The 143,207-nt window shown below is 47.6% G+C and overlaps 4 protein-coding genes across 5 annotated transcripts in view; 2 read left to right on the top strand and 2 right to left on the bottom strand.

The window, feature by feature from the left end:
- Nucleotides 1-68,572: 68,572 nt before the first annotated feature.
- Nucleotides 68,573-79,969, bottom strand: LOC118213018. Its single transcript, XM_035391610.1, has 3 exons — nucleotides 79,701-79,969; nucleotides 71,829-71,969; nucleotides 68,573-68,760 (listed from the first exon to the last, which is right to left on the bottom strand). The coding sequence occupies exons 1-3, from the start codon at nucleotides 79,768-79,770 to the stop codon at nucleotides 68,573-68,575; spliced, it is 399 nt and encodes a 132-aa protein (XP_035247501.1). The 5' UTR covers nucleotides 79,771-79,969.
- Nucleotides 79,970-88,501: 8,532 nt separating this feature from the next.
- LOC118212486 (two pore calcium channel protein 1-like) lies at nucleotides 88,502-105,201 on the top strand. The gene is made up of 27 exons (XM_035390380.1): nucleotides 88,502-88,915; nucleotides 90,467-90,600; nucleotides 91,305-91,481; nucleotides 91,781-91,894; nucleotides 92,102-92,232; nucleotides 92,491-92,579; nucleotides 92,976-93,010; nucleotides 93,096-93,154; nucleotides 93,391-93,490; nucleotides 93,838-93,954; nucleotides 94,590-94,714; nucleotides 95,312-95,360; nucleotides 95,507-95,570; nucleotides 96,051-96,095; nucleotides 97,084-97,140; nucleotides 97,639-97,692; nucleotides 98,855-98,927; nucleotides 99,901-100,008; nucleotides 100,219-100,290; nucleotides 100,870-100,959; nucleotides 101,323-101,438; nucleotides 102,475-102,521; nucleotides 102,879-102,947; nucleotides 103,218-103,314; nucleotides 103,855-103,994; nucleotides 104,590-104,670; nucleotides 104,839-105,201. Exons 1-27 carry the CDS (start codon nucleotides 88,813-88,815, stop codon nucleotides 104,890-104,892), a joined length of 2,400 nt encoding a protein of 799 aa, XP_035246271.1. The 5' UTR covers nucleotides 88,502-88,812; the 3' UTR covers nucleotides 104,893-105,201.
- Nucleotides 105,202-107,500: 2,299 nt separating this feature from the next.
- On the top strand, nucleotides 107,501-120,993 carry ddx54 (DEAD (Asp-Glu-Ala-Asp) box polypeptide 54). Its single transcript, XM_035389676.1, has 20 exons — nucleotides 107,501-107,623; nucleotides 108,280-108,406; nucleotides 108,495-108,565; nucleotides 108,802-108,990; nucleotides 109,628-109,677; nucleotides 110,065-110,106; nucleotides 110,447-110,542; nucleotides 110,745-110,866; nucleotides 111,818-111,879; nucleotides 112,327-112,458; nucleotides 112,868-113,078; nucleotides 113,939-114,070; nucleotides 114,391-114,612; nucleotides 114,715-114,788; nucleotides 115,112-115,315; nucleotides 115,724-115,899; nucleotides 118,242-118,355; nucleotides 118,668-118,775; nucleotides 119,424-119,515; nucleotides 119,867-120,993. Exons 1-20 carry the CDS (start codon nucleotides 107,501-107,503, stop codon nucleotides 120,118-120,120), a joined length of 2,601 nt encoding a protein of 866 aa, XP_035245567.1. The 3' UTR covers nucleotides 120,121-120,993.
- Nucleotides 120,994-140,435: 19,442 nt separating this feature from the next.
- LOC118213235 (T-box transcription factor TBX5-A-like) overlaps nucleotides 140,436-143,207 on the bottom strand; it is a 16,152-nt gene continuing 13,380 nt past the window's right edge. For both annotated transcript variants that reach the window (XM_035392032.1, XM_035392031.1), the window contains exons 7-8: nucleotides 141,951-142,177; nucleotides 140,436-141,406 (exon numbers count right to left, since the gene is read on the bottom strand). In XM_035392032.1, the coding sequence (XP_035247923.1) occupies nucleotides 140,805-141,406; nucleotides 141,951-142,177 (829 nt within the window). In that variant the 3' untranslated portion in view covers nucleotides 140,436-140,804. The remainder of the gene's footprint in view (nucleotides 141,407-141,950; nucleotides 142,178-143,207) is intronic.

Genomic DNA, 143,207 nt, shown 5'->3' with positions numbered 1-143,207 from the left:
GGGGGGGGGGGGGACCGAGGAGCCCAAGATGAAATGACATTACGCAGAATCCGATTTGACTTCCTTTGTTAATTACTTCCCCTACCAACAGCCAGGGGGTCCAATCAAATTAATGCAGAACAGAAGCAGCACTGCTTGGGATCCAGGATCCAGGATACTCTGAAGGAAGACAGATGGGAAGCAAAGACTAACTGCCACTTTTTTTTCTTCTTTTTTTTTGTACCTCTAAAAATGTGTTCGCTATAATCGGCTGATAGTAATGGAAGATAATAATAATAATAATAATAATAATAATAATGATAATAATAATAATAATAATAATAATTACTTCATTTGTATTGCGCTTTTCATACAGTGGTTTGTAGCCCAAGTGCTTCACAGAAGAGCATTTACAAAATCGAAATAAAAACTGAGAATACAGAAATGGTTCAAATAAAAAGTAAACACAGTGATAAAATGGCAATGTACATAAAGTAGAAGAATGGTGAGATATATATTTTAAGATTTAAAATGATATAAATAGTATAATGTCATATGTTTCATATAACACAAGCGATGGTAGCAGAGATTACATGAAACATTTAAAATGCTCTGATCTCTGAAAAGGGTGTCTCGTGGGCAGAAAAAACTCAAAATAGGACATTGACTCTGAAGCGAGACTGCTTTTCATGGACCATACGTTCATTCATAGGGCTGTAAATTCTAGCACATCGCTATTCCACTCCTTACGTCCCCCTGCTCCTTTGAAGAGAGATTAAGATTCCCTTTATGCACTGTGCCGCCATCGCGTAAAACCAACGACCAATCAGGGGGCTGTAAAGGCCATTAGGGAGTGGTCTGGCTAATGAGCGAGCGGTGCTCCGGGGCTCTAGATACTCTGCAGGTCTGTCTGTAATCTCGGCAAACCTGACTGTGCTGTGATTGGGTAGGCAGATGACCCGTGTCTCCGTCTATTAATAGGCCATTGGAGCACATAGGCGGGTGGATCATTCAGACTGGAACTTCCAGATGCATTGTTCGCCATTAATTTCCATTAACTTCAGCAGTTGCACTGTAGTCGGTACCTTTTGCATTAGTTAAGAAATCCACAGATATGAAATGTAACGTTGTCCTCATGACCTGGTGGGTGATTATTTGCAAACACATGTTACGCTACTGAATCAGTATTTTAAAAAGGGCAAAATTGCTGGTAAGACTCAAGGGTTCAAAGGTTGGCTGATTTGGGAGAAGCAAATCCCTTTACAACTAGAAATCTCAGAACCCTCAAACCCATGGGTCATCTGACCAAAGAGTCTGGAACTTTCCAACCTTCGTATGAGTCGGAATGTGTCTGTGGGGGGTTGTATTTTTGGCCAAGACGTGTCTTTGAAATGAGTTTAGCGATATGTGCAGTGTAATTTGTGTGGATTTCAATGTTCCGGACAGTAAATGGAAGGCTGGAGGCCATTTTAATATGTTTTCCCAGTTTACTTAACACATCCATTAAATGGCAGAATGTAGGACCCCCCCTCACTCACACACACTCACACACACACACTGTACCCTGTGCCTGAGGCACTGGACATCTGTAATATTTCATCAGTTTATCTCAGTTAAAGTAAGGAGACAAGGGTGTCTCCATAACTTCCACTCATTACAGCCATCCCAAGCTGGGCTCGCTAATCTTCACCCTGTCAATGTCGTGGGTGGGTGGGGGGTGGGGATGGGGAGTGTGGGGTGCTCTGGTTAGGGGGATAATAACAGTCAGAGGATGTTTCTCTGACTGAGGACTTCAGTACTTTGTCTTAGCTATGAGGTGAATTCCCTCAAATCTTTGACTCTTTAGCCAATCAAATACCAGAGATCTCATGCTGAGATTTGCGAATGATGATCGCAGAGTAGGAGGAAGTGTTGATAGATCCCTGTGGAGGAAATCTTGTGGGCATGGGCCCTTTTGGAGGTGGGAAGTGAGTTCTTAGTAAATATTAATTACCATTATTTAATCAGGGAAGGCCAGTTGAGAACAGAGCTCTCTTTTACAATGGTGCCCCAAATTCACAAAAGCAGTAGGGCACTAAAAGCAGTAATATATCATTTACATCTAAAAGTCGTAATTAGTAAAAAGTTTCTTTAGAAAAATAAATTACACAATAAGAACAATAAAAACAGCAATGCCTTGTCTCCCATGAATCTCGCCCCTTACCTAACAGGACGCAAGAAGATGAACAGAGGTCAGTACCTTTCGGGTTTTTGGGAACCCAATCAAAAGTTTCCATTTCTCTGCAGCTGCGGTTCAGATGGCTTCGGTGAGCCTGGCACTGAATGACCCAAACCGGCAAAACAAAATGGAGGCTCAGATGCTAAGGCTACATCAAGTCCAAAGGTTCAGAGGTCAGAGTTCATTCACCCAGTCTCGGCCTGCTCTCTGGCTTTCCCAGAGCGCATTGCTGTGACCTCACTGGCTCTGATTTCCATGTCAACTGGACTCGATAGCTTTCTCTGGGCCAATAGGCCGACCCGGGATTATCCAGTTTCCAATAATGTAGGGAGAACTGCAGGAACAGGCCTCTCTGGAGAGTAACGGCTCCAGTTTTTGTGATTCAGTTTGTGATGTAAGCACGACCGAGGCCCAATGAGATGGCTTTCTCCCTGTGACAGGGATGAAGAGGGCGTGAGTTTGGATCAGACCAGTTCTTCCAACCCCACAAACCTCAAATCCACATCCAACTGGCTCTGGAAATCCATGTCAGGGCACAGAGATGAAGTTTTTGTTCTGATTTCTGATGGCTATTCCAGTAAAATTCTAACCAGCATGCGCAATCCGAGCACATTATTGTTTGAAAATGAGGCAAGCTGCCTCAAACCGGAAAGGTACGGGTATATTTTTAAATCCTTAAAAATGGATTTCAAACAGTCCATAGAATTGCGAGCTAAGTATAGTCATGCTCATACGAATTCTGTATTCCATCAAAATTCTTGCCATACACACACGCATACACACACACACATACGCGTGCAGACACACATACACACACATGCGCGCCATGTGCACACACACACGCACATGCAGACACACTCGCACACACGTGTACACACACTCATTCACACACATGTACATGCGCGCACACACACTCATTCACACACACATTTCTCCTGAGTTGTGAGGACAGTTCCTGCCTCTAATTCCTGGTCTCATCACACAATGTGCCCATTGATAGTGATTAATATTGTGCAGCTTACAGTCTCTACGGCCCATAAAGCGTCAGCTTAGTCATGGCAGAGCCTCGCAGGCCGGCCGTGTCTGCTGTGTACGGGCATGCTCAGTGAGGACCGCAGACCTGGAGAGCGTGAAACAAACAGCACCGCCTCCCAACTGCACCCGCAGAGTACACAGCACCACCTCCCAACTGCACCCGCAGAGTACACAGCACCACCTCCCAACTGCACCCGCAGAGTACACAGCACCACCTCCCAACTGCACCCGCAGAGTACACAGCACCGCCTCCCAACTGCACCCGCAGAGTACACAGCACCGCCTCCCAACTGCACCCGCAGAGTACACAGCACCGCCTCCCAACTGCACCCGCAGAAAACACAGCACCACCTCCCAACTGCACCCGCAGAGTACACAGCACCACCTCCCAACTGCACCCGCAGAGTACACAGCACCACCTCCCAACTGCACCCGCAGAGTACACAGCACCACCTCCCAACTGCACCCGCAGAGTACACAGCACCACCTCCCAACTGCACCCGCGAAAAACAAGGGGAGCTGGACCGCCACCGTCAGAGCAGGTTCTCCGAAATGAGAACGCTCTGGCGGTCATATCGCTGAAGGGGGGGGGGAGTACAGCACCCTCCCAAATGGCAGAGAGCGGCCTTTTACTGTGTGACCTCCCCCCCCATGGGGGGCGGCTTTGCCCTCCTTGGGGAGCGGCGCGGATCGGGGCACAGGAACACGATGTGACAGAACGGGGCGAAGGTTGGGGGGGGCGCGTCCTTCGCCCCGCTGCCTCTCCTGGGTCGGGGGGACCCCGGTGACCCACCCCCGCGGGGCCCTTGGAGGCAGGCTGGCCCCAGCCGAGGTCCGGCCGGTTACCTGGGAGGGGGTCAAAGGTCGCGCTATATGTGGAATGGGCCTATGGTGGGGTGGCGGGGCGGGGGGGGGGGGGGGTTAGAAGGTTTACGGTCTGTATGTTTCCCCAAGCCTCAGTCCTGAACCACATTTCACATTTTTGGAAAGAATGAAAGTGGAGATTGTTTGGTTTTGTGTCCCATCTGGATCAAATATGTTCTATAGAATGTTAGATTTCTTTCTTTCTTTTTTTCTCTCCCTGCATGTGGTTCCTTTTTTGAGAAAATACTGCTGAGGGCCTGTGGTTGAAAAGGGAACGGTTGCGTCAGAGAGATCTTTCTGCTGTTCTTATGAATTATTTTAAAAGGTTCAGCGGGGGAAACAGGTTTCTGAGACTCAGGTGAAAAACACATTTATTTTTCCAGATGGGCTCCATCCATAGAATAATGACCACATCCACCATTCTGTGTCCCACAGTCCTTCACTTCGTCCATGGAAATAATGGCCACAGGTGTTCTATGTATAGAACAGATATTCAGCTCCAGAATTCATGTATTCTTGAGGCTCTGCTTGGTAACCGTTGAGGCCCATGTTGCTGTGTTAACCACTGATATTCTGTTTTTGGCCACACCCATTCGTACACACACACACGTTAGTGAAAATGTTGAATGAACCGCAGATAAGAATGCTGATGTCCACACTGGAAGAACTGTCATGAAACTCTCAGAGTGACCATATTTTTGTGCAATCACCTCTTCACTAAACAAATTTTCAGTGCATTAAAGCCTAACAGGAAATGGCAGTGTTCGAAAAGACCTCAGGAGGTGTGTGATGTTTGCTACGGTGCCGGTGTATTTTTACCAGTAGAAGTATCTAAGCTTAAAGAAGGCTTTTAAGAGTTGTTAAGTGACCTTGAAGAGAATACGAGAAGAACTCCAGGTAGCCCTAATCCAAAAAAGAGAAGGAAAGTGCACATGCAAGGTTTTCATGTACGAGAGCCAGTACTCAGTGGTGTTCCACAGAGTGCTATAGATTCATGGACTGAGGAAATCGTATTAGACTGGAAAAAAAAAAAGATTTTTAATAGATCCACAAAAAATGTAGTGTGGCATAAAAATCTAATGTCCAGGCGCTTGTGTGAGCATAACATGAAAACCTTTATTTATACGGGTAAATTAACATTAAAAAATAACCTACATTTTGCGAATTACGTCTTCGTCAGGGTGCGGACAACTACCGGTAAAAACGAACCAACAACACGCGCGACTAATTGGAACACGTCTGTGAATCATCTCGCACCAATAGGATCGGTCCGCCACAACCGGAGACCGGAATCAACACGCCAGCACGCTAAGTGACAATTATCTCGACGTGACCCGCGACATGAACATTTACTCCAGAACCGAAATAACACAAGAACAAGAGCTCGTGGCTGCATCCACACCGAAAGGGCTAAAAAAAGGAGATGAGCAGGTGATTCGGTTTATCTCCTCAATTCAGGCCTGGATAAGAAGTTGCTTTTAAATAATAAATCCAAAATAAGTTTCACGTTTTAAGAGGCACTTCAAATTTGCACCGCCCCTGTCACATCAGAAATATTTAAATTCAAGATACTGTCATTCATGTGTTCTGCCTCCTTGAAGGGTTTGGCCACGTGCAGTTGCAGTTTCCCATGTGTATGTATTGCGTATATATGCTTTGTGATCCTTTGCCTCAGTCTCCTTTTTGTCCTTCCTACACAGAAGAAACCACAAGGACACTCAAGTCTTTAAACGACATACGCGGAATTACAATTAACTGACTGGCTGTTTTTTTTTTTTCTTCAAATTTCTCAGCCTCATATTGACTTCCTTGTCTTTCACTGGCACAACTCCGGTCCTCACCGTATGTTGGCAAATGCCAACAGATTCCAAAGGCAACCGAAAGGCTGGAATCAAGACTAAACACTGAAAGCTATTGCGATTGAACACACCTGACTAATCATTACATTACATTACAGGCATTTAGCAGACGCTCTTATCCAGAGCAACTTACACAACATTTTTACATAGCATTTACATTGCATCCATTCATACAGCTGGATATGTACTGAAGCAATGCAGGTTAGGTACCTTGCTCAAGGGTACTACGGCAGTGTCCCATCTGGGAATCCATCCTGTGACCTTTAGGTTACAAGACCAACTCCGTACCCATTATACTACACTGCCACTCTAATCAGAAACGTGCAAAGCCATTTGTCCCAAACATTATGGTGCCTTTAAATTTATGCTATGTATAAACAATGCTGTTGTTTCTAGATGGTGAAACCAAAATGTATAAAAAATACCCTTTAATGAAATCTGCACTTAAACCACATGTAAATTGTTTGATTTCGAATTTAAATTTGTGGAGTACAAATAAAAGCCAATAAAAAAATCTTTGCCCCTAGAATTATGGGGCTCACTGTATGTGTGTACTGTACAGTATGTACACACACAACCTGGTTAAAATGTTACCCTCAGCAACACACGAAGCTCTTTAGTGCTAAAAACACTAAAATGCATTGATAACAAGGCCGTTTCTATTAAATACAAAACACACATTAACTGGAGTGTAATCATAAACCACACAGGGGAGATGAGTTACTAATCGCCTTTTGTGACAGCATGTAATTAATTTCAAAATGTTCAGCTCCAGAAAAAGAACTACTGGAATACAGCTTAAGCCGCACAATGTTGCTTTAAGTGCTTTGAAATTCCAACCCTGATCACACAGCTTACACCTACAACAGAAGAGAGACCCCTTGTACTCTGTGCGGAGACCAAGGGAAGGTAAAATGTTTTTTTTTTTTTTTTTTTTTTGCCGTCCACGTTAACAAAATTCCTGTACGGCTTGCATAGTGCGTGGACGTAAACAGACCAAGGTTGTTGGGTCTTCAGTGACGTGACTGCAAAGCTGGTAAACTCCCAGAGGATTTTGTTTTCTCTATTACTTAGATTAAACATTGCAGTGGCAAAAGATAAGACAACAAAAAACGATGGTGAGCCGCTTGGCAGCGAAACAAAGCGCCGTTTCCTGGAAGCGCAAGTTACGAAAACACCAAAACAGCAACAAAAAACGAAATCGTCACAGCGGGGAAAGTGAACTCTGTAACGTTTATCGACTGAGTAATAACATTTCGTGTTTACCTAAACAAAAGAAACGGCGGCTACGAGTTAAACATTAGTCCTACTGTGTTGCCAGCAGCTGGTCCTGCTCAGATGAAATCCACAATGCTCACAGCAACAAATGTTGCCTTTCCTCGTGCCTGGTATGGTGGAAGGCCAAGGAATTCTTGGGAAGCATGTCGCAATATACAAACATTATTTATTTATGTATTTATTTAAATGTCATGCTTTCAGAGAGGGGCGATTAGGCATTTTCACGTGGGCGACCTGAATTGACTTGGGAATTGGCATAACAGCTTAAATAAATGAATAGACTTTTTTATTTATGTATAGTAGATAGCGCTCTTCACGCAACCTTTTGGGATCTAAAGTGCCCCACATAAATAAAATTCAGTGTAAAAAAGGCGATAAAATAAAGAAATAAGCGGAAGTGAAATAAAAAACGATAATGCTAAACACAGGAAAGAAGGGACAAATGTACACAAAAGGTAAATTATGGTTTAGAAACCCTGTATAAAATCCATGACAGAAGCAACATATGAATTAACAGCCATCTTCAACTTGTTTTCAGCAGTTTTTTTTTATTTTTTAAGATGTCTACTGTCCGTGTCATAGCCCTGGGCCATAAACCCACTTCCTCTCCATTGCTTTTAAGATTTGCTGTTGGGATGTTGAGCGGGTCAGCGTTACTGGCCCTTAGGGCTTTACTGAGGACATATTCGGATAAACAGTCGCAAATATATTTCGGGGCTAAACCGTTTAGTGTCTTAAAAACAACTAAGCGCAGTTTAAAATCGATTCTAAAAAGACGCGGGTGCCTGTAGTGCAGTGAGAACGGGAGATATGGGCCCTCATTGTCCTGGTTAATATTCTTACAGTTGCATTTTGAACAAGCTGTTCTCTATCAATTGACTTTTTTTTGGAAGACCGGCGCAATGAGAAATTGCGATAATCACATCTGCTTGTAATAAATGCTAGTCTCAACCTCTCAGGCTGTGAAATGAAAGTACTTTGGTAATACGTCTCAGGTGGAAAAAAGGGCCGTTTTAGCTGTATTAATACGCGCTTTGTCGAGTGAAAGTGTAAAATTACTAAGCGGTTCTTAACTCTTGGTTTACACTGGAGGAAAGAGGGCCCAGTTATAATTAGCTAATTTTTCTTCCTGGGTTTTTTTTTGTTTTTTTTTGGTCTTCTCCACCGCACCACATTAGTTCTGCAACTGCCCTGGGTGTGCAGGCTCAGATTCACTATAAAACAGTCTCCATGTCCTTGGAATGTCAAAATTCTGCGTCTACCTTTCTTGCAATATTGAGATCGAGGGCAGGATTGAGCGGATATGAATCCACTCCATTTTGGAGAGGTGGCTAGACATACTGATAGGATTAACCTCTCATGGTTAGGGAATGAATTTCAATCTGAAAAACGTTTGTGCAGTTTTGCTGGCTTGTGTAGTGTTGGGGGAGTGGGGGTACTTCATCATGAGGGACACTTCACACAGTGGAGAGGCTGTTGTACTGGGAGGACTTGTAAAGAGCGGGATCAGGGCGGCTTGATTGACAGGCGACTCTGCAGTGGGATTGGCGGAGAGACACAGTCCTGGCCAGGATCTCACACAGGGCCCACCATGGAACAGCTCAGTGTAGCAGCTCTGTGGAACAGTACTCTGTGTAACAGCTCTTTGGAAGCGCTCTGTGGAACAGCACAGAGGAAGGCCTCTATTTAACAGCACTGTTTAACAGCAGTGTGGAAGGGCTCTAACAGCACTGTGGAACAGCACTGTGGAAGGGCTCTATTTAACAGCACTGTGGAACAGCACTGTGGAAGGGCTCTATTTAACAGCACTGTGGAACAGCACTGTGGAAGGGCTCTATTTAACAGCACTGTGGAACAGCACTGTGGAAGGGCTCTATTTAACAGCACTGTGGAACAGCACTGTGGAAGGGCTCTATTTAACAGCACTGTGGAACAGCACTGTGGTAGGGCTCTATTTAACAGCACTGTGGAACAGCACTGTGGTAGGGCTCTATTTAACAGCACTGTGGAACAGCACTGTGGTAGGGCTCTATTTAACAGCACTGTGGAACAGCACTGTGGAAGGGCTCTATTTAACAGCACTGTGGAAGGGCTCTATTTAACAGCACTGTGGAAGGGCTCTATTTAACAGCACTGTGGAAGGGCTCTGTGGAACAGCACTGTGGAACAGCACTGTGGAAGGGCTCTATTTAACAGCACTGTGGAACAGCACTGTGGAAGGGCTCTATTTAACAGCACCGGCACATGAAAAGCTTGCATGTGCACTTTCCTTCTCTTTTCGTCCCCCCCCCCCCCCCCCAAAAAAAACCATAGCATGTTGGGCCCCTGAGTGGCATATGCAGATTAGGCACACGCTCGGGCAGGCAGGGTGCGATTTGGCAGGGTATTCTCTCTCTCTCTCTCTCTCCCCCCCCCTCTCTCTCTCTCTCTCACTCACTCTCTCTCTCTCTCTCTCTCTCTCTCTCTCTCTCTCTCTCTCTCTCCTCCAGGTGCGGTGGCGCAGCCCTATGGCGGTGTTATGCGGGCGCTCGGCTGGCGGGTCGGGATGGGGGGGGGGGGGCGGCTCTTGGCCGCGCGCCAACCAGGGGACGCCCGTGCGAGCGCGCGCCCTTCCGAACTGCCCGGGGGCGTGCAGCAACGGGACGGGGCCCGCAGTTAGAAACGGGCGTTCCAAATTTAGGGGGAAAGGAAAGAAGGGGGGAAAACCGGGGTCTGTGTCAACCTCCAAACAAAAGGTGTGTCTTACATCACAGGAAGAACAGATAAGGCAAAAAGCCCTCGGGAGTTTTACCTCAGCAGTGTTTCCCAGCATGCACTGCCTTTCTGAAAGGTGCTGTACCAGACCTGGACCCAGTTCAGCCCACATAAGCTCACCACTTGGCAGTGCAGCGGAGCACGTTGCCAGCCGAGTGTTGAAACTCCTGCCACTGGTGTAATAAATGTCTTCGCAAGCTGGACGGTAACTAAGAACAAGTATTATGGGGCTGAGCTTTGCGGTGATTTCCCAACTTTGTGTTCGATGCGCTTGCCGTAGAGGTTTACGCTGCGAGGGCTTGCTTTTTTGGAGGCTTGTAGTGTGGGCGACGACGGGGGGTAAATCTCTGGCCATGCGTGTAGCGTGTAGCGGTGAGTCGTATGCTCATTTCCTAGAGCAGCTTGAGGAGAGGGAGAGGAGGAACTCTGGGAGGAAGATGAGAGCTGAAGATAGCGGAGGGCATGCCCTTACGAAAATATCTGGTGTAAATTTCCCTTTTCACATGTGAAAATCACAATTTCACATGTAAATGTTATATTTTTATTAGCATATGAAAAGAACATGTTGCATGTGAACTGGACATTTTCACATTTGATTGGAAAAAAATAGGTCACATTAAGTTGTTAAATTTTCAACTTTTTCAAATGTTAACTACAATTTTCACGAGAGAACAAAGCATGAGACTTGAAATAGCACAGGCTACCCTTTTCCCACTCTCATCTTATAAGTGGCATCATTTTTATAGTTCATGCGTAGTCTTCGCATACTCGGTGTTCACCTGTGGTATGGAACAGCTGTGGAAGCTAAAAATGCAACATTTACCGGGGTCACGGTGGCGTGATTGTAGCAACTCAGGCTTTATCTGTCCTATTTTACCCTTTGCTATATGTCAGGGTATGTGGGTTTCAGCCTTATGCCTGGCTGCATGGCACTGTTAGCATGTTTGTGATTGCAAAGTCAGTGGAAACGCAGTTTCGGTGTTCATGTGAAAAGCCCCGGGTTGAAAAGTCAAAGCTTTTCTAGATGACTGGGACGTAACAGGTTAAATCCGGATAAAACCGGAGCTCTATTGAGGTCAGTCTAGACTGTCTGTGTCAAAAACGTCTCTCAGCCTAGATTTACACTCCTCCAGACGTCTAGATTCTGGGTTTTGGTCACCGGGGCAAGGACATGATGTTCGGCCTCGGTTATTTGGTCTGCAGTAAAAGGGGGGAGGCAAAGGCCTGTCTCCCGCTCCATACGGGTAGAAATCGGAAGGGCAATGTGAAGCTGTTTCGCAAGTTAACGGGGCATTTGGACACTACACACTCACATTCTGCAGGGAGGACACAGCGCCATTCTACCACAAGAACGTCTGCGAAATTCACAGCTTGTTGGCGATGTTGCCTGTTGCTCCTTGTTCTCTGCCTTCTCTTTGCCCTAGTTTTATTTGGTTTTTGGGGATATATTTGGTTTTGGGGGTTTTATTTGGTTTTGGGGGATATATTTGGTTTTGGGGGTTTTATTTGGTTTTGGGGGATATATTTGGTTTTGGGGGTTTTATTTGGTTTTGGGGAATATATTCGGTTTTGGGGGATATATTCGGTTTTGGGGGTTGTATTTGGTTTTGGGGGACCGGTCATGATCTGCACACACGTGCATGCTCTGCCTTCGCCCCACGGCTGTTCTCCTGTCTTGGCTCATTTTGTTTTTTGCGACTTAATCAGCCTGCCTGACTAATGGAATAATTTAATTTGTTTAATGAGAGTGATTTGTGGTCTGATGAGAGAGAGTGTTTAAATGCTAAAGTGCTTCTATCCGTGGTGACTGTCACACGCTGGGTACATCACAGGTGCGGCGGTCGCTATTCATTTAGTGCGCTTTCTCACCTGTGCCCCGTCGAGCTCACAGCTGATGTGCTAACCACTCCATTTTCGCCGGGTGTCCTTCCAGTCTTAATAAAGACTGCGCCAAAACAGCCTGCAAAAAGTCGTCTTTTTTTCTTTTTTTTTTTGGAGTGGATCCATAAATATCGATGCTGAGGGGGGAACGGGTATGACAAAAATCAGGGAAAACATTTTTTTATTAGCAAAAATAAATAAATAAAAATAATAATAAAGATTGGGATAAAAAGGAGGGCCTAGTTTGGCGTGGTGACTTAGAATGAGGACTGAAAGAAAGGCTGAATTCAGGCATGTGCTGGATGTCAAGAGATGCTCTGAAAATGGTTTCATTTTCAATTGTATGTTTTTACTGATACCCCCCCCCCCCCTCCTTTATTCTACTTTAATTTTAGGCCATTACTCCATGTTAAGCTACATTAAGCTCAATGGTTTCTATTCATTTTCAGTTGCATATCTGACTGATGTGTTGGACTACCTTAATGATTAGGATATAGTGTCTCCTCCCACTCCTCTTCTGCCTGAATTGAATTTGAATTTTTCTATTTTAGAAGATCAAGCTGTTGGTTTTGCTTAGATGTGGATTTTACTAACAGATTTCCTGTCATGTCTAGGCAGTATCCTTCTCCACAAAGCAAGACCGTGTGCAAGTAAAATTAATTTCTGATCGTACCATCAGGCACGTCTAGGTCATTAAGCCCCTTTTAAGATCCCATTTTGGCCGTTCTGGGGGCATTTTGTCCACTTTAGAATTTACTTAAAATGCTTCCGTATTTGACCCTGCGCTTTTATTTAAGAAATAAGTTAAAGCATAAACATAGGTGCCCTTTGTTTATTTCCAGATCTCAGCTTCTATTATAGGCCATTAAGCCACATTAAGCTCAAGGGTTCCAATTAATTTTGAACTGCATGTTTTTTTTTTTTGGATTAAATGAATGATTTTTGTTTCATTTGAAATTTTCTAGTCTCTTCTCTCATCCCCAAAATAGCTGAATTTAATTATTACCTCTCTACGTTTGATATTATTAGGACATTAAGCTCTCAGTCTTGCTTAATTTCAGAATTTGATTTCAGACCGGTTCTGTCTACCCTAGTAATTACGTCTGAACCGGAACAGCTGGTTTAATTTTCAGATATTTTCATTTTTCAGCTCATTAAGCCAGGTTAATCCCCATTTAAAATTAAATCATATTATTTTCCTTTTCACTATTTTAAGAACTCATGGTACCCCACACCTTGAAATTTTTAATTTTCTTTAAAAAGGTGTTTGCTAAGCTTTTTGGTGGTTTTTGAACTACCATTTATTATAATATACACAATTATGAAACTTGGCATCACAGGCAAGACTTTTAATGAACAGACTGTCTGTTACCGTCAGGTTTCAGGTAGCCAGACAAACATTCGTTCTAATCATGCGGTAACGTCCCATCGTCTTTGAACTCCGAAATGTTCTGCATTGAGCCGCGTTTGCATAAAAATGAGTTGTTTTTGGAACGGAAATTTAAATCTGCCTGACCCAGACGGTGCCCTGTGTTGCCGTCTTCCCGCTAGGTGCGTTTGCCTTCCGCCCACAGCGGGTGCTTTGTGAATCATACGACACCTTGTTTCTGCCACTTTTGAGGGTTTAAGTGGCGCGAAAACATCACAGACCTTTTGCGGCTTGCCCCCTCAGTCCCTAGACTTGAACTCGATCGAGAACTTGCGATTGGAATGGAAGTGCGTAGCTCACGAGCACGGATCGAATAATCTTGAAAGATTCCGTTTGGAGGAATGGGCGAAGATCCCCCGCAAATATGTTCGCTCGTGAAACTGTGGTCCTTCTGGAGGGAGGGGGCACGAAAGACTGAAAGCAGGGGCGCCAATAATAATAATTTTGACACGTGGGCTATATTTCCTGGGGAAGAAACATTAGTTGCGAGACAAAATCTTTTTTCTCTGAGCGCTTGCATTAGAATAAAAGAATAGAAGTTTCCCATTTTGTGCATATAAGTCATTGCAGTTTAGTTTCTATATCCTTTGCTCATCTGTACTAAGGGTGTGAATACTTTTAGTGGGTAGTGTATTATAGTCTGTTTTTTGAAAGAGGGTTGCATTTAGCTGTAAATGCAACCCATAAAATTTGTCCTTTGCTGCCATTCTTGAAATAATTCTGAAAGAAAAAATGATCATGCAACCCCCCCCCCCCCCCTTTATAACGGGGAGGAGGGGTTGAAAATACAATCCAGGAGAGCCAGAGAGGCTTCTTGCTTCACTCGGTTTGATTTAATGACTCCTTGTTCCATTATCTTACTAAATGCAGCAGAGGACATCCTGTGCATTTTCAAACATTAAAAATCCACATTAAACTTTCCTGGCCTTCCTATCTATCTTTCTATCCCACAGAACACTGTAAGTGGCCAGTGAAAAATCATATGGAAATGATTATGGGTATCAGAATTCTGAATGACAGCAATGGCCTTTGGTCCCAACATTTCAGGCGGTCTTGATGAAAGCTTCCAGTCAAACAATCGTATTATTTCAGGCTTAGAACAGTTAACATAAAGGGTTAACCCATAGTGGCCCCACTCTACCAAAGTAACCGTGTTTAACTCACGCAAGAAAACACACACACACACACACATACGCAAATTCAGACCTCCCATAAAGTGAGTAGCTGCCAAAAGTAAAGTGGGAAATGGTAAAGTGGTACTCTTCTTCTTCTTTTTTTTTTCAAAAAGGGAAAACAAAAAAAGTTGATTTCACAGAATCTTTTTTTTCCCCAGAGGGAATAGTTCAACCTGGTGTTGAGACAGATTTAATGTAAATGACTCTTTTAAACCTGTGCTTGCTTTGGACGTCTTCAAAGGAGAAACAGCCTTAATCTCCTATAAAACACCAACTTTCGGTTGTTGCACAACTAAAGCCACTTTCATGTACCTCTCAGGATTCTTCCCAAATCCTTAAAGAGTTATTTGTGTTCTTTTTTTCCCCTTCGATGTGAAACTGCTTTTGTAAAATGAACGGATGGAACAAAATCCTTGAGAGAACTCGGAAACATGCCCATGTTTCCACTTTCACACAGAATGTGCCAATAGCCATAAGATGTATACAGGGTGTATATACTTAGTGTGCTGGCAGTAATTATATATTGCAGTGCCAAATAAATGTTATGCGATGATATAGCAGTGGGTGATTTTTAAAAGGTGATTGTATGCTCAGAATACAGTCAACGTTTTGATAGTAAATGTTTACGTAAAAATCTCCAGGATCTATAGATCTTATAAGACATCATGATTTGCTTGCAAGCCCATACAGTGAACATACATACAACAAATGTACAGTGCTATGTTGTTCTTGTACCGGTTTTGAAGCCAGTTCTGCAAATTCTGAGATGCTAAAAAAAAAAAAAAAATACTGTTCAATTTTGTTAAATATTTTTGGGGACCACATTCTGTGGAGTGAAGTTGTAATAACGTAACTCAGGAGAAAACCAAGGTAGGAATTCATCTTTAACTCTCTAAATATAACCACCGTGGACAACTCTACAAAGAGTTGTGGAAGAGGATGTGGAAGAGGATTGTCATTTAAATACGTGAAAAAGGAGTGCATTGGATAACTATGACGCAGAAAAAAATGAGCAGGTGTCAGTCTCAGTTTTTGTCTATGAAACACAACAAAAAATATAAATAAAAGAAATGGCGCGACATTTCATTCTCTCATTTGACAGAGTTTGAAATTGAGAGGAGAACGAAGACATTCGCTGACTCGCTGAATTATTGAAAGTAATAAAAAAAAACAATGAAAAAAAAAAAAAAACTATCCGAATATGGTGCTGTCTCTCGGTAAAGCCGGATGTGTCCTCGAGCAGACTTGCCTGCTGGATGGAGGCGGCTCTGCCGGCGTGATCCTCGCCCCGCGCATCGGATGCGACGGCAGCCTGTCCCACGCGCAGCGAGCTCCGCGCAGCAGGCTGTCAAACCGAATTACCGTCACACGCACTGCAGATCAATAGCGCCGAGCCTCTGTCACAGCCTAGAAATGCACTAGGCGCGCCTAAGAAAGCGAGCGACAGAGAAAAAAAAGCGAAAGTACAGTTCATGTGTTCTTTTCCCCCCGAATTCCCCCCCCCTTAACCATTAAAAAACTGGTTTTACTTTTGCACCGGATATCGACATTGCATTTTCAGCTGTGTCTAACAGTAGACAGTGATGCGAAGTTTTTATTGGTGACATTTTAGCTGAAGGAAAGGGAAGTGAAGCTTAATTTGTGTGCGCTTATTATTAATGTACTTATAAGCAGACTGTAGCCTACACTATGCTGAACCAAACACAGCTTCTGGCACACGGAAATGACACCAGCTGATACAAAGAAATTGTGATTGCAAAATAATTTTTTTATTCTCGATGTACTGTGCTTTAGCATGTAATCAGACTTTACCTTTGCACAACACAGTAAATGTATAGTTTTAATTCAAATAAATTTTAAAGGAATTAACCCTAACTCTGCTTAATTTAAAGGACCATACTGGTGCAAAACCTTAATGGACTCACACAGATTTATTATAAAATGTAAATGCTGCATGCTATGTTATGCTTGCATTAATAGAGTAATGTGAACACACAACTATATATCTACTTTGCGATATGAACCTTCAGTAAAAAAATCCGTGCTTCTGTGCAGGTTGGGTTGGTGTATAAGGCAAAGTAGCACCGAAATTCAAGGTCAAGTTTTTATTTTCATGTAACATGAATCACATTAATCTCACTTCTCAAGTGGCATCTGGCTTTAATGTAAAATGATCTATCCCGTTTGATTCTAGCGGCTAACAGAATATCCCAGTGACTCGGGGGACATAATGATTCAATTTTGCTTACTAACCAGGATAAAGTTACTGAACAATTTTTAAAATATTGCCACATAGTTTATACTTTCTCTTCTTGATTTACAGATAAAATATTATCTGAGCATTTGAGCTTCCACATGCAGTCAGCACAACCTCTTGAACACGCACGCACGCACACACACACACACACGCAACACACAACACACACACATATGCACACACGCACGCACACCCACCCACGCACACACCCACACACACATGTACACCCACACACACACACACACACTCTGCTTTATCCAGTATGCAGCACTGAGAGGCAGGTATGCCAGAGTAACACACATACACACACACGCACACACACACACACACACACACACACACACAGTATGCAGCACTGAGAGGCAGGTATGCCAGAATAACACACACACACACACACACACGCACACACAGTATGCAGCACTGAGAGGCAGGTATGCCAGAGTGACACACACACACACACACGCACGCACACACACAGTATGCAGCACTGAGAGGCAGGCATGCCAGAGTAACACACACACACACACACACACACACACACACAGTATGCAGCACTGAGAGGCAGGTATGCCAGAGCAGTGGGGATTGGTGGGTCCCAGTGGAGGCCTGCAGATGTTGCTGGCCCTGCACCTGTCTGTCTGGCTGCTGTAACTGGGACTCATTCAGTGTGCAAGTGATGAGCGCTGGCCTTAAGCTCCGCCCCCTGGGAATAACAGCTTCACCTTGCTGATGTGTTCAGGTGCGTCATTCTCAACGTCTTCTGGCCGTCTCAGTGTTTTCTGAGTGGCTCAGTGTGTTCTGGCTGTTTCAGTGTGTTCTGGCTGTCTCAGTGTGTTCTGGCTAGCTCAGTATTTTCTGAGTGGCTCAGTGTGTTCTGAATTCTGGCTAGCTCAGTGTGGACTCATTCCTATTACATCTTAAGTGGTTCTGGAGAAGAGGGTCTGCCAAATGAAATGAAAGTATTCTATTTCCGAAGGGGGAACGGTCCTCCCTGTTTTTGCGAGGCGATCTTATGTAAGGTGAACACGGCGTGCTCTGCACACGGATTCCCTGTGAGATCCTACGGTAAACAGGCCGAGTCCTGCAGTGACTCAGCCCAGTCCAGGCCGCGCTACGCAGTGTACCATGCAGTGTCTGCCCCCGAAGTGTGCCCACACGAAAAATAACACTCCCAGAATCCCCCTGGGTGACTGGGCTCTTACACAACGCCGACCGTTGAAAAGAGAAAAAGAGCCCAAGGTGGCGATCCGTGTCCCAGAATGTCCTACGGTCTGTTGGGCAAGTCCTGTTAGCCGTCTCTAGGGTTATCCTGTTAGCCGTCACTAGGGCTGTCCTGTTAGCCGTCACTAGGGCTGTCCTGTTAGCCATCGCTAGGGCTGTCCTGTTAGCCATCGCTGGGGCTGTCCTGTTAGCCGTCGCTGGGACTGTCTTGTTGGCCGTCGCCAGGACTGTCCTGTTAGTCATCGCTAGGGCTGTCCTGTTAGCCATCGCTAGGGCTGTCCTGTTAACAGTCAGTAGGACTGTCCTGTTAGCCATCGCTGGGGCTGTCCTGTTAGCCGTCGCTAGGACTGTCTTGTTGGCCGTCGCCAGGACTGTCCTGTTAGTCATCGCTAGGGCTGTCCTGTTAATAGTCACTAGGGCTGTCCTGTTAGCCATCGCTAGGGCTGTCCTGTTAGCCATCGCTAGGGCTGTCCTGTTAGCCGTCACTAGGGCTGTCCTGTTAGCCATCGCTAGGGCTGTCCTGTTAGCCATCGCTAGGGCTGTCCTGTTAGCCATCACTAGGGCTCTCCTGTTAGCTGTCGCCGGGGCTGTCCTGTTAGCCGTCACTAGGGCTGTCCTGTTAGACGTCGCCGGGGCTGTCCTGTTAGCCGTCACTAGGGCTGTCCTGTTAGACGTCGCCGGGGCTGTCCTGTTAACCATCGCCGGAGTGGTCCTGTTAGCCTTCGCCGGGGTTGTCCTGTTAGTGGTCGTTGGGGTTGTTGTTTGTTGTGTGTCACTGTGGGCGAGACAGAGGAGAAGTTTGAGGGGCTTCTCCTCTGTTCGCCATAGTAAAATGAACTGAACGACTGTCTGATTTCCGTATTGCATGTTCTTCAATAAAGCTCAAATGAGTTTGAACTACTTTACGTGTCAGCTTTCATCATGGATCCTCGCCACGTTACGGCTTATATCCCGACTCTTACGTCGTGCGTTGATGACGAAGTCTTTGATTTCTTCAATCGGCTTCGTCCCCTCTTCTGGCAAAAAGCTATTCACTATTAGCATAGGTAGCTAACGTTAGATCATTAGCTAGCTAGTTAGTTAGCTAATGTTAGCTTGTTAGCTAGCTAATATTAGCATAATTCACTTTGCCAACTTTTGATAGATAGTAATGCTAACTATGAATCTGGAGAAGAATTCACTAGGTTTTCCTATATCACATTAGCAACAAGCTAGCAACAAGCTAGCAATTAGCATAACTCACTTTGCCAACTTTTGTTATTGATTATATTAAAACAACACTTAACAGCTTGAAATGCAGGTCCGCTGTATTAAGCAAATAAATAACCTCAAAATCGACTCAAAATTCATAAAAATTGGCCCACCGGGAGTTGAAATATGGCCACTTCTAGTTTAAACGGCCATTTTGAATTTTGAAAATGTCAGAAATGGATTCAGCGTCCGCAATAACCCCCAAAACCACTCCAATATTGTCCAAATCGGCCAAGCAGTTGCTGAAATATTGTCCATATAGGTGATTATGCTAATTAATGCTAATTATGCTAATCATGCTAATTGCCCAACATATGCAAGTTAGCATCTGGCAGTTTCTAAATGCTGGGGACCCATACTGTACATTTCTAACATAAAACTTTGGGGTACTCAACATTTCCGGGTTCTCAAAAAGTGTCACTAGGGCTGTCCTGTTAGCCGTCACCAGAGTTGTCCTGTTAGCCATCACCGGGGTTGTCCTGTTAGCCTTCGCCGGGGTTGTCCTTTTAGTCGTCACCAGGGTTGTCCTTTTAGTCGTCACCAGGGTTGTCCTTTTAGTCGTTTTTTGTCGCTGGGGTTGTCCCTTTAGTCGTCGCCGGGGTTGTCCTTTTAGTCGTTTTTGTCGCCGTGGTTGTCCTGTTAGCCATTTTTGTCTGAGGGGTGGGGGGGGCGCGGGCAAACTGGAAATGTGCTGAGTCAGGGTAATACGTGCCCAAGTGTAAACATGGCTGCCTTCAGGGTGGTGGTGGGGGGGTTTGAGGGGGGGCTCAGTCCTCTCCTAAAACACTCACGCTGTTGCAAAAGCAGAGGTCTGCATTCCAGAGGCCCGTGCCAGGCCCCAGTTGCAAAATCAGTACTCCAACCCCCCCCCCCCCAACCCCCCTAACTCCCCCCCGCTGGACAAACACGCGAGCGCTTCCCAGCGGAACGGAACATCCTCCTGCCGCCAGGACTCCTTCAGGGCTTTATTTATGGGGGAGAATGAACTGCGTTTCCTCCCTCACTCCCTCACTCACTCACTCACTCACTCACTCACTCACTCACTCACTCGCTCCCTCCATCCCTCACTCACTCCCTCCCTCCCTCCCTCTCTCGGTCCCTCCCTCTCACCCTCCCTCGCTCCCTCCTTCCGAGGGTCCCACCAGCGTTTCAAACCCGTGGCTTTCAGCCTGCCTCCTGGGCCCGCAGCTCAGCCAACACGAGAAAAACACGTGTCGCTCTGTTCTGTCAAAAAACAAGCATCGCTTCATCCTGTCCTGGAGCCTGAGGTCCCGGGCTCTCTCAACCCCTGACATAAGGCATCACCCAGGGACCACTTACACCCTGCTGACTTGAACCAATCATTATCATGTGCTTTTGCCTCACTGTAAAATGGCCGCTGACATACCTCGTCATAGCATTTGCTTTCAGTAGACAGGTATTGGCCGAAAGGTAAAAAAAAAAAAAATTCTCTAATTTACGGTTCTCTGTGAAAGCAATGCTAGTGTATCTTTGGCTCAATCTTTCATGAAAGTGATGCTATAGTCGTACTGTAGGTAGTACCCGCTGGAGCTCCCAGCTCCCGTCAGCCCTGGTCTAGCCAGGATTATTCGGCACCCTGGGGGGCACCACTGCCACAGAGAACCAGCTGTTTTGCTGAATGTGCTCCCTGGGAACCGCAAGATATCTTTATGAACTGTTAGCAAAAAAAAAAAAGTTTAAATTAGTATGGTCAGTATCTGGACAGGGCAGGATAAGTGTAAGACTGCTCTTATCCAAAAACCCAATAAGTGCTAACATCGATTTTCAGACAGGTGAAAGAGGAACACAAGAGTTTGTTCTCTCCAGAACCAAAAAGAGCTCTTTACAGCTATAAACATCACACTTAACAAAGTGCATGATTATTCACCTAAAACAGAACCCACCAATCAGCAGCCATGCTGTAGAGTGGAGAGGTCAGAGTGCAGAGATCAGTGAGCAGAATGCCTGTATTCGTTGACCGACGTGTGTGCATACTGCAAGGCTAATCTTAAATACATGGTATTTCTGTATCGTCTTGTTCAAGTTGTTTTCTATTGTTTTGAGAGACGTTCTGTTCAGTCTACAAATCAGCACACAAATCGCAGATGCCATGTTGAACACGAACTGCCGTGATGTTGTTTTTCCAAGTCGTGAGTTCAAGAGGCGCAAAACGCTATTTGTCAGACGGTTGCAAAACAAGAGCGAAAGCTCCGCGGAAAGGACGCGCAGCATTTCACAACGACTCTGAAGGGAGACGAGAGCCAGTCGAAACGATGATGCTCAGATTCTCCAGCAACACGAACCAAAGCCATCCGTTTAAATGCTCACCGACTGGGTCGGTTTGACCAAGAAGTAGGAAAATTAATTAATGCGATAATCGTGACGTCGTGGACTTTGCGGAAAACGACGGTTCGGATGCAAACTGCAGCCAAGCCGTTTCACCGCAGATAGAAGCTGTTTCATGCCCTTGCCTGGAAGGGATTCCAGCTACAATAAACTGGAGGCACTGGGCCCACGAACCTCACAGACCTGATTTCACCTGTGCCCCGGTGTGGATGTGTCCCACTGGACTTTGTCACAAACATGGGCGGGGTTTCTCAGGTTTAAATGAGTTCAGCATTCTGAGATTTACCTTTTCCTCTCTCTCTCTTTCTCTCTCTCTCTCTCTCTCTCTCTCTCTCTCCATCTCTCTCTCTCTCTCGTGTCCTACTGCTCACGGGAATGCCACCCTAAAAGGCTCCCTTTCGTTTTCTATCAGGATGCAAAACTCAGTTGCATGGCTGTGTGCCTGAAGCATTTATAAATCTGTTGATAATGTCCGACCAAACATTTTTCTGGTGAAACTGGAGGAAAGGACAGGGAGGGCCAACTGTAAGACTGTACCACCCTCATATCCTAAAACTCAACAGCCCAACTCTACAGCTATGAACAATAGACCTGATTAAAATAGATGATTATTCAACAAAAACAAAATCCATCAATCAGCAGGTATACATTAGAGTGGAGAGGTCAGTGAATATAATGCTGCAGTATGTGTATTTGTAGACCTGCACACACAGAGATATACATTTATGTGTAATACATATGACTGGAACCTAATTTACATTAATTAAGCTCACCCAAACGGAGATGAGCACACTTGACGTTTTGTATTATATTTTCAGTATATTTGAAATATGACTGCAGACATGACACAAGAAACTCTCAAAACACACAAAATAGCAGATCCAGGGGAGTCGCTCCATCACCGTAAGCATCGATAGGTCTATCATGCGCTCCATAACGAATATGAGAAACCGGCCGCAAGGCCACTTTGGACAAAAGGCTCAGCCAGCGCCAGTTTGGGCACCGTTCAGGTGCGGCTTTGCCCGACTCACCCATGTGGACGTCCAGGTAGAAGGGGTCCATGGCGACCTGCAGACCGCGTAGGGGAGGCGGGGGGACCGGGGTGGGTGTCGCCGGTGGCTCGCAAGGGTCGGGGCTCGACGGGATCCGGCGATTTCGGCTACCGTGGAGAAGGAGAGCTCTTTCCTCCGGGTCCTGCTCCTTTCGACTCCGGGTCTTAAAGAAAAAGCGCGCTGTCCCCTGCCGCAGATCAATCTGTTATGAACTCCCCGCTCTCCGTGTTAGGAAATCCTGGCTTTCTTCCCTCGGCAGGCAGAAGTGAAAAGCGTGGTGTGGTGGGACGAGATTCCAAAAACGAAGGAGAGTTTCTCAAGCCTGCGGGACGTCCGGAGACAATGGGCCCTGCTCTGGGTTCTTTCTTTAAAATGACTTTTAAAAATGCCCTGGCCGCTCCCTGTCCGTCTGTGCTGCGACTTAAACGTCAGGGCGTCACATTTAAAGAAGTCCCCTGTAATGTTTGCGTAGCGATCAGAAATGTGTTCCCCAAGCTGTAGCAAATGTGGAATTATCAGAGGGAGATGGTGATAATTTCTTCTCTGAGGTGCACGAATGCCTCATGGAACACTGTGATAAAAGGAAGACGCAAAAATAAAAGTCCCAGCTTCAGGTTCCCTCCATCTAGACGTATCTGGTTATGAATTCCAGAATTTGTCTGGTAAGGTTTATATACTCTGTACAAACATAACAAATGTACACATGCCAAGTTCTGGACATAGTTTCTATACACGTATGAACCTTTAGAAGAGGCCCTGTTAAACAGCCCAAATAGACTTTCCTCAAAATAGTCAAAATAGTCCCCCCAAAGGTTTTTGGCAGCACAGAAATCAGGGAATAAATAACGTCCCAAAATTGTTTGTGGAAGTTTTTTGCCTTTTTTTTTTTTTTTTGTCTAATGCTCCAGCAGTTAGTTGCGAAAACATTCAGAAACAATCTGGAACAGACGACAGTGCGCTTGCTCACACAGCTAATCGTTATTATGCGTCATACATCACACAGTGACAACAGGCAAGGGTGATCAGTCCAGAACAGAGGAATGCAGAAGGGCTCATTTCAAACACAAAGGCAGTGTCTACTCATTTCTGAGCACCTGACAGTGATGAATTTCATTGCAATTATTAGAATTTTTGCTATTATTGATGACAGTGTACATTAGTAGTACTATTACTGCTGATACCAGGCACGTGCGGAGCGGCGGGGAAGTTTGGAGGGGGGTGGCTCCTAAGTCAGTGGAACAGTGGGGGGGGGGGGGCTCCTAAGTCGTCTAAGATGTAGAATAGCGAGAGGAACGCCACATGCGACGGAGCGGAATTCTTGCGCGCGCATGCTTCCGCGCATGGACGCAGCCCCGCCGGCGCTCTGGTGGCGGTCCGCCGGGCGCAGCGACGACAGCGGGAGGGGGGGCGGAGGAGCGCGAGAAAATCAATTCGGCGCAAAGTCATCGATCAGGCGGAGCACTCAAAAACCGGCCATCGCGCCGTGTACACGCCGCACAATATATCAGCCCATAAACGAGGCAATTAACCAGAGCACCTTATCTGGGTGAGCTAATGAACCAGGGAGGGGGTCTGCTGGCTGTTTCCATCCCCTACAGTACCTTAAGGGGGGTCTGCTGGCTGTTTCCATCCCCTACAGTACCTTAAGGGGGGGTCTGCTGGCTGTTTCCATCCCCTACAGTACCTTAAGGGGGGGTCTGCTAGCTGTTTTCATCCCCTACAGTACCTTAAGAGGGGTCTGCTGGCTGTTTCCATCCCCTACAGTACCTTAAGGGGGGGTCTGCTGGCTGTTTCCATCCCCTACAGTACCTTAAGGGGGGGTCTGCTGGCTGTTTCCATCCCCTACAGTACCTTAAGGGGGGGTCTGCTGGCTGTTTCCATCCCCTACAGTACCTTAAGGGGGGGTCTGCTGGCTGTTTCCATCCCCTACAGTACCTTAAGGGGGGGTCTGCTGGCTCGGTCCATCCCCTACAGTACCTTAAGGGGGGGTCTGCTGGCTGTTTCCATCCCCTACAGTACCTTAAGGGGGGGTCTGCTGGCTGTTTCCATCCTGTATAGTGCCTTAAGGGGGGGTCTGCTGGCTGTTTCCATCCCCTACAGTACCTTAAGGGGGGGTCTGCTGGCTGTTTCCATCCCCTACAGTACCTTAAGGGGGGTCTGCTGGCTGTTTCCATCCCCTACAGTACCTTAAGGGGGGGTCTGCTGGCTGTTTCCATCCCCTACAGTACCTTAAGGGGGTGTGCTGGCTTGGTCCATCCCCTACAGTACCTGGGGGGAGGGGAGGGGGGGTGCTGGCTCGGTCCATCCCCTGCAGTACTGGTTGGGGGGGGTGGGGGGGGGGGGTGCTGGCTCAGTTCATCCTCTGTAGTACTGGTTGGGGGGTGGGGGTGGGGTGCTGGCTTGGTCCATCCCCTACAGTACCTGGGGGGAGGGGGGGGGGGGGGTTCTGGCTTGGTCCGTCCCTACAGTACCAACCCCAGAGAGGGTCCCTCCTTCACATTACAACAGAGCACAGACAGCCACAGGCCTGACAGCCAAGGAACGAACGACGCTCTTAATGCCCTGGAATGATTCCAGAACACATAAAGAGACGGCCGATGACAGAGGCTTTGCTAAACGATGCATCATCACTCCTACCTTAGTGCTGATGGTGCTTCTGACCAAGTGTGCCGCTCCTGCCAGGCTAAATACTGCAGAAGGTTCTAGAGACCCTGCGGGCTCCTCGTGTTGGGTCTTGTGTAAGGCACACTAACGCTGCTAGTTTGTCCTGAGCAACCCTCCGTGACTAGAAAATCCACAATATAATTCATCGTCGTTTATAATCGATAAGCTGAGAATAATTTCCTAAATGAGTTTACCAGAAGCTAAGGCTAACACTTTATAATATGGACAAGACAGTAATAACAGCAATAATAATATGTGAATGCTTCTCTCAAACACATTTACTAATATTAATGTGAGACTAAACAAACTTAACTGCAACTTTTAATTTTTAATACAATTTAATTATTTACATTGAAGTTGTTAGTGAATTTATAAGCATTTATAACTGCACTGTTTTCACCTTACTCTGCAGAGTAAATTTTAAAACTAATAGATGTACCCACTTTCAGATACCAAAGCAATGCTGGAATCGGTGGCCATGTTTTAACAAAACTTGAACTTTGAGTTCGCCATGACATGCTACAGTGCTGTTATAAAAAATACTCAGCTCAGTGAACAAAACGGGCAGTATGCTCTGGTGTTTTTCTGCTCTCTCTGTTTGCCTTCAAACCATCGCCATGTTTATAAGCCGTGTAGCATGCAGCGGCTAGCATGCACCTCAGGCAACTGCACCGCACTGCTGCTTCAATGCTGTGGCTGTAACGACATGTGACAGGCTATATGCCCATGCACCATGCGACATGCTATATGCCCATGCACCATGCGACATGCTATATGCCCATGCACCATGCGACATGCTATATGCCCATGCACCATGCGACATGCTATATGCCCATGCACCATGCGACAGGCTATATGCCCATGCACCATGCGACATGCTATATGCCCATGCACCATGCGACAGGCTATATGCCCATGCACCATGCGACATGCTATTTGCCCATGCACCATGCGACATGCTATATGCCCATGCACCATGCGACAGGCTATATGCCCATGCACCATGCGACATGCTATTTGCCCATGCACCATGCGACATGCTATATGCCCATGCACCATGCGACATGCGATATGGGCCATGTGCCATGCGACGTAACATGCATCAGTCACTGCTTCACCATTATATCAATGTATAATTGTACTTCCGGGGCGACATAGCTCAGGAGGTAAGACCGATTGTCTGGCAGTTGGAGGGTTGCCGGTTCAAACCCCGCCCTGGGCATGTCGAAGTGTCCTTGAGCAAGACACCTAACCCCTAACCCCTAACTGCTCTGGCGAATGAGAGGCATCAATTGTAAAGCGCTTTGGATAAAAGCGCTATATAAATGCAGTCCATTTACCATTTACCATTTACTTATTCCAACAAATAAACCAGGAATTTAAATGTATATTTTACTTTAAATACACTATGAGAAGATAACAGTATCAAGCATTACTGCTATTATAGCCCTTATATATATATATATGTGTGTGTGTGTGTGTGTGTGTGTGTGTGTTTGTGCATGCATGTTCCAGAGGGTGTGTAGACTAAAGAATGTCTGCATGTGGAAATACATTTTGTGTAAGTGGTTTTCTTTAAGACACACGCACACGCACACATATGCGTATCTTAGAGAAACCCACTTGTATAAACTTAAAGAACATTATCTTGTGCTGAGGGAAGCAGAACGGACCTGAGAAGAAAGAGAAGCAGACGAGTGGAGACAGGCGGAGGGCAGGACGGCTCGTGATGAGTCCGCACTAATGAGCAGGCGGAAGGCCGGTGCCTCTCACGGGCTTATGTGGACAGCTCAAGGTTATTCAGGGAACGTCCATCCGTTTCAGCTCCTTGCAACGTGATTCACGGAGAGGGCGACTCTCACGGCTACTACAGCACACGACTTGAAGCGCACACCTCCCGATTTTTGCAGGTTTTTTTTTTGCATCTGCGGAAAGACTGTGTGAAATTAAGACGCGCGGTCCTGTTTTAAAAGATCTTACTGGGCTTTAACCGTGAATCCCCCTGGGCACAGTGAATCCCCCCTGGGCACTGTGAATCCCCCTGGGAACTGTGAATCCCCCTGGGCACTGTGAATCCCCCTGGGCACGGTTTCTTATCCTTAATATTCCCACGTGGAGCAGCGGGCACTGAAAGAGATGCTTTTCTCCCCTTTCCTTGTGCTCTAGCATCTTTCCACAGCCCCCCAAGCACTCACCCCCCGCCCCCCCCCCACCCTCTTCCAAAAAAACAACACCCACCCTTCTGCCTCTTCCGCTCTCGCAAATTGTCCTCCTCCGAAGCTTCTTGCAAAGCTCGAGTGGCGCCTGAGAGTCCTCGTCCTTCTCCGTAATGGATTTGCCCAGAAGTAGGAATGCTCCATCCGCTGCCATCTTGCAGGAGGGGCGGACGACATTAGAGATCATTGTTTGGGCACAAATTGCCCCCCGGGCTTCGCTGCTCTTCAGAACGTAATTAGCGCTAAATTCCCGTCCTTTCGCTTCCCTCAGACAAATGGGGGGGGGGTTGGGGGGGGGCGCCTTCGCGCCGTCCGCTGTACCTGCTGCCATTAGCAGCGGATCCGAAGGCCCGGCCCGGGCTCGGGGACTCGACTTTCCGCATTAGGGCCTATTTTTAGAAGCACTCTCCCCTGCGGAGGGCGTCCATGTTGACATGCGTGAGTGTCCTCCTGGAACATTTAGAACCCTTTCTCTAAAAAACAGTAATGTAGTGGAGGCTTTTTACATCTTTTTTTTTTTAAACTTTTAAGTATTTCATATAATGCATTTTATTGAATTTCTTTCCTTATTACACTTAGACAGATTCTTAGTACCAGTGGAAGAGGTGGGTTTTGACGTTCTGCTGCTCTGTGGTGTGTGCTCATTTGTATGGAACTTCTCCCATGTTCACCAAATGGTAACTGGAGCTTAAATATGACTGGGCTCGCTTTCCTGGTTTTCTCACTAAATATCACATTCTCTACTCCTGTACCCTACTCCTGCACCAACTACCCACTCCTGTACCCTACTCCTGCACCAACTACCCACTCCTGTACCCTACTCCTGCACCAACTACCCACTCCTGTACCCTACTCCTGCACCAACTACCCACTCCTGTACCCTACTCCTGCACCAACTACCCACTCCTGTACCCTACTCCTGCACCAACTACCCACTCCTGTACCCTACTCCTGCACCAACTACCCACTCCTGTACCCTACTCCTGCACCAACTACCCACTCCTGTACCCTACTCCTGCACCAACTACCTACTCCTGTACCCTACTCCTGCACCAACTACCCACTCCTGTACCCTACTCCTGCACCAACTCCCCACTCCTGTACCCTACTCCTGCACCAACTACCCACTCCTGTACCCTACTCCTGCACCAACTACCCACTCCTGTACCCTACTCCTGCACCAACTACCCACTCCTGTACCCTACTCCTGCACCAACTACCCACTCCTGTACCCTACTCCTGCACCAACTACCTACTCCTGTACCCTACTCCTGCACCAACTACCCACTCCTGTACCCTACTCCTGCACCAACTACCCACTCCTGTACCCTACTCCTGCACCAACTACCTACTCCTGTACCCTACTCCTGCACCAACTACCCATTCCTGTACCCTACTCCTGTACCCTACTCCTGCACCAACTACCCACTCCTGTACCCTACTCCTGTACCAACTCCCTACTCCTGTACCCTACTCCTGCACCAACTACCCACTCCTGTACCCTACTCCCTACTCCTATACCCACTCCCTACCCCTGTACCCACTCTCTACTCCTCTACCCACTCCCTACTCCTGTACCCATTCCATATTTGTATACCCACTCTCTACTCCTATACCCACTTTCTACTCCTATACCCACTCTCTACTCCTCTACCCACTCCCTACTCCTGTACCCCCTCTCTACTCCTGTACCCATTCCATATTTGTATACCCACTCTCTACTCCTATACCCATTCCCTATTCCTGTACTATGGCATGCAAATGAAAAGGTTCCAGTGTTCTTGGACAGCACATATGACTTCCTGTAGATTCTAGGTTAAGTCAGACAAGAGCACACCTCATCTGAACACCTAAATCCAAGTGTTAATTAGACTATTAAATTGTGATATCCAAACGGCATGTTATGCTTCTGTGAACAAAGATAGATCTACAGTTTCTTTCTGTCTTGGACATAGTAATATGTCAAACTTTGTTCCCTGTCTGGCCTGCCAAACTTACCCCACTAAAACTGGCTAAATTTGTTTCTTCCTCATGACTTCATCTGTGGGGAGCACAGAATGGCGGCCATGAATCACGCAGGTGGGTGATGCAAATGGCAGTTGACTGTGATGTGTAGCTCTCTCTTGGCTGCTAAGTGCACTTCATGAATGCACCCATTAGTATTCATTTTACGTGCGGTTGTCAAAGTACTGTATAATTTAGAATGAGTTCTTAATGAGTGGGTGAACATGAATTCACATTCATTATTGAGCTCGATTATGAGTGAGATTTCTTCCCCAACCTGGGCACCTTGTCTTTAGCTCCGCAGAGTTCAGAAACTTCTGTTAGTACTGCCTGCAGTTGGGTTACTGTTACCTGCAGTTGGGTTACTGTTACCTGCAGTAAAGTTATTACTGTTACCTGCAGTAAAGTTATTACTGTTACCTGGAGTAGAGTTATTACTGTTACCTGGAGTAGAGTTATTACTTTAACCTGCAGTTGGGTTTCTGTTACCTGCAGTAGTGTTATTACTGTTGCCTGCAGTTGGGTTATTACTGTTGCCTGCAGTTGGGTTATTACTGTTACCTGGAGTAGAGTTATTACTGTTACCTGCAGTTGGGTTATTACTGTTGCCTGCAGTTGGGTTATTACTGTTACCTGCAGTTGGGTTATTATTGTTGCCTGGAGTTGGGAGTGGAGGAGCAGGCTGTGAATGCACCCATGCAGGTTAAGCGCTCCCTTTCCGACCCCCCCCCCTTCCCCCCCCCCGCCAGCGGGCTTCTACAGATCAGCCCTGGGGGGGGGGGGGTCTGTGTTGACGTGTGCTGATGAAGGTGTTGGAAAGAGGAGAGCAGAAGAGAAGGAAGAGGAAACGCACGCGCAGGCCGAGTTCAGGCCACCCCTCAGCCAGCGCTCCGCCCGCTGCACGTCCGGGCGGGCCCCGCTTTGATAAAAAAAGCCCCGCGGTGTTCTGGACGGGGCGGGCGGGGGAGGTGAGGGGGGGGGGGGGGGTTCCCCAAAAGACGGAGACCATATGTGCGCAGAGGGGCGAAACCCGAGACCGCTCAAACAAATTAGCGGGGAAAACCGGCCTTTTCCTCCCCGCACCCTGACAGAGGGGCTGCGAGGATTCGGGACGGCCTTTCCCGCCGTCGCCCGGGTTACCGGGTGCGCCATTTACAACCGCTGTCCTAAAATATCCGCCTGCAACGGGTCAGAACCAGACGTGCCCCATCGAGCCGATTCAGCTCCATGGTGCGAGAGGCCTTTAAAATGGCTGCCTTCTGCTCAGCACTGGGTCCCCAGGCTCACGTAGCACTCAAACAGGTTTAATTCACAAGCAAACAAACCGTAACGTCTGTATTCAAAAGCCTGTCCTGTGCGTTAAGAGAACAACAGTCTCTAGTCTGCTGCCTTATTTTTTATCAATGATGTGGGTATACAGTGAGTATACATACTGTATATAATTAAAAAAATTCCTGGAACAAAGCATGCTGGGAACAGAGTGTTCACATTACAGATAACGATATCCAGCGCTCAGCACGGGTTTGAAAAAAAAAACTAAGAGGAGGACGATGAAATTGCAGAGGTGGTGAAGCCACAAGTCGCATCTGCATCGTGTCTTGCAGAGTTTTCCAGGGAGGGGTGGGGGTGGGGGTGGGTGGGGTGGGGGGGGGGGGAGGCAAAGGGGGGGGGAGGGGTGTGGGAAGGACAGGAGGCGGGCTTAACGTCGTGTCCTTCCCGCTCCAGGGCCAGAATGCAATGCTCACCAGCTCCTTGCGCTGCTTGAATGTTGTTAAATAAATAAATAAATAAGAAATGTGTTTCCTTTTTGCGCAGAGAGCGGAGAGGCTGGGCAGGTCAGCTCCCAGCTCAGCTCTGAGTGAGCCGGATGTTTGGGTAAGGCGATACTCGGGCCCGCAGTCTTGCGGCGGGGGGCCCGGCTGCGGTGGGGGGGGGGTAGGTGGGGGTGGGGGCGGGGTTCCAGCGCCGAGGCCTGAAAACCCACATCTGGTTCCACTCACGACAATCAGGCTGGCTGCGCCAGGCTGCCATGGGCCACTTTGGCGGGGGGGGGGGGGGGGGGGGGGGGTTGGGGGGGCATGGCGGATTTGGGGCGGGTCGTCCGCTCTCCGGAGCGACGTGCACCCGCGGAGCGCGGTGCGTCTAACCCGGGAGTTTCAGTCACCTACCCCGGCCCCATTGAGAAAAACTTTAGAAAATGAAGAGTGCTACATCAGTCCCGTTCTGAGAAAACGCGGTTGGAGGGTGGAGGCGGGCTCACAGGGCGGCAGTGTGGTGTAATGGGTAAGGAGGCGGTCTTGTAACCTAAAGGTCACAGGTTCGATTCCCGGGTTGGACACTGTCATTGTATCCTTGTGCAAGGTACTTAACCTGCACTGTTTCAGTATATATCCAGCTGTATACATGGATGCAGTGTACATAAATGCTGTGTAAAAAGTTGTGTAAGTCTCTAGATAAGAGCGTCTGTTAAATGTCTGTAATGTAACTAGGCTGGCTTTACCATTCAGGTGGAACTGCGTTGGCTTACCTGCTCTTTCATAGCTTTGCTGATGAAACTCGACACCTTTTATGTCCTCCTGCAGCTTAACCGACAAGCGTTTTACTTTCTGTGAAACATTGATACATTGAAAACGTGATACTTTTTTTTTTTTTACTTTTGTCCAGATTACAGTCCTACGGGTCAGTGAACTGTAAGAAGAATGTAGAACCTCTCAAAAAACCTTCCCTCTGAACCTTCCGAGTTGAGGAAAGAATTTATTGCAGTTCAGTTGAAGAAAAAGCCTTAAAAAAACCAAAGCCTATTTTGCCATAAAGAATTGGCATTTCCTCATTTATTTTGGCCTCTTTTATTCTCTGTTTATTGTGTCCATGGAGCTCCAGCACTTCGCCATTTCAAAATCCATCCCTCTGCAATCATCACTAGCATCTGGCTTGCTAGTTGGCTCCCCAGCTACACAGCAGAAGCAGTATACGGTAGTGGGGGGTCGGGGGTGGGGGGGGGGGGGTTCAAGGGTGCCCCCAAGGGGTGGCCGGGGGGGGCCGTGGCCACCATGCTAAAATTACTGGCCACCCCACTGGGCCCCCCCAGCTGACAAGCCCCAGTCATTCTAATCTCTTTGCAACTGCAAACCCTTAAAGAGCACATTGCAGGTTGGAGACCCCAGTGAATCAATGTGTAGGAAAATGATGTAGGAACTAGATTTTCATAAATAATACAACCCCCCAGGGGTTACACGCATTTCTATAAATATGACATTCTGTCTCGATGATGACAGAAGTTTGGGTAATTTGTAAGCTCGGGTGGAACAGGAGGGGTCTATTTTCGTGATTTTAGGCATTCGAGAGTTAAAGAGAAGTTAAAAAACGTCTTTGAACACTTGTGCTCGCGGCCCCGCCCTGCTTCGCCGCCGGTTTCTCGCCTCTTAAATAATTTGGGGAGGAGTCGGCAGCGCTTCTGCAGAAAGCTGAATAATTCACCGGGCCCTGGTGAAGACTCCGGCCAGCAGCTGCCGCCCCATTAGCGGGTCCCGGGTCCGGCAGAGGGGCTCCTTCTCCCCCCCTCCAAGCTGCCCGCTTCGTTTAAATCAAGCGTGGAGATGGGGGGGGGGGGTGATTTCGGTTCTCACACGTACCTGTCCTGCCCAGGTGCGGCCTGAGGCTGCTGGGTGGCACTTCCTGTTACATCACCGCGGCCTGGATTCATCCATAATGGTGATTCACAATGAGATGAAGGTTTACGGAGGTTCTGCCGACACCACAGTTAACTCGCCAAACTGTTTGCTAATGAAAAAAAAAAAAGCTAATGCTGGTGTTTATTTGTAAGTCGAACGTGAGTTCAGATGCTGATGGAGTTCTGTCTCAGCGTGTGAGGCACCGGGTGTGGCTCAGGAAGAAAGGGCAGATGGCACGCTCTTTGGGCGAGGGTGGGGCATTTCTCTCCAGAAGTACAGAGGTACTGGAGGATGCTACAGCTGTCAGATGAGCTCACCAGTAAATGTGCCCGTTTGGACAAAAGAGAAAATGTGGGATTCTTGTGGGTTGAAAGAACATCGTACCACACCGAACCTAGTTCTGTAAATGTGGCTACACCGTAGTAAGAAACATTAGGTGGGTTTGTGTGAAAATTGCCTGCTTGGGGTCAGAGGTCAGAAACTGGGCTGGCGGGGCTGGTATGTCTGCCTGTGTGGAGCACAAGTGGAGGACTAAAGTCTGGGCAGAAGTTTTGAGCTTTCATTTTACTCACCAAGGGTCTTTGGCCCACAGAAAACTGTGTGCTAATTCAACTTTAGCTGATGACTATGATCATTCACCCTGACTTTACTCAATGCTGATGCTGATCATGTGATTGCAGACGCTGCATCCGAAACTCAGTACCTCCTAGTGCCTAGCAGGTAGCTCCTGATTCAGAGCAGTACCTGCTAGCGCCTGATTCAGAGCAGTAACAGGTAGCTCCTGATTCAGAGCAGTAACCTGCTAGCGCCTGATTCAGAGCAGTAACAGGTAGCGCCTGATTCAGAGCAGTAACAGGTAGTGGCTGATTCAGAGCAGTAACCTGCTAGCGCCTGATTCAGAGCAGTAACCTGCTAGCGCCTGATTCAGAGCAGTAACCTGCTAGCGCCTGATTCAGAGCAGTAACCTGCTAGCGCCTGATTCAGAGCAGTAACAGGTAGCGCCTGATTCAGAGCAGTAACAGGTAGCGCCTGATTCAGAGCAGTAACAGGTAGCGCCTGATTCAGAGCAGTAACAGGTAGCGGCTGATTCAGGGGAGTAACTGCTCAGTGCATGCGGCAGGTGAGGTACGTTTCTCTGAAAGTCACCCTGTGACTGAAGGGCTCTGCACCAGCTGTCTGTGTTTGTGCAGCTGTTTAAGATCAGCCTGTCAGGGGCTGGAAAATTGAATTGGTCTCTGTCTGCTGAGAATCGGTAATTGGAGTAATCTGACAGGGAGATATATCGCGATGGAGTTAACACGTGTTCACGGAAACGCAGGCTGTGCCGTTTCTCTGCTGGTGGAGATCGCCCGACGGAAAGGTCCGGGGATCTGGCCGAAGAGCCAGGGAAAAACAGAGAGCATTCTGGGGTCTGGTGAAATGAGAGCAGACCTCAGCGTTTCTCCACCTTAGACGTGTAGTCAGAGCGTGTGTCCGGAGGAGAGAGGGAGGGAGGGAGACAGGGGGGGGAGTGAAGGAGGGAGAGAGAGAGGAAGGGACAGAGAGAGAGAGAGAGGGAGGGAGGGAGAGAGAGAGAGAGGGAGAGGGAGCAGGAGAGGGAGGGAGGGAGAGGGAGGGAGAGGGAGAGGGAGGGAGGGGGAGAGAGAGAGAGGGAGGTTGAAAGAGAAAAGGAAGGTGTGTGTGGAACAGTGAGACAGAGAGAGAGAGGGAGGGAGACAAAGGGAGGTGTGTGCGTTTGGAGGAGAGAGGGAAAGAAAAAGAGGAGAGAGACAGACAGAGAGGGACGTATGTGTGGAAGAGAGCGAGAAGGAGGTAGAGAGACAAAGAGAGAGAGAGAGAATGTAAGACTTAATCCTGAATGTTTCATGGCTGAAGGCCATTTTTGGTAAGCTGTCCAAGGGAACAGATACTGCTATGCGCCTGAAAGTCAGAGGAAGTGCGTGAAATTTCGTGTTAGACTCTGCTGGCAGTCGATTTCAAGGTAGCTGGTGCAAGGCGAGCTAGTCCGCTGTGAACCCCCCCCCCCCTTCCCCCCCCACCCCCACGTCCGTGCGGACTCCCTCACAGATGGGACCGTCATCTCCATGGTCCTCTGTGTTTCAGCCGTCAGATTAAGCAAATGAAAATGTTGCCTTGTTTCTTCCCGTTGTTTGGCTAGAGAACGAAAGAAGCCGACCCCCCCCCCCATCTCACCCCGCCCCCCCCCCCCCGCCCCCCCCCCCCCCCCCCCCCCCACACGGGCTGCAGTCCCGTGGTTGTTTACGGTGGCAGTGGCAGGTGGCAGAACACACCGCTCTGCTCCCATCTCTCCTTGCTGCCAGGGAAACATCCCCCCCCCACCCCCCACATGCGCCAGGTCAGTTAGTTCTGAATAGAGCCGTTAATGTTCTGTTCCCGTTCCCCGTGCTCCACTGAGTAAAATTCAGTTCTCATTCTTTAAAATACATAGTCTTTTTTTTTTGGTTAGTTAGTACTGAAATATAAATTTCATTTGGGTTTCAATTTCAAGGAACTATTTTCTTTTTCTTTTTTCTACTCCAGAAAACATAAAATGGCTTTCATGTTCCGTGGAAATATTCACATTAAATGATAAGTGTGAGTTGGCCAACTTTTTCAGAACACTGGCTGCCCTGAAGGCAGTCATGAAACAAGGTTTATTTCAATCACTCGGAGTCTGCTCTCTACCTCTCTCTCCAACGAATACCACGGCGATTCGGTGGAGTGAGGCCCTGCCGTCGAGCCGTGATAACTTTGTTATTAATTAATATGAGCTGCGCTCCTGGAAAAGCTTTCCACTCTGCTGATGGAGTAGCTTGCTATGTGCGCTTTCATATGGGTGGTTTTTCTAAACCCCTGCATGGTTTCCTTAGTTTGGGTTCTGTCACGTTGTTTGCCTGTTTCCACCTCGTCAGGGTGGAAATTTGGGAATTTGCGAGGGTGAACGTGCAGAATCTCTGGCATTACACGATTGGCTTATATCGGTGAATATACAAAATCACTGACCTTACATTGGCATTTATATTGGTGAACAAGCAGAATCACTGACATTAAACTGGCATTTATATGGGTGAACATGCAGAATCACTGACATTACATTAGCATTTATATTGGTGAACAAGCAGAATCACTGACATTAAATTGGCATTTATATGGGTGAACATGCAGAGTCACTGACATTACGTTATCATTTATATGGGTGAACAAGCAGAATCACTGACATTACATTAGCATTTATATGGGTGAACAAGCAGGATCACTGACATTATGTTTGCATTCAGACCTGGGTCAAATACATAATTGTTTTGGATTCAAATACTTTTCTGTGCTCTGTTGATCTTGCCTGGTGTAATTGAGACTGCCAGTATGACCAGAAGGCGGGGTTTGCACTTTTTGAGAGCATTTCATTGGTTCCAACACACCAGACAACATCAGTAAAGCGTAGAAATGTATTTGAATACATACACCACCGCCGATTTGGACATCCACGATCCTCCGCTGAAACGTGTGATGTCACCAGCTGCTTCTTTTCACACCACAGACTAAGCTAAGCTCACACAGAGCGGAGCCGGAAGAGGACCTTTCATCCGCGGCTTTAGAGCGCAGTCCCTCGATCTGCCAGCGGGGGTGTGTAGATATCAGCGAATGCGGACGCCTCGCTTATCGGACCCTTACCCACCCTGTGTGACGCAGTCACAGCCGGTTGTACGTCGCTCGATGAATCACGGTCGGCGCCGGTGCGGTCTGGATTTGATCCGAGACGCCTCAGCATGGCGCCACTGCCGAGTGAGCCACCGGGCACATTTTCTATAGCGTCACCTCTGCGGCTGGATGTCTCCCTGAGTCAGCGCGGGTGACTTTGGTTCAACGCTGGGATTCAAACCTGCAACACTCCAAACCCAGCACCCTTGCCAGTGAGACACAGCATCGGCCTCTGTACGCATATGAGAAATGTCTCGTGTACACGTGCAGGGAAATGCTACTTTTAACTTTTTATTTTGACCGTTTTTAATTGTGCAGCTCAGATTACTCTGAACTTGCACCCCACGCACACACTCACACACACACACACACACATATGTTTGTATTGCTATACTCGTGAATACTACATTCCGTAACCAATAACCCTAACCCTAACCCCAACCACTACATGCCTAACCTTAACCTAATTGTAACCCTAACCCTAACCCTAAGTCATAACCCTAAAACAGCCTCTTGAACTTGTGGGGACCAGCAAAAGGTCCCCACCTTGTGTAATTTTCCTCATCTTTCTATCCTTGTGGGGACATTTGGTTCTCACAAAGATAGTAATACATGCCCACATTGATACACACACACACACACACACACACACTGTAGGCACAGACACAAGCACACACATACATGCACAGACACACATAGACACACTCACACACACCCTCCCACACTCACTTGCAAGCATGCACATACACACACACACACACACACACACACACACAAGCACTCACACACACACACTCACACACACACACACAGACACTCGCACACACACATGCACACACACACACACACACAAACACAAACATGCACACACCCACACACTCGGCACAGGCACACACACACGCACATACTTGCACACACTCACATACACACACACAGACACACATGCACGCACACACACACACACACACACACCCTCCCATGAACTCCTTTATTCCTGCACAGCACCCTACCCTTACCTTGCTCCTTGGCGTTCTGCCGCAGCCATCCATATTATCGTCACCTTCACATGATGGCTTCCTTCCTCTCGGAGAGACGGATGCCTTCTGTCCAAGGACGGGGTGGGGGGTGGCGGGGGGGGGGGGCGGGGGTGGGGGAGCGGTGGTGTGGGCGAGGGGGGAGGGGGGGGGTAATAGCACTCAAGCCTGCAAGACGGCCTCCTTTCTCTTCCCCTGTCTTATTAAATCTACCCCTTCGACAGCACCGCTAGCCGGGAATGGGCAGGAGACGCGCCCGGATCGCTCTTTGAGGCGAGGACGAACAGGAAGTCACCCGTCTCCCGCTCAACGCGGATAATGATGATGATGATGATGACGATGACGATGGGCTGCAGGTATGATTAGCCGAGCATCTGCAGCACCTGGCCATTACTGCCGCTCGAGCCATTAGCACTAAATGGCTAAAGTTATTTTTTGCATCAGGGCAGAGAAATTGCAGGACGTAAGAGTGAGTCACGTACTGTATGTTTAGACGGGGAGGGAATTAATCATGGGAGCAAAACAGTGTGGATGGAGGTTGTGGGGTGGGGGGGTGGACGGGTTGGGTGGGGGGGGGGGGGGCTGGTTTGATGGCCTCCTCAAGCATCATAATGCATCATAGACGTTCTTTTATGTGCCCGGGGACACTACACTGACAGGGTTTGACGAGAGCTCATGCAGGACCTGTCCCTTTTAACAGGGATCTGCGAAAACCTGAAGGGTTAAAAGGGGGGGGGGGGGGAAGGGGGGTGGCATAAGGGAAGATCACCCGCGAGCCACCCCATTGGTTTTCCTCTCGTCCAATGGCACTGCCGATTCAAAGCTTTCAGGATGAGGTCTGGCCATACCCAAAATCGTGTGAGTTTGCAAGCGGTGTACGTTTGGGACACACGTATATTCACCTCATACGCAATATGACATCTGGTTAGACATCAATGAGCTGAGTAAACCAGCAAGCCGCAAACCCAGTGGCCCCTCCCTGGTCTGCACCCCCAGGTCTAATGGAGAGCCACAGGCTCCTGCTCCATGTACTGGCTCTGAATTACTACACTGGAGCTACTGACTGAAGGAACTAGAAAACCGTGTGTTTTCCCCCCAACACAAATACAGTCTAGGAAGGATGGGGAAGTGTAACAACTCTCTGTGGGTCTCCAGGACCAATCAGACAGAAGGGAAAAGAATAAAAACTCTCTGTGGGTCTCCAGGACCAATCAGAAAGAAGGAAAAAGAATAAAAACTCTCTGTGGGTCTCCAGGACCAATCAGAAAGAAGGGAAGACATAAAAACTCTCTGTGGGTCTCCAGGACCAATCAGAGAGAAGGAAAAATAGTAAAAACTCTCTGTGGGTCTCCAGGACCAATCAGAGAGAAGGAAAAATAGTAGAAACTCTCTGTGGGTCTCCAGGACCAATCAGAAGTGGACACCATTTGTTGGTCCAACGACATTCCGTTTGAGCTACAACTCAGTGTGTGTCCCATTGTCTGCACATTGCATATTCAGAGCTCTGGGCTGGTCCTTTGGGACATAATTGGGTAATCACTGTGGCATGAGTGGTCAAGGGCCCTTCTGAGGGATGCAGAGGACGCCACGCACCTGCGTTTCAAACCCAATTTCTGAAATTTTCCGGCATCTTCCGCCATCGCTGAGCCCAGCACTCATGCCTCTTCACTTTTTTTTACAAGGAGTCCAGGACGCCTCAACCTTTGGCTGTTTGGCAAATTTTTTTTATCTTGTGACATCCCCCTTCCCTCTGTGGCTGAATCAGTTTTTTTTTTCTAACAAGGTTGTCGTTGGAAGAAAAATATAACAGAGGGCTTGATCACTTAATCCTCCTGGTTTGTTTTTTTTCTTCTTTTGTTTTTTGTTGTTTCACAGATCATAGATGGTGGTGAAAGCACGTTCTCTCGCTTGGGCATCTTCCAGACCGGCAGATCACTACGCAAATCTTCTAATCCCTCCTCTATTTAGCTCAAAACACCTTCCAGGCAGAAGTTAGGAGCTCTGAAGCTCTGGGTTTATGCTTGGGGGGGTTCTCCAGATGTGCTGATTGGTGCAGGGAGGTGGGGGAGGGACCAAACAGTGAGAGAGAACATGGTGAATGTATGATGCCTTTGAGATTCCCGTCTGCAGTCTCAGTGACCTGGGTTCTCCTTTGAGTGGGGTAGGGCGTGTCTCCATGTCACAGTGCTGGGATCTGAGGAGGATAAGAGAGAGACAGAGAGAGAGAGGGAGGGGAAGAGAGACAGAGGGAGGGGAGGAGAGACAGAAGGAGGGGAGGAGAGTGAGAGGGAGGGAGATGGGCAGAGAACAGGAGATGGAGAGAGAAAGATGGGGGAAAGAGAGAGGTCGCCTGTCTATGCATTCAATCGTGAATGTTTCTTTTCTGTGCTTTGGAAACATAGGATGCATCATGTCATGCGGAACAGGCCACAGTAAGCTGAGGCTGTGTGGAGGGGGAGCTGTTTCTCCTGACAGGGAGGAAGAGGGTCTTGCCATGAAAAACCTCCTTCCTGTTTGGGGTACCACCATGACTTGCTGAGAGCTCTAACACATATATGCCCCAGGAACCAACAATCACAGGTGCCACAGCTCCATCGACCTGACTACAGCTCCAGCCAACTGACCACAGCTCCACCGACCTGACTACAGCTCCAGCCAACTGACCACAGCTCCACCGACCTGACTACAGCTCCAGCCAACTGACCACAGCTCCACCGACCTGACTACAGCCCCAGCCAACTGACCACAGCTCCACCGACCTGACTGTAGCTCCACCCACCTTACCTCAGTTCCACCCACCTGACTATAGCTCCTTGGTTTGGGTGTCTATTAAAAAGCATACTGACTGACTGTAGAGTAGAGCACAAAGTTAAATGCAGTTAAATTTTATTTGTATGGAACTTTTTACCAGGACGATCGCCCCCCTGACAGGAACACTGCTAGACTCCGCCCGAGCCGATGGTTCCGCGATGTGCAGAAATAGGCAATGTGTCAAGCACATTTCATTTTGAGTCCAGCAGTCGCGGATATGAAGGCGATACTCTGCGTGAGCAGCGGTGAGAAGCTGCGCTGGTGCACACCTGATATTCACAGTCCAGACCCAACGAGGCTGCAGAGGACCACAAAAACACAGGCCCGCCTCTCTCTCCAGAAAACACAAATCAGTCGAGACCCGCCGTCTCTCCGTGCGAAAAAGGAAAGTGCCGTTAACAAACCCTTCCGCTCTCGTCTGTTTCCTTCTGGAGTCATGAAAATCCCCATCTCTGTTTTCCGAAATAGGGCGAATGACTGTTTCTTAAACAAGAACGTGAGTTTTTTCCCCCCCCCCAGCTCTTATTGGTCTGTTTGTTCTCCTGCGTTTATTTTCTGGTTTTCGCGTGCGGTGGGATTTCCAGGCTCGGGGAAGCAGCTGGTGGGAGACAGCGCGGCGGAGGAGATGAAAGGAGAAGGAGGGAGGGGGGGTGGGGTGGGGGTGGGCGGGGGGGGGGGTGCGGAGAAAGAGATGTCAGGGAAAGAGAGAGAGACAGGACCCGCTCCCCTGGGCCCGACCGCGTGCGGCTGCTCCACATCACCAGAGCACCGCACGTCTGTCTCCTAAATCACCCTCTCCAAAAAAACGCCTCTCTCTCTCGCTCTCTCTCTCTGTCCCTCGCTCTCTCTCTCTCTGTCCCTCTCTCTCTCGCTCTCTCTGTCCCTCTTCTGCTCTCTCTACCTTTCTTTCCCTGTCTCTCTCCTTTTCTCTCTCTCGTCTCCTTCCTCTTCCCCATCTCTTTCTCTCATCTCTCTCTTTCTCTCTCTCTTTCTCTCTCCTTTTCACTCTCTCCCATTATTCATATCTGTTTCTCTCTCTTTCTTTCTCTCTCTCTCTCTGTCTCTCTGTCTCATACTCTCTTGCTGCAGAAATCAACCGTTCTAGTCTTTGATGAAGACTTGCAGAAATGTACGAACGTGGGTACGTGTACATACACAGTCACGCATGTGCAGACACATGTATGATATGCGCACACACACACAGTCGCACACATGTGCAGGCACATATGCCTGTACATACTGTACCCATACACAGCCTCACACACATACTGACACATATGTATGTACACACACACATACGCTCTCACACATGCAGTCACACGCACACACACACATGCATAGGAACGTATACTGTACATGCACACACACACACACTCTTAACAAACAGGCATCCAGTGGAGAAGTCTTACTCTTTTTAAAGTGTAATGCTTGAACAGCCCTGACAGCCGAGGTTCTCAATCCCCCCATGATAAAAAAACGCTTTTTATCTGCAACCCCACTGTGATGTCATTTTGGCGAGGAGCTGTTTGCCTAGTTTTGCGAGCACTATTTGCTCAGCCGTAGTCCTCTGTGTTTGGGTTTGTGTTTGGTGAGGATACAGTAATATGGGCTTCGGTATGAAGCCGATGAAGCATGGGGGCGGGGCTGTGGTCATGTTGGCTGAATGTGGGCGGGGCTGTGGTCGTGTTTGGCTGAATGTGGGCGGGGCTGTGGTCATGTTTGGCTGAATGTGGGCGGGGCTGTGGTCGTGTTTGGCTGAATGTGGGCGGGGCTGTGGTCATGTTTGGCTGAATGTGGGCGGGGCTGTGGTCGTGTTTGGCTGAATGTGGGCGGGGCTGTGGTCATGTTTGGCTGAATGTGGGCGGGGCTGTGGTCATGTTTGGCTGAATGAGGGCGGGGCTGAAGCTGCATTTGGCTGAATGTGGGCGGGGCTGAAATAGCGTTTGGCTGAATGTGGGCGGGGCTGAAATAGCGTTTGGCTGAATGTGGGCGGGGCTGAAGCTGCATTTGGCTGAATGTGGGCGGGGCTGAAGTTGCGTTTGGCTGAATGTGGGCGGGGCTGTGGTCATGTTTGGCTGAATGTGGATGGGGCTGTGGTCATGTTTGGCTGAATGTGGGCGGGGCTGTGGTCATGTTTGGCTGAATGTGGGTGGGGCTGTGGTCATGTTTGACTGAATGTGGGCGGGGCTGTGGTTGGCACTGCTGCAGGACAAAGCAGGCATGGGTGGGAGTCACCCCTCTGTCCCACCCCTCGTGCGCTGGTCCAGTTTGGGGCAGGGGGACAGCGAGAGGGTACGGAGTGGCGGACCAGGCCCTGGATTTTCAGCAACCGACCCACAAAACCAAAACACCAAATCAGTCAAGATCAAAAACAACATCTCTGATCGCGCCCCTTTCAGCTTCCCTTAATTAAAAGAAAGCCGAGCTGAGTTCGGAAAGCCTGCGGCAGCCGTAGCAGCCTCTGTGATGTTGGGGTGCACAGACCCCCCCACCCCCTTCTGCCTGTGAACCCCGCTGCTGACGCCCTGATCCAGTCTTTCCACGCACGCTCGCTCATTAAGACGCCTGCGCATCCGGGACAAAGGGAACATCTCACCGCCAGCCTTAATTGGAGCCAATTAATCCGCCGAAATCTCTCCGGAGGGGCGCGCGCCCCCTCGTCTGTCGCCACGTCGCGTTCCGCCTCGTCTCCGGCTTCTGAGCGTCCGTCGCCGAACCGGTACAGCGATCTCCCATGGCGACGAGACGGCGTCGCGGACCTTTGGTCGCTCCGGGGGGTCCTCGTCCCAAATTTGGACACCGCTCCGGCCGGCCCCCAGCCGCCCCTGCCGTTGACCTTTCACCCCTGATCCACGGCTGACCTTCGCGTCGGCGGGGGGGAGATAGAGGGGGGCGAAAAGCTGCGTGTGACTGATCCGTGGAGAAACCAGTCAGGCTGACGCCCCCCCCTCCCAACCCCCCCGTCAGGTGTAAGAAGTATCGCTTTTCCACATGAAGAAAGAACAGGAAGTGCTCCCATGGAAACCCGCTCACGAATTCATCCTATATTTCACAATCTTACATTTTTACAAATTCGCATCTTGTCATTTTTTATTATGTGTATTTTATATTCATTTTAATTGATGTAATAACTGAAGCGTGTCTGATTATCGCTCATTATTGCACCAGGCAGAGCGCGGTCGCTCGGGCTAATTAATCAGCGACGCCCCTGCCGGTGCGGACGGGGACCCCTTGCCCCGCCCCGTCCCCCCACTGCTTTCAGAGTGATGAACGCACGCACGCGTCCTCAAGCACGCTATCAATTACTTCCAGGGAAAACAGTCCCCCCCCCCACCCCCCCCACCCCGCCCCCTCCCAAATCCCACCCACTTCTCTCACATGCTGAGGAAGAGCAGCATCCGCAGGGCTTTCTCTCTCAGCTTCTACAGTTCTGCTTCTTCCAGCAAGTGCAGTAACCACAGAGTGTTAACTCGGCTCCCAGACTGAACAACCACAGAGTTTCGCTTAAACTCTTAACACCGCGGCAACCACACTTTTCACTCGGTTTCTAAAGTGCTAAAAACCATGAAAAGATCAGAAGCTTTTAACAAACCAGGATCAACGTCTACACCTGCGGCTATTTTTAGAGGCCTGCAATTTTAGCAACGCCAGGCTTTGAGCTTTTCTTCATTTCCGTGAAGGTTTCACGCCCTACAAAAGCCGACTCGGGCCAAAGACAAACTGAAGAGTCGCCAGCAGATGTAATCAGTCAGTTACCGATACCGTATATTTCTCCACCCGTAGTAAAAGAAGTGGGTGTGATGCTGGCCCGGGTTCGGAAAGATGGGCTGGTTTCAGTCAGCACAGCGTGTGGACCTCAGCTCCTCTCAACACATACTGTACGGGAGAGCGCTAGGGAAATAAACGGGGTCAGGGCCGCGGGGGGTCACTCCCCCCCCCCCACCCCACCCCCGGGAGGGTCTCCCGGCTTCGGAGGGACACAGAGAGCCGGCTGTGCTTCACGCATCCCAGCATGCCTCAGTCTTTATTACCTTTCTCTTTCCGTTTATTTGGGTTCGGTTTCCCCTGAAGCAGCTCGGTGGCTGTGAGTCAGCCCTGCTACATGTATGTCAACATATCAAATAAAACAAAATGTCTTATAAATATACCATGTGCAAAGTTTATATTTTGGGCACGTTTATATTTTTCAATACGCAGGTAGTGACCATAAGGTGTGAAGACAGCACTCTTTAAACAGTGAAGGCTTTTGGTGGTTCCCTAACAGAGTGGGGAACATTTTCCTGCCATAGATTTGGTTCACTAAGATCCCTTGAAGGCAAGGTTGATATTACTCAATTATTATCTGATGATATTATTCACTGCCATTTCAAAGAATGTATGTATTCTTTTATCTATTTTGGCATCTATCATTGTTGTTTATTTACTTAGCAATTGCTACTACACTTTGCCTCAAGGCAATATTCCAGCAGAGCGTGTTCAATGGCAGAGTGTGTTCAGCAGCAGAGTATGTTCAGTGGTAGAGCGTGTTCAGTAGCAGAGTGTGTTCAGTGGCAGAGCATGTTCAGCAGCAGCAGAGTGCTCAGTAGCAGAGCGTGTTCAGTGGAAGAGATTGTTCAGTGGCAGAGCATGATCATTAGCAGAGCGTGTTCAGTGGGAGAGTATGTTCAGTGGAAGAGATTGTTCAGTGGCAGAGCGTGTTCAGCAGCAGCAGAGTGCTCAGTAGCAGAGCGTGTTCAGTGGAAGAGATTGTTCAGTGGCAGAGCATGATCATTAGCAGAGCGTGTTCAGTGGGAGAGTATGTTCAGTGGAAGAGATTGTTCAGTGGCTGAGCATGTTCAGGAGTGTGTTCAGTAGCAGACCATGTTCAGTATCAGGGCATGTTGAGTGGCAGAGCGTGTTCAGTAGTGTGCTCAGTAGCAGAGCGTTTTCATTGAGAGAACGTGTTCAGTGGCAGAGCATGTTGAGCGGCAGAGCGTGTTCAGTAGTGTGTTCAGTAGCAGAGAGTGTTCATTTGAAGAGCGTGTTCATTAGTGTGTTCAGTTGAAGAGCGTGTTCAGTAGTGTGTTCAGGGGCCGAGCGTGTTCAGTAGTGTGTTCAGTAGCAGAGTGGCAGAGCGTGTTCAGTAGTGTGTTCAGTAGCAGAGTGGCAGAGCGTGTTCAGTAGTGTGTTCAGTAGCAGAGTGGCAGAGCGTGTTCAGTAGCATGTTCAGTGGCTGAGCGTGTTCAGTGAAGGACAGAGCTTCAGCCCCCAGCGGCGGGCCTTCACACCCTGGCCTGCCGCCACACGTCCGGCTCTCTGACCGCTCCGCCACGTTAGCGTGAACAATGTGTTTGCGAAAGGGCCGGGGGAGCGGCGGCGGGAACGCAGCGGCCTGCGCACAGCGGCCTGCGCACAGCGTGCGGGGGAGAGATGAGCCAGGCCTCGGCCGCGCGCTGTGGATTTAAATACAAATGAAGCCTTTCATGGGATTATTTTCGCATTAATATCCTGACAGCGGACGGCCGCCAGCACACAATAGCGGCGCGTAATAGATCCAGCGGCGGCGGCGGAGAGCGGGCGAGCCGTCCTGAACGCCGCCCGGCCAGCGAGCAGCATTATCACCGGGCTGCGGGGGGAGCGGGTGGGCGGGGGATCAGCATGAGGAAGATAAAAACGAAGGGAAGGAGCTCGGGTATTTGCAGAGAAATATGGTAAGTAAGTCAGCGGGGAGCGGCCGGCGCGGCCCGGAGAGGATGTGAGACAGGAGCCGGGGGATGAAAGGGGGCGTCGCGGGTGTCGAGCGCGGGCGCCATCGCCTCGGGACGCCCGGCGCCTTTTTCATCTCCGCCCGTAAAAGTGTGGGGGGGGGGGCGGGGGGGGGGGGGGGCGGGGCCGCGCGGCGCGCGATTGGTCGCGCTGATTCACGGACGGCTGCCGTTTCAACCCGGGAGTCCGCGAGGCTCGACGACGGCCACGGCGACAGCTTCGCAAAGAGAAACACGGCCCGTTATTTTCGTTTTAAGGGCGAGTCGGGTTTGCTGCGCGCACGCGTGGCGCTGGGGTTACATCCCCTGCGCGTGACGCTGGGGTTACATCCCCTGCGCGTGACGCTGGGGTTACATCCCCTGTGAAGCGTAGCGACAACTAAAATTACCGTCTCACGGGACACGTGAAGATGAAAGAACTTTCTTTGAGAGAGCGAGTGTGTGTGTGTATGAATGCGTGTATGTGTGTTTGTGATTATGCAGACGTATGGGTGTGCATGCATGCTTCCGTGTGCGTGCGTGTGTGCATATGCAGTGTGTGTGTGTGTGTGTGTGCAAGCATGTGTGCATTTTTACTATGTGCGTGTGTATGTGCATGTGTGCATTTTTATTGTGTGTGCGTGTGTATGTGCATGTGTGCATTTTTATTGTGTGTGCGTGTCTATGTGCATGTGTGCATTTTTATTGTGTGTGCGTGTGTCTGTGCATGTGTGCATTTTTACTATGTGCGTGTCTATGTGCATGTGTGCATTTTTACTGTGTGTGCGCGTCTATGTGCATGTGTGCATTTTTATTGTGTGTGCGTGTGTATGTGCATGTGTGCATTTTTATTGTGTGTGCGTGTGTCTGTGCATGTGTGCATTTTTACTATGTGCGTGTCTATGTGCATGTGTGCATTTTTATTGTGTGTGCGTGTCTATGTGCATGTGTGCATTTTTATTGTGTGTGCGTGTGTCTGTGCATGTGTGCATTTTTACTATGTGCGTGTCTATGTGCATGTGTGCATTTTTACTGTGTGTGCGTGTGTATGTACATGTGTGCATTTTTACTGTGTGTGCGTGTGTATGTGCATGTGTGCATTTTTATTGTGTGTGCGTGTGTCTGTGCATGTGTGCATTTTTACTATGTGCGTGTCTATGTGCATGTGTGCATTTTTACTGTGTGTGCGTGTCTATGTGCATGTGTGCATTTTTACTGTGTGTGCGTGTCTATGTGCATGTGTGAATTTTTACTGTGTGCGCGTGTGTCTGTGAATGTGTGCATTTTTACTATGTGCGTGTCTATGTGCATGTGTGCATTTTTATTGTGTGTGCGTGTGTATGTCCATGTGTGCATTTTTACTGTGTGTGCGTGTCTATGTGCATGTGTGCATTTTTATTGTGTGTGCGTGTGTCTGTGCATGTGTGCATTTTTATTGTGTGTGTGTGTCTATGTACATGTGTGCATTTTTACTGTGCGTGCGTGTGTATGTACATGTGTGCATTTTTACTGTGTGCGCGTGTGTCTGTGCATGTGTGCATTTTTATTGTGTGTGCGTGTCTATGTGCATGTGTGCATTTTTATTGTGTGTGTGTGTATGTGCATGTGTGCATTTTTACTGTGTGCGCATGCACATTAGCCCCATGTTCAAATCACTAGGGTACGGAACACTGAAACAAGGTCTGAAACAAACTTTAAAGTGATTCCACTGTAACACCATCTCACTTTTTCTTCTTGTTTGCCTGTTTGTTTTGCGTTCCTCCACAGCTGGAAATTTATGCAGTCGCTGAACCAGTTTTTTTTTTTCCTTTTTTTTTGTCATCCTGCACAAAAGATTTTATTCAGCGACAGAGGGAATTATACCGCAGATGCATTATTATCCCTCCTCTGTGCTGTGGCCCATGCCTCCTCTGGGATATATAATCCCTTTAGTTCCCCTGCTCTTACTCGTGCACAAAAATCAACACTTCACAATATGAATTTACAGCAATTCTCTTTTTCGACGTGTTTTTGTAATTACGACTCTGGCCGTGAGCCTTTTCTGGAAGACTGATTGGTGGAGGAAAGTGTGCTGTGTCGGCCATTGGTGGGTTGTTTCACATCAGTGGTAATGGGTGACCAGGATGTTTCGAAAAAAAACGTGAGACCAGCTGACACCTCTCTCTCCTCGCTACCCCCCCTCTCCCCCCTCCCCCGAGTTTGGGGTGTGAAATGCGTAGGTCAAGCAGTTTTAACATGACCTTTCGGGACTGTGTGTCTTGCACTAAACCTGACGTGTATTAAATGTGTCAAATATTTATCCATATTTCTGTTCCCTGTGTACAAATACGTAGCTAATGAAAGCTCAGATCCAGAATATTGCTGTTCCTTTGGGAGGGGAGGGGGTGGCGGGGGTGGAGGTGAGGGAGGGGGTCAAAGAGAGGGAGGGAGAGAAAAGAAGCAGGAGGAGGAGTAGAAGAGTTTCTCTGATTTGGTTTTTATTAAGAGGGGCTCTGGGGCCCCTACAGGAGCAGTGAGGAAGTGCGCTTCCAGTAGAGGAACACTAGACCGTTTGAAGAATGCCTCAGCAGGTATGTGTGGACATTGGGAAGATCAGAGAGCTGTCTACTGAGGATGCGAACTTAAAACAAAGATTAACAAAGAAGTAATGGACAAGGCTTGTCTTTAGCACATTATCTATCTATATATGTTCTATACACACACACAAAAAGCATCATCAATGTTTTTAATTCTGCCGCTTAGTTTTTTGGCTGGACCGCAACAGCGGGGCCAGCCCTACAAATGCCAACGTCTGTGACTGACTGAGTGACTGAGTGCTGAAGTTACACCATTAGTCGGACGAGTTATGAAGTCACACCATTGGTCGGCCGGATCACGTGTGTTAGGTCCAGCCATATACGGGGTTTCCTAGTCTTGTTCATACGTCTATTAGTCAATACGTTCTTAATTATGTGCAAAACATGTTACCTAAAAAAAAAGGAAAAACTTTTTTGAAGTGACAGTATGAGGAAAAATTCAGGAAAAATGGGTGAATTCGCGAGACGCGTAACGGGCCTTTTCGTGACGGTGATTTTCGACGCGCTGCTTTACAAAATGGCGCTGCACCGCGCGTGGCGTACTTCATATGGGAGCGAGGTAATGGGAAACACTAAGACAGCCCTTGTGAATGTTTACACTGGTGGGGACGGCGCACAAACGCATCCGATGGCTGATTAATTTGCTGCCGACCTGAATAAAACAGTATTAGGATAAAACCAGCCGGTGAATTTCCACATTCGGTTAATCTGCGTTTGCGAGTGATGCGTCTTTGCGTTATAGTTTGAGCGTAGATCGCTGGGAGAAATAATCCACATGATGTGATGTAAATATTAGTGACAAATTGTGTACAGCGCTTGTGGTGATAACGGACTGTTTGAGAGAACATTCGAATCGTCCCTGATGAGCGGAAAACTCATCTTCTCTGAAAGGAGGCCAGTAATGTGCGACATTCACCATTTTACAGCCTCCCAATATCATTTTCTGAAGAGATGATGTTTCGTACATACAATGCAAATGTTACTGCAGACAAATACACATGCTTGTACATGTACACATTTATTTTCGCACAGGACTGCATTTCGCAGACAACAAGCGCGAATCCGCAATAGCTGCGACCGCACACGCGCATGCATCCATGCGTGCATGCATCCACACACACACCCTCACACAAACACGTGACCTCTTCTTTGGCTCATGACCAACCTTTCCACAAAATCCTGTGCAAATCTGTGAATCCATTCGGGAGTTATGCGCCTTTTTGTGATAGGCCACGCCCGTCGCCACGCCCCCTCTTGGTCAATCGGCCCGAAAGTTACTCAGCTCTACCTTTGGTCATGACCAACCTCCACGCCAAATTTCAGCCTCCTGGGGCGAAAACTGTGGCCGCTACGGGGTGGGACACTTTTGTGGACCTACCGACCAACTGACCAACCGACCGACCGACCGACCGACCGAAGGACAGACAGAGCTATAGAGCTGCGGTCGCAGCTAAGAAACCACCCCCCCCCCCCCCATAAAATGGGAACAGGGGAACAGGGGACAGACAGTTTCTCCAGGGGACAGACGGTATCCGGCTAGCATCTGTTACCATTTTTCACCGCAAGAGTTGCTGGAAACCACCAGGCATTATTAACCGCGGTCTGAAGCGATCGCTCAAAAGTAAACTGATTAGAAAAAAGGACCGGACTCGAGAACAAAGTTGTTACTTTTTTAAAAAAGTTTTCAGGTGAAACTTTGAAGTAAATCTCCGAAAAAGAAGAACCCCCCCCCCCCCCCCCCCCCCGAGGACGAGGATCCATCTCACTTCGGGGCCCGGGGGCCGCCGCGGTTCCTAACGGGAGGAATTCACCCCGGCAGGAAGTAAAACGGAATCAAAGCGCGCAGCGACCCACCGTATGGTGACATCACGCCCCGGCTGTAGCACAGTCACGGTCAGATTTTCCACCGTCCGGCCGGCGCACACCTCGTACTCGACGCACACGGGCTTCAGAGCTAAGCCTCGGTCATAAATTCACTGTACCCAGATAAAGATCTCTCTCTTTCTCTCTCTCTCTCCCTCTCTCTCTCTCCCTCTCTCTCTCTCCCTCTCTCTCTCTCTCTCTCTCTCCCTCTCTCTTTCCTTATATCTCTCTCAATCCCGTCTAGATTCTCGCTGTCTCGGTTTCCCAATATTCTCCAGTCTTTTTCTGTTTGATCTTTCTCTCTACAGCTTTGTCTTTCTCTCTCTCTCTTGCTCTCATTCTCTCTCTCGCTCTCTCTCTCTGGGTTTCTTTATTCTTTTCCTCTGGTCTCTTTTTCTTTTTTCTTTCTCCCTCTGTGAATTGATCTCTTTTTTTTCCACTCGTCTGTTTCTGGCCCTCTCTTTTCCCCCTGCCTGTCAGTAGCGGTTCAGTCTTCAGCACAGATGTGGTTAACGGTATGATGCTGAACAGGCCTCCTGTCACCATAAGGGGGGGTGGAAGGGGGGGGTTGCACAGCCTGGGTCAGCTTAAATAACCAAATAATCAGAATTTCTGAAAGCAATGGCTTCCTGACTTCTCTCCGACCCCCTCACCTTATCATTTTGGGGTCACGGGGCCTAAACTTGAACCCCCCCCCCCCCCCCCGAATTCTGGCCGCCTGCCACCTACGTTTAACCCTGCGTCCCGCCACAGAGCGCTCCACAAAGGCAGCTAAACCAGCTGCAGCTGCTCCCCGAGTCTCCGGCCTCCCCTGATTGCCCTGGCTGGGGGGGGAGGAGCCTCTGCCGGGCTCCTATTGGCGGAGAGCTCAGTGGAACACGATGTCCCCGTTAGAACATATAGAAACATTCAAACTGATGAGTGTTCCACACGGACTGCCGTTGCTCTCCGTCGATGATGTCACAGCGCGCAGGAACCAGATGATTATATTCAATCACTGCGGTTAACTAGGCCACTCAAAGCAATGTACTGGCCCCTATGTCTGTCCAATCACTCTAACCAATACCCAGACACTATTAGCACGGATGAAGAAAAATATTTTTGTAATGGACTGCGCTACATTTAAATGCTTTGTACTTGTAACCCTTTTTATGCATTTCCCACTATCACGTATTGGTGAGAACCATATAATTTATCGTCTTTGTCAATAACTTATTTAAATTATACATACAGAAAATTTAAACAGCTGCCTCACTTTGCTTCCATCACAGAACTTTATGAAGAGATTCCATTCAGCCTAGCTGGAGGAGCCACTGTTGATGTGAACCAGGACGGGTGTCCGTGCGGTACCAGCGATGGGAACGATGCGTTTAGCTTTACCCGCATGCATGGCAGCTTGGGAACAGCATGATCAGACACATCACGTACTAAGAAAGAGCCTTCATCGCCTTTGCAAGAGTCTTTCGCAGTCAACTTCAATCTATGTTTAACAGCATGATTTCTTTTGTAAATTCGAAACTAAAACTTCTGCAGGAAAAATGCAAATTTCATGCTCTCGCCTCAATATGTGATATAACTGATAACTCACTGCATTATATATTTGAACCGTTTGAATTTTCTTGGGAACAGTGTGAGTTGGGCAACATAGTCAGTTCAAGTATTCACTGTTTTCACTGCTTTCTCTTCTTTTTAACTTTACATTCTTTTCAACTAAGTTATGATTTATTCAGATTTTTAATCAGAAACTTTACATTGTCGTAGTACTTGTGGCAGTAGTACTTGTAGTTATAGTCATAATAGTAGTTGTTGCATTTATTCATTTTTTTTTCTGTGTGACCCAGTCACAGTTTTAACACAGAATAAGGGGGTTTCCCGGTAACCGTTGGCTTGCAGACCTGATGCTTTCACTGGACTGGAGGCGGTTGCTATGGCGCGATTGATGATGCATGGACCGGGGAAGAGAAGTTGATGAGAGGCCTCGGGGGTGACGGACAGCCCCCGCGCTTTTGGGCGGATTTACAGAACCGTGTCCCGCTGCCGAGCCTCAGGACCGAGCTCTGATTGGCCGAGATTTCAGAGCCGACGAATCAGAGGGTCTTCGCTGAGCTGCACTGTTTTATCCTTCAAGACAAGCCGGAGGAGTGGGACGGCCCCTTTGAGAGACTTGAGCGGGGGGGGCCAGGGGACCGCTAATGTTTTGGGGTTGGGGGGGGGGGAATACTGTCTGTGATTCCTGCAGAGATCTCACAGAGCTTTCTGCTGGGTTTCGTCTTGAGGCCTTGGCGGGGGGGGACCGGAGACGTAGAAACCTGACAGCGCTGAGGGGCGGTTTCTCGACAGCGATACTGACGTGAGGACAACACACACCGCAGCCAAACAACTCTCGGTTGCGACTTGAAGCTCAGGAACGGGGTTGTCTTAGCATAACTGTCTCTGCCTGACTTGGCTTCCAAACCAACAGGCCGTTTTCACAAGGTTTTAAAACGCAACAGCCTGAGCAACAATGAGAACATAGCCCCCTTTAGCACTAGAGCTACAAACACAACAACCACAGCAACAATGAGAATACAGCCTGATTCAGCACTGGAGCTACAAACACAACAACCACAGCAACAATGAGAACACAGCCTCTGTTAGCACTGGAGCTACACCACCCCAATGTGACCATGAGACCCTGTTGCCTTCACCACTGTCACCCAATGATGTGTCATTTCATTCAGTGCATTATGTGCAACTCCTAAATACTTTGCCATTGGCTCACTGACATCAGTAGCTGTGTGTTTTTTTGATGAAGGCTAGAATGGCCATATAGAGAAAACTGCACACAAGGTCCCAGTAAGTAAGGCCAATATGGAGGCATGATGCAGCATTGAGACAGTGCTGACCAATAAGAGGAGTGTGTCTTTAGCAATGAGGCAGGGGCAGGGGGCCCTAATATGCACACATGACGTAACGTTACAGGCATTTAGCCAATGCTTTTATCCAGAGGGACTTACACAGGTTTTTACACAGGATCCATTTATACAGCTGGATGTTTACTGAAGCAATTCAGGATCGAGTACCTCACTCAAGGGCACCACAGCAGTGGCCTGCCTGGGGCTTGCTTTTGGGTCTCCAGCCCGGCCCGGTTCTCTAAAGGTCAGCCCAGTTTTGTAACCGTCAGGCCACCCGCCCAGCAGGCTCGAACAGCAGGACGGAAACCAAAACGGTAAAGGGGGAACTCGGTTACTGCGATGTTCTCTTCAGCAGGCTGTCGCCCAGGAGTCCTAACCCCAAAGGGGAGGAGTGAATTCTTGGGGAGGCGGGGATCCAGGTTGACGCGGCGTGACAGGCGCCGTCGTTACCTTTTCGCGGCGGGTCTAGCCGCTGGGCCCCGGGGAGGTGATTAGCTTGCGCAGCCGAGAGGGTTAGCGAGCTGCGCAGACAGGAGGGTCAGCGAGCTGCGCAGCCGGGATGGTTAGCGAGCTGCGCAGCCCAGAGGGTCAGCGAGCTGCGCAGCCGAGAGGGTCAGCGAGCTGCGCAGCCCGGGAGGGTCAGCGAGCTGCGCAGCCGGGAGGGTCAGCGAGCTGCGCAGCCCGGGAGGGTCAGCGAGCTGCGCAGCCGGGAGGGTTAGCGAGCTGCGCAGCCGGGAGGGTCAGCGAGCTGCGCAGACGGGAGGGTTAGCGAGCTGCGCAGCTGGGAGGGTCAGCCAGCTGCGCAGACGGGAGGGTTAGCGAGCTGCGCAGTCAGGAAGGTTAGCGAGCTGCGCAGCCAGCTGGTTTTGCAATATGGCACAAAAGAGGTACCAGAGGGAGAGAGAGAGACAAGATTACTCCTCTAATTTTTAACATCCTGATTTGTCATTTTTTGGACTCTGGCCCTGTTGTGATGAACGACCCCCCCCCCCCCCCCCCCCCCCCCCCCCCCCTTATTCTCTCCTACCCCCCCTCCCTCGTTTTGCCAGTTCTGGGGTACCCTGGATAAGCAGTTAGGGTACGAGCTCAGGCGTGAGCTACCTTTTCGTTTTGTTTCACGGGCGAGAAAGAGAAATCTCAGCTCAGAATCCACAAAACGATAATATAGGAAAGAAGGCTCGTCAGGAAGAAGAATCACTTTCCAGCGATGCCACGGCAACAAGAGCCGCAGAAACTCAGTTACATAATCACCGTCGTGCTTTCTGAACATCGCGTACCACTGAATTAATAATAATCATTTTAAACAAAGCTTACACTTATTTTCCTAGAAACAAATCCAGGTATGCACGTCAAAACAGTAAACTAACCCAGTCGTTTAACTGAGCCTGCACTCATGGGGGTGGGGGGTGAGGGCAGTGCGGGGGGAGTGGGAGTAGGAGAGGGGGCCGAGGGGGGGGGGTAGGGGGGTGGTGGGGTGGGAGAGGGAGCCGATGAGGGGTAGGGGGGTGGTGGGGTGGGAGAGGGGGCCGAGGGGGGCGTAGGGGGGTGGTGGGGTGGGGTGGGTAAAACGCCCACTGTACTCTGGGTCTGTACACTAAGTTCTTTCACTTGAAACGGCCTTTCCTTAATGTTGCGGAGCGCAGCGTGCTCAGCAGCGGGGCCAGCGGCCGGCCGCGCCGGTGAAACCGTAAACCGTCTCCGCGGGAACGCGCGGCTGTAAACCAACACCTGGCCGCGCGGCGCGCGAAAGAGAGAGAGAGAGGCCGTAAAGTTTAATTGGCATTTCGGCAAGCGAACGCGAATCCCGCGGGGAATTGTCCACGTTTGGCTGCATAAAAAGAAAGAATGAAAGAAAGAAAGAAAAAAAAAAACTGAATTGATACTGGCATGCATTTTGCAATTAAAAAAAAAAGATTCATGTTTTGAAGACCAAATAAAAACACAGTCGCGGTGTGGAATCATAAGGTTTTGAGGTGTTTACTTGAAACAGACCGAACAATGATCTGGAAATGTGCGCCGATTGCAAGAATGCCGTCGCCCGGTGGTTTCCACGGCTACCAAGGAGAATGGCAGAAAAGAATATGTTCTCAGAAATGTTCTGGGCTGGAAAGCTGAAAAAAAAACCCCGAGTGGGTTTAAAAAAAATCTGAGTCTACAATCACGAAAGTCAGGTTTCAATAGATCCCATTGTTTTTGGGAAAACAGACACATGGTGGGCGGGGGGGGGGGGGTGTTGTGGGTACTGTCTCTGTACACAAAAGGATGATTTCTCCAGTGTCCTCCAGTGTAATGCGATTCGCCCAAGTGTTTTCCCGAGTCTGTTTCACATTGCCGGTTGGGAGCTCAGTCCACCCCCCCCCCCCCTACCCCCCCCCCCACCCCCCCGAGCCTACCCAATGCAGGACGTGTTGCTAAATGTGTTCCCCCCCTCTCCTCACATGTGTTGCTAAATTATTGCAGGACCGGTGTGTCAAGACAAAGGAATGAGAAGGAGATGGGGCCCGTGAAATCATCCTCGGTCTCCCTGCGCGTTTCCTTCCCTGGGGAGGGAGGAAGGAGGGGGGTGGGGGGGGAGCGGAGACGGCCTCTTTCTTATCCTCCAGATAAGGAAATTTTCGCAGGAGGTTTTTCAAAACAGATCAACAGTTCAGAAGCATGGTAAGAAGTGGCTGCCCAGTCCCCCATGAACGCGCGTGTGATACTGAGGTGGGAAATCAGGAGCACATGGCGGGATCTCTGTCTCCTAACGCAGCTCCGCTGGATCGCTGACCAGGCTCCGCACACCAGAAGGGAAGTAAAGCCGGATTAAGACAGACTGTGACACATTATCAACATACGAGCGCCAAACCGGAAGCTAGCATTAGCGCTTAAAGAGACGGAGACGCTTAGCTCCAGCATGGCTGAGGGGTGTGTTTCCAGGCTGTGGAACCCCTCCAGCATGCAACAGAGATTTCAAGTGGGGGGGGGGGGGGGATTGGGAGATGGGGAGGAGGAGTTGTGGACGGTTATCAACGTCCCATCAGTCCTGAAAACCCCCGGAGCTGTTTTTGTAGCGCGGTGTTAAATCTTCAAGGCTATCGTGCTCGGGCCCGAGCGCTAGCAGGTTCGCGTCCCGATGGCGAGATAGCGGCGGCAGCGGCGGCGTTCCGCGGCTGGCCGTCCGTCGCCATTTGAAGTCGGGGTGACGAATGAGGCGGAGATCTCCGGGAGATAAGAGGAGGCGGGGTCCCGTGAGTCACGTGACAGGCAGTCAACAGCCCATCAATCAGAACACTGCCGCCGCGGGGACGTCCCACCGCTGGAATGTTTATGAAGCCGATTTTATCTGGGGGCTCCTGCTCTGTGTTTTACAGAGAAACGGTTTAAAAGGCCTGGAATGGAAAATGTGTTCGTTTCCTCCAGAGGTACCCGTCACCTAATTTGGCTGACTCGTCACAGAGCTAAGACAGACGCATGTGAGGAGGAAGACACGTTTGGGATGCAGGCAGACGTAGTGTCCCTGTCCTGGTTTCCTGTTGACAGCATTGCATCATGGGAGAGTCTGCAGCTCTCAGCTTCCTTACATTTCAGTAACTTATTTATATATTTATTTCTTTATTTTTTACCAAACTTGAGTCAACAACCTTTACAGCCTGAAATAGCTGAAAAGGACATAAACATTAGGACACACGTCTGCAGGACATCCAGGCCTCCGGGGGGCACTGTAGTATGCACCATACACAAGGGACTTGGGGGTGGGGCACGTGTTTTTGGGCAGGCATGTGAACGGTAAAGTACGTTTTACACTTAAAGAGTACCTCACATAAATGCTATAGATTTTACTGTGAAAATTTCATGTGTATTCATGCAAAAATAAGCGTACTGTTTTAGTTATTTTACTTATTGTAAAAAAAAATTACATAATTAGGCAATTTCATAGATTCCCATTTTGTGAGCAGGCAGGACTGAGTGGTCTCTTTTATACGACTAATTTAAATTTGTAAAAATGACGTGTTATGTAATTCCATTTTTAAGTACTGATGGCCTGATTGGTCCAGTGCCCTCTTCATGCCTAATGAACAGGGACACACAGGCGCACCCCTTGGTCCTAAAGTCCAGGGCATTTGAGGTGCTGGTGGGGAAAGCTACTGAACAAACGGTACAGAGAGGTACGCTGTCAGGAAAGAGATGTGCGACCTGTGCTCGGCTAATTGCCTCAAACAGGTTGCTCACCTCATTTTTGTACTTCCCCGTTCCAGCTCATGCCGTATAGCAGGAATTGTGCAAATCCGGTCTTTGACAGTAATAGGCCATGAAATTGGCTCACGCAGACAACGGGCACGGCAGATTTCCTTTTTCAGGTAAAAGATGAAAAATGTATTCGCACAAACAATGAATGCTCTGCTTGTCAAGATGTTCCTGTCTTCAGAGGACAGGCAGCCCCATACGGTCTTTCCTTCGTGACTCTGGTGCTTCGTGCGTGTTTACGCGCATCTTCGTTTCAAGCACGTTCGGTTAAGAATGTTCTTTTTCCCCTCTGCCGTTATCTCTTTGAAAACCTGCATAATCTCGGGGAAAAAAATCAAGCTTCTTTTCATAGCCTGGCGGTAATTACTAAAAAAAAAATAAATAAAAAAGTCTCCTTACTCTTCGTAAAAATATGTCTGGAATTTTAACATGAAAATTGCACACGTATGGATTTATGATTGCTTCCCAGAAGAGCCGCTGACAGATGGACGCACTCAGGAAATCTTTTTTTTAGATCGTATGGTTGCCAGGGATACGTCCACAATCTTAGAGATTGCTGAACTATCCTGTGATTGACAGCAGAGATGGAGCAGCTGAGTGTCGGTGTTTTAAGAAAACAGCACAGAGGACCAATGGCCACGCGCGACACAGAGGGCCAATGGCCACGTGCGACACAGAGGACCAATGGCCACGTGCGTTTCCTCTCTGGAGGGAAGACTTACTGTGAGGGTCCAACGGCTGAATGCAGGATTAGTGTGTGTGTGTGTGTGTGTGTGTACGTGTGTGTGTGCATGTGCATGTATGCGTCTATGTGTGTGCGTGTGCCTACGTGTGTGTGTGTGTGTTTGTGTGTGTGCGTGTATGTATGTGTGTGTGTACATGTGTCTACCTGTGTGTGTGCATGTGCTTGTGTGCGTCTGTGTGTGTGTGTGTGCGCATGTGTGTTTCTGTGTGTACCTCCACTTTGAAAAAGCCTAGTACTGTTTTACGTCGATACACATCAATTACCAGATTTGCTTTGAAGTTTTACAACTTAAGATAGCTCTCACATATCACCACCAAAAAGCATTTTTAACTGCCACAATATCCTTGTTTCCATTACTTATTGAAGGGCTGCTGACTATTGTACTTTCATGCAGGCCTGTCAACTGGCTAAAAATTTACAGTTGATGTTGTATTTAAAAAAGGGAGAAATTAGGTTAGATTAAAATATTATTTTAAAATTAAACTTTCATTTTAATAATTAGATTTATTTCTCATTCCAGGATTATTCAAATTTTGAATCTAAATCTGGCAGTCCTGCTCTCTTCCCCTCACTCTGGGGAAATGGAGATATGTGATACAGCATAGTATAAATATGGTCATTTACTCAATCCAAAATATGACAAATAACCTTTATACTTTAATATTATGTGTACATAAACTGAATATAATGCAGAGCATGAGTAATTACTTTTATCACCATGCGCAATGCCAAGCGTTGGCTGGAGCGATGTAGAGCGCACTGCCATTGGACCCTGGAGCAGTGGAAAAGCGTTCTCTGGAGTGATGAATCACGCTTCACTATCTGGCAGTCTGGCGGCCAAGTCTGGGTTTGGTGGAATGCATAGTGCCAACTGTACTGTCCTGGATAGTGCCAACTGTGAAGTTTGATGGAGGAGGAATCAGGGTCTGGGGCTGTTTTTCATGGTTTGGGGTAGGCCCCGTAGTTCCACTGAAGGGAAATCTGAATGCTACAGCATACAGTTACATTCTAGAGAATTGTGCTCCAATTTTGTGGCAACAGTTTGGGGAAGGCCCTTTCCTGTTTCAGCAAGACAGTGTCCCCATCCACAAAGTGAGGTCCATAAAGAAGTGGTTTGCCGAGCTTTGTGTGGAAGAACTACACTAGCCTGCACACAGCCCTGATCTCTAACCCATCAAACACCTCTGGGATGAATTGGAACACTGACTGCCAGCCAGGCCTTACAGCCAATGAGAGTACCCAACCTCAGTAATGCTGTTATGGCTGAATGGAAGCAAATCCCCGCAGGCATGTTCCAAAATCTACCGGAAAGCCTAAGAGCAACAGAGAGGGGGTGTGGCCGTAGTTTTAGAATGAGATGTTCAACAAGTACACGTGGGTGTGATGTTCAGGTGTCCTCATACTTTTGGAAATGTAGTGTATTTTGCCAAATCCAAAAGCTGTTTCGGTCATTAAAGACAACACCCTCGCTGGAGATAATAGTCATCTCCAGGTGGTTTAGACCACTGTCTGATTCCCTGTCCTCAGAGAAGAACAGACTCCTCCTGGCATCGCGCACAGTTCTCCTCCTGTTCTCGAACGTCCCTGAAGCCGTTCTGATGCCTTCTGTTTAGGCCCGTATCTCAAGCCATTCATTATGCAGGGCTATCGCCTTGCTGAAGGCGATGTGAGCGCCAAGCCAAGGTTGTGTATTAGGCCAGCAGTCCACTCACCTACACAGCTCTGGAAAGGCACTGCGCTCATATGATAGCCCACAGCTGTGAAACGGGGCGGGTCGGAGCGTCTCATCTTTAAATCTGATTCTTTCGACTGACGTCGTTTCTCCACCTGCTCAAGCCTTCCACAAATAATTTACAGAATATTTCCTGAAAGTTACGCGAGCAGTCAAACTCCAGATCTGCCCGAACAGGTGACTGTGGCCCGAACACGCTTAAACAAGGCCGTTTTGTGGATTGAACTGAAGCTTGGCTCGTCCTCAAAAAGCACTCAACACCAGGCGCCGCAATCTAAGAAAGACAAAATCCGACTGGTATTACCAACGTTGGTTTCTCTGTCTATCCTGGAATGTTTCAGTGCTTTGAGGAAAGACTGCATTTTGCATCGTATCATACGGTGTGAAACATACCATTGGAGGAGAGCTCAGCCAATCCGAACCCTTCACTTACTCCTGCTGTCTTCCCAGTGTCCTCAGCTGCCCGATCATGGGTGTCTAGGACGTTCTTTTTCAATATTTCATTTGAATGAATAATGCATTTTTCCGCTTCCACGTAAATGCTTTAAATAGATCGAATTATAGACTGGAGGAAATTGTAGCCGCCGCGTGTTCATCTTTCAGGGGGAGCTCTCCGACGGAACGCGGAGTCCGTGTACCGAGCGCGTTGCCGTCACGAGCGTAGGAGCAGAAGGCTTGAGAGCGCACGTGTGCTCGTAGGCCAGCTCGGTGGTGTGAGGCTGTGGAGCGAATACCGTGCACTGCTACAGAGGGATGGCTCCGCCTCCTGCACCTCAAACAACGGTGTCATTGGTCGGCTCAGCTGGAGCCCTTGGTCTTTATCTCAGCTGGTGAGGCCTGTCTGCATCCGGTAGGCCCAGTGGATGGCAAGGGGAGAGAGAGTGTAAAACCTTGAGCTGATCTACCTCTGTTACATTTTGGCCATGACTGGGATGCTGTAGCAAGCGATGAAGAAGGCGAAGGCCTGTTGATGGAGCATGGTGTGAGAGTAACGGTGTCCAGCTGTCTGTTTGTGCGCGTGCGCGCGTGTGAGTGTGTGCTTGCTTAACGAGCTGGAAAAATATATTTTTGATATGTCAGGATAAGCAGGGACAGTTCTTGCAGTATAAAAGACACAGTGTGTGTGGGGTGGTGGGGGCTTTTGGTGGGTTCCATCTTCCAATAAAAACTGCTTTTACACCGATAATTAAATGCTTCCTTTAGCCTGTCAAACATGCCACGCAAAAGCATGTTTTATTCAACACAAACAAGTAGGCCGAAGCATCGTATTTTACAGAACGTAATTTATGAACATATTTTTAATGGCATTTTTAATACTAGGTAAAGGTCCTGCTGTGTACACAGAAAAAGTGTCAACCCTAACGGAGTACGTTTTTTACATCCCTCGCACCTGCTGGAGAGTAATTATCGCAGAGCACTTTGGTGTGTGCGTATTAGCATAATATTTTATATCACGCATAACATTAACGACTGTAATAAGTGTAATGGTAATGCGTGGTAACTCAGCGCTGCTTAGCGCAAGCTGATGTCCGTGTTTAAACTGATGGTGAGGGGGGATAACCCTAAGAGCTCAGACCCGCCGCCCCGCCTACCCACTCAGAGCTCAATAGGACAGGCCTGGCTGTTTGGACTGGTGCTAAATGGCTTTGCGTGGCTAGCCTGGAGCCCTATCCTGTGTCAGGACCGAGCAGCTTAATTAAAAAGCTTTAACTGTACTGCCGTTGATCCTCTAGCTAGCCCCTAGTGCAGGAAGCGAGGGGATTCCCCCGGTGTGATGCGCAGAACACAACGGACGCTTCTGCTCGCACGCATAACTTCATCTCGCTCTGAACAGGTACAGACACAACGCTGATTTATGCTTTCGCGGGAAAAACTCCAGGCGAGGTCGATACGCGCCATGTTTTGTCGCGCCGGGAAACAAAACAGCCATTTACTGACGCCGGTTGGAGAAACCGAATTATTTTCCGTCGGCAGCACTAAATCTGGAAGTCCTCCGGAGGTTGGCGTTGAAAGCAAATAATTTTAGCAGGCCTGGATCTACTGGGCGGCGATGGTGATTATCGCAGGAAAGAACGTCGTCGCATTTACCCTCTCTGTCTTTCATCTGCCGAGGGGTTGTCAGGCCCAGATTTGCCAAAGTACGAAAGAAAACAGCGCAGTTATGATTTTTATATTTTTTTAAAACGGCTTTGGACAAGCCTTCGGTTTTGCAATACTTTCTTCTTCTTTTTTTAAAAATGTTTTTTTACTCTGCCCACAAATCCAAATTGGGTACAGTATTAAGCTGTCAGTTATGCGAGTGGCGCCACCGACTCGGATTTCAGCTGCAATAAAGCAAAAAGAAAAAACGGGGGGGGGGAAAAAAGAAGAAGAAGAAGAAGAAAGGAAAACAATTATGGGCCGCACGTTAAAGTAATTACGCCGGGGGGGCCCCGAGGAGCGGCTGCGCCGTTCGGCGCGCCCGGGGTCCCAGGGAAAAGGAACACGGAGACTTTTACGACAACACGGTCTCATAATTTTTATTGCCGCTTCTATTGATACGTTTCCCACACGACGGCCGTGATTTACGCCGCCGCTGCGGGTCTCTCCGGATGAGGCTGGCTGCTGACGGGGGAGGCTTTCCTGCCGCAGCTCGCTCCCCTACGCCTCTTACATAAATAAATAAAACATTAATGAGCGCTCTCTCGCCGCTCTCCGTCTCCCTCGCTCTCTTCCCTACCCCTCTCTCCCCCTCTCTCTCTCTCTCTCTCTCTCTCCGCAGCAGCAGTGCCGACCTCCAGCCCCCCTGCCCCTTCACCGAAATTCTGCTCGGAACCGAAAGGGAGGACGGTAACTGGCTGACTGGGCACAAGCTCACCTTGTTGCTAGACCTGCTTTAAAAAAATAAATTAAAAAAAACATGGGCTTCGGTTTTAATGGAGAAGGCTGCGAGTCTGCGCATAGAGTGTGTGTGTGTGTGTTGGAGGAGTGCCCAGAGGAGAACTTTTCTTCTACAAACAGATGAGGTGTGTGTGGTGGGGGGGTGGTGGATGGTGGGGCGGGGGAAGGGGAAGGGGGTGAGGGGGGGTCGGAGCTCCCAAGCTCTTAGTAAAACCAGAGAGGCACGTTTCGACTTGCTGTGATTTTTGCAGACTGCGCCGTGTTTTTACACACAGCACGCACAAGGCGAAACAGGAAATTGCCGGAGGACGGCTGGAACGAAGAGGGGCCACTTCCTGTGAACCGGGGGAGGGAGACACGAGCTCCCGCTGAGAAGCCCTCTGTGAAGCAGACGCGTCCCGCGGAGGGCATCTCGGATTCGGTCGGCTACTCCCGACTGCCGGGATCGGTCACGTTTGGGGGGGTCGGGAAAGGGCGAGCGTTAGCCGATCCCCGCATCCCGTCCCGTCCCGTCTGCACCTCCAGGCCTTGCGTTCTCACATGGGGAGATTTACGGCTGGCCTCAGGCCCGACACGCACCTGACAGCACGGCCCTGGAAGACACGCGGGGGGGGGGAGCGGATTGAGAAATGGCTGCTTGGAGAGGAGCTCCAGACGGCAGCACAATGTGTACTTATTGATTTCCTCTTCCCCAGGGCGGTCGGGGGGGGGGGGGGGTGCGGGGGGGAATAGGGGGCTCTTTGCAAAGGTTACACAGTGTAAGTGTTAGTTTAGAGTCTGCAGCCAGTCATGCCAACACACTTCTGCCGCTGTCCATTTGCATGCATGTTTGTGTGTGTGTGCGTGTGTGCTTGAATGTGAGTGTGTGTGTGTGTGTGTGCATGTGTGTGTGGGCACGTGTGTGTGTAATTGTGTGCTTGTGCGTGTGTGTGAGTGTGTGTGTGTGCATGTGTGTGTGGGCACGTGTGTGTGTGTGTGTGTGTGAGTGAGTGAGTGAGTGAGTGAGTGTGTGTGTGTGTGTGTGTGAGTGTGTGTGTGTGAGTGAGTGAGTGTGTGTGTGTGTGTGTGTGTGTGTGAGTGTGTGTGTGTGTGTATGTGTGTGTGTGTGAGTGTGTGTGTGAGTGTGTGTGTGTGTGTGTGTGTGTGATCATGGTGGGACAGGGGTGTGGGAGTTACTCGACCGGCTGACCCAGTTCTCTCCCAGCCCTGTTCGTCCGCCCGGTTCCCTGGCCTTCTGCGGCCCCTCTTTCAGCAGCACTGCGCTGAGGAGGGAACCAGGAGGGAGCAATCTGCAGTCAAAAGGTCACGCAGTTCAGCCTCAATCTGCTGCCGCTCTCTGTCAGAATGCTCCGGCTCCCACCGGCTCCCTGTGCTCACATGCTGGTGAATGCCCCCCTCTGGTGGACGCCACCGGTACCTGCAACGTGGAGAGAAAAAATAATTATCTTTCCATCTTCACGCTGACATCAAATGGAGCCCATGGGGGAGATGTTTGCGATTAGCACTTACGGGCCGCACAGAGGGGAACATTATCAGAATTGGGAGGTTTTATGAAGGAGGCGGGGTCGCTGTGTGGCTGAGGTCCCTTGGCTGTCGTTGGGATCCTGTTTGAATTGATTTGGCGCCCCCAGCCTCCCGCTGCTCGTTGGCTGCAGCCTCTCTGAAGCGGCGCCATTCTGTACGAAATCCGCCGCTGAACGTTCCGGAGAATGTGCACTAATTTAACCCTTGAAGGTGTGGCATCGCAGCGATGCGATTAGAATGTTCTTGACTGAGCATTCCGACGCTGATGTAACGACCACTGCTGGCAATTCAAAGCAATGGGGTTCTAGAACACTGATTTAGAATTATGAAAAACATTCCGAAAAGCCTGCTCTTCAAAGGGTTAATAAAACAGAATCATAATGTTTTTTTTCTACTGCTACTAGTAATGAAGGGTTTACAATAAGAAGGGCCTTGCTTTTTTGCATCAATTGATTTATTCTGTACATTTACAGCCGCCTGGTATTCGGGGAAATGGTGGAAACATTACATCAGCATCCTCTGAGACTTGTATTAATCCATCGCCATGCGAAATGTGTAAAAAGAACCAAAAACGCAGAGCTGAAACGGAGCAGACATCACGCTGTTTTTATGGAGTTTCTCTCTTTTTTTTCTTTCTTTTGATAAACAACAGCAGAGCCTGCGTGCAGATGCAGGTCACCTGACAGACGGAAGGAAACAGAAGCTGTTGAGGCTGTTGAGTGATCCTCCTGCGGCACCTCTTCTGACACCCAGTCTGTGACATCCAATCAGTGCTTCGCCTCACAACTGTCACGTAACGCCAGAGCGCATTCAATTACAGCATTACATTACATTACATTACATTACATTACATTGCATTGCATTGCATTGCATTGCATTGCATTACATTACATTACATTACATTGCATTACAGGCATTTAGCAGACACTCTTATCCGGAGCAACTTGCACAACTTTAGCATTTTTCGATTTTGACATTTTTTTGTATTCATTTACACTGCTGGATATTTACTGAAGCAATTTAGGTCATGTGCATCTCTCAAGGGCACGACAGCGGCGTCCTAGCTGGGAATCGAACCCACAACCTACAGGTTCAACAAGATTTCTTAGCTATCATTATACTGCACTATCTTCCCACATATTCTGGGAAATGCATTATTGTGTCTTTATTAATTTTGAAAAGTGAGCGCAGGGTGGAATTCGAGGGTTTTAGCGAAACCGAACGAAAACCGTGTGAGGGAGACGAAGAGGCGGCATCGCCGGCTTCTTCGACTTTTCCCCATTTTCTGGGGGCGACTCCAAAAATAGCCACCGCCAGATTTGGAACAATCTTCTTATCCTGGGTATGAGAAAACGGCTGAAAGATGGAAGGACAAGAGCGGATGAACCGGGAGACGAGGTCAGCGCACGTGACAGGGTCACAGACGCTTGGCATTACATAACGTGAACAGGAACAGGACTCCAGAAAGATTTTGATTACACCGCTACTGAATGATGTCCAGCACTGTTTGTACCTAGGAAGAGAGGCCCAAGAGAAACATTATTAGGAGCAGTTATGTGCAGTTAGGAATTTCCCATGTTATGTGTGGGAACTACTTTAATGGGCATTCTACTTCACTGATGTATCCTTTGAGCGATAGTGTGCTAGTTTTTTTTATCATATGCAATATTTGATAAGCAAATGTGTGCAAGTAGCTCATTACCGCTGCACTGAAGTGCAAATCTCATCAGCAATAAAGGCATACACATCACATTTCGTTAATAAATAGTTGTGAGATGTGATGTCGGCATGACTATGAAAATACAGAAACAGGCCTAGTGGGCTCCATAGAGAGTGGAAGAGAATGAGAAAGTGTTTCGTGCGTAGAAATCACAGCCTGTCTACATGCAAAAAAAAAGATTGATTTCATACCATTATAAAGCAAAGATTTAACACAGAGAAAGATTTAGTGGACAGTATTGGCTTACCCTGCTGGGGTGTGCAGTAACTGAGATACGATGGCATTAACGAGTGCATGCATACCGGAATAAAGCATGTCACCGATCTTTTTTATCAGCTGGTGCTGCTGGAGAAAGACTCAGTGAAACAGGAGAGAGAGGGGGGAGGTGGGTCACCAGATAAGCTCGTTGCTCAGAATCTGGTCAGCAGTAATTTTCAAAATCCGCCCTTCACATTTGTCACGTTTAAGGGGTCCGTCGTGAAGGCGATCCTTTCATTCGACGTTTCCACCCTGAAACGAGTCTGCTCTCTAATGCACTGACTCAGAATCGGTTTGTCCCAGAGAAAGTGCAGGCGGCGGACTGGCGTGAGCTTGGGGGCTCTCAGGCGCGCACGTAGAGACACGCCACGGGCGCATTTCATTTTCAGATTCTAATAAATTTTTAGGCCGGGACTCTGGAACGAAAATAGCCACACGGGCTTTGCGGAACAATCCGTGCCGAAGACAATCCAGTTTCTCAATATGTGGCAAATCCACCATAAAACACCTTTGCAATGCTCTGACACTTTTCTCAAATGAAAAAATAAATGAACGAATCACAGACTCAGAAACTTGCTCCAGCCTCCGATTGGCCGGAAATATAAATGGTAAATGCAGGACATTTATAGTTTCTTACATATTTTTTAATACAAGTATATTTGACAGGGCATGCCTTCACAGAAACAAGATTTGCTCACATTAATCTCCAAATCATTACAGAGAGCATGAAGGAGGTTCTTATCCCCTGTTAGCTTTCACAATGCAGACAATTATATTCCAAAACAAATTACACAGTTTACAGCAAATTTAAAAAAACGTTTTCATTATACACAGATCAAAGAGGCAGTGGGTAATCCTGCAAGAACACAATCCAAACCGATGGAAATCTGACGGAGACACAACGCTGTGCCTCAGTCAGTACTGGTGTGTTTTTTTTTTTTCTTTTCTTTTTTCTTTCTCGCTTTCCGCTGCAGTTTTTAACACGGCTGTGTTATTCCGTGGTGATGAAAGTTCTCGCTGATAAAAACCGACAGCGACGAACACAGCTACATTAACCTCAATGAAGGGAAAGAAAAAGGCTGTTTTTCCCCCCGTCTCTCCGTCCCGCTGAGGATTTTGACGGAACGCTCCCAGCGGCGGAAGGAAGGCAGGTGATGTCTGCGCGAAGAGCAATCGCAGCTGTTGGAACCTTTCGCAAAATTTGGCAGCCGCAGCGCGTAACGGCTTCTCTCTGGCTCCGCCAAGCATTCGTCTAAATGAACGGGCTGTTCCTCCGCTGCAATACGTCCATAATTAATAAAATACGACCCGAAAAGTACAAAGCCTAAACGACTCCGTCTCATCGCAAGCGGTGCTTTGGATAAATGGCCAGATTAAGGATGATGGATGACTGACATTCGGATTAGCCGCGGGCACGGGCGCCTCATCCCGGTTCATATTAATTAGGTAGAGATCCAAACACAGTTTAACGGAGCCATTAAAACGTCGTACTGCGGGAGATGTATAATGGCGGGAGTGTAATATTCGGGCCGTGCACACGAGGCCTCTCCCGCGCTCATTTGTCAGGCTAGCGGTGGGAGGTGGGTCCGGGAAGAGTGTTATTGGCTCAGGACTCCTAGCTGGGAGGGGGGTCATTTTTGGTGTTCAGTCTGTGTCTCTCACCCTGACAGAGTCCACAAGGTGACTTTATCCACCCCCTCCCCCCCACCTGCCCCCCCCCCCCCCCCCCCTCTCACACCCACAGCCACACCAGGAGGAGGCCAGCCAGCAGGGCCAGGCAGTGCAGTGTACCAGGGCGGCAGCAGGGGGCGCTGTTGCACAGGTCCGTATCGCAGCAGTGGATTCGCACCCCGGGCAGCTCCTGCTGCTGGCAGTGCCGCGACGTGGCGCAGCCGCTGGTCAGAACGATCCCCAGCGCCGCTGCCAATCACACAGAAAAGGGGAGGAGTTTAGCAGGGTTACCTACAGGGTTACTTCAAGTGTGTCAAACAAGAAATAAACTAGCCAATTAAACCAATGGAGCTGCTCAGCTGTGGTTTGGTATCAGTGTGTGGACGTGTCACAGCCTGTCCTCATATCATTTTACTGACCCTGAGGGCAAGGGCATGAGGAAGAGTGGGAGCATGCAGGGAGGGGGTGTGATTATTGAGGGAGGGGGTACGGTCATACTGAAAGGGGGTGTGATCATTAAGGCTATCAGAATGCTGGGAGGGGGGTGTGGTCTTGGAGGGAAAGGATGTGGGCATTGAGAGAGGGGGTGTGGTCATGGAGGGACAGGGTGTGGTCATGGAGGGAGGGGTGCAGTCATTAAAAATCACAGGGAGGGTGTGTATCTGCTGTCCTGACAGTTTTGGGGAGCTCATTCCACAGTTGAGCTCTTCAAGAGAGAGATCAAGAGGGGGGACTCTTCAGGAAATGCAAGGTAATTTAGGATCCTGCATCCTGTCTCCTAAAAAACTATTTGCCAGATTGGCCCTTGCACATGGTGCTATCTGCCAAACGTCTTGTTTGACCCACTTACGTCTGTAACGAGGATTGAGAGCGGAGGACGGCAGTGGCTCAGAGCCCATTTCCCTCCAGTGAATACAAATACAGCCACAACAAAGTCCAGACTCCCTTCCCACAAAACAGGCTACCATTCATCCACAGCCAAGATAAAGTTATTACAACAGGAATACATTAACTAATATCCTCTGTCCCATGAAAAAGTGTTCTCCCTACCCTGAGCCCGTGAGTTCCTTTACTGGGAAAAATAAACTCACAATGTACTCCACCAAGCAAAAACAATTTTTTAATGAGCACAAGATTACTTAAAGAACAATCATTTTAGTGGCTGTGTCATTCTAGGCATGCTGGAGCCTTGCTGTGTATCCGATTAAGCGACTGTTTATACAGTCCCATCCATCAACATTAAGAAATCGGGATGTGCTGTTAAATCTTTGTGGATTCCAACAGCAAAGTATTTAAACCAGCAGGACAGATTTTGCATTGCTCGTTCACATTAGCACCGAATAATTCTCGAACAGCACTCACTAACAAACATCCAGTTATCACGGAAACGCAGGCTGCGCGTTTACCGTGTTGTTTGCTAAACGCTAACTCTCGGGACAATCGGATTCCCTTTAAGAGGGAAAGACACGTAATTGGTAACCTTCGGAGCAATCTGATACCCTTTGGGAGACGCGTAGCTTATAGACCCTTGGGTCTCCATTCCGATCCTCATTTATATTCCCTCGATCGATCCCCGCTAATAGCTCCATCTGAGCCTGGTAATTATTTAGCAACAACCTGACCTGTATACCGCGGCTGAGAACAGGACTGAAGGATGAAGACGCTCTGGTCAATGCATTGCTGAACGGTAGTAATTTAGCGTCTTATTGTGCTGTGAAATTAGAATTGGTGAGTGGCACCCGGGCAGGTTGGGTGATTAGGCCGCCTGCGCCCGGGCGACGAGCTGGTCTCGGTGGACGGTGGGGGGCTATTTAGGGTAGGATGAGCGGAAGGGAGGTGGTTAACACACCTTTACAAGGCATCTGCCAACCTTATGGGCAGTGTGAGTGGTGTGATCACTCTTGCTGAACACTGGCAGAATTCCTCGTTTTAATCCTAAATTTCTCTCCCTTGATGAAATAAATTGCTTAAATTCACATTACCTCTGAAAAATCAATCAATTTAAACTGTCTCTTAAATATTTTAACTGAATGTTAATGCAGTTCAAGCTTTATGAATTACATCTTCAGGCTCAGAAATAAAAAATGTTTCTTAAAACGTTTGAAACTTGTAGTACTACAGTTCAAACATGATCATATACAGCCCCTGCTGCTGGCTCGGGAGAGTGAAGACTACTTCTTTTCTAGTCTCAATATTTAAATCTAGATTAAGAACACACCTCTATGCTCAGGCTTATAATTAGTTATAGCCTGGAGACAGGATGCGAGAAGCCTGTAGTCATAGAGCTTTGTAGGTGGCAATCCTTTCCTTGCTGTCACCTGTCAATCAGCTGTGACCCGACTTTACATGGGCTGGCTCTTGATAGGCGGGTATGGTTGCCTACCCCTCATGACTGCATGGGCTCTCCATCCCTGTCCTAGTAGCTATGCAGCCATATATTACTCCTGGCGGGGTCCCCCCAATACATACTACGGCCCCTTTACCCACTGTCTGCTATATTGCAAATTCCCTAATTGGGAACCTGAGGGTGAGGGTGAAGCAGGTTTTTGTTTTAGCCCAGCAACTACAACACCTGATTCAACTAATTAACTAATCATGGTCTCCAATCAAGACCTTGATAAATAGAATTAGGAAACAAAACAGAACAAAAACCTGCACTCACACCGGCCCTCTTCGGACAAGATTGGACACCCCTGGTATATATATATAACAATCTGCCTGCGTGCAATTATGTAACATACTATATGGTCCCATTTTTAGCTTGTCATATCATATGACTTGTGGAACATGTATATTTATATCAGCAGGACCAGAGTGGTGTTGTGGGAGGCCTGTTGTTCCTGGACGCTAGCTCCAGTCCCTGGCCGATTGGAGCCGGGCCAGGTTTTGCAGCTGGTCAGGACACGTTCACCTGAAGGCAGTGATTCAGTCACACCCCTAATTAGACCCACAAAGCACTACAGACTGAGGAGGATGAGGTTAGTAGAGCCTGGTGAGTGGCAATTAGTGGTTGTTGGAGTAGTGGAGCCTGCTTTTACATGAGGATGTGGGACGGCAGAGTGGGAAACGAGGTAAGGAGAGTGTTGTTTCTTATTTTTACTCAGGAGTGCAGGACCCTGTTTCACAATGCAAGGAGGGTATTTCATGAAGCTGGGTTAACTGGATAACTGCGCTGAGTAAAACACGGAATGGCTCTTTTTTACTTCGGTCCACGTTCCAGATTTGGGAGGATTTCCGGGTTTTACTCGGCGCAGTTATCCAGCTGACTCAGTGACGCTGCATGGAGGGGAAGCGCCGCCCAGGAAGGCGCTACTCACTGCTCTCCGTCTTGAGGCAGAAGCGGTGCTTGAAGCCCTTGTGGGAGTGGGAGCAGGTGATGACCTCGGGGTTGGAGCAGCCCACGTCCACGTACCTCCTCTCCTGGATGATGTTGCAGCCGTAGCACTGCAGCCCGTGAGCTGAGCCGCGGACAGGGAGAGCGGAAAGGAGCGTTAGCCGCGGACGTCGCACGCATCGTCCGTTCAAACGTCAGAGAGTCAGGCTGGTTGAGAGACATTGGGCCTCATTCCCGAAACGTGAGTACGAGCACTTTTGATCGTAAACTGTGCGTAAGAACGTTTCCGTGAACATTTTGGGATTTGTCATTTTTTTCTTATCTGTACGTGTTCGTGGCTGTTTCCTAATGCTAATCACGTGAACAGGATTGCTCATAAAATTTACAAACATTTGCCATTCATCACCTCATACACCTGGGATATGCACAAAAACAAAGGTCTGCACATGTGTCATGAATCCCATATCGGTTTTTCGTAGGAACATTTTTAAGAACAAAAGTATGAATAATTTAAGAAAGGTTTTGTGAATGAGGCCCAATGGTTCCTGGTGTTCCTGATATGTATGCAGAAGGTCCAGGTCATAGTCCTGTGATGAGAGTGCTTGTGATGGGATGACAGGGACTGTAGTGACAGTCCAGTAAAGTGGATATAACGTGTTTTACCAGCTCGACTCGTGCACCGTGTCCATCCTTTGCTCTTTCCAAAATGACTGACTGAACTCTGACTGAACTGTAATTTGTAATTTGTAATTTCTTACAAATGGAAATTCTTGCAGATGGTTCTTCTTACCAAGGGTCCAACCTCCACAGGGAGGAGAAGCCAGAATTCAGCAGATTTTACACTTCTGCCCTGTTATAGTCTCCTTTCTTCCGAAAGCACTCAAGATTATGGGTGTCAAAACCATACCAAGGAGGTCAAATTACAGCACGAGCGATGTTCCTCACAGTGTGTGAAGTTAGGCTGCGTTCACACCGCTGCTACGATATCTGTCAAAAATGCACAGTTGCTTTCAAAGAGAGCTACACATTGGCAGACGATTGAGACCAGTGCATGGCAGTACATAAAAATAACATTCAGTTGAACCTTCGACTGATCTTGACTTCATTTTGATATGCATGTACAGCAGCCAATGAGAGGGCGAGCTAGGGCAGGAGCAGGCGCTCAGTGGGCGGGGCTTATGGTCGTTTGCATTTTCCAGCCAGATGAAAGAGAAGCTCATTTTGGCTCTGAGCGCTCACCAAGAGCGGTTTCACCCATCCGTAAAGACGTATAAAGAGCGCTCACAGCGGGCGCTGCCGTTAGCATGGCTGAAATATGCGCATTCGTTTACCTCAGAAAGCCCATGAGGCTTGTGAGATGCAGCTCTATAGGATATGACAGGCTAACAAAATAACTTAATTTACCTCCTTATGGGGCTAGCTGGAGGTCGCTATACTTGCGGACGCGGCTACGTTTGCTTGCAAATGTATGTTTTTTTTTTTCATTTTAATTTGGAATTCTAAGCTCTGTTTGTTGGCCAGTCTTGTTGTTTCATCTTCCTTTGGAGGAAGGAGAGCTCAGGGAAATGTAATTTTAACCAAGAGGTTGCGAGTTTGAATAAATAAATGCTGTAAATAAAGACAATAAATATCATAAAGTGATTTTGTGTTGGCACTGTCAGTCACCCAGGATTTTGCCATATGGTAAGCAAATAAATAATTATGCTACTTCATATTTCCGGTATGCAGCGTATTTCTCTACTTTAAGTTTCCCCGGATTCCATATGTAGACAAAATGCGTGGAAATTCATGTTAATGAAAGCTGCCACGAGAGCGACTAAATGTTTCGAGCGTCATTTGCAGTCTGATTAATGAAATCCTGTCGGGGTAGGCCTCCTCTAAGCGACCGAATAAAAAGCAGATCGCTTCCATAAATGTGACAATTTAATCAGTTTCTTCCCCCGCGAGGAGACGGCGGTTCATCAATCTGAAACGGGCGAGAGACGCTTGCGAAATGTCGCATTCGCCGCTACTGTTGCTGCAGTTGATGGGCTTAAAGTCAGGCAGATAAAGCCCGATTCGCGGAGAGAAACCCTGGGTGATTCTGCCGATACCCATCCCTGATTTACACACTACCGGAAGCGTAGCCCAATGTGTGGATTCACCAGCCAGGGAAGTTTCTAATCAACATTACTACAACATTAACATGTGGGTTTACATTAACACAAGCATTACCACAACATTAACATGTGGGTTTACATTAACACAAGCATTACCACAACATTAACATGTGGGTTTACATTAACACAAGCATTACCACAACATTAACATGTGGATTAACTTTAACTTCAGTTTTATAGAGCCTACTGTTTTACTGCTCTTCTGAGGAAACCTGCTGGTCTTGGTTTTCAGTGATTGCTTTGACTCACCAGACTCTTAGCTCAACACCCATTCTCAAGCTGTTTACTCACAAAGCGACTCCACGTAGAATTACGAAAACTTGTAAATAAGTAAAGCTGACTTCTTAAAATATACCGAGAAGCACGATTCACGTTAAGCAGTACAAATTGTACTCTGGCAGGTGTATTCAAAGATTTTCTCGTCAGTGAGTATGGGTATGGCTGAATCACGACTTGTTTTTAAAATAAGAACTTGTTAAGTGCGTAAAATCTCTGGAGTGTCACATGGTGGCAGTACTAAGAAGGAAACTTTGTGCCAAAGCAACGCCCGTCTGGGTAAAAGGCCGTCCCGGTGTGGACAGAAATTTAGGCCATGATATCTGAGTAAAAGATGAAATGCTTTTGGGCTGGCAGCAGACCTGGGTCAAATATGTATTTGTTTTGGATTCAAATGCTTTTTTACACTTTACTGATCTTGTCTGGTGCATTGGAACCAATGAAATGCTCTCAAAAAGTGCAAACCCCGTCTTCTGGTCTTATTGGCAGGCTCAATTACACCAGGCAAGATCAACAGAGCACAGAAAAATATTTGAATCCAAAACAAATGCGTATTTGACCCAGGTCGGGCTGGCGGACAAACGGTCCTCATATGTTCATATGCTTGTGTTCACGGGGTTAGCGGATCTCAATGGCAGGAGCATGGAGGGAAAAGCTCTTATGTGTGACCATAGTACTGATGGTACGGTCTTCCCCGCTTCTTCCGCCTGTCACCGTGTGCACGTGTCACATGACTGGTCATGTGACGGCCATCCGGAAACTTCCCAGTCATAATGCAGTCCAGCCAATGGGGACTGACTGTGGGTCTCCCTCCCTCTCACACCTGTGTCTCACCTGAGATCACCTACAGGTGGCGTTGTGCCTTTTCCTTCATTATTTTCTCTATTTTCATTAGAGTGTGCGGTAAAAAAGCACAACACAAATAAAATTTAATGGAATTGAACTGAATTTCCTCGCTGTTTCACAGAGACACCGCTGTTCTCTCGCCAGGTTAATCAGCCTCAAAGAAGCTGTCGTGCAGATTTTCAGAGGCGAATTAATCCCGCCACACGCTCTGACAGAAATCACTTATCCGCCAAAGTCAACCCGGAGCGCCGGGCGTCCGCGAACGCGCGTCAGATTTCAGGATACGCGTGTCAGGAGGCAGGAACAGAGAGATTAACTGAAATCTGAGATGAATAAAATACGACCGGCTCCGCTGAAGTGCTGTGAAGTGCCGCACATCAGGGAACAAATTCAGCCTGAGTTGGCATTGATGTCTCCCCCCAGTTTATAATATCTCTCTTTCTAACAAAATACAAAGAGGGAAAAAAAGCGTAGACGGAAGATGATGCCTTCCTCTCGGGAGACTGATGATTTGAGAGGAAGGAGGGAGATATTTAAATGAGACATCTGGTGTCACTCCAGGATTCGGTGCAATTCGCCTGGCTGTTGTAGCTGTGAATGGAGCCACCTGACCTCGCTGCCGCGTCTCGGATCCCGGAGCAGCCTCCAGTCAAAAGCTCCGCGCGCACACTTCCTGTTACAGGTGCTCTCAGGAAGGGCAATTTAAAAATAAATAACACGTTGTTTACTTTAAAATGAAAAATTCTCCCATTATGCAAAATTTTAAAATGTATGGTATATATTCACCACAGAATATGTACGGTAAACACTACTCTCCATAAAGCTAACAGCAGTAAATCAGGGCCCGTAATATTTATTATTATCTCCGCCAGGCGTAGCCTGCAGGGGATCATACGTTTGGTCACGTGTGTTTGTGTGTTTGTGTCTCTCTCCGTAGCTGATCTCGCATACTACTGGGCCGATCAGCCTCATACTTGTTGTGCATGCTGACAGCAGGCCAAGGACCTGAACTCTAGAATATTTTACAAATCTCTCAGCGAAAAGTATTTTATTTTAATTAATTTCCATCATTGTTGTCCATTCAAATAACTCATAACTGGCCGATAGGGGGGCACAAGTGATCAAAAACTGCTTTCGTTTGGAATGCCTGGTGGAGATCTGCACTCTACTGAGTGCACTCTTCTATTTATATATCAGAAAATGATGATAATGCTCATAATACAGTGTAAGACATTTAAAATAATAATGAAATTAGGCTTACTCAGGTGGAAAGGGAGAATGTGTGGAATTGTTATCACGCGTTAGCCTTCTGTGTCTATTTATAATGCAAGGCATGACATCTCAGTTAATATTTACAATCCTCAGTTGGGGATCTTGGTTGCTGACCATTCATGGAGAAGAATATAATAGATGTGGTTATATTGAGATGAATCTCCAAAGATGTCACTAATACTAAGGTGAATGAGCAGAGCAGTTGCTGTTTAGTGATGAGATGGGCCAAATGCCTGCTTACTCCTCGGAGATGCTATGGCTAACAAGGCTAAATCACCATGGCTACACCACGTACGTTATCAAACAGGTGAGATTAATCCTGCCCTTAAAACCATACACATGCCCCTTTAGTTTTGGTCTAAGAGTGTTTAAGGAACATCTGGTCAAACTTTCCTTAAATATTCACATTCCGCTGCATCTCCTTCCTAAACTTTTAACACAAATATTGTATATTATTATTTTTGCAGGAAATAAATAACAAACTCTATTTTAAAGTAATCTATATATAATTTGCATCGCCAAACATGACTTGTGTTGGCTGAGAGAGAGAGAGAGAGAGAGAAAGAGAGAGGGAGAGAGATGGGTATGTGTGTATTTGGAGGAGAGAGAGAGGGAGAGAAAGAGAGAGATGTGTGCATTTTGAGGAGAGAGAAAGAGAGAGGGAGGGATGGAGAGAGAGAGGTATGTGTGTGTCAGGAAGAGATAGAGAGGGAAAGAAAGAGACAGAGGGCGGTGTGTGTGCGTTTGGAGGAGAGAGAGAGAGGGGAGGAGAAAGAAAGCGAGAGGGAGTGAAAGCGAGAGAGGTAGAGAGACGGTGATAGAGGGAGGTATGTGTGTGTGAGAGAGAGAGACCAGCTCTTAGATGCACCTGTTCCAGGCTCCATGTTAAATGCACCTGCTATTCTCTGCTCCTCTCCACTCACAGGCTCTGGGTTTCAGGGCTACAATCACCAAAGTGCCAAATCTGGCTGGTCTTTACCCTACACTGCATTTCCAGCCAGCCAATGTGAAACTAATCTTATCAGATCGCTAAACTGATTTAGTCTAATATTTTAATTTAATTAAAACGTCTTATTAAGCAGCCAACTGCCCTCTCATCTCTCATTGAACCTTATCCTGCTTAAATCTGCACAGAATTTCCCATTGCCATATTCTCAAGGCTGCTTCTAATCCCAATTCTATCATACACGGGTGCTATTTTTACAGTCCCATGGCGAAAAACTGTAAACCAGCATAGCTGAGCATTTACTGACTACAGGTTAGAGAAACAGACGCAAATCATTTTATGCAAATAAATAAAACACTCTATTTTTACTCTAAGTAATCTGTATATAATATGATTTGTATGTGTGTGAGTGAGAGTGTGTTTGTTTTTGTGAGTGTGAGTGAGAGTGTGTGTGTGTGTGTGTATGTGTGTGTGTGAGTGAGAGTGTGTATGTGTGTTTATGTTTATGTGTTTGTGTGTGTGTGTGCGCGCGCGTGTGTGTGTGAGTGAGAGTGTGTGTGTATGTGTGTTTATTTTTATGTGTTTGTGTGTGTGTGTGCGTGCGCGTGTGTGTGTGTGCGTGTGTGTGTGAGTGAGAGTGTGTGTGTATGTGTGTTTATGTTTATGTGTTTGTGTGTGTGTTTGTGTGTGTGTGTGCGCGCGCGTGTGTGTTTGTTTTCGTGTTAATTATGAAGCTGTGGGGAGCGCTAGCAGCTGTCGGATGTATGGCACCTACGCTCTTTAGCAGCGAGGAAGATGAGGGACCCTGTCGAAGGCCAGGTCCTCAGACACCTCCCGTTTCTCCGTTCCGCTGGCTGCCATGGAAACTGCCTGGGAGAACCTGTGTGGGCTCCAGCCAGCTGCCTGGTTTGATGAGCCAGATGTGTGTGATGCGTTCATTTCCCCCATAATTTAATTGGCTGGCTGTGTGTGTGTGTGTGTGTGTGGGGGGGGGGGGTTGTTTTTATCTGAGTACTTTCCTCAAACACAGAGACCGGGCAGCGTTCACCCTTTTACAGACTGTGGAGTTTAGCACAAACACAGACCGTGCTGGTAGTGCCATATTGCCACTAAAAATACCTGTTAAACTGCCTTTTGTATTTTTGTATTATGTGGGAGAGGGAGGTTGACTGACAATATGTTCTAGAAGGCACTGGGACAATGAAAAGAACCCTGGAGGGGGTTCTGCATTTGGAAGAGTATTATTCCAGCTCTACTGCTGATACAGCGCCTTAGAACTAAGATGGTAGTAGTAATGTTCAGGGTGTATTGATTTAAAACAGATTGAATGTGAGGTGTGATGGGTTTTTGCGAGCGCCCCGTTGTTTTCTGTCCTCTCGTTAAAAAAATCAGAAATGCAGTCCTCTGTCCTCGCCGTACGAAACAAACGAATGACTCTCAGACCTGTTAATTTTGCATCTTTTGTTCTCTCATTGTCACTCAGAATTCCACTGAGGAAAATCGAAAAAAATGTCACCCCCGCAAGGTTAAATTATATCTGACAGACAGACAGACTGCTTAAGCATCCTGACAGAATATGGTTTTACTGAGATGTCGAAAAAAAAAAAAGTCAGATTAGAGAAGGGATCATTCTCGTAAATAATCTTTCTAAGCCCTGAAACTTGATCCAAAAAATTTCAGCGGCTCATAAGAGAATCTGTCTTTGACAGCATCCCACTGATGCAGAATCTGTCTGTGGCCATCTGGCCAGTCTAACAGCCCATAAAGGGTCCACAAACGGAGACACAAAGAGCTGTGTTTGAAACAACGAGTGATTGAGGTTATAATGCAAAGCCAAGGACCTCAGAGTCTCACCAGGGAAATGATTCCCCCCCCTTGTCGTATCCTGTGAAACAGAACAGTACAGGTCCCTGTTCTGACACAGTGTGCCATCACAGATACATTTATCCACCTAAGTTAAATACCTTTTACTCAGGAACACCAGCAGTTCTGAACTCTGATCATTTTCTCAGGCACCATTTTTCTAAAATGTTTATTTCTTACAACAATGTGTTTTCTTTCACAAAACAAATTAATTGGCATATTTAAGGCACATAAAACACACACACATAGAAACACAAACACGCACACAGACACACAAACACACAGAAACACAAAAACACACACAAACACATAGAAACACAAAAACACACACACATGCACAAGTGCACACATACAACCACACACTCTCTCACACACACTCACACATACACACACACACACACACCCACACATACACACACACACACACTCTCACACACACACACACACACACGCACACACGGTTCCAAAGGGCACCAGAGAGCCCCTCACTTACCCTGCCAGCAGAGGAGCAGGGAGGCGAGTAAGAGTCCGAGCGCGAGCCCCAGCCCGGCGCGTAGAGTCATGGGTGCTGTGCTGGCGGGACCGAGTCGGTCCGAGCTCCGGGTACCGCCGCCGCCGCTCCTCACGCAGCCTCACAGGAGCCCCGATCCCCCCCGGAGGAGCGAGCGCAACGCTAGCCTCGCCTACCGAGAAACACACACACACACGCTCGCCACGCGCTCGCTCTCTCACACACTCACCGCGCGCAACCACACGAGCGCACGGACCCTGTGAGCGCAGGAGGAGGCGGAGAGGAAGGGAGGGAGGGAGGGAGGGGGGGGAGGGCTGTAGCGGGAGGGGGGGGGGGGGCAAACAGTCAAGTGCGATATAAATAAAGAAGTTCCCTCTTGAGTGGTCGCCGTGCTCCTTTGGCGAGCGGGAGAGGGAGAGTCGATAGCCGCGCGCCTTGGCGGAGAACATCACTGCCCCCCACCCCCTACCCCCTTTCCCCCCCACTCTCACCTCCCTAGGAGGAGGGAGGTGCTGGAGACCCGCTGTGGGAGGTGAGGTGGGGGGGAAGGGGGGGGGAGTACAAGCGGTCACTCAGGAATAGAAGCGAAAAGCAGGATTGCTTTCTGATTGAAAAATCCGCGGCTCTAATAACAACGTAAACACGCCGCGTCAGCGCCGGGCCGACCGTGTTCACGCCGATAACCCCGGGGAGGTCAGCCCAGCCCAGCCCAGCCCAGCCCAGCCCTCTCTGTTTTGGGTAACGCCGTTCAGCTTAGGGGCGGGGGTGGGGGGGGGGGTTTGGGGGGGTGGCGAAATTCAGTCTAATCAAGGTTGAAATCCCTTCTCAGAGTCCGTAATGCAGGGGGATAAGGCTGGCTTTGCGGTAAGCTGCTGGACCAAAAGCAGCATATGGTCCCCTGCTATGGATCCCGTCGCAGGTTCCCGTCTCTCATATGAAGGTGTATTTATGGCCTAAGTGACTGATTTCTCTCCCTTTTGTTTCTTTTTAAAGGGCCTTTCATTATATAATGAAGCAGGAACGAACTCCATTTTTCTCTGCCAGGCGCTGATTGCCCTGGAGCCAGACAGGGCCTGTGTTTGCCCTGTGAGCGGTGGTAGTGGGGGGATGGGGGCGAGCACCGGGGGCTGCTTTTGAACTGTCCCCAATCAGTATTCACCTCAGCCCTACACCTGCAGGTCCTCCCCCCCCCCCGCCCCCTCTCCTGGAATCCAGCTGCTATACCCCTCTTTCTGACATTCTCAAGCCAACTGAGGAGAAAAAATGCTCAGAAAACGTGGTCAAAAACCTTTCTGTATTTCACTGAACACATGCACATCCACAGTCACGAGATCATCAATGCCCAGTTCATATTAATGTATTCAGTCAGATTTTTTCAAAAGATGGGAATCAATTGAGAAATACTGAATATAATGCAAGCCATTCCTCCTCATCTATCCCAGTCTTTATTGATAAAAAAAATAAATAAAGAATACAGCATAGCCTACGGGACTGGAGGTGAGCCACCCCCTCCTCTCTTTCATTCTGTCAGAGCGCTCAGCATCCGACGGTTATAGAGCGAGAGGAGGAGTCGTCCGGGCGGCCGCGCAGCGATGTCACAGTTCCCCTCGGCTCGAGCGCAGAGCAGCCCCCGCGTCTAAGTGTCACACGGAGACAGTCCGTCAGGGCTGAGCGGCGTTTCCATTTTCGTCTTCGAGGGAAGGCGAACGCGGAGAGTACGCGAACTGGAAATTCAAAAAACGCGACGGTGGAAGAAGAAGAAGAAGAAAAAAAAACGGAAGAAGTGCGCGCGTCTCCTTCAGAAACACCAGAAGTGAGAACACGATGCATGAAAAGTTAATTTCGCTTCGAGGCTCACAGGCTGAGCATCTGTCGCCTCTCCCGCTCACAACAATGTTAGAGAGATTTCCTTTAAAACCTGCCATAACTGTAGCCTATAACGGATATTAATCGCGGCGTAGCCTATATCGTCGCTATTTTATCACTATCTAAACTCAGAAGGGACAATGAGCAGCTAAGATATTAAATACACACAAATTAATTCCAGAATTCAAACGTGGGCTTTAATTTACTTACTTTATTCTGTCTGACCGCCTTTCCGTGCTCCGATGGATGAAATTTCGTTTTTGTCGTTTTTTAAAAAAAAAGCGTGATTATCGCCTTATAATTCAGGCCCTCGGCGTGAGATTAGTGACTGGGGGCTCTGGACGGGAAGCTGCCTTTTACCGCGGGGATTTCGGAAGTAATTGAAAGTTCGGCCAGATCTGTGTGCCTCGGCACTTAAGACCCAAGAGCTCCATCCCCCTTCTGCAGCACAAGGATGATTTAGCGAGGACTAATCTCCTCTTGGGGAAGAGAATGTGCCAGCAATCCCGAATTTCCTGTCATTCCCGTGTCCGCCGCCGATGGCTCTGGTGCAATAGCACCCACATTTGCCCGTAATTAAACAATCAAAAATGTAAAAGTCTTCACATTAAAAATGTGTCACGTCCCGGTTCTCATGGTTTAAGGATTACAGGTTTCCTAGATACATGCGGACATGACACCAGGCAAGTTCAAACACTGCATCGAACCCGGGATTATGTCATCTAAGACTTAGTCTGGGTGTTTAGAGGAGCTGCGAGTGTCTCTCTGTTCAAACATGTATGACGGGTATGGGTGGGGAATGGAGGAGGTTCGGGTGGGGGTGGGGGTGGGGGGTGGGGGCAGCCGGAGGCCCGTGTTGCAGGGCTGTGTCCCTGCTGTCCTGGAACGGGGGGATTGGGGAAGGGGGGTGGCCTGTGGTAGCAGACTGACATGGCCTAACCAGAAGCCATATTCTCCATGGCTGAGTGCGCTTTGCTGAGGAGACCCTGGGCGAGGTTTGGGGATATTTAACCATCTGTCCGCGCTGGAGAGGCGCCGTCACCATCGCAGTCTGAGAATCGCAGAATCGCACCAGAGCAAGGGCCCGGGGCAGGGATCGAGCCTACCCCCCTCCCCCTCCCTCTCCCCCTCCACCACCACCCACCCCCTCCCTCTCCCCCTCCACCACCACCTACCCCCTCCCCCTCAACCACCTCGCCGTCGCCACTGACGGCCGCACACAGTGCGTCCCGTTATCCTGTCCTAACGGACCACGAGGAAGGCCGCCTGTCCGTCAGCACTACATCTAGCAGGAGAGTGAGGAGACGGCCTGCTTTCAGCACGGGGTGCCACGGAAATCTCCAGGGCAGGGGAGGTTTGATTCGTTTCCCTTTGAGTGGGTTTTAGAGCATTGGGCCGTGGTTGGAATGTGCAGCGGTGAGCACGAGGAGGTTGGGGGTTCGAGTCCTGGGCCGGCCGGATCCTCTCTGCGTGAAGTTTGTGTGTTCTCCCCGTGCGTGTCCTCCGGGTACTCCGGTTTCCTCCCACACCGAAAGACATTCGTGTCAAGTTATAGGTACACTTCTGCCGTTGCCCTTGACCGAGGCACTGGCCTCAGAACTGGAGTTGGTCCCCGGGCGCTGCACTGTGTCTACCCACTAAGTAGCTAGGCTGGGTCAAATGCCAAGTACAAATTACTCCACAGGGTTCAATAAAGTATAACTTCACGTAACACGGTTTACAAGTTGCAGTGAACTGAAAAAATCATCTCGCAGGACACTGATTGATTGAAATGGTCTGATTGGTAGTTTGATTAATGCTGTCTGACAGCTGATGAAGTCTATGCAGCTGCCTACGGTCTGGTTTCTCCTCTATTCCCCCATGGACCCTCCGCTAAATAAAAAACCTAACTGGATGCTCCACCAAAGGCAAAGTCAAACAAGCCCAACTCTACTCTTTGGGCAGACGTATCTGCAGGGAGAGAGTCTGTGCTTCGTTCATCTCCTCGTAGACTTAACACGTCAGGGAACATTTAAATACTGTAAATAAATGCCACTACATTTTTAAAATCACTGCCCCATTTTCTAAAAATATAAATAATACCAATGAAATGTGTTTAATCACCTTATTTCATCACTGTAAAGTGACATCCGAGAGTTGTTGTTGAGCAACCAATCCCTGAATTTCACAGTAAAAATTCACCCATTTTCCATTGTTAAAGAGTCCATTGTTAAAACCGAAGCTCTCCCGCCAGCCCGCCATGCTACCTGGTCCTCACGATGGCCGCGCACGTTAGCCTTTGTCTGTAAATGCCACCGCTCCACGCTGTCTGTGTTCATTAGCTCAGGAGCTGATATTCAAACCAGACCAGAGCCGGACACGGGACTGCGCTGTGGACACTGCATGAGGCGCCGCTGTTCTCCTTAATTAGCTCCGAGGGTGTTCGGTGTTATTTCGGCTTCAGCTGTCGATCGACCAAGAAAAAATGGATATTCTAGACGTTTCTAACAGCCAGCCTGATTTACAGCGGTTGGTATAATATGATACAGGGGCATTCTGGGATTTGTGGTCGACACTTCTTATTTCTCTGCGGTAGCCTTTTCCTTGTTATGTTTCCAAGGACTTCGTTTTTTAAACTTGGGAATATGTACAATCAGTTACTATAACAGTCATGAATCTGCAAAATGATGCATTTCAGAGTTGAGTTTGGTTAAAAAAATAGAACTTCAAGGAATTCATCCAGCCCTGCTTGTGAATAATGGTGGACTGGACAGCTCAAGACCCAGAAGGAAAGGTATTTTCATTGTATTTTCTACAGGCCTAAGTGCTTGGAACATATTGTGGCTGGTACACTACACCAAAATAAAAATTCTGCACCCTGTCCATTAAAAACGTCTCTCTCATTGGCTAAGACAGAGACTCCAGCACAGCCTGTTTAAAGGAAAACTGAGGACAAAGCCTGGATTTTAAGGGCAGTGGATATATACTGAATAATTAAAAACTGACACAGATACAACTGAGGAATATTTAACAGGCTCTCAGATTTATAGTTCAGCATACGCACCAGTTGAACAATCTTTTAATTTATACTCTCTCTCTCCCTCCCTCCCTCTCTTTCTCACTCTCTCTCTCTCATCCCTCGCTAGCTTAAATTCAGCGTCTACGCTGCTTTGTCAGAGTGCATATTTTTTAAAATAGGAAAACTGACCCAAAACACGCTGACATCTGGCCTCATTACGAGGCTCATGGGATACATATTCAGGCCCGTTCCTGGAGTAATAATACGATGCGCTGCATAATCAGATTGGCTTCATTACTTTCGGGAGCGTAGCCCCGCCGCATCGCTGCAGCGAATTATATGAATTTCAAAAGCGCTGTGCCCTGGACCCTCCAAGCACACATAATAACTCCACTACACTTTTGGCCTTTTCTGTGTTTCACGGTTGGCTACTGTGTAACCCCATTTTGAAATAATGAATTTCAGCTTCATTAAGACAATTAAATGAATCGGTGGATGAGCAGCAGCTCTTATGGGGGTGGGGGGTGGGGCAGAAACAGTTGGCACTCACACGCCCGGGCCGAGATTGGACCTGAAGACTGGGCCTTTTTTGAGTGAGACAGGTGCATCAGCTGGACAGACCAACCAGGAGGCCCCTCTCTAAATGCTCTGAAATTAAGCTTATATGAGGAAACAGCAGCTATTTGAATATCTTTCACATTGATGGCATTTGATTTAGCAGGGTCACAGTCACTTTATTGTTGCCATACAAGTGGAACGTGCGGCTTTTGTGATGGAGGGCACTAGGACCAAGATTCAGTCTAAACACGATTAGTTTTAGATTTATCTTTGCAAATAGCGGAAAAAAATTAACTGATTTCTTATGGCATGTAAATAGTCAACAAGTGTGAGCAAATGGCATGTCTCCTTTGAATGTTTGTTCCAGTTCTGACTGACTCAGAGAACAGAGCTTAATTAAATAAAGCAATTAATAATGATTAAAGTCAGCTGTAGTCGTCTGCTGTTCTTCTGCTGCCTTTGAGGTATATTGTGTAAGCGGAGGATTTATTAAGAGCAAATGACTCCGAATGACAAGTGGCATGTCAGTGTGTGCTTCTGATGAAGCCCCAGAGTGTGGAACTCCTTCACGGGCGATGGGGCCTTTCACCACCCTGATGAGGACACTTTTGGGTCCCATGTTCCTGCTTCAGCCATTCAGTGCTGGGGGGGGGGGGGAGGTCTTCTAGGCGATGTTCACCGGGATGGTCTTGTGTGACTGACTGCTTGCATTCACGTGGTACCTCTCATTCTTCTGCTTTTCCCTCTTTTTAACGGAGCAGGAAAAACCGGGCTGTGGACCAGGAAAACCGGGCCTTGGGCTTGGAAAACTGGGCCGTGGACCAGGAAAAACGGGCAATGGACCAGGAAAACCGGGCTGTGGACCAGGAAAACCGGGCCATGGACCAGGAAAACCGGGCTGTCCAAGATCTCTCCGGCCCGAGGCTTGTTCTCTCTGTGCAGCGCTGGCGGAAGTGAACGGTTGAGGGGGCGTTTTTGCGCCTCACGCACGCGCTCTCCGGAGCGCGCTCTGTAGGTAACAACGAGCGCCGTCGAACTGTGCGATTGCCCATCAGCCCTTGCGGTGTTTGTCTGTTGGAAGTTCCAGGAACTGCAGCAGCTCTTGACTGGCCTGACTGGTTACTGTAAGAAACAGGACTTTTTTTATTTGAATTCACATTCATTTTACTTTGAGTCTAAGCAGGTCCTGACAGTCTGCTGTTTAAACCTTCAGTTTTGTCCTTCCCGTTGTACATGCTCTGTTTTATGTTCAGTTATAGCATGATCCCATATTGGTTCAACAGGGCAGAGGGCAAAAAAAGACATTTTATCACAATGTCCCACTGTTGTAAAAAAAAAAAAACTGTTTAAAGTCATAGAAATGTCTCCTCTGAAAATGATTTTGCATAATATCTGTCAGTATAGTTTCAGTGTGTGGCTAAAGCAGTCACTTGTGAATCTGAATTACGGTCTTGTAGGTACATTATTGTACAGATCCATAACCAGTCTCGTTTCTCATCGCTAATGACCACATTAAATGGACTGGTTTGAATCACAAGCCTGTTGTAAAATCTATTCAATATAAGGGGGACCCTCTCTGTAGAGCATGAAATTAAAAGCTAATTTCAAGGTGAAAGAAACATTCCTCATTTCATGGTGGCAAAAACAAAACCATGACAGCAAAGAGTCCAATTCCTAGTTATGGGAGAAATACAAACAACATTCTAGTTTTTTGTTTTGTTTTTGCAAGATGGGGAACATTTCTGCAATGTCTGCAAGGAATCCAGAAAGCCTTCTTGGTTTTTTACAAACTCAGAGGGAACAGCTCTGTAACAAAAAAACACAGACAGCCATGTTTTTTTTTTTAGAAACACAGGAAGGGGTTCTGTCAGGAATACAGATGAATTCTTCAGCAGGACCGGGAGCGGTTTCTGTGCATGTCATTCCCACCTCCATCACTCAAATTGATAAAGCATCGAAAAACAGGGGGAAAAAAACAGAGCAGAATCTGGTAGCCAGAAGCGGCTGAGACCCTGTATCAACTGTGTATTAGCCGGGAGGCAGTACACAGTCCCTGGTTTTCAGTTTAAAAATCTGGTGACGCTATTTTGCCTCATTCCGTTGCAGGCATCCTGCAGTCGGTGGAGGTTGGCGAGACCTGTTTCTGTCTCTGAGGAGTGCATCGCAGTTACCCACAATCCTTTGCTCACATTTTTCCCTTGACCCCTTGAACTGACTCGCACCACCTGGTCCCAGAGTAAGTGTATTTGTGCCAGCAAAGTTCTCTCACATTTTGTTGTGTTTCTGTGCCTTCAGAACGGTTCTGTGCAAGCTGCGCTATCAAACAAGCTCGTATTTCACCGTAGTGCCTGTATTTTTAATGTGTGTTAATCCACAAACATGCAGGACTGTTAGAAACACGATAGAAAAAACTGTGAGGTAAGATTTGAAGTGACAGGCTACATTTTTTTTTTTGTGAAAACAGTGTGTTCTTTCTGAGATCGGAATTTCCACCCTGGCTTTAAAGGGAACAGGAAGAGAGAACAGCTATACATCGCAGATTTACAGGAAAGGGGTGGGGGTGGGGGGGGGGGGTGTCTTCCAATGGGATCAGCCATATGTGCAGAATTCCACGGGGCACGTCCAGTCTGACTTACACACCTTCATGCCTGGGAGTTTGGAAACGCTGGAGAATCTTTGCATTGGAAATTAATTCGATGCAAGAGGACTAATGAAGTGTTTCAGCTGCAAAACAGCGGATATTTAATGTATCCGCTCTTCAAAAAATGAAGCCTCAAAACAATGCACAGGACTTGATTTTGCACAACAGCACGCGTCCGATCGACTGACCAGGACGTCTGACCCAAGTGCCTGACCCCTGAAGCCCTTCGTTTTGTTATAGCGGGAGGTTTTTTTTAAGGGGGTACAGACGGACTCATCTCAATTTGAGGCAATATGGATATTCAGAGCTGACAGCCTGGGCTCCGTGGAGCTGAAGGCTGGACTTCCGCACGTGGATTGGGTCCACGTTTCTCTCCATCACCCAGGCCTCTCTCTCTCTCTCTCTCCCTCTCTCTTTCCCTCTCCCCCCTCTTTCCCCCCTCCCTCCCTCTCTCTCCCTCCCCTCCCTCTCCCTCTCTCCCTCTCTCAGGTAGTTTAAGAACAGCAGCTCATGGCGGATGAATAAAAGCCCCATTGTGGGACCGGGCCTCGCTCAGCAGAAGCGGGAATCGTCGGCGTTTGTCAGCGGTCGTGGCCCTGGAGGGACTTGAGTCCGGCCAGCCAGCGGATCCGGAGCGCTGGGATAAGGGGCCGGAGTGAACCGCTCGAACTTCGCGTGGAACGCCGCTGGACTCAGAGCCGCTGGACTCGGGCAGGCGGGCGATCGCAGGCTTTGCTGACGTTGTCCGCGTGTGGCCGGGCTTGCCTCAGGTTTGACTGTATCCCCCCGTGGTTCCGGTGTGAAGTCGCTGCCTGCTGTCCCATTGGCTGTTACACAAACAATCTCTGTGTTTAGAAAGACCATTTGGGCCATCTGCACGGCTCTGAAACCAGGATTGATTTGATTTTTTTGATCGACTAATTGACTGAGACCTCTGAGCCCGTCCTGCATTAGCGCTAGCGTTAGCATCAGTGTTAGCGTTAGCGTTAGCATTAGCATTAGCGACGGCCGGTGAGACGGAACCTTCAGCCATGAGGGCGGGAGGGGCTGTTAGAGACGGCGTGAGGGATTCAGAACTGACGCAGGAAACTCCCGCCCAGATCTCCTCCTACTGCCTGCAGTTCGACTCCACTGGTACAGTATGATACTGATAAAGCACAGATCTCCTCTTCTTGCTCAGAGCTGGACTCCCCTGGTACAGTATGAAACTGATAAAGCCCAGATCTCCTCTTCTTGCTCAGAGTTGGACTCCCCTGGTACAGTATGTTTAGTTGTGAAAAAGTACAGCACACATTGGCTGCTGTGTGAACTGGTAGTAAGTTAAGCCCCCATGGTCTGGTATCTGTTAAGGCTTTGTTCCAATGCATAGATGAGCCCCACAGTCTGGTATATGTTAAGGGCCTGTTCTAGTGCATGGGTGAGTCTCAAAGTCTGGTATCTGTTAAGGCTCTGTTGTACTGGTGTGTGGATGGGCCCCCATGGCCTGGTATTGAGTGCAGACTGTGCCAGTCTTGACTGTGACCGGCAGCGTTGCCGGGCAACACACAGCCGGCTCTTGTCGCCTAGGAAAGGGAGGGTTTCAGTCAGCTGGGGTGGCAGCCTCTCCCCACACACCAGTGGTACCTACTGGTGGACTGGATACACTGCTAGTCCGTCTTGTTAAGATGCACATGAAGCGTCTTCATTCAATTCATGTCTGTGTGAGCTGGACTTGTGAACTACAGTGTGATAAGAAGCAGAGTGTGCTTGGAAGATGAGAACGTGCCTGTCTGTGTGCTCTCCTGGATCAATTACAGAGGTTGCAGTAATGAGCACTGATTAGATATGCCGTGAGTAATGGTCAGGGAACTACACTGGAAAACAAACACGGGGTGGACTGTCGAGGAATCAGAAATTAAAAGTCCTGCCACATGTTTCTTCCACCCATGCACTCATCCAGCTGATTTCTATAATTAGTTTTACCCCCTAGCTGTGTGCTAATTACCAAATCCAGGTGGTTGGAACAAAATACAGGGGAGGACTTTTACATTCTGAACCTGGATTTTCCATCTCTGATTAAACCACAAGGTGTCATGCTGAAATCCCTGGTGAAAGACTGCATAATAATCTCAATTTCCCTTCAGAAAATATCCAGGTGCATGTTTATAATGGATAATTGTGTCTATGAGTCAAGCTTAGATGATGATTTCATCCGCTGTGAAACACTAAAACACACAAACACATACCACTAGGAAAGATCTCCAGCTGTTCGTGTACCTGAATCAGAGAGCATTGCCTGCTGGGAGTGGTCTGCTGTGTTTTGAATGAGTATACTGAGAGTACAACTGCTGCATGAGGATAGAGTGATGTGTAATGTCTGTGTATTTACCATTCAGGATTGACAGGAACAGATCTTGCTCCCCCTTGTTGAGTCTTGTTTTCTACCATGAAATTCAGAAGTTTGCTCTCTCTTTTTCTCCTCGCTGGCTAGCAAAGTTTCTGAAGAGTTTTTCCGTTGTTAAAACTGTAATACGAAAATCTTGCAGTTACGTGAGGACAACTTGTGCTCCAGTTGCGTTCGCAATACAGGATCAATTTTATGGTAATCTGGGTAATCTGGCTGGATCTTTTATTTAAATCTGGATATTGGATTCTCGATCTGGTTTGGGCTGCTAACACCGGCATTTGCCTCGTCCACTCTGATAGGTGAGGTTGGCGGCTATGACATCATGAATAACGTGGTGATACCCACGCCCGGGCTGTGGGACTACCCGTCCCAGTTCCGCACCCTGCGCCAAAGCTGGGAGACCAACTACCAGGAGGCAGCTATCTACCTACAGGTAAGCAGCATTCACCTGCGACCTTCAATGTGCCTGCTCAGGTGAGGGGAGTCTAGGGGAGTCAGCTATCTATCTGCAGGTAAGCAACGTTCACCTGCAACCTCTAACACTCGCGTCACCTGAGGAAGACCACAGGAAGCCACTGTCTACCTACAGGTAAGCAATGTTCACCTTTCCACTTTCAATACACCTGTCACTTGAGAAAGACCAGAGGAGATAGCTATCTACCTACAGGTAAGCAGCATGAAAAATATACTTCAAAGTTTATATTAATTATTGTCAGTTTCATGAATTTGATTTAATTTTATATACATAGTATAAATGAGAAATCCAGTTTAATAAAATTGTATCCTTGAAATTCATGTGAGGATAATAATGTATACAGTATGCTGTAGTTGGACAGTATGACATTCATAATGTGGCTTTAAAGGTGTTGAAATATGCACCCATTTCTTACATTTTATTATGCCATCTAATCCCAGTTATTGCTTTTCACAAGAGCTCTTGGCACTGACTGTTCCAGCAGTAATTATTCCGTAGCTACAGTGGATAATATTGGAAATGGTACAAGAACAGCTAATGTGTCCAATTATGAGATAGGTAAGCTTTGTGCAGGATGATGTCAGCTAAAATGATAAAGCAGAGCAATTATGATTGGACGACTGCTCGTCACATGACCATTGGGCTGCATGTGTGACTGACAGGAAGGGGAGAACAACGACAAGTTCCTGACGCACCCACGTGACCCCAAGGCTCTGACAGCCTACCTCGCGGCCCACAATCCCCTGTTCTACGCCATGGAGCTGCTCCCGGGCCTCCTGCTGATGGCGCTGTCGCTGGCCGAGGCTCCAGCCGTGCCCCGCCTTCAGCTGGACGTCTACGTACGTCCCGCCCTTCCCCCGTGCCCTGCCCACCCTACTACGCCATCCTTAACGGGCATCAATCATTTTACCCAAAACTTCTGTTTTTGTTCTATGGAATAGCACCGTGGAATAGACATTACTCACAAATCTGGACCCCTTCTTCATTTCATCCTTAACATTGACTTCCAGATTCAATGAACTGAAGATTTACTTTTGGAGGAAAAACATTATTTTTTAAACTGGTTTTGATAATAGCTGAGTTCCACAGACGTTGTTTGGGGAGAGAAGCAGTGACGTGCTGTGGTCCTCCCCCGCAGGTCCACACCACCCTGGAGCTGCTGGCGCTGGTGATAGTGGCGTTAGAACTCTCCATAAAGCTCAGATGGCTGGGCTTTCAGGCCTTCACCTGCCACAAGAGGATCATGGTCAAGGTAGCGTGTGATGTCATCATCCTGCGACAAATTTTGCAAATCCATGTGAATCCATGCACTGGGCTCCCCTGCTTTTATTATGAGTAATATGAATAAATTATGAGTGCTTCCTGTTCAGTAAGCCACACCCTGTAGCAATGTTAAGTGTGCAGTAAGCCACTCTCCTTAAACCTGATTGGACTCTCTCCCTCCCTGACTCTTGGCCAGACCTGTGTTCTGCTGCTCCAGTTGGTGGAAGCCATCGTGGTTCTGATCCGACAGACGTCTCACATGCGAGTGACCCGGGCCCTCCGGCCCATCTTCCTGGTGGACTGCACCTACTGCAGAGCGGTGCGCAGGTGAGGCAGCCGCACGCCCTGCTGAGCTCCACCCCCCCCAAACTGCCCCCCTACTGGAGAGTTTGTCATACTGCATCACACATAGATCACAGAGTGAAATGGACACAAACATGCCTGTAGTTGTGTTTGAATCAATGTTTTGCTGAATATTGGGGTGCAGTAGTGTTGCCACGGCGGAGGGGGGTGTCCATCACCTCAAAATATGCTGTAGACCTCCAATTTAAATGAAAGCCCATGTTTAATCTCCTTCACCGCCAGGAACCTGCGACAGATCTTCCAGTCCCTTCCGCCCTTCATCGACATCCTCCTCCTCCTTTTCTTTTTCATGATCATTTTCTCCATCCTGGGTGAGTCCCTCATCACACACTCATCCCAGTCACCAGTTATCACAAGTCTGCTTTTTAATTGCTCCATTCATACTTTTTAATATGTGATTAGAATGTTTTCTAATGCTTGAAAGCAGTGGAGTTCTAGAACACTGACTTAGAATTTTGAAAAAACATTCTAAAAAGCCTACTTGTCAAAGAGTTAACACCATTATTTGTAATACAGTTTAGAATACATTGTAAATATGCAATAATTATGCAGATTTATGTACAGTAGATGGTACTGTTATTTACCAACACACTAACTCTCTCTATATTGTGTTGATTTGATAAAGAATCATATGTGTAGTATCTGGCTTTTTTTCTTAAATGCTTTTCATGTTCAGAAAAACTATAATTCAAATACCCTTTTTGCAGGTTTTTATTTATTCTCTCCAAACGCGGCAGACCCAGTGAGTACTATGCTTGGACCGGATGTGTTTAGCATGTTGTGTCTCTTCCGGGCAGATGAACAGGTTGTGTCGTGTCTTGTTACAGTACTTCAGCTCGCTGGAAAACAGCATCGTGAGTCTGTTTGTGCTCCTCACCACAGCCAAGTAAGCCCCGCCCCTTCCTGTTGTGTTCACGCTCATTACAGGACCGTTTTAAAAAGCGCTGTGTCACTCTGTGTCACTCGTGGAATAGTGCTCGGTCCATCCTGTGTGATTGTGTAATGGAAATTTAAACACAATCAGGTCTTTTTTTTTACTTGTTTAAAAAAAGTGTTTTATGTGAGAGTGCTGTTCTGATATTGATTAATGGCTGATTCCTGGCTTCTCGGGCTCGGCTTCAGCTTTCCGGACGTGATGATGCCGGCCTACTCCAGGAGCGGCTGGTCCTGCGTGTTCTTCATCGTCTACCTGTCCATTGAGCTCTACTTCATCATGAACCTGGTGGGTGTGTCCCACGCGCTGAGTCACTCTTATGACCCCAAAAAGCCCCCCTTTCAGCTCCCAGAAAAATACTGCCAGTTCAACTTCATTTTAAAACTTTAAAAATCTTTTTTTTGTGGTCGGAGCTGAAAAAGTGTGTGTTTTGCTGACGTTTTTAATCCACCAGAGGGATTAGAAGGGGAGAAGCGCAAGCTTGAGGTACTGAGGGGCAGCAGCTTAAAAAGAGGAAGCACCACCACACCCCAGCTCACCTGCAGCACTGATACACCCTAACTCACCTGGTCAGGTGTGGGAAAGCGGGGCAGCTTAGAGCTGCGGGTCCTGCTTATCGCTGCTGTCCGTTCCAGCTCCTCGCGGTGGTGTTCGACACCTTCAACGACGTGGAGAAGATGAAGTTCAAGTCGCTGCTGCTGCACAAGAGGTCAGCCATCGACCACGCCTTCAAGCTCCTGGTCAGCAAACAGGTGAGGATCAGTGGGTCCACCTGCTTAGAGGTACAGAACTGACTCCACCCACAGTGTCAGAGTCACAGAGCTGACTCCACCCACTGTGTTAGAGTCACAGAGCTGACTCCACCCACAGTATTAGTCACAGAGCTGACTCCACCCACTGTGTTAGTCACAGAGCTGACTCCACCCACTGTGTTAGAGTCACAGAGCTGACTCCACCCACTGTGTCAGAGTCACAGAGCTGACTCCACCCACTGTGTTAGAGTCACAGAGCTGACTCCACCCACTGTGTTAGAGTCACAGAGCGGACTCCACCCACTGTGTTAGAGTCACAGAGCTGACTCCACCCACTGTGTTAGAGTCACAGAGCTGACTCCACCCACTGTGTTAGAGTCACAGAGCTGACTCCACCCACAGTGTCAGAGTCACACAGATTTGACAGAAGCTACTGTGTATTTTGCAAATGTATTTAAGGCATGAAGACAGCAACCAAGACAGCAACCAAGCACATTTCCTAATGTGAAATACTAAAGTATCCCATGACTTACTTGTATTCAGTAAATTGTGCTTGGAAACATAAGGCCTAGTCAGTAGAGATAGGTAGTGCTTTGCTGCTGAAGTACAGGAGGGCTTTGCTGTCTCCATTTCAGAGCCCCAGCACGGTGTCCCTCAGGCAGTTTGACGGGCTGATGCGGTTCTACCAGCCGCAGATGGCCGCCCGCGACCGCTTCCTCACCTTCAAGGCTCTCAGCCGCTCTGACGGCCCCACGCTCAGGTTCAACACACCCTCACACCCCATCTATCCTGCACACGCCCTGCATGCTCGCCCTGCCCCACGCTCAGGTTCGACACGCCCTCACACCGTCTATCCTGCACACGCCCTGCACGCTCGCTCTGCCCCACACTCAGGTTCGACACGCCCTCACACCCCATCTATCCTGCACACGCCCTGCCAGCTCGCCCTGCCCTGCGCTCAGTTTCGACACACCCTCACACCCCATCTATCCTGCACACGCCCTGCGTGTGTTTAATCTTAGTCTCTAGGGAAAAAATCACATGTTCAAAAACTATGTGTGTTAAAAAGCCACGTGTTCAGAAACCACATGTGTGAAAAAAGTCAATCACATGTGAAAATGTTGTGTTCCCATGTGATGTTTTCTTTTCACGTGTTTTAATTCGCATGTGAAAAGGCACATGAAAAGACTTAATGAAAAGACCTGTGTCATTTTCCAGTGCTTGTGTTTTTTGGATTACAGGCTCCCGTTGGGATGCATAGCTATGTGTCAGTAGCAGCTCTGTTTAATGTTTGTTCTGAGACCAGCGGTTCTCCTCACAGCTCACACTCTGAGGTCATGGCTCCATTTTGTTTCAGCCGGGAGGAATTCTATCACTTTTATGAAGTCATGGGCCTGAAGTGGACGGTGAGCTGCTGCTTGCTAGATTTTCTTTGAAATTTACTCTCTGCTACCTTTTGTTGTTATGTTCACATACTGTGTGTGTGTGTGTGTGTGTGCATGTGTGTGTGTGTGTATGCGTGTGTGTGTGTGGGTGTGTGTGTGTGTCACAGGCACAGCGGAGCAGCAGTCACTGGTTCGACAGCCTTCCACACACCACCGTCCTCATTTTCAAAGGTGACTGATGTTATCGATGACCCATGAGACCATGGAGTTTTACCACAAAGCGACAAACTCAGGCCCCATATTGGGCATTTACACAAAACATTCTGATATTTCTCTGAGAATAACTCCTTAGGATGACCTACAGTTTTGGATTTTTAGCATATTGCAAGTTTGTAGTCTGAACCTATTCAGATTCCTTGATTACAAAAGCAATGCCTCATGTCTGAACCCTAGTTCTAGTTCCAGTAATCATACACCAAACACTTGTTTATAGAAAGTATTTATTGTATCTGTGCCTCAGTTTCAAGTTCTGTGCTGTACGCCACCACAGATGCATTGTAAACAAATAGACAACCAAAGAAAAAACAGATACCAGTTTATGAATTCCCTGCTTTATTACTTAGGCTTATGGAAATATGCCTTGGTGTTTTTGAGAGAAGCTTGAGATGCGGTGCATCATTGATCTATATTTTATTAAAACGTCTTTCACAGGAATTCGAAGATTTGTGAAATCCAAAGCCTTTCAGTATGGAATGTGTAAGTTCTTTAAGCAGTTCCTTCATTTTTGTGGTCTGGTTCACAAGCTATTTGTTTTCTGTTTGTGGGAGAGCACCTCCCATACCAAATACTTTCTCCAAGTACTGTGTAGCCGAGACAATGGTCGTGTACTCCTGTCAGAAGTAATGCTTCTGAAAGATTACAAATAAGAGGAACCTGAATTTGTACCTTGGACAATGAGATTTTTTTCTTTTCTAGCCAATTTTTTTATATGTCCTTGCTCTCGATCTCAATTTAGGTTCCCAGTCTATTCTAGGTCCTACTCTGCTGCAGCAGCAGCCTCTGCACAAAATGTCTTTTCTGCAGAAAAGCCCTCATCTTTAGAAAAGCACTCCTATAGAAAAGCTCTCATCTGCTGAAAAGCTCTTCTCTAGAAAAGCTCTCGTCATTTAGAAAGGCTCTCCTCTAGAAAAGACCTTCCCCTTTAGAAAAGCTCTCTTCTGCAGAGAAGCTCTCTTCTGAAGAAAAGCACTACTCCGAAGCGCACCCTGCTTCTTCTGCAGCCCCCCAGCTCAGCTGCGCAGTCCTTAAATCTGGACGCACTGTGCCTCACGCGCAGCTGACGCAGGAGTTCTGCAGACGACCTGACCAATAAAATGAGCCGTTCTTCTGCGATGAGAGCAACTCGCTGCCTGAAACCCCTCCCCTCTGGTCAAAGCCCGGCGAACTGCGTTCTGTCCAGCAGTGCCACTCAACACCAGAACAGTCAGAGTTTAACACCAGACTCTGCTCGGAATGGCAATGCTAATGCGATTTACACTGAAGGAGTCAATTCTGTGTATCATACAAACCCAATTTGATATCAACCTGAGTTTGTGTATCATGCAAACCCAAAGTGATCTCAACCTGTTTGTGCACCATACAAACCCAATGTGATATCAACCTGTTCACCATACAAACCCAATGTGATATCAGCCTGTTTGTGCACCAGTGTGATATCTCCCCCGTGCTCTCTCTGTGCCTCCAGACGTGGTGGTAGCGGTGAATGGCGTGTGGGTCCTGGTGGGAACGTATCTGGTGAACAGTAAGATTTCCCTCTCCCTCCATTGCCCGAGATATTTTGCAGTTAGCTGCTCACAGGCACGCGTTTAATAACTCTTCTTAACTTTAATACCAGTGGGGCTTTATCTCCATTCAAGCAGTTCACATGAATCACACCTCTACTTTGAGTGCCTGGAGAGTATTCTAACACATACAGTAAAACTGTGCAATTAATCTCTCTTGAAACAAATATACTTCTCTAATGACCAAGTGGAAATGACTGTGATTCGTAGGTTACACTATTCTGTGGACCATGTACTGTATGTATGGACTGGTATTATTATTAAGAGAATCGTTTTTTCAACATTTCTTGAACATGCTTGTTCAATGCACCGCTCTTGTTTATGTATGATGGCTTAATGATTAATGTAGTTTATACTGTAGCTTTTACATAGTAAGTATAACTTTTCTCGTCAATAAAAGCAGCCAATTTGATTGAAGTTAAGTAAAGCAAACTTCTGTTCTGATATTTTCTGTGCAGATGTTTCCTCCTGGTCAGCATTTTTTCCCTGGAGTTACATAGTCTTCCTCAGCAGTAAGTGACCTCCACATTTCCTCCTCTTTTAGCCCTTATCGTTTTTTACATTTTCTTTTTATTTTTTGAGTTGTTTCAGTCAAACGTGCGTTGATATTAGGCGCATACTTCATCTTTACACCTCAACACTTTGAGAGAATTGTCATTAAAAAAATGTGATTCTGTTTTTTGTTTTGTTCATTTGTTTTAAACCTAACCACAAGACAAAATTCCAGATGTGTGCATGTCCAAGACTTCAGTGTTCAAGACTTAAAGTTTATTGTGCTAAAATGTTAGCAGTGGTTAAATGTATCTGTTGTTCAGAATTGTACGATGGACATTTTTATCACAGAATATCACAAAAAAGGCGATAAAGTCATGCATCTTTGTTCAGATGTCGGTTGTTAGCTTTGGGATTCAAACTGACTGGCTCTCTACTATCTTGGGTAACATTCTTAAGTGGTGGAGAGGTTCTTGCCTGTCGCTGGTAATGCCAGGCTTCTTGCATATAGCCATAAGCAATAGCAGAGCTGTTAATATTCAGAATTACTGAAGTAGGCATGGTATGACAGTGGACGGTAGGTTGGTGATTAAATCTAGTGTGTGAATAGTAATGTGGAATTAACTGGAAGACCAAAAAAATAATAATTTGTACATTTTCACAGTCTAAATAAAACCGAATGCAAATTCAGTTCCTTCTGCTCAGCTTGTCACTTGTTTTTAATTTTAACCTCTGGAAGAATTATGTAACCAACGCTGCTAGTTGAGTGTGGGTTTGTGTGTCTGTGTGTGTGTGTGTGTGTGTGTTTGTGTGTTTTTGCATGTGTGTGCATGTGCATATATATGTGCATGTGTGTGAGTGCGTGTGGGTGTGCATGTACATGTGTACATGTGTTTGCGCGTGCATGCTTGTGTGTTTTTTGCTTGCTATGTCTGTATGTACCCCCCAAACAAATTGTCGACCTGTGTCATGGCTTCAAGCCTGGTGGATAATGAGTCATGACGAGGCCACTTTTTTTGCAGTTTATGGGGTGGAGATCCTGTTGGAGTGAGGGTGCTGATTTGTAATGTCTGCCTGCCTGTTTGCAATTCATGTAGTGAAGGTGTTGATTTGTAATGTCTGTCTGCCTGTGTGCAGTTTATGGGGTGAGTGTGTAGATTAGTAATGTCTGCCTGTTTGCAGTCTATGGGGTGGAGATCCTGTTGAAAACCTCGGGTCTGGGCCCTGTGGAGTACTTCAGCTCTGGGTGGAACCTGTGAGTATCTCTGCCGTGTTTACACAGAGGGCTCTTTGCATATGCTGTGCGCCTTATCTGGGTTCCTGCATTGTAATGCGGTATCAGTGACTGTTTTCTGTTCACTGTAAGTTACTGGATAGCAGGTGTGCTGCCGGATCACGTTTACTGGCCCACGTGCCCCAGTAATATTTTTCTGTGCCCCACTAAAATGATCATGAGAAGTAGTAACCACTGTCACTGCCAAGCAAGCAGTTAGACAACTAGGGGGTAAAAAAACGGCTTGTCAGCTATCAGCCACGGGTGCTTGTGAGTGCGAGGCTGTGGGTGAGCGTAAGGCAGCTGTATGGGTGCAGAAACGTGATTTTCGGGGATGTGAGTGCTGGGTCCTGGGGCCTGTGCCCCAGTATAGGCTTAAATCAAGCGATGAAGGCGCAATGCTGGATGGCTGCAATCATTTATTATCAGCCAAGACATAACCATAAAACCGCAAGAATATGATCCAAGTTCAGTGAAAAGGAGAGATAATATTTTAATTGAGTTTTTAAAAATGTGAATAATTTCCTATTTTTATTTAATAAGCTTTTGGACATGGCTCATAGCTGGGGGCTGTGCTGTAGAGCAGGGGTACGCTCACCAGCCTGGGTTTCCAATATTTCCCTCAATCGTAGATACATGTTTTTCTCCCAGAATAATGGCCCCTATGAAGAGATTGATTACGGTGGTAAATCCCGTATTGAAAGCACTTTGGAGGGGAAGGCAACCCTTCAGATATCAGTGCCTCAGTGTTCACAATATCCACAAGTCAGAAAATACCAGAACACTCCACTACTTGAGTTCAATCTCCCATATAAAGGCATTAAGGGGCGTGGCCAAGTTCATTACTGTGGCAACGGATGCTCTTTTTACTGTGATGTAGCAGGAGAACTTCCAGTAGGGGTGGAGCAGAGGGGACAGAGGGGAGGATCTGAGCGCGTGTCTGTGTCTCGTCCAGGTTTGACTTCCTGGTCACGCTCTTCGCGGTCCTGGGCCTGGTCGCCGTGGCCTTTGATGTCGAGCCATTCTATTTCATCGTGGCCCTGCGGCCGCTGCAGCTCCTCAGGTGAGTTTCTCTGTGAGTCTCTGTGAATCTCTCTGTGAATCTCTCTGTGAGTCTCTGTGTCTCTGAGTCTCTCTGTGAGCCTCTAGCCTCTCTGTGAATCTCTCTGTGAGGGTCTTTCCTCTTCAGTTAAAAACCATGTCTCTGTAACCGGAGGAGACTCACCACCTCTCCCCTTCCCCCTTCCCCCCACCCCACCCTTGTGTTTTGTAGGCTGTTTAAGATTAAGAAATCTTTCCGCATTGTCTTAGACACCATGGTGGAGCTCCTTCCCCGGATGGCCAGGTAACGCCCCCCAATGCATGTAGCCTACTGCACCCTGCGCGAGGGGGGGGGGGTGGGTGGAAGTTAACTCGGGTGACTTGCCTGGTGTGTCAACTGACTGTTTGGGCTGTGTGTTTTGTGTCTGTGGTTCCTGTTTGGGCTGGGAGTTTTGTGTCTGTGGTTCCTGTTTGGGCTGTGTGTTTTGTGTCTGTGGTTCCTGTTTGGGTTGTGTGTTCTGTGTCTGTGGTTCCTGTTTGGGCTGTGTGTTCTGTGTCTGTGGTTCCTGTTTGGGCTGTGTGTTTTGTGTCTGTGGTTCCTGTTTGGGCTGTGTGTTTTGTGTCTGTGGTTCCTGTTTGGGCTGTGTGTTTTGTGTCTGTGGTTCCTGTTTGGGCTGTGTGTTTTGTGTCTGTGGGTCATTTTCATTTCTGTGGGGACCACTCCAGCAGGCTTACTCTGAGCTCTGATTGGTTGGGTGTTTTGCGTGCCTGTGAACAATAATGTATTTATTATTTAATAATGCATTTTTGTCTGTGTTCACTTGTCTAAGCATATTACTGTAGGGTCTGTCTCACTAGAGGCCGATGTTTTTTAATCTCACAGTTTGGGACTCACCCTCATCATTTTCTACTACTCCTTTGCTATTGTGGGGATGGAGTTCTTCGCCAACGTCGTCTACCCCAACTGCTGCAAGTGAGTATCCACGGTAACGGGCCGCGTTCGGTCAGACGCGCCGCGCGACGATGCGAAATCCGCCCGCCCCCTCCGAGTCCCGGGACGTCGGTGCTCTCCCGGATCCCTCCGTCTCGCTGCGGCGGCTCACGAAGCGGAGCGCGGCGAGCGCCGTTTCCGCTAGGGGCGCTAACGTTCGAAGCGCCGCCGGCAGGTTGAAGCCGGTAGCAGCTCCGTTAGCGCCGCCGTGGACTCGGGGGTTTGTGGGAGTGTAGAGATTAGATGTCAGGGTGCAGTTTATGGATTGGTGCGGGAAGTGGGTTGTGGTTAAAGATCCATTTTTAAGGTTTTCTCCAACCCCCCACCCCACTACCCCCCCCTCAGAAACAGCACAGTGGCAGCGTCCTACCGGCAGATCGCCATCACCGTCGGCAACCGCACCGTTCTGGATGAGGGATACTACTATCTGAACAACTTCAACGACATCCTCAGTGCCTTCGGTGGGCAATCGCACATACAAACCCTGCATGTAAAAAAGAAAACACTCACACACACACACACACACACAGACACACACACACACACACACACACGCACACAGACACAGACACAGACACACACACACACACACACACTCACACACACACACACACACACACAGACACAGACACACACACACACACACACACACACACACACACACACTCACACACACACACACACACACACACAGACACAGACACACACACACACACACACACACACACACACAGACACAGACACACACACACACACACACACACACACACACACAGACACAGACACACACATACACACACACAGACACAGACACACACATACATACACACACACACACACGCACACAGACACAGACACACACAGACACATACACACACACACACACACACGCACAAAGACACACACACACACACAAAGTCATTTATACGTGCACAGTGAGATCGTTCCATCATTGCGAGTTTACAGTCCAGAAGAGCTCATTGACAGCAATCTTGTCTACAGTACAGAGACAACTGCTAGCTGCTATTCATGCCTCAGTGGAAATAGGTGGTAACACTTTACAATATGGTCACATGAATTGGCATTAACAAATGTTGTACTTAATATTAATTAATGATGTAATACATACATTAATTAAGCTTGAAATTTAGTTAGTAGGTAACAAATATATTAACTATCTAATGTATTAGTTACATGATTATTTATAAACTTGTAAAACATAGGATAAACTTATAATTAGTTAACCATTAACAAATACATTCACTGTTTCTTTAATCCCAATAGGAACTGGAATTATCTAATGTAGTTGTTAACATGAATTAATAACGTACAAACACATTAACAAAGCTGTACATTTTAACTTTTCAGTAGTTAGTAGTTAAAAACTACATTAGTTAATGCCAATTCATGGGACCTTATTGTAAAAGTGTTACCAAAATCAGTGATCAGTGGATAACTCTTGAGTAAAGATTTCTTTTTTGTTTTTCCTTATTGCAGTCACACTGTTTGAGCTGACAGTCATCAACAACTGGTATATTACAATGGTAAGGACCATTGTGTATAGATTTGATTTTCTTCACTGTGGAAACAATGCTGGAAATTAAAGGTACAGTTTCACTGCTTCACTATCAGTCCAGCTTTAGCGCAGGCATGTGCTGTGTGCAAACACACAGATCTGTGATCAGAGCGCAGTAACCCAGCACCATGTGTGATATCAGGTATTAACTCACTGAGTACTGATCTGAGATCAGCACTGCTGGGGGAGTGGGCAGCGAGTGCTCTACCGGTGGGTTCTCCCATTGGCTGTACAGCATGATTGGGAATAGTTCGATTCTACATCTCTGGCCTGTGATTGGCTACTGGGCATGTACAGATGACAAGTCCTTCCCCCCTCCCATTAGGAAGGGGTGACATCACAGACCAGTCATTGGAGTCGCCTTTACTTCATGACCTTTTACATCATCACCATGGTGAGGCAATCTTGCACTCCTCCATTTTCAAACTTGTTTGTGTTTTTCCTCTATTGTAATGATGTGTGCTGTTCATACAAATATTTTTTTATTAATCTATTGGCTGTGTAGTTTCTTTGTTTTCTCAGAACAAATTTGTTTGGCCTTGCAACTGGTTGAAGGGTCTCTCTTTAGCAGTTTATGACAACAAGGTTCTTAGTCTATTTGCTCTGCTGTCCCCTAGTGGTGTGAATAAAGTTGACAGGCTGATTCTTTGGATCTGAACCACAGGTTGTGATGACTATCATTGTGGCCTTTGTTCTGGATGCCTTTGTCTTCAGAATGAACTACAGCCGCAAAAACAGAGAACCAGCGGGACACCCAGGAGGTCTGATACTGTGTGTGTGTGTGTGCGTGCGTGTGCGTGCTAGTGTTTGTTTGTGTGTGTTTGTGTATGAGACTGTGTATGTTTCTGTTTTATGTTCATGCATAGATAAAAAAGCAATCTTGTATGACTGAGCTCAGATAATAATAGGATGGTGTTTCTATGTTAGATGATAATGGATTTGGTTTGATTGTGCTCAGATGATATAGCGTTCGTGCGACATATGGTAATGGCACTGTGTTTGATTGTGTGATATATGATAATGGATGGTGTTTGGATGTGTGGTAAATGATAATGAATCGTGTTTGGATGTGTGGTAAATGATAATGGATGTATTTGATTATGTGATAGATTATAATTGATGGTGTTTGATTATATGACAGATGATAATGCATGGTGTTTGATTATGTGACTGATGATACTGGATGGTGTTTGATTATATGACAGATGATAATGCATGGTGTTTGATTATGTGATAGATGATAATGCATGGTGTTTGATTATATGACAGATGATAATGCATGGTGTTTGATTATGTGATAGATGATAATGGTGTGGTGTTTGAGGTGGAAGTGTTGCGGGAGGAGGCTCTGTCCATGTTGGAGCTCAGTAAAAAGACCTACCCCAAACGCTCCAACCTGAGCTCCCTACAGGAGGCACTGCTGAGCATCGAAAGCAACAGAGTGGGTCCCTGTCCCTTTCCACACACACACACACACACACACACACACTCACACACGCACACACGCACACGCACACACACACACACACACACACACACACACACACACACACTCACACTCACACACACACACACACACACACACACACAAACACACACGCACACACACACACATGGATGTGCACGCATGCACACACACAAACACAAGCATGCACACACACACACACACATACATTCATATTCACAAGCACAAACACACACACACACATACACACACACAAACACAAGCATGCACACACACACACACACACACACATGTACACTCACATGCGCGCACACACACACACACACTCCTTTCCCTCACACATTCTCACTTGTTCTGGTGAAAATATCCAGGCACTGTGACTGACACCATTAAAGCAATGTGTTGTGTGTTTTAATATATTTCTGTGGATAAAGGACATGTGAACCACACTAGTGGGATAAAGACAGTTACTCTCTCTGTTCATCCCCTCTCTCTCCTGCTCTCTCTCTCTCTCTCTCTCTCTCTCTCTTTCCCCCCCGCCCCTCTCTCTCCCCCCTCTCTCTCTCTGCAGCTTGCCTCTCTAGTGTTTGTGGGTCGACGCTCCCGCACTAAGACTGACCTGAGCATGAAGATGTACGAGGAGGAGACTCAGGTGCGAAAGAGGAGGGAGTCGCTGGTCGTACAGTGCCTTCTGGCTCTTCATAGATATGGGATGGCACCCCAAAAATGTCATGCTCACATTAAGGAATGGACATATGTTACAAAATTTGGTGTTTATGAAATATAGACATTTTGACTTTCTCTCTCTCTTTTTTTTCAGGAGTGGTATGTGGAACACTCTCAAGGAGGCCCACTTCACCCTCAACAAGCATGATACTGTATGTGGACAGAGAAACGGACAGCCTGGACACCTATAATATTCACCAGGATACGGGGAAAACTCCTATAAACTGTGGGCTAAAGCTAACTCTCCCAAACTGTGGGATACAGGCTAGCTCCCCCAAACTGTGGACTACAGGCTAACACCTCCAAACTGTGGCTACAAGCTAACTCTCCCAAACTGTGAGCTACAGGCTAACTCCTCCAAACTGTGGGCTAAAGCTAACTCTCCCAAACTGTGGGATACAGGCTAACTCCTCCAAACTGTGGGCTAAAGCTAACTCTCCCAAACTGTGAGCTACAGGCTAACACCTCCAAACTGTGGGCTAAAGCTAGCTCCCCCAAACTGTGGACTACAGGCTAACACCTCCAAACTGTGGGCTAAAGCTAACTCTCCCAAACTGTGGGATACAGGCTAACTCCTCCAAACTGTGGGCTAGAGGCTAACTCTCCCAAACTGTGAGCTACAGGCTAACACCTCCAAACTGTGGGCTAGAGGCTAAACTCCCCAAACTGTGGGCTAAAGCTAACTCTCCCAAACTGTGGGATACAGGCTAGCTCCCCCAAACTTTGGGCTAGGATGCTGGATGGTCACTAGTGCTCTCCCCTGAATTCATGGACGAGAGGGCCTGCTGACATGGCACTCTCCTCTTACATGGATGGATGCACAAACCACTTTCCTCAGACAAGTGCTCATCACTGTGTGTCATCTTAAATCCTGGAAGGGCTCAGTTTTCCCTGACCGATGGTGCGGCAGGCAGGAGCGCAGACTCCGGTGTGAGCGTCTGCTCTGGAGTTTCTGTGTGACGGATTTCTCAGGTAATGCTCAGAGACAGGTCATGAGTTTGCATTCAGGCGGCCATTTTCAAAGAGCAGTCCCCGTGGGGACGGAAGGGCTCAGAGCCGGGCCTGTTGCCAGGGCAACGGACTTGCTGTGGAGTCTAATTATGGACTGATGGACGTATGGACTTCATGGCGGTCTGATCACTGGGGACCTTGTTACTGCTTAATTAGTGATTCCCAAAGATATCTGAAGATAATGGGATATGATAATATTCACTCACTTCGTTAGCCCAGTATTTGTAATATTTTGTTATTGGTTGCCCCATCTGTATTCAGACTGAATAAATATTTTTGTTTATTTCTTATTTTTTTAACCTTTCAGTCATGCATGAAAGTCATGACTTTCACAGTTATCTTTTTAGTGTTGCCAGTGCTTCTACATAGTTTTCGCTTTACAGTTTTGAAATGTGATTATGGTGTTGTATAGTTTCACACAATCCACTGCTGACTTGAATTTTACACACTGTCTACATTACCCCAGTATCCTTTTAGGCAATAACTCTGTTCCCAGAAGTTGATCTACTGCGTGTGATTTCTATTCACAGTATGTACTTACGTTCATATTGGCAAAAGGTACAGTTTGGTTGGGGTTACACTCAATATACTTTCCTCATTATTAAAATTTAAATATTCAGTTATTGTTGTTTACCAATGTTTTGATCATCATCTCGGAATTTTACTATTTTACAGAAATAGATTTTTGGTGATACTGAATTCATTCACCAATCCCGGAGACATTTCAATATTTCCACCAATAAACATTTTCCTTGTACGACTGTTGCGTCCCTTCATTTGGCTCAAATAACCAGAAGGGGGCAGCAGCGTCGTAATTACATAATATGCAATGCCTTGGACATAAAGGTTTAATTCAAAGGTAAGAGAAGGGAAAGGACGCTATGTACATATATAAATAAAAATATTAACATAAATATATATGGCGGGTGGTTCTCTTTGAGCACTGTGATAAAGTATTTCCTTTTAGGGCTTAAAAGGTGTGACAAAAAAAGTAGTGTCACAAGTTAAAAAATGACCTTGCATTGATTTGCAGAAAATGGTGCTTATTTGTATATGATTATTGTGGGTAAATTAAAAGCCATGTATTTTGTAAGGTCACTGCACGTGTTATATAATTTCCTATGCCATGGAAAATGCACATTTGGAACAACTCAGCACCCGACTATGGTGTATAAATTTTAAGCAACTTTCATTGCACATTCATTTAACTATTATTTTGTTACATTGATCTGAAGTACAAAGTGCCAACTGTTCGTCCGTTGAATATTCCAAGATATCACCCTACTGAAAATTTACAGTTGTCTGCAAGTCTCCAACAAAATGTATGATACAGGCTAGGGCTGACACGCGAACACTATATTGCTAAATACGCAAAAGATTTACGAAGGGCTTGGTCCTCTTTGCTAATTCAGCGTCTTTAGAACGAAGGACCAAATCATTGCGGTGAGCGGATCCGAAAAAGCATGCTCGCTCGGGACTTGATTTGGTTGAGAGCGCACGGAGGGGACTTGGGAGTTCAGTGGAAGTTCCTCGGCTGGGCCGGCTGACGTCAGTGTTGTGCGACACTGAGGGACTGCAGAACACACGTGTTAACAAAATGTCTGCCTTGTGGTGGTATCCCCAAAATTAAATGCAGAATTGTTTGTAAATATATTTGAAAACTGGGATTTTTAATACAATACCAGGCGGTCACGAAAATTTCTCTTTTATATACGTTCTAAGATACGCGAAAAGCTTCGTCTACAATGGCACAAAGGAAGAAAAAATTCACGAAGAAAAAACGACATATGGGGAGTAAATTAAAAGAACCCGATTTGGATTCGGACGGTGGCGAATTTGAACTGGCTGCCCAGATGCAAGATGACACGGTGAGAAGTTATTAATTTTTCTTTTTTATTTATGTGCATTTGTATAAAACGGCAGGCTTGCTGACCGTTTAAAATCTTTTGTTGTTTTAGTTATCGCTAGTTTAGTTGCGAGTTGAATCGTGGAAGGCTAAACAACATGGTTAGTTAACTAGGCTTACTAACCTATATGTGTACATGTTGGGTTGTACATAGTCTCTAGATAGTCCTACTGAGCCATCGCGATGGCTAGCTTAATCTTTTGGGGCTACCTGGCGGTATAGATAGATCCTTACAATAGCGAGATTGCATGGAGCTATGGGATAGCTAGCTATTTTGCTAGCTACTGGCAGCAAGCTTTCGACTTATTTTGCCACAGATCAGATCCCTGGCTTATTCAACATGATGACAGTTGTTGTTGGGACAGACCCGGCCCCACAGAATAAGCGACATTAACTGCTCTTTAGGCCCCCGCGATCGCCCAGGGGAGCCCCTAATTATTCTAAAATATAGCAATATATTTATTAGAATGTTGGGTTGGGGGGATGTGGGTCCAAAATGAAATCATGCTTAAGGTGTCTCTCAATGTCCAGGGCCGACACTGTCCGTCCGAGTTTACGTAGTCAGTTATGTTCGTCACGTTGTTCTTGATCTCCATTAATTTCTGGTTATTTTCTCAGCCTGAGAGGAAGACCCTCCGCTTCCCCGCCGCATCGGAGTGCCTCTCCGACGTGGAGCCGGACACCAGGGAACTGGTCAGGGCGCAGAACAAGAAGAAGAAAAAGTCTGGAGGTTTCCAGTCAATGGGTAAGATCCAGGGTGGCTTTGAAATAGAAATCGCAGGAATTTCTGTGCCTCTCTAGAAATTCAAAAGCAACGTCATTTCTCCTTTCAGGGCTCAGCTATCCAGTGTTCAAAGGGGTCATGAAGAAGGGCTACAAAGTCCCTACTCCTATTCAGAGAAAGGTGAGTTAGTGGCCTTTCCGAAATAACCTTGATCTTTAAATATGAGGGAAAAGATGATGGAGTGGAAAAAACGCATTCAAGATATGATAAGATAAGATTACTTTTATTGTCATTGCACTGGTACAATGAAATTTAGTTGGGAGCAATCTGTCAGTGAAGTTGTACAACAATACTATAATACTAAGCTAACTAATACAACTTTAAAAAAGTAATAACACTTAAATCCCCGCTCCCAGACCGTTCCCCTGATCATGGACGGGAAGGACGTGGTCGCCATGGCGCGGACGGGCAGCGGGAAGACAGCGGCGTTCCTGATCCCGATGTTCGAGCGCCTGAAGGCCCCGCAGGCGCAGACGGGCGCCCGCGCCCTGATCCTGACGCCCACGCGTGAGCTGGCGCTGCAGACCATGAAGTTCACCAAAGAGGCGAGGACCTCCCGTGCTCCCGCCATGGCTCCGGCTGCTTACCGCCGTGTGCCGCTGGGGGCACTCCCCCTTTTCATCGGCCAATGAAATCACAGTGTGCTTGTGCACGCCACCTTACGTTACAGGCGTACAGCCAACAACTTATTTTTTACATCCATTCATACAGCTGGATATGAACGGAAGCAATAAAGATTAAGCAGGTTAAGCACCTTGCTGAAGGGTATAACAGTAGTGTCCTAACCCTTGCAACCTAAAGGTCACAGGTTCGATTCCCAGATAAGACACTGCCGTTGTACCCCCTGAGCAAGGTACTTAGCCTGCATTGCTTGTTGTGTAAGTCGCTCTGGATCAGAGCGTCTGCTAAATGCCTGTAATGTAATTTAATCAAAGAACTGACAAAGTCAGTTCCTTACCCATTATACTACAATGCCACCCCACTACCTTCCTTGTGCCCATTTTGCTGTCACTGGGCTAAAACTAAAAACTCAGCTTTCTGGCGTCATGATTTATTCCAATTGGATGGAAATATATTGTAAAAATACTTGTATTATCAGTGTCTTGTGTTGAGTTCCCCTTCTGCCATGAAACACTGCATGTGTTAACGGGGTAGTGAGTTTTGTTTTCTGTGATATTGCAGCTTGGCAAGTTCACCGGCCTTAAGACAGCACTGATCCTGGGAGGAGACAGGTAATGCTATTTTCCCCTCTCATTAGGAGTCATCTCTGTCGCTGGTTCCCATTCAAACAGCACTGATATTTTAAGAATGTATACTCCTCTGATGCACTAGGGCCACCAGACAGTGTCTATGGTGCACACAGTGGTCACACAGGACTGTAGCGGAACCAGTACATTTGGAGAGGCGTATTTCTCACTCACAACAAACTAGTAGCCTGTGTATACCTGGTGTGTCTTTGGAAGGAACTTATGCAGCCAAAACCTGAGGAAACTTGGCCGTCTAAAGCCGCTTTGTGTAGCTGGAGTAGGTGTACTGCAGCAGTGCATTATGGGTATGGGTGAGTGTAACGAGCACCTATAGTATTGTAATCTGACATGGCTCTGCCTTTGTCCCCCCAGCATGGACGATCAATTCGCTGCTCTGCATGAAAACCCAGATATGTAAGTACTGTGGAACTCCCCCCTTTTAAAAAATTTTTTTAAAACATACAATGGACACCTTTAACATGTGCGGTTACATGTACATGTATGTTCATGTATGTTCACACTTAACGTTTCTTTCTCTCTCTCTCTCTCCCCCTCCCTCTTCCTCTCTTTCTCTCCCCCCCTCTCGCTCTCTCTCCCTCTCTCTCCCCCTCCCTCTCTTTCTCTCCCCCCCTCTCGCTCTCTCTCTTTCTCTCCTCCCTCCCTGTCCTCCCTCTCTTTCTCTCCTCCCTCTCTTTCTCTCTCCCCCCCCCCCCCCCCCTCGCTCTCTCTCTCCCCCCCCCCCACCCCCCCACAGCATCATTGGCACCCCCGGCCGTCTGATGCACGTCGTCATGCAGATGAACCTGAAGCTGCACGGCGTGGAGTACGTGGTTTTTGACGAGGCTGACAGGTGAGGCTTCTCGCTGTGGAACACCTGCAGTCGTGTTCAGGCGGCACTTTTAACACGCGTTAAGCTGCAGAGGGGTTGTCCGGGTTCAGTGCTGAGGCGGAGGGGTTTTGAGCTTGATAGTAGCCTGTGTTTGTGGATCTTGTGTGAGGTCGGATTGGGGACTGACGGAGCACTCTGTCCCGGGTTTTCCGGACTTTTCCAGGCTGTTTGAGATGGGCTTCGCGGAGCAGCTCCAGGAGATCATCCGCCGCCTCCCGGACTCCCGGCAGACCCTGCTCTTCTCCGCCACGCTGCCCAAGCTGCTGGTGGAGTTCGCCCGGGCCGGTGAGTCCACAGGCCGCCATGCTTCATGATTTGGACGCGTGTACCAAGTTTGTGTAGTTTTGGCTTAATGCCACTATTCTATGCTAAATAGGTGGCAAAATATGGATAACGCAGGTCCTGCTCATTCTAAAATAGCTATAATGAAGGCTGTGCTTATGTGGTTTGGGTTGGATGGTTTAATGGGTGTAAGACAGGCAGTGGGCTGAACAGAAGTATGCATGCTGAGAAGAAAGCTTTATTCAGGTTTATCAATGAAGACGATGTTCGTCACGAGGGGAGGTTTGAGCTGTGAGTCTGTACTCCTGAGGAGGGAGGTGCTGTAATGTGAGTCTGTGCTCCTGATGGGGAGGTGCTAATGTGAGTCTGTACTCCTGAGGAGGGAGGTGCTAATGTGAGTCTGTGCTCCTGATGGAGGGGAGGTGCTGTAATGTGAGTCTGTGCTCCTGATGGGGGGAGGTGCTGTAATGTGAGTCTGTGCTCCTGATGGGGAGGTGCTAATGTGAGTCTGTGCTCCTGATGGGGAGGTGCTAATGTGAGTCTGTGCTCCTGATGGGGAGGTGCTAATGTGAGTCTGTGCTCCTGATGGGGAGGTGCTGTAATGTGAGTCTGTGCTCCTGATGGGGAGGTGCTAATGTGAGTCTGTGCTCCTGATGGGGAGGTGCTAATGTGAGTCTGTGCTCCTGACGGGGAGGTGCTAATGTGAGTCTGTGCTCCTGATGGGGAGGTGCTAATGTGAGTCTGTGCTCCTGATGGGGAGGTGCTAATGTGAGTCTGTGCTCCTGATGGGGAGGTGCTAATGTGAGTCTGTGCTCCTGATGGGGAGGTGCTAATGTGAGTCTGTGCTTCTGATGGGGAGGTGCTAATGTGAGTCTGTGCTCCTGATGGGGAGGTGCTGTAATGTGAGTCTGTGCTCCTGATGGGGAGGTGCTGTAATGTGAGTCTGTGTTGCAGGACTGACGGAACCTGTGCTCTTGCGGCTGGATGTGGACACCAAGCTGAGCGATCAGTTACAGGTGGGAACTACAGACTGACCCTGAGCTCTGCTTCTGATCAGGCTTATTATACTGTAACTGAACTGCAGAGAGACCAACGTCTACATGCCTATGACTATGAAAATATCAGGCTAATGGGTTTTTAAATATTTGTAGTGCATGCTCCAATTAATTGGACCGAGTGTACTTTTTTAAGCCACCTATCCAAATTGTCTCCTGGATTTAAGTACCTATTAGTGTGGGGCTCATTCACATAAAGGTGACCTCAATTCAGTGAATATGGGTTATGTTTATTTTTGGCTTTCGTTGTGTGTATGACACACGCTCATGCTTCCTGTAGACTTTTAGTTACTGTGTGTGACACGCTCAAACACTTCCTGTCTTACTGAGTGGGGATCTGTCCTGTGAGCAGCCGTTAGTCGCTGCTCATCTGTGTGATTTGCTCACCTGCCTCCTGTCCAATCGCAGCTGGCCTTCTTCCACCTGCGCATGGACGAGAAGCCGGCCCTCCTCCTGCACCTCCTGCGGAACGTGGTCAAGCCCCAGGAGCAGACCGTGGTGTTCGTCGCTACCAAGCACCACGTGGAGTATCTGAAGGAGGTGAGTCCTGCACCAATCACACGTCAGATACTCCTGACCATGTCACTACGGTCACTGCGTATGAGTCAGATCAATCAGTGAGTCAGTCAATCAGTCAGTCAGTTAGTCAATTAGCCAATCAGCTACTGGTGTCACGCCCCCACACTGTTGTATTCCGCCCCTACATTGTATTGCCCCGCCCCCAGACTGTGGTGTCCTGCCCGCACTGGTGGCCCACCCCCACAATGTTATATCCTACCTGTACCCTGTTGTGCCCCGCCCCCTCACTGTGGTGTCCCGCCCACACTGTTGTGTCCCGCCCCCGCACCGTGGTGCCCCCCCCCCCTCACTGTTGAGTCCTGCCCCCTCACTGTGGTGTCCCGCCCTCACTGTTGAGTCCTGCCCCCTCACTGTTCTGCCCCGCCCACAGCTGCTGATGTCAGAGGGCGTGGACTGCGCCTACATCTACAGCGCTCTGGACCAGACGGCCCGCAAGATCAACATCGGCCGCTTCGTCCACCGCAAGGCCATGGTGCTGCTGGTGACGGACGTAGCGGCGCGCGGTATCGACATCCCCCTGCTGGACAATGTCATCAACTACAACTTCCCCTCCAAGGCCAAGCTCTTCCTGCACAGAGTCGGTTAGTGTGGAGAGCAAGGGGGTCCGTCTCAGTGTAATCTGAAGAGAGATATCTCTGAATATAATTGGTTTAGAGAGAGAGATCTCTGAGTGTAATGGTTCTTGAGGGAGAGATCTCTGAGTGTAATGGTTCTGAAGCTGGAGATCTCTGAGTGTAATGGTTCTGAAGAGAGAGATCTCTGAATATAATTGGTTTAGAGAGAGATCTTTGAGTGTAATGGTTCTGAAGCTGGAGATCTCTGAGTGTAATGATTCCTGAGAGGGAGATCTCTGAGTGTAATGGTTCCTGTGAGGGAGATCTCCGAATATAATTGGTTTAGAGAGAGATCTCTGAATGTAATTGGTTTAGAGAGAGAGAGATCTCTGAATATAATTGGTTTAGAGAGAGATCTCTGAGTGTAATGGTTCTGAAGCAGGAGATCTCTGAGTGTAATGGTTCTGAAGCTGGAGATCTCTGAGTGTAATGGTTCCTGAGAGGGAGATCTCTGAGTGTAATGGTTCCTGAGAGGGAGATCTCTGAGTGTAATGGTTCCTGAGAGGGAGATCTCCGAATATAATTGGTTTAGAGAGAGATCTCTGAATGTAATTGGTTTAGAGAGAGAGATCTCTGAATATAATTGGTTTAGAGAGAGATCTCTGAATGTAATTGGTTTAGAGCGAGAGAGATCCCTGGATATAATTGATTTGTTTGCGGTGAGATGTTTTAGTGACAGAGAGAGGAAGCTGTCTGCAGTGAATGGTTCTGGAGAGGGGGGGTGGATCTGGGTGCTGGTAATGGATTTTGGGCGGGGGCTGTCTGCTGTGAGTGGGGGATATCGGGGTCGCTTTGAGGAGCTAACGGGGGCGCTCTGTGTCCCACAGGTCGAGTGGCCCGTGCGGGGAGGAGCGGCACAGCCTACAGCCTGGTGTGCACCGACGAGGTCCCGTTCGTCTACGACCTCCATCTCTTCCTGGGACGTCCCTTACAGCTCGCCCTGCCCGAACACCCCCAAGGTACCCACTCCGAGCCCAAACTGTCTGGCACATCACCAACCAGACAGTCACACCTAGTTATTCAGTTCTTTCAAAATTCATTTTGCAGAGTACTAATGGTTTTTAATGAAGTATTTCTTAGTTTCTGTCTTGCACTGTGTGAAGTCAAATTCACATGGAGCTTTATGGAATAAAATTAAACACAGTATTGCCATTTCATAGTATTATTTTGAAATATGAAGCTTTATTAGTTTCTCTACTCATTTTTAACATGTCGTTTGGTTCTCTGCGTGTGTATAATTGCGTTCCCTCTTGTAAAACCTGCCCCCCCCCCCATGCAGATGCCGACGGGGTGTTTGGGCGGGTCCCCCAGAGCGTGCTGGACGACGAGGAGGCCCAGCTCATCACGGCCCACCAGAACTCCCTGGACCTGCAGAACCTGCGTCGCATCGCAGAGAACGCCTACAAGCAGTACCTCAAGTCCCGGCCCAGCCCCTCCCCCGAGTCATTCAAGCGGGTCAAGAACACGGAACTCTCCGGAATGGCCGTGCACCCGCTGCTCGGTCGGTCGGCGTCCCGTCACACCGTCATCACGTAAACGCAGCGATGACATCACAACAGAGTCATCATGCTCTCTCTCTCTCTCTCTCTCTCTTTCTCTTTAGGCTCGGGGTTGGAGAGCATGGAACTTGACCGGCTGAAGATGGTAGACAGCATCAAGACCTACAAGTCTAAAGCCGTAAGTTGAGACCAGCCAGCGCTGCACAGAAATATGCCTTCCAATTTTTCTGTGGTTGTGTAAGACCGGCTGCTGTTGAGCGTGTGAATGTAGGCTGTCCAGTGCCTCAGTATTCTCAGGCAACAGACAATTCTCCTGTCTGTCTGTGTCATGAGAACACGCTTACCTGCAGTAGACCCCGGGTAACAGTTTCAGTAAAATTTAAAGTAACGTTGAACGGTTGGTGATAATTACTGTACCTTTAAGAGCACGGGTCTAGTACCCAGAGCATTGATGAAGTTTGTTGCCTGGTGACCCTCTGGCGTATCCTCTCCGCCCCTCAGACGATATTCGAGATCAACTCCAGCAGCAAGACGGCGGCCAGCGAGGTCATGAGGGCCAAGAGGAGCCGGGACACGCGATTGGTGGACAAGTTCCAGCGGGCGCGCGAGGACCGGGCCGCCAAGGGTCTGATGAAGTGCCCCGCCCCGCCCAGACCCGCCCCCGCCGACCCGGGACACAGCGAGAGCGAGGAGGAGGACATCCAGGTACCCTCCCTACCCACCCCTAAACACCTTCTCCTGGAGGAGATGGGAGACCTGTCAGTCACGGAATCAGACGAACCAATCAAAAGACCTGCTGTGTTCCAACACTCTTTGATTGGTGGAAATCTGTGAATAATGGCCCAATGGCCAGGCTGGCTTGTTTGTTAGGCACAGAGTCACAAACCTGATGAAGCTTCCCTCTTAGTCAGCCCCAGAGAGGAGTTTTTCTGAGCAAAACTGAGGGAAATGTGAGCACTTTACAAAAGATCATTATTAGGTCAGTAGTTTAGTATTGCAGGCTTTGAAAACTGTCTGTGATGGTCGTAGAAACGGGCTTTCTTTTGTATTCCATGCGCAGTTGGATCCCTCCCTTAATGGTCTCACTGTGTCTTGTGTTGCAATTACCCACAGGGGGTGTTTTCCAGAGTGGTGGGGGGGAAGAGGAGGAAAAACTTGGAGGAGGTGGAGGAAGAGGTGGAGGGGGACGCCGCCGGGCCGAAGACGAAGAAGACGAAGACCAGGGGACCTGTTTGTGATGAAGAGTTCTACATCCCCTACAGACCCAAAGACTTCAACTCAGAGAGAGGGTACGACCACCGCTATGACATCTGGGTCCTGAGTGTGTGTGGAAACGAGAAGGAACTGTTTTTTCTTGATAGAATGAGTCATTGTTTTCATCGAATTAACGACCAGAGGTTTTTGCTTAACAACAGTGCAAATAGAACTACCAACCAGAGTTTTGCTTGACAACGGTAAAATAATATGCCCAAACGGCCGCGGAAAAATATATCACTTTCAGCTGATTAAATTCTATCCGAATACAGATACACAGACAGATAATTTTGTTGGCTGAACAGATACAGATACAGATAATGACGTCTCTGCACACCCCTAGTGGATGTAGAGTATGTGTCTGTAGAATGTGTATGTCTGTAGAGGGTGTGTGTGAATGTTTAAGTGTGTATCTCTGTGCTGTGGTGTGTGTGGATGTTTAGGTCTGTGTCTCCGTGCTGTGGTGTGTGTGGATGTTTAAATCTCTGTGCTGTGGTGTGTGTGGATGTTTAAATCTCTGTGCTGTGGTGTGTGTGGATGTGTAAGGCTGTGTCTCTGTGCTGTGGTGTGTGTGGATGTGTAAATCTCTGTGCTGTGGTGTGTGTGGATGTTTAAATGTGTGTCTCTGTGCTGTGGTGTGTGTGGATGTGTAAGTCTGTGTCTCTGTGCTGTGGTGTGTGTGGATGTGTAAGTCTGTGTCTCTGTGCTGTGGTGTGTGTGGATGTGTAAGTCTGTGTCTCTGTGCTGTGGTGTGTGTGGATGTGTAAGTCTGTGTCTCTGTGCTGTGGTGTGTGTGGATGTGTAAGGCTGTGTCTCTGTGCTGTGGTGTGTGTGGATGTTTAAATCTCTGTGCTGTGGTGTGTGTGGATGTTTAAATCTCTGTGCTGTGGTGTGTGTGGATGTTTAAGGCTGTATCTCTGTGCTGTGGTGTGTGTGGATGTTTAAATCTCTGTGCGGTGGTGTGTGGATGTTTAAATCTCTGTGCGGTGGTGTGTGTGGATGTTTAAATCTCTGTGCGGTGGTGTGTGTGGATGTTTATATCTGTGCTGTGGTGTGTGTGGATGTTTAAATCTCTGTGCGGTGGTGTGTGTGGATGTTTAAATCTCTGCTGTGGTGTGTGTGGATGTTTAAATCTCTGTGCTGTGGTGTGTGTGGATGTTTAAATCTCTGTGCGGTGGTGTGTGTGGATGTTTAAATCTCTGTGCGGTGGTGTGTGTGGATGTTTAAATCTCTGTGCTGTGGTGTGTGTGGATGTTTAAATCTCTGTGCTGTGGTGTGTGTGGATGTTTAAATCTCTGTGCGGTGGTGTGTGTGGATGTTTAAATCCCTGTGCGGTGGTGTGTGTGGATGTTTAAATCTCTGTGCGGTGGTGTGTGTGGATGTTTAAATCTCTGTGCTGTGGTGTGTGTGGATGTTTAAATCTCTGTGCGGTGGTGTGTGTGGATGTTTAAATCTCTGTGCGGTGGTGTGTGTGGATGTTTAAATCTCTGTGCTGTGGTGTGTGTGGATGTTTAAATCTCTGTGCGGTGGTGTGTGTGGATGTTTAAGGCTGTGTCTCTGTGCGGTGGTGTGTGTGGATGTTTAAATCTCTGTGCTGTGGTGTGTGTGGATGTTTAAATCTCTGCGGTGGTGTGTGTGGATGTTTAAATCTCTGTGCGGTGGTGTGTGTGGATGTTTAAATCTCTGTGCTGTGGTGTGTGTGGATGTTTAAATCTCTGTGCGGTGGTGTGTGTGGATGTTTAAATCTGTGCGGTGGTGTGTGTGGATGTTTAAATCTCTGTGCTGTGGTGTGTGTGGATGTTTAAATCTCTGTGCGGTGGTGTGTGTGGATGTTTAAATCTCTGTGCTGTGGTGTGTGTGGATGTTTAAATCTCTGTGCTGTGGTGTGTGTGGATGTTTAAATCTCTGTGCTGTGGTGTGTGTGGATGTTTAAATCTCTGTGCGGTGGTGTGTGTGGATGTTTAAATCTCTGTGCGGTGGTGTGTGTGGATGTTTAAATCTGTGCGGTGGTGTGTGTGGATGTTTAAATCTCTGTGCGGTGGTGTGTGTGGATGTTTAAGGCTGTATCTCTGTGCTGTGGTGTGTGTGGATGTTTAAATCTCTGTGCTGTGGTGTGTGTGGATGTTTAAATCTGTGCGGTGGTGTGTGTGGATGTTTAAATCTCTGTGCTGTGGTGTGTGTGGATGTTTAAATCTCTGTGCTGTGGTGTGTGTGGATGTTTAAATCTCTGTGCTGTGGTGTGTGTGGATGTTTAAATCTCTGTGCTGTGGTGTGTGTGGATGTTTAAGGCTGTATCTCTGTGCGGTGGTGTGTGTGGATGTTTAAATCTGTGCTGTGGTGTGTGTGGATGTTTAAATCTCTGTGCGGTGGTGTGCAGGCTCAGTTTGGGAGGGGAGGGGAGCGCGTTTGAGCTCCAGGCCTCCTCCGCTGTGCTGGACCTGATGGGGGACGAGGGCGAGCAGCTCAACCAGCACAAGAGCATGATGAAGTGGTGAGAGAGCCGCGCCCGATTCCCCAGCATGCACCGGGGCTCGCTGTCTCCGTCTCTCCTTCTGTCTTTCTCTTCTCCTTCTCTTTTTTCCACTGTTCCTTTCTCTCTCTCTTTCTGTTTCTCTTATCCTGCGTCTCATCTCTCACTCTCTCGTTCTCTTCACTTTTTTTCCCCTTCTCAGTCTCTTTCTCTCATTACAGATCATGTGGTGATTGTTTTTAATGATGCCGTTTGATACTGTTGGTGCGAAAGGCTATTCGGTAAATTTCTCTCCTCCTTGATGCCCCCCGCCCCGCCCCCCCCCCCCCCCAGGGACCGGAAGAAGAAGCGGTTTGTGCGGGAGACCGGAAAAGAGGACAAGAAGAAGAAAGTGAGGACGGAGAGCGGGCAGGTGGTCAGCTCGAAGAAGAAGAAGAGCTTGTATCCTCTTTCTTACGCGGTGTGCTGGCAGTCGTACCGGACTCTGCTAGCGTTTACACATACCAAGGCTGTGACTGAGAAGAGCGACACGTTCACGGCCTTAATCTGAACCATGTGACAGGAACCATGTGATCAGCCGCGTTTCCTTTACGGTGGCGGTTCTGTCCTGAGTGTTCTTTGGAAGTGAGGAGTCGGGCTCATTTATGCCAGGGACCGGCTTATATAAAAGTCAACAAATTTACTTGTTGAAGTTACCTTATGTTGCTGAAAGCTGGGCTAAACACCATGATATTATCAAAAGATTCATGGTTTTAGCCTCTTTTTAAGGAGACCAAACATGAATATGTTTGGAGGTAATTCAGCTCAGCTATTGAATACCTCTGCTAGATGCAAATTTACTCCTGCTTTTAACGACAGAGGTGATGTTTGTAGGCAATAATTGTTAAGTCCAGCCAGTAGTGTAATTTCTCCCTTTGGGTGAAGTATTCACGTGTCAATGCCAGGTTCTGGCGACATGTTGATATCAGAACAATCGATTGTTGATATCGAGAGGGTTGATTGTTGATATCGGGACAGCTGATTGTGCATATCGGTACAGTTCATTGTTGATATCAGGACGGTTGGGTTCCTTGACTGGAAACCCTGCAGCTATGAGGAGTGGAAGAAGAAGTACAAGATGGACGACGGAGGCTCTGACTCTGAGGGAGAGACAGGAGGAAAGGGGAGGAGGCCCGGTGGAGGTAACGTACCCTCAGACTGCCCGCGTGCATGTCTGTGTGTCTGTATCCCCGTCAGTGTTTGTGTCAGTGTCTATGTTAGTGTGCGTGTGTCAGTGTTTGTGTTGGTGTCTGTGGTAGCATGTGTGTCAGTGTCTGTGTTAGTGTGTTTGTTAGTGTCTGTCAGAGTCTGTGTTAGTGTCAGTGTCTGTGTCAGTGTAGCCATATGTGTATCCACGTGCAAGCGTATGTTAGCATGTCAGTGTGTGTGTGCATATTAGTGTGACACGGGCATGTATTTTTATGATGACTGTGTTGCGATGCCGCGCCCTGCGTTTTGTGACGGGTCATCCCGTGTGCCCCCCCCCCCCCCAGGCCGCAGAGGACGGCGGGGCCCCCAGCAGCAGCAGCAGCAGGCGGAGCAGAAGGGCGGGGCGCGGGCGCGGTCGGAGCTGCGCAGCCGGGAGCAGATCCTGAAGAACAGGAAGCGGCAGCAGAAGCAGCAGTTCCTGCAGAGCGGCGCCCTGAAGAAGCTGCGCGGTCGCTCCCGGCAACGGCTCGGAGAGGTCAAGAAGTCGGGCTTCGGCCGCGGCGCCACGAAGAAGGGCAAGCTGAGGAAGAGGCTGTGAGGGGCGGGGCCTGGGCCGGGGGGGCGGGGCTACGGGCGGCCAGCCGCCACTCACTGCCGGGTGACCCGAGAGAAGGAAGGGACTGGACTACATGGTTGGTTGTTGAGATGGGTGGGGTTTTGAGGGGGGGCGGGGTTTGCCTTTTTTTTTGGGAGACCAGCGTTTCTTACTGTCTCCCCCTCCCACCCCTAAACTTGAGTACTCAAAGCCAGGCTTGAACCAATGACTTTTTATTACAGTGCACATCGTTCTTAAGAATTCTCCAAACCTTATTTGATTCTCTGAAGCATTTTTATGAAACAAAACCATAATTAGTGTTTAGCGTTTTCCACCATTAAAGCCGTGGCAGTCAGCTGTTCTTGTGAGTGCACTGTAATTAATGACGGAGAAGAACCCCAAAGGATGATGGGGGATGGGGCGGAGCCTGTTTCAGGAGGCAGGTTATCCAGTGGGGGGTGCATTACCTGCAGTGCACTGGGGGGGGGGTTTCAGAGACTGTGGGTTTCGCTGGGGTGTCCTCATTGGTCCCCGGTCGACCCAGGAGCAGAACATGCTCATGATCAGGTGTGCACCAGCCCATTGCCTTACCTGTGCTGTGTGTGTGTGTGTGTGTGTGTGTGTGTGTGTGTGTAATAATGCATCGAGGCTAACTGCCTGTCTCAGTGTCACCTCTGCAAATGTGTCTCACGTCAAGAGGTGGGGGGTGTGTGTGTGTGTGTGGGCATGTGTATGTGTGAGAAACCAGAATTCGCCAGTCCTTTGTACGACATTGAAAAACTAGATCTGTGAAAGGACCCTCAGTTAACCTCTTTTTTTTAATGAGCCTTGTGCAGCTGCTAGTGCTCGTGTGCAAATAAATCCCAGTGCATCCAGGCTGAGGAGTCGTGTCATTGTGGGTCAGAAACGGTTGAGTTTTAAGCAATTTTTCTCTCTGTGCAGCCTGCCAAACAATCACTGCAACTTTGTGTAGGTGTCCCAAAAGTGGACTAGCTTGCTTCTTAGAATGGTGGTTATGGAATCAAGCATTTAAAAGTGTAACCCTGGGGTGAGTGAGACCAGATGCTAAGAATGATAGATCTGTCCCAGCATTCATTGTGTAGTGAATCTCACCTGGCTTAATACAGAGATCAGGAGACAGGAAAAATTGAATCTCACTTTCAGTACATCACCACTAGATGGCAGTGTTTGCTTGGATATGCTAAGTGGACAAAACTTTAGACAACTAAGGTCTCAACTGTTTTTATTTTTTCTGCATGACCCATCGGAGATAACATGCTGACAGTCACCTGGAGGATTGCCATGTTTGTTTAAAACTTATTTGAACAGTTGTGGTTTGTCCTTTGGGATAAAGGATAAATCAGGTATTATAATTGTTTTTGGTTTTTACATAAAGGAACGGCTATAAACCACACTATGCATGTTGAGAATACACAAGCTGCTTTTCATTAGCCTGGAAGTCTCAACGCAGCCAGTGAAAACATTCGATTCAGGAGACAATTTCACCATTCTGGCTAAACTGTTGTTTAAATCAGTACTCCCTGAACAGCTGGAAGTACAAAACGGGTCAGATTCAGCTTCAGGTAACGGTAGCGCACAACTGACACCCAGCTGCTGGAGATAAAATCACATTATGATCCAACAATACAGCGGCGACACTGCTGCTAATCCTGTAGGTGATGGGATCTGGACCCGCAGAGACCGCCAGACTGGAGCCTCGATAAGGCATCTGGCCCGTTCGTTCTAGACTGGCGTGTTGCTAAAATCACCACCCCCGGCAGCCTCCTCGCTTGATTGGATACCTTATCTGCTGTCCTGGACTGACACAGGTAAAGTAGTGATACTGCATCCCGGGTGAGGGAACGGTTGGCTTAGATAGAGGAGAGAAACGAGAACCCCTTTCACACAATACCTTTCCTCATTTTTCATTTCATTCTTAATTTCCTGTACAGATGAAACTGGCGTTTGAATGCACAGGTATCTCAGAAAAGGTGAATTCTGATGCTATGGCCTGTGTTAAGAGGGCATTGGGGATCTGCAGGGCTAACTAAAGGTCAAAGGTCACTTCCTGAATATCCTGGGGAAACTACATTTAGAAGTGCTGTGGAATAAACCTGCTGAAAACACCTTTCAAGCACTTTGGCATCTGCTCTCTTAGCTGAAGGTCTTTGTTGAGCGCTGGGCTCTGTTCCTGTGACCGCTGTGACATCAGAGGGTAACCTGATTGGTTGCAGGAGAAGCGCACTGTCGTGCGGACTGATAAGGGGTACTTAGAAGGTTCCGAAGACAGAACACCAGCTTCCTGCCAAAGTTTGCTTCATATGCACATGCAAGTGGGAGTAGATTATTATTTATCTGTTCCCAGATGTGAAGTGGATTTGTTTCGTCTTTCGAGTGATATTTTAAGCCACGGTTCTGATGTGTATTTATGTTGTTAAAGGCCCCATGATTGCAAAATGAAGGGGGTGGTGGGTGGGTGCAAAAATGTATACCTCAGACAGTGCCGACAGGCAGTGAGCTTTCTGGCACAACATGGCCACCGTCCGACACAGAAGCATGTGCTTCTGATTGGAAGACGCTGCGATAAACCTGTCACTTTAAAGTATAATGCAATCTGTGAAAGTAATCCTGTCATAATCGTTATTGTCTTAAATAGATACAATGTATTGGACTCCCTCTTCATATTTTGCATATAAATACTGGGCTAAAATTAGCCTGGAACCAGTCTGTAAAAAATCCCAGCTGACATGACATAATCTGCCGCTCACGGTGGGTTAGTAGTTTCCCATCATCAGAGGGGTCCAGTTTTGAAGTAACCGGGCCATGGAGCTACTTCAGGCTGCCACCAGATGGCGCAAGTGAGCAGAGATGCAGTGGTCTTGTGCTCAGCACCAATAAGCTTCTGGATCTTCTGTTTTTAAAAAGCAAATTTCTATTGCATGTCAACATTTTTTCTGAAGTAGGGATGCCCAGTGTTCTTATTAGGCCCCTTCCTATCCCTGCATACGTTCTCTCATTCGTTAGATGACCTACCTGTGCCAGGTGTGTAGGCCCCTCCCATTTTTTCATCCCAGTTCTCTCAGGTGTCAGAAGGCCTACCTGTACCAGGTGTGTAGGTCCTCTGGCTGAATGATTGCGCTGCTCAGGTGAAACTGCAGAATGAAATGAAATGAAATGGTTGCTTATGGCTCACCTCTTAGAATGTTATCTTCTACGCTGATAAATTTTTTTTATAGTGATTAGATTTGGCCTATTTATTTGACCAGGCATTGAAGATAAAATCTGGAATAAAAATGGGCCTCCACAAAAAGTTACATGCGGGATGTGGATTCTGGTTATTTTTTTAAATATTTCTAAAATGGAGGCATCCATACCTTCTCCTTCCTCAGTCACACTGCAGTAGAACAAAGCACACTGAACAACCACTGGATTCACTCATTAAGTACCCCCCCCCCCCCCCCCCCCCCCCCCCGATGGTCAGGCAGCCAGGGCAGCCCATACTGGGTCCCATCAATTTAAATAAAACGGCAAAATTAAACCCCTTTTTCCTGCTTTCCCTGGACCTTGTCAGCGACACGTCACACACGCGCTGGGCCCCTGCTGGAGTAAGATGGATTTATGAACTGCCCGAGCGTTTGTTCTCCTCAAATAAATCTGCAAGCACTCTGCCCGACAGGAAAGAGAGCTTTCAGCATGGGGGAGACATTACACGGCGTCCTAAGGAACCCCTAAGCTCACTGCTAGGAGTTGGTGTAGGTCCAATGTGCATGTGCACACAGTTAAATGCTAAAAGTGCTGGGACAGTGACACAACATGTTGTTTTGGCTCTACGCTTCAGCACATTGGATCTGAAGTAAAACAATGGATATCAGGTTAAAGTGCAGACTCCCATGTGAAACAATAGTATGTTGAAGAAAACCTGAAGTGTACTATTTTATACTAAAGAATACTTTTAAGTAATTAAATAAAATATGCAACAAATAAAGTTTGTATCAAGTATGTTCAGTCTATTAATTAATAACATCCATACTTGGTGATCCATGTAGGAATTCTTCGTGCGTGTGTGTATGTGTGTGTATGTGCGTGCGTGTGTGTGAGAGAGAGACAGAGAGAGAGAGAAATAGAGAGGCTAGCCAGGGAAGACAGCCTGTCCAGTCAGTGCACACGCAAACAGGTAGAGACAGAGATTCATATTATTTTATATTGTACATAATTTATATTATACATAATTCATTAAAAATATAAACTTTGTTTTCCCCAACATCCAAAATATGAGTGATGATAAAAATTCTAGCCAGATATGTAGCCACATGGCACAGGATGAGGGACATAGAGAGAACAATCTCTGCATAAAATATATACATTTCACAAGTTTATTTATTTAAAATTGTTATTTTAGTGACCAATTTAAAAAAAAAGGTAACTTACCATAATTAGTCTTTTTTAAACTTATGCTATACATATTTGTTTATATTAGAATAAATGTAATATTTTTTGTTTTTCACACCTTAATGTTAACTTTTGTACACTATGTGAATATGTTTTATTATTATTATTATTATTATTATTATTACAGTGTTGTGGGTCATACTTGTTGCATGGTGTGTATGTGGTATGTTTCTGTGTATTATATGTATTGCTGTGACAATATGACTGTAGTTGTCCTGCCAATAAAGCAACTTGAAATTGAAAGAGAGAGAAAGAAAGAGAGAGAGAGCGAGAGGTCCAATAAAAAATGTTTTTGTTTTTAATTGAAAATGATCTGTAGTCTTTTCAGACATATTTACAGTGCGCGCCCCTGTCCCCTCACCACAGATGAAAATGTTTTTCAGCCCTTAGGTTTCAGGGCACGAGTGAGAACTGGTAATTCCGTTAGTCGCCATGGGGTGGCACTGTAATTACTGGCTTGACCAACTCCTTCAAAACAGTGGAAATTGTTGAACGAATATGATTTACCAAAACAGCCAGGCAGAACTGGGAATGTTTGAGACCCATTATTTCAGAGAACTGTCGCCACCCCCCTCCCCCCACCCCAGGCCAGGCTTCTTACCTCCAGAACCTCTCTGGGGTGGTCACAGGGTGGGATGGGGGTAGGAGGTGGAAGGATTTGGGATCTCAGACTTATTTCCCTGACCAGTCGCTCTGAACGTGCAACGGAAGTGTGTCTGGGGGAAGAACGCAAACAGAGAGGTGGAACCTCAGCTTCTATTGGAGGAAAGACCTGTCAATCAATACCAACAAGAGCCACTGCCCCCAACTCCTGGGAGGGGATTAAGCACAAGCTATACTTCTGCAAGACTGACTCCAGAGTCAGGGTATCACTCTGTCTCCCTGTCTGTCTCTCTCTGTCTCTCTAAGGGGGAAGTTTTAATATGCACACTTAGAACAGAAGGAAGAATAGAACAGCACAGAGGAATATATCTTTAACAGTAGACTGGCGTCGTGTGATCTTTTGAATTTGCGTTGGCAGTTGGAAGAGGCTGGTCACGTCCAGGGCAAATGTCCCTCTTTCCTTTAAAGGAGTACCTGCTCGCTAGTGCGTTCATTCTTCTAGCCGTTCGGCAGCTCGGGTCAAAGAGCCATCCTCATTTTTTATTCGTGAAAGTGTACAGGGTTAAGAAGGGGACTGTTCGTTTGACCTGGGGGTCGTAAGGTCAATCCTGCAGTGAGACTATACGGCTGTAGACTTCTGTAAATGCATGTCACGCCAAGGCACAAACAAGTTATCTTGGATAAGCAAGTTCTCACGATTATGGCTCTTAGCGACGATGATTCTCTTAACCCTCGCACTGCTGCTATATTCAGAAGCCTACAAGTCAAAGATGTTCGATGTTTATTTGTGAAACACCTTTAGATGATGCTTTAGATGATGACGACAATTTAAATGCAGTCATCATCTAAAGCAGTTAGCCATGCTTACAGGAGCACTTTGGCAGAGCTGAGCGGTGACAGCGCGGTTGTGTGATAATATCGGGTCAGCACTGTTTACACACTCATCTCTGGCATTTTCCTGCCACTGATACTGAATGGGTTATTACATGGGGCCATGGCTGCAGCCAAATTACATCACATTACTGTGGTTGTGATATTTGAGTGTCATGACAGTGGGTCTGTTGTCATGGTGAAAACCTGATGGTGACTCACTGCAGTTCTTTGAGCCCTGGGGGGTATTTCGGGTAGCAGGATTACTGAGTTAGCTGGATAACTGCAGAACCCTCCCCAAATCTGGAACATGGACTGAAGTAAAAAGAGCTGTTCCGGGTTTTACTCAGCGCAGTTATCCAGCTAACTCAGTAATCCTTTATTATTCTTATTACTATTATTATCCTGCTTTGTGAAATACCTCCAAGCTGGTTTGGTTTACGTCCCTATGAACACTGTACAGGATAACTGAAGAGATGCTAATGTATGGCTTGTCTGTGATTCTGATATTCTGAGTTTTTAGAAGGGTTTTTTCTTCAGAAGGGGGTGTGTGCATAAAATTTCAATATTCATTCCTCTGGTGGGGAAAAACCCAACAAAACAACTGTCAGAAATAGGGAATATTTCAAATATTCTTTATCCTCTTCTAATTGACCATGAGGGTGGTTTCTTCACCACTGTACAGAATTAATACCAGCGTTGGAGTACCCAAACTCTACTGTAACTGAGATTTTTTACAAAGACCATTTTTTAAAGAACACACCTGGACCACTTAAAAGAATCATGTAGGTGTCTCAGAGCTTCACTGAATGTAGCACCTCTTAAATTCAGCTTGTAAACACACACTGCTTAAATTCCTGACAAGCATCATAAAGGTTCAGACTCGCTGGGGTCAAAGTGCACCAGAATGTGCACCATACGTGGCTTAATTTCTTGGAAACGCAACTGAAACAGGTTTCGTGTGTTTGACAGAATCATTCACTTCCTAGACTCCCAAACTTCCAAATGAACAGCTGTGAATAGCATGTTTGCATGAAAACAACATTTCAATATTTGCAATAATATTTAATTTCTGATTTAACGACCGTTGTTTTGCGATGGATTGCTGGACACTTGGTCAGCAGGTACCCATGTTGGTAGGTGTACCGACAGAAATGTTATGGGTTTTTGAGCCAAATCACGAGCGCTCGACAGTACTTCCATCTGACAGTGTCCAATGAGAACGGAGATTTAGGATGGGTTCCGACGGTTGGAACTTGATAACCAAGTAGCCTGGCAGCGTTAGCCCGACCCGCTAGCGCACGTCAAGAAATCGCAAAATGGCGGAGCGTGCGGCCCCCTGGGGCCCTGTCAGTCCTTATAGTGGACATTTGGAGGTTTCTCTGGCATCAGAAGAGGGAGAAGGAGCTAATGAACACGGCTGTCAGTGGCGTCCTAAGGGTAAGGAGAGAGCGGAGATAAGTGATAAGCAGGTAGAAGATTTGGAGGGGGGTACAGACCCTGTCGGCCATCTGGATCTCGTTCTGTTTGAAGGGATGCGGGGGTGTGTGTTCAGCCGCATGGGAACTTCTGGTTCCCCCTTTGTTGGCATGGTGATGAGACTACAGGTTATGATCAAACATGCCTTTGGTGTTCATGGTGTTAATGCCTTTTCCTTACTTGCTTCACATGGGAAGGGAAAAGGTAGGCTACAGTTGGAATGTTTATATTTCAGTCCAAAGTTTACACGTAAACACACACAGTCCTAGAGGAGTTTATATAAATCGTAGGCAATAATAATCCGAGGACCGCTTTCGGTGGCTGTCGAAACGTTGGAAAGGGAAAAAAACAAGGCTCTATAAATACGTTTTAAAATCATAACCAAGAGTTTAAAAAACTCTAAACTTAATTAACTTCTAGGTAGCGTTCATGTTCTTCAACTAAGCTACACTTCACAAGCTAGAGACGAGACGGCTAATTCATAAGAACAAACGAACCTCACAGAAAATTAAGGCCAGAACTAAGTTTTTTGATAATCGCGTTGCGCTGTAGCCGGTAGGCTATTATCAATAGTGCAAAATGACCGTGGTCGCACCTGCAGAGCAGAATCCAGAGACCGTAAAAAATAGGCAGAAGCCTTTAATTAATGACTATTGCAAATCTCGCGATATTTTAGCAGTGTGAGATTTTAATGAAAAGGGTCCAGCTGTATGCTATTGAGTATTAATTGCTTTTTCGTCGAGGGAAGTTTGGCTGCAGAAGCGCAGAATTGCATTTGTCATTGTCAGTGGTAGGCTATTGGAGTCCTTTCGGCTCAGGAACTGCCTATTTTAAATGAAATCTGAAATTGTATACCTTGCAACGAAGAGGTGCGTTTATTATTAAACGCACGTTTATTATTATTATTGTTGTTGTTATTATTATTATTAATATTTTTTAAAAAAAAACTATTTCATTGTGATAAAGAAAGACGGAACATGTTCTTAAAGCTGTACATAAGTGCGCCATTGTCTTTATCAAACCAAGAAACGAGCATGAGTACGGACGAATCAAGGCGGGGATCTGCGCAGCCGGCAAAAATAAACCGGTGTTAACAGACGCCGTGTTTTCCTCCATTAAAAATTAGTATAAAAAGTCTCACCACTTTCTGCAGGAGGTATTTTGAGGCCCAATTAAATAATCTACGGCACAGGTCGTACATTAAGAACATTTGCAAGTGAAACTGAGAACTTAATATACAGCACACTGCACTTTTTTCTACATTTGTCTGTTGAGTTGGTCTGGCCTACTATCATTTGGACGTAGGCCTGCTCCTCCTGGAGTACATCGATTCAAGGCCTTAATTGTTATTGCTGTTTTTTTTCTGTTTAGGCCGCTGGAGGCATTCTCCATACTTCCTGGAGTAGCGTCATGCCAGTCAACGTGCAACTGATGTTAGTTACAAAATAACATTGTACGGTTGGGATGAGGGGAGGGGCGTGTTCAGAGATCCAGCAGTTTCTGAAAGGGAAAAGTAAGCATGCATTGATTAAATTGAATGTGAATACATGATTTAAATTCTGGTAGTTTGTGTCATGGGGAGTAGATGGATAGTCAACCTTCTCTGGTGCACAGTAGTTTACCTGCAAACTGTAAATTAAGTCTTAAAATGATAGTATTGCCTGTGAGTCTTAAAAAGCCCTAAATGAAGTAGATGGTAAGAGAAAATGTCAATGGTTGTGCTTCTTCAAAGGATCTGAATTGCTTCATGCAGGCTGTAGTGATTAACTTTAATTAAAATTGCAACCCTTAATTTTTTCATTTTGAAAAGGCCATATTTGATATTTTTTCACAAAAATATTGGTAGCAATATCGATTCACTGCATTTTGAGATTTCTTCTCTAAAATGCTGTTTTCCACTGGTGGTGTCGAGTGCGACAAGCCCGCCAATTATTCAGATATGATGACGCAAGAACAGGAACTTGCAAGCGCCTAAAATGTAGAAGGCGTCTTCAAAATGAGGTTTGTCAAGGACACTTGATTCTTGCGACCAAGCCATGCAAGGTTAACTGTGTAATGCAACTTCAGACCTTCTGAAACATAACCGTTTGAAGACATTAAGTAATATAAATGAAAATCCTGGTAGTATGGTAAATATGGTAATATGCTAATATGGTAAAATGTAGTGCTTGTTCATTTAGTAGTTTTTTTTGGCACCTGCTTTCCGCAATTGAAAGCTGAGATGAACAGGTTGAGAAAGAAAACGGGCTTCGTAACCGCCTTACCACGGGTTGCCACATGGGAGCGCTGCACATTTGCATTGCAGACATTTTCAGTTGGATTTGCGGTCTGTTAATTTGGTATGTTGTGTCAAACGTCTCCTTCTGTGCGCTGAGGTTGAGGCGCCTCGAGTGCCCGGGATGTCCTTGTCTAAACATTCGGCACAAGGGTTTTTGTGTCCGTTGCGCCCCCGCTGCTGTTGATATCATTACGTCCCGTTCTCCCGCTGGGAAGCCGAGGCGAGGGGGGCACGGGGGCGCGGGATTAGGAGAAGCCGTCGAGCCGGGAGGCCGTAATGAGGAGTGACACTGGCTCCAGTTCGGCCGAGCATCACCCCGAGATTCAATGGCAGCCACACTTTCCCAGTCGGCGCGCTACGTCGGAGGTCACGGGCCGACCAATGGGAACGCAGGGACGAGGCTTGGCCCGGCCCTCCCTTTGGCGGACGGTGCCGGATGGGACCCCCCCCCCCGTAACCCCGTGGGCCGTGCTCTTCGTGCCGCGTCTGGCCGTGCATCAGTCGTCTCTGTGGTGGAACCAGGCGACGGTTTGGAAGCCATGTTCCTTGTTTCGGTTGGTCTGCAGAGAAAATGGCCGCCCCTGGTTTCACAGCCTCTGCTTGTATTCACTCTAGAGTAGTTTTTATCACCGTTGACGTAGACGTGCCGTTTCATTCCCCACACATTTTCTATTTGCCTGTTTTATGTTTCATGTGCGTTCTGTGTCCTTTATCTGCCGCAAAGCTGTTAGATAAGGGGAAAGGATAAGGATTTTTGAGCACTGGGTGAAGATGATTGGAATTCATGCGTCTAAGCTGACCCTTTTATTCTGAGTGGGCTTGTGGCCTGATGACTATTTTTGAAGGCCTGAAGGTTTTTTGAATCCTTCGTTTCCATATTAGCACATCCTTTTAATGTTTCTGTATGTTCTTTCTTGTTGGATAGACATTATAAGAGTGTATTGAATTGGGGTTGTGGGAGTGTGTTGTTGGATGGTGGTCATGGGAGCGTTTTGTTGGACAGTGGTTTTGAGAGAGTGTTTTTGGATTGTCGTGATAGAAGTGTGTTTCATAGTGGTTATGAGAGTAGGTTGTTGGACAGTGGCTTTGGGAGTGTGTTTTGGACAGTGGTTATGGGACCTGAAGTTTCCAGCGCTCGATGCTCAAAGCATGTGGATAAGGAGGTTGTGATGTCATGGCTGGAGTGTTGAACTGATCAGGCCCTGAGTCGTGTAAATATAGGGGAAATCATCGCCTCACACCTAATGGTCCTGGATGTCGCTCTGGATAAGAAAATCTTCCAACTGAACAATCGGCAAAATAACGATGATTAGGGCTGTACCTAATATGCAGACAACGCTGGTGTCACCATTATTATCATTCCTTGCCTTGGGTCCTGGGATCGGAGTACCGCGTCCCGTTAGGAGATTTGGGTGTTTGTACATGACTCCCCTCTGCAGTTGGGGCAGGGGGAGCTGTGTTGGGGCCTAGCGACGGGCCCCTTGCCTAGCGATGGGCTCCTTGTGCTCGCGGCTTTAATCCCGTTAGTGTTCGGCTGGCGGGTCCTCATCAGGTCACTTTCCCCCAGCCAAGCGTGGAAAAGCAAATTTGACCCTCAGTGCACTGCGGGAGGCGCGGGGGTCCTCTCGACCCTCACTTAGCCACCGCCCCCCCCCCCCCCCCCCCCCCCCCCCCAAATCCCATTCGCTTTTCCCAAACCGCAGTGTAGCACTCTGATGCCTCCTCCTCTCGTTCCTGGGGCCCCTCCCCTGACCCAAAAGCCGCACTCATCTGCTGGGGCCATGGAGGCCAATACCAGAGGCATCTCTATGTACTGTATAAAATGAATCCCACCAGTGCTGGTTGTACAATTATCGCTAGTTGTGTGCAGCAAGTCCAATGCTGTGATTTTGCATACATCTGCAATGTTTTATTCACCCCATCAATGTCTGCTAAAAACACTTAAATTAACTGAAGTTATGTTACAGTGTAAGATTCTCACAAAAAATTGGTTCTTTTTCACTTATTGCTTCTACTGTCTGTGTCGTGAAATTCTGTTTTGTGAGCGAAAACATGAACTTTTACTACAGGAAGTCGCAGCAGGGGCCGTACGATGAATCCGATTGGTTCCCTTTCCTTAGCTGGGCGACTTGATCTATAGTAAAACAAGCTCGTTGTACCTGCTTTAGAACCCCTCCTTTAAGACCCTGCTCCTTTAAATCTCTGCTCTTCCTGGCCGGAGTGTTTGAGAGGGGTGGGGGTGGGGGTGGGGGGGTGCTCTGAACCGAAGGGTCCCGAGCTCATGAATGGTTTGTCAGACTTTCCGCCTTGGCGAGCATGTCGTGTCTCCATTAGCAGCGTTTTGTTTCTCCTCCCTCTCCGTGTCCCGTCAGCAGGGGGCCCCCCTCACGTGTTCCGCCTCGCCCCGCCTTGCCCCGCTGCAGTCTGGTGCCAGACAGACTGACCAATTGGTGGGGGGGGGGGGGGGGGGGTTTCAGAGTGTACGCAAAGTCTGTAATCCTGGAGCTCCATTCTGGGGGACTCATGCATGCTTGCAGTGGGGGGGGGGGGGGGAGCTCAGTCTTGTATCTTGATTTTCATTAGAAAGGTAAGCCAGAAATGGAAACATTTGCTGGGCGAAGTAGCCTCATTATTAGGAATACTTGGTAACTGCTCTTTCCCAGACTGCACTGCAAAATGCCCCCCTGTATGCATCATGCACACGTGCTGAGCAGGACCATGGGAAGTGTAGTTCAGTTTCAGTCAGTTTTCGAAGACCTACATCCCTCCACCCCCCCGGCTCTGTTTTTCTTCTTGTTTTATGCTCTCTTTCATATGAATCGCTCCCATATAGGTACATGATTTATGAATAGCTGTCACTGGGTGTGGGGAAAAATGTCATCACTCTAGTCAGAGCACATTTAAGTTATGCTAAATTTGGGATTTTGCGCTGTGGTGGGGGTGGGGGTTTTGGGGGAGAGTTATGTGAGTTATAAGTTCCTGCCCTCTGTTCCGCTGTTGTTATTTTGGTCCCAGGTCTGGTCCCCCAGCAGTGTCTGTTGAGTCCTTTGCATCCAGTGCCCGAAGCATTGTGGGAAGCTGGGAAGTCAGCAGTAGCTAAAGCATCCCTGGCTAATTGAGACGTACCCCTGGCAGGGCAAGCAAGCCCAGCTCTGGGGACTGTAGACTCCTGGTCATAGCCGCTAAAGATCCGCTAAAGATTTAGCCCTGACTATAGCCCCCGACCCTGTGCTTGTGGTCAGCGACGCTGGCACACAAACGACCCACAGCACCTCTGTTTAGAGTCTATTGTTAACAGTGTAGATGCGAAGTGACGGAAGTGGTCAATCAAAACCTTATAGTCAAGAGTTCCACCATCGTCATCCTCAGCGTAGCTGTTGAAGCTACGTACCACAGGCCCGCTAATCGCCCTGACTGTTGGCCCACTCTGCCTGCTCCTCCTCTTTTTGTCTGATTATTGCTCCGCAGGTCCAGTGGCTGCGCCCCCAGCTCCCCCCCCCCCCCTTGCCTCCTCCTTCAGACCCAGCCCATCTTGATGTTAGTTTGACCCCTGACCCCGCCCCATTCTGCCTGCTGACCTGTCAAATAGGCCCTTTCATTCCCCCGGCCCTCTGGGGTCACGCCTTCCTCTTTGAGTTGAAATATGGCCGCGCGGCCGGTCGAGACGAGCCAATTATTCCCCCTGAAAGAGATCAGAGGGACGTAACGAGCCGAGAGTAATCATTATTTTTGTTTATTGGTCCAATTTACCGGCTCTTGACGGTTTGTTGGCGCATATAGGATTAGATTAGAGAGATTAAAGATCCTCTTGTCTTATACCAGAATAAACACCACCGTGTAAAGGCAGCGGTACCGCTAATGCGATCGTGCTAATGGCAGAGTTGCTTCGTGTTTGTAGCACTGTGGTGAGCAGGAGTACAAAAATAATTTGGCTCTTAGGAAATCATGTGCAGAATTTAAGTGCTGATGCAGATATAAGCGTCTTGCAGTCGTATATGGTCACGGAGAGGTTGCGCTGATAGCCAGTGGGCATATGGTTGGTTTGGGCCTTTTCATTTGTTCGTGGTTGATGTGGATGTTGCCTGTTGGGTGTGAGGAGCATTGTCGATTGCTGTTTGACCTCTGATCTATGCGTGCTCTTGTGCTCGAGAAGTCCTTCATGCCTCCGCTACTTATAGAGAATCACCGGATCTACTCCACAGAATCTGCTTCTGCCCAAATCAGGGTGCCATAGACCCCCCCCCCCCCCCCCCCTTCCTGCCTCCATTCCCATTGGGTATGAGGGTGGTGCTTGTGTGGATAACTGGCCAAGTTTACTTCAATCTCGCCCCCACCTCAAAGGCACTTCTCCATCCCTTCCTCCTGCCACACTGCCCCCTCCCCCCCGTTCATGTTGTACAGCGAAAGCCTGGCTACCAGGTCTTGGCTGCCAGGCTCAGGAATCGGTAACCTGCCGGAGTGGACCCCTCGGCTTTGGTGCTTGCCTCTGCGTTTTCTACCTCACTGTTCAGAAGACCGGGACATGCAGCCCTGTTGTGGACCATCATCCATTACCTGTACCCACTGACCCTGGGCAGGATCACGGGGGTTCTGGAGCCTATCCCAGCGTGCATTGTGTGAGAATTAGGAATACACCCTGGACAGGTCCGGATATTGGAGGATGGGATGAGGGTTGGGATGGAAGTTGGATGAAGGAATGCTGAATGTGCTCAAGAATTTAAAAAAATGCACACAGTTATTTTGGACAGTAGTGCATTGCTTAAAAATAAAGTTTTCCCATGATAAGTAGTCAAGCCAAGTATTTAATTGAAAGGTCTGATAGTCTGTGTATTTGGCTAATCTGATTGGCAGGTTTTCCCTGTGACAGTGGGGTGGGAAGACCTCCTGGTCTTCATCGACAGTCCTGGCTCCTCCACCGTCTGCCTGTGTTATAATCAGCCAATAGGCTCCGTTAGGCCAAACAGTGTATCCACAGTGATAGATGTCCTGCCGTAGATAACCTATGGCATTGTGGGAAAACTGACCTTCTTGGCCTTGTTTTTGTCACCTGCCAAGCACAAGACTCATCAACGTCATCATCAACACAACTGTTTGTTTCTCAAAGGGCGGCCCAGTCTGAGGCTTTTGGCCTGCTTGTTCACCAACTTTCACAGCAGTAATGGGACATCCTGTAACTTCCACTGACTGGAATGCTTTTGTGGCTAAAAGGTAACATCCACCGATTTTAACAGTATCAGGAATTGCGAAGAATACCTCAAAGAATCTAATCAGAATTCAGCATCTCGCCTTTTGTAATCTGTGTCAGTAACCACTGCTTGAGAAGGTCTCACTGATATGATCTCAAACTTGCCCACTGAAGGTAGATTAATTTTATTTTGTATGCTGAAGTGCGTATAGTTGTGCAGGTTTTGTTGTGTGATTGTGTAGATGCTTCCATCCCTTTAACTGACAGGAACATAGCAATTTAAGTGGAAAAACTGAGAAGCAGATCTGGTACATGCAAGGTGTACAACTGCTGGGAGCTGGAGATCCTGTGACAGTTCTGGAGTATATTTAGCACCTAAATGTCATGATTAAGTGGCACTTTGTTTGATAGGGCCACACGGTGTGGGGTGGGGGGGATTCAAGACCACCAACGAATTCAAAACGCGCCTCCCTTCAGTCTAGAGAAGTAGATATTGAAAACTTAAGACTTTTGTCCTCAAATGAGAGGGCTAAGCTGTTGGCAAATGCAAACAACCTGTCAGAGATAAGATAAGAAGAGCAGCCACGAGACTGGTGCTTTCTCCCCTTTCACAGCGAGGTGTAACTGTGGACCAGTCTGAAATGCCCAGGAAGCCTTGGAACTTTCTTTATGAAGACTCTTCCCTTTTGGCTTATTGTGGCTGACGGTGTCTGAACGTCACATAAAGGAAGGTATCCTGTTAGCAAACACCGACAGATGGACAAAAATGTTTTATAAGCATTTGCAAATGTTTTAGTTGTTCCTCTGGACCTTTGAGTTGGTCCTACAGCTCCAAGACATTTCAGTTGTTTGTCTTTGTCCAAAGACCTTTAAGTTGGTCCTCCAGCACTTATACTTTTCAGTTGTTCCTCTAGCTCTAAGAAATTTCCTCAATGGCCTTTGAGTTGGTGCACGATCCCTTATGCTTTTGAATTGTTCCTCTTGCTCTTTTGGGTTTATCATGAGACGCTTTGGCTCCAGTGTCACAGCGCATCTCTGAAACGCATCGATCACTGTCGAGACAAATCCCCTCCTTTTCTCCCAGTCAACATTCCCAAAAAATCTGTCTCTGCGGAACAGAGGCCCAACAGAGGTAGTTGTGTTGTGAGCTTTGACTTGAATTCCCTCTGAAATTTGTGGCACAGGGAGTTTTGAGTGCCTTCTCTCCTTGACCGTCTACCATCTTATGTGTGTATATTTCTTTGACCTTTCTTTGTAAGTAAGAAGCTCTATAAAATTTGCTGCCCCATCAATTCAGTTAAACTGCAGTGAAAAGTCACCTCAATGGAACGTGTTATTCTTTTTTTTATGTCCCTATCTGACTGCATTACCCACCCCCCCCCCATCCTAAGATCCGTTGGTTTTTGGTTAAGAGGTTTGCCTTCCTCCTGACATCCGGGCGAAAGTGGCCGACCCTGTGGTTCCGCCTCCTGTCTGCCGGCTGTAGGTAGGTCAGCTCAACCTTCACCCTTTGAGCGTAGTCAACTCCATTTTCTTTCCAGGCCTGTGAGCTAATTGAGGGCAAAGCAGATGTCATTTTCCTTGACTTTGGGGTGTCTTGCTCTGGAGATCTGTCGAGAGAGAAGGACTCTGTGCCCATCAGATAGAATTTAGCCTCTCGGAACACCTGAAAGCCCTTTGTGCTAGGCAAGGCCTTCACTGTTTGAGAAGGTAGCTAAAAAAGATCCTTGCATCTTAGAGTTTGACAAGATGACAAGAGAGAGCTCAGCATCTTGCGGTTGGTTGACCCACTGTTATGGGCGTGCATTGCTTTGTTCCTTTTAGCTGTTTACAATGCTTGGCTGAGAAGCAGAGTGTTGAGAGCAATCAGGCTGCATGTGACTGTAAACGAACATTAAACAAACCAAACATCAATGTGATTGGCTGAGCATTATTCCCATCTGCGACTCTCTCAGACGTTAAGAGAGGTGATGGTCGGCGAGCTGGAATTTCTCTACGTCAGTTATCAGACCAAGCAGACAGTCTGCAGAGGGAGATTGCTACCCAACTGCTGCCTGTTCCCATTATCTGTCTGTGGAGCTGTCTCTTATCCAGCATGGTTTAAAAGTTTGGGATGTCTGTGGTACCCAGGTTTTAATTATTTTGTTAGATTGCCAGAAATAGTCATTTGTGATACCTTGTTAATCTCTGTATGATTACCATTGCTCTTGTCATAAGCGTACATAAGTGTTGTGCCAAGCTTATACCAGCTAATTTAAGGTAATGAAGCATGCAGTGCAATCATGGACATGTGCTGCTGCAGAACATTTGCTTTTTCTTAAGCTGGTCATCTGTCACTGGCGGAGCAGCTCCTCAGCAGATATTAATGAAAGCCCTCCCCCGTCCCGTCCCGTCCCGGCCCGTCCTATCCCGTCTCGTTTAGGAGCGCCCTCGCTCCTTCATTTATCTCCTGGGCTGACCTCGCCGCCGTTCGTTGGTGGGATGGGGGGGGGGGGGGGCAGCAAAGGAGGCGAGACGTATTGATGGTCTGGTTTGGCCGCTGTATTGGACACAGCGAATGCCTGATGGGCGTATGATGCGTCCGTGTGGGTATCGCATTTCTGCTGCGTCGCTGCGATGCTTCGGGAAGGCTGGGAAACGGGGTCTGGAGGCCTGCTTGTTCTGCCCCCTACCCCATACTTTTAATTTGGGCGTCCTCTCAGGGGAAATGGTTTTCACCAATGGACATGAGTTTAGTACCTGGTGTGATCTTTCACTCAGACTTCTGGTTAAGAGCAGCCTGGCTGTGTGGGGTTTCATCATCAATGACATCATCAATCCTGCTCATTATGAGGCATGCTTGTGTGAGGGGTGTGGGATGTGTATGGGGGTGGGGGGGGCGGTGTGCGGACAGGGGTGGATCCCCTTAAATCATCTGAAGCAACAGAACGGAGGCCAGGGGGCGAGGGGTCAAAGGGCGTCTGGGCTGCGGGACGCCAGGGCTTCGGGTCCAGATAAGGGGGCCGGGGCCGGGGCAGGTACCCGGCAGATCAAAGCGCCCCGTCGGTCTGGGCGCTGTGCTCGGCTTCTCCCCGTCTGCTCACTCCGTCCTATTTTAATACCTCCGAACGCTCGCGGGGTTAAGGAACGATGGCCGCAGCAAGCGTGGATACTAGCTGCTGGTTTCACAGAAGAGCTGCCAGTCCTTCAGAGAATGAGATGCGCTACAGCTTTTTACCGTTATTGATTTGATATTAATAATAACAGAGAGGGAATGCTTTGCGTATAGATGACTCATCACACGGCGCTTGTGTGAAATTCGCGCTCTGCTGAAAATTCAGGAGTAGGCCTTTTTCCTGTTATGCCACCTCCTGAGTTTACCTTTGTTGAAGCCAGTGAGTAAATTACCCTTAAAAGGTCCACTCTGATGTGCTCTTACTCAAATGGCAGTGACCATGTTACTGGATGCTTGTTTGGCTTATTTTAGTTGGGCGTTGTTGCCTATATTACTCTATCGTGTACACCTTCAAAGCATCAGAACTGTGTTTTACCCATTATATGAGCTGGGTTGCCAGGTTAGCAGCGGTTTGACTTTGGCTTTTAAAGGGAGCTGCTTATAGTGTGAGACACTGGAAATGGCGCAAGACAAGGCAACCTCTGGGGAGAGGCACAAACAGCAATTAGTCTGTGACCATAGTGCGAGCGTGCGGCTCTGTTAAAATAGCAGCAGGGGGTGTCGCTTGCTCTGATCCCAGTATACCAAACAGCCTGTTATATATTTAACAACCCCCCACCCCACTCACACACACACACACACACACACCCCGTTACACACGCACGCTCCCTTCTTAAACCAATCGCCATTTTGTGATATGAACATCCATGTGATGCAGCCTTGTAACCCAAATAACCAGGAGTTTCCATCAACAGGAATTAATAGAACCGTGCAGCAGAAAGGAAAGCTGTCTATTGGAATAACCCAAAATATTATTTTAAATGAATTATGTACATGTGTTTTTATTTGATCCTTTTCCAAGAGTTCTTTACAATTTTACTGCACTGAATTTTACATAAGCATCGCTCTGTATATATATTTTTTGTAACAAACCACCTTAACCAAAAATATCTATGAAAACAAATGGAACAAACAAATAAAATGTCATAATGGAACAGAAACTGATATATAACCTCCTAAGACCCGGCAATTCATTTTTGTCCCCCTGTAGGGCGCATAATTTTATTCAATAATAAATAATATTTTTGAAAATATTTTTACTGCAACGTCATCCAAGACGCTTGTGTTATGCCTAAAAATTAAAATGCTTTTCTTTTGCCAGGTCTTAGGAGGAGAGTACAGAATCAATAAATAATATGAACAGAGGCAATACTAGTAACTGCATGCATTTTCCAAGTCAGCTTTTCTCCTGACACAACACTTACTGCACACTTCATCACGTCGTGTTTCCTTGTATTTCTTGGTAAATCGGCTGAATTCCTTGTAATGGGCAACTGTCCTGCGTTCAGGTGGCATACTGTATGCAACACTTTGGAATGGCAAAATACTAAATATTGAAATAGATGAAATATTGTTAACCTTTATTTATACAGGGTAGGTTGACTGAGCACGCATGCTCTTTTACAGCAATGCCCTGTGAATGCCTAACCTGCCTGTCTTTGGATTGTGGGAGGAAGGCAGAGTACCTGGTGGAAACCCACTTAGGGAGAACATGCAAACTCCTTATAGAAAGGCCCCTGGCCAAAATTCAAACCCAGGACCTTCTTGCCGTGAGGTGACAGTGCTACTCATTACACCACCGTGCTGCCCCAACAAAATACAAAGCACGAAAGATCACTCTCGTTAAATTCTGATTGGGTGGCAGCTTTTATGGTGTGGCAGTATGCTTCATAAACTTCTGAGCATCATTGTTGAAGATCTCAAATTCCAGACTGTATAATTCCTTATAAGATTCCTCATAAGCAAAAATAAACCTAATTCCTTATAATCTTATTTTGGCTTATAAGGAATCTTTCTTGGAATTTTCAGATGTTCATTTCCCTCTATTCCAATTCTGATACTGTAGCAGTACAAAACAAGAGGAGGGTAATTTTGGAGAAAATTCAAGTGTCCGTGATCTATTGTGGTGTGGATTTTGTTTTTCTGGAAGAGGGTTGCTCTTACACACTGACCGCGACTAAACAGATTACTTTGGATTTAATACTTCTGGCGGGAAAAAAAACCTCTTGGCTTGTTTTACAATTGTTTCATGTTTTTAAATCAAACCCACCTCTTAAATATTAGGTTTAATGGGACTTGTTTAATGTCTGGACACATGCTTGCTGTGTTATATGGACATGAATGGTTTTTCTCGTAATCTCTCTGAAGAAAGTCCATCCCATGGAATCCTTCAATGATGGTCCAGGAAGATGCACCCACCTCCTGTCTCCTGACAGGAAGCTGGGTACCTGGGCCAGTACAGACTGAGTTCCTCTTTATGCGTGAATGGTTCATTCTGCCAGGTTTCAGCAGACCTCTGCCATGTACCCGACCAATGGAAACTGGTTCTGGATGTTTGTATGAAACCTCTTGCAGGCAGAATCATCCTTGGACGCTTTATAGGAGAATGTCTCTGTAGCTTTAAGGGAGTGTCTCCATAGCTTTAAAGGACTGTCTCTGTAGCTTTAAAGAAGAATGCCTTCGTAGCTTTAAGGGAGTTCCTCTTTCTCTTAGCACATATAAAATATACAAATTCATAATTTAACCCTGCTGGTCAGCCCCAACCCAAGTTTCTTGCGTAGAAGGATGGAACCGTCTAAAAAATTGTCCAAAAACTCAAGCCTCTCCCTCTAGCTGCTCTGGTTCCAGTCCGGGACGATGCTGACGCTGTGCACCGTGTGGTACTGGTGCGGGGAGAGCGCGAGGGGTCCCCCAGAGGGGTACAGGTACTCGTTTCCCTGGAGACTGGCGGGCGGCGACTGGATGCCCGCGCTGGGGCCGTGCGCCCGGGCGAGGGGCTGGTGGGGCACGGGGCTGTGGTACAGGGCGTGGGCGTGGCTGTGGGCGTCGCCCCGCTGCGGGGAGGCGTGGCCGCCCATCCCGCCCAGCCGGGTCACCAGGGGCCCCGAGGGGAAGGGGGCGGGGAAGTGCTGGTAGGGCAGGCGCTCGGGCGGCTGAACGCCCGCCACGGGGCACCCGCCGTAGGGGGACACGCCCGCCCAGGCGCCGCAGCTCAGGTCCTCCAGGCCGGGCGCCAGCTCCGCCCCCGGCGACACGCCCGCGTACATGCAGGCCGCCCGCTGCGCCGCCGACTCTGTCCTGTAGGGGCCGCCACCGAGGCCCAGGGGCGGGGCGTAGCCGGACGGCCGGTAGTACGGGTCGCCGTCGCCAGGGGGGCTCTCCATGTAGGACTTCCTGTACAGGTGATCACCTGCATGACTGTCCTCAGCCACTGTGGGGAGAAGCCCAGTCACTGTGTTACTCTCATTACCACCAGTATCTGCTTTTACTGGAGTTTATTATGATAATGATGTTCTGCAAGTATATTCTGCAAATTCATTTCAGGTTAGCAAATCAACAAAATGCATTGAATATTTAGAATTATTTTACTGATTTATGCTTGTTGAATTAAATCAGTAAAAACATTCTAAATCAGGGGTGTCCAGTCTTATGGGAAAAGGGCCGGTGTGGATTGGGGGTTTTTGTTTCAGCTGCTCACTGACACCTGGTTCAAGTAACTAAATAACCATGGTCTTCAATCTGGAAGAATCCACAACGGCCCTTCTTTGATAAGATGGGACATCCCTGTTCTAAATGTTCAGTGTATCTGCTAACGTGTGAATTTGTAGAAAATATTTCTGTAGTGAACCGAACTTTGCTGATCATGTGACACGTGCACATCAATAAACTGAATGTCTTCTGAATGTAAGAAGCAGAGAGAGGTGAACGGAAATAGAGAGGTGAACAGAGAGTGGTGAACAGAAGTAGGAGCCTACCTTTCCTCTTGGGGCAGTGGTAGTCCTGGCCGTGCTCGTGGGGGAGGGGGTAGGGGCCAGACTGAGGCTGCCCCTCCAGGGAGGGGCTGGGGACCTCGTTGTCACAGGAGTATGGTGAGCCCAGGCCCGGGGGCGTGGCCAGACACTGCCCCTCCCCGCTGAAGGGGCTGGGGCTGGACCCGCCCCTCTGGCGGACCACGCTGCGGGGGATCACCGGGTAGTCCTTACTGAGGGCACAGACAGGGGGCGCCAAACCGCCTCTTAGTCGCTCGCTTCACCAAGAATTACACTGGGTTTACAGTAAATTACATTATATTAAATGACGTTATTAGCATATACTGTAATCCAGAGTGATTTACACTTTTTTCCCCAGAGTTTTACGAGTATAACCGGATAGTGAAGCAATTCAGGTTAAGTACCTTGCTCAAGAGTACAATGGCAGTGTACTAGCTGGGAATCGAACCTGCAAAAGTCCAGTTCTCTAACCATTATTATTACACTGATGGGAAAAAAGCAGGATTGACTTTATTTGTTCAGTTATGGACAAACCATGCCGTATGTCAGAAAGCTTGAAATACATTTATTGTTTGTGTCCCCATTTATATTGCTTGTTTTTGTCTTATGCAACCTGATTTATGACTCTCTAAATATGAGACTTATCATTTTTGGATTTAATTTCAGATAGCTCATCTTAGAAATGACTGCTCATTTTAGAAATTACTTAATCTATGAACTAAACACCTTGTATTTGTATGTAGGGATGTTTTAGTGGATGGATATTTTGGCTGATTTGTGTCTGTATGTAGGGATGTTTTTAGTGGATGGATATTTTGATTTGTGTTTGTATTGATTACAGTCCTTCTCTAGCTCCAGGGGTATGGCTCTGTCACCCAAACGCAGGTCTAAAAATAAACCACATTATGTGTCCATCCCCCCAGAGATTAGGCCTCTGAAGAGAGACAGGACAGATTTTTTTTAAAGCAACAAAATAATAATGCAGTAGATAATGCAACTAAATTGAAAATGATTATTTAACACTTATTAAATTTCTGGATGGGAAACAAAACTTATTTTCCATTGCTTTTTTTATGATTTCAGAATACACCGTCCATCTATTAAAAAAAAAAAAAAAAACATTGCTATGATACATTGCTAACAATATTAATCCCTTCTCCACAGTGTTTGTGAGTGTTCATCTGCATGTAGGGAAAAACATCAAATAAAATACAAATACTGTAAGTAATACTGTTTGCACAA

Source organism: Anguilla anguilla, chromosome 14 (genome assembly GCF_013347855.1).
Source record: "Anguilla anguilla isolate fAngAng1 chromosome 14, fAngAng1.pri, whole genome shotgun sequence".
In the NCBI taxonomy this organism is placed as follows: Eukaryota; Metazoa; Chordata; class Actinopteri; order Anguilliformes; family Anguillidae; genus Anguilla; species Anguilla anguilla.
This window is presented reverse-complemented; position numbering and strand designations above follow the sequence as displayed.

Coding starts and splice junctions, on each gene's coding strand:
- LOC118213018 (XM_035391610.1), bottom strand. CDS start 79,770: ATGACTCTACGCGCCGGGCTGGGGCTCGCGCTCGGACTCTTACTCGCC. Junction 71,970..79,700: donor CCTGCTCCTCTGCTGGCAGG/GTAAGTGAGGGG, acceptor TCCGCGGCTCAG/CTCACGGGCTGCAGTGCTAC. Junction 68,761..71,828: donor CTGCCTCAAGACGGAGAGCA/GTGAGTAGCGCC, acceptor TGTGATTGGCAG/CGGCGCTGGGGATCGTTCTG.
- LOC118212486 (XM_035390380.1), top strand. CDS start 88,813: ATGAGGGCGGGAGGGGCTGTTAGAGACGGCGTGAGGGATTCAGAACTG. Junction 93,011..93,095: donor CTCCAAACGCGGCAGACCCA/GTGAGTACTATG, acceptor GTCTTGTTACAG/TACTTCAGCTCGCTGGAAAA. Junction 95,571..96,050: donor CACCGTCCTCATTTTCAAAG/GTGACTGATGTT, acceptor CGTCTTTCACAG/GAATTCGAAGATTTGTGAAA.
- ddx54 (XM_035389676.1), top strand. CDS start 107,501: ATGGCACAAAGGAAGAAAAAATTCACGAAGAAAAAACGACATATGGGG. Junction 107,624..108,279: donor CCCAGATGCAAGATGACACG/GTGAGAAGTTAT, acceptor TTATTTTCTCAG/CCTGAGAGGAAGACCCTCCG. Junction 118,776..119,423: donor TCGAAGAAGAAGAAGAGCTT/GTATCCTCTTTC, acceptor GAAACCCTGCAG/CTATGAGGAGTGGAAGAAGA.